Below are 144,179 nucleotides of genomic sequence, written 5' to 3'. Positions count from 1 at the left end.
TCACTATAAAATTCATATGCAACTATTTGCACAAAACTTACTATGTATAACTACTATTTCTTAGTCCCCATCAAATTAAATTCTTGCATAATATATAAACTATCATAAAACGATAATGCAACTATAAGGCAACTATTTGCACTTGCATACAGTTGTTTTGTAGTTTTATTATAGTTTTGCTACTTGCATATGTTATTTCACTATAAAATTAATATGCAACTATTTGCACAAAACTTACTATGTATAACTGCTATTTCTTATAGTCCCCATCAAATTAAATTCTTGCATAATATATAAACTATCATAAAACGATAATGCAACTATAAGGCAACTATTTGCACTTGCATACAGTTGTTTTGTAGTTTTGTTATAGTTTTGCTACTTGCATATGTTATTTCACTATAAAATTAATATGCAACTATTTACACAAAACTTACTATGTATAACTACTATTTCTTAGTCCCCATCAAATTAAATTCTTGCATAATATATAAACTATCATAAAACGATAATGCAACTATAAGGCAACCAAAACAAAAAATAAATCAAAATGCAACTGTATATAACGTAGATGTATTATTCATAAGGTTTTTTTTTTTTAAATTTTTCACATCATACATTGTTTTGGATTTAGTGGGAGCTCCAGATCTGTTTGTTACAGATCTACATTTCATGAATATAGATTTCGATATTAGGGGGAGTTATTTTGATTGAATAAAATAGAAAACAAATGTGTAATTTCAGTTTCTATACAGTTTTTCTGATTTTTTTTCGTCATTTTCAGTTTAGATCATTGCAGGTATTTTTTTCCAGTTGATTTTGCCAGAATTAATAGTTGTATTTTTCTCGTTTTGGTTTCATTTTGGTTGTTTTGCGGTTTTGAAACGAGCGCGTATTTTCATCTTCATGGTTCGCTCTGTACAGCTGAAGGCTTAGTGCATGTGGTATTTTTGTAAATATTTGTATGTGGACTGTATAAATGTTTAATGGGCCGGCCCAAAGTATTTTTGTAATTTTTTTTCCTTTTTTGTATTTTTTTGTTTTTTTCCCTAAAAAATAATATAATATTTGTTTTTCAAAAGAAAAAATAATATATATTTAAAAGGTTCCCAAATTTAGAAAAATACCATTTTATATTGAGTCTTGCCAAACTATTGGTTTTGGGAGAAAATTATTTTATTAATAACGTAAAATCAATGGAGCATATATTCTAATATTTGTTTTCTTTGAAAAAATATATATATAATATATTAATTAAATATTTTGTTTTTAATAAGATTCATTGCTTAATACTAATACTAAAAAGTGTCACTTTCAACTTTTCTTTACTCATTATTTTGACTAAATAAATAATGTTATTAGAAACCATGACCAAGAATTTTCATGAATGGAGGGTTTATAATAAAAATTATGTGTATTAATTGACATTAATAAACATAATAGAAAAAATTATATTAGTCTACTTCATGTCAAAATTATGGCATTTTTAAAAATTTATATTTTGTGGGGAGTTGAATAATATAAAACAAATTTACAAGGGCTTTTTATTACTAATTAATAAATTATGAAATATATAATATGCATTTTTAGTTATCTTTTTTAGTGGGGCTTAACACTTTGGTTTTGCAATTTTTTTTATTATTATAATATAATTTATAGAATATTATTATTAGACATCAGTAATACTTAATACTTATATAAAATGGTAGCTTGCAAATGATTGGTAGTTTTTTATAATAATAATTATTAAATTAAATTTTATGGTATTGATATTTAAATACACTAATAACAATATAATACATTGTAGTGTTATGTACCTAGTTATATCACATGCATTATTTTATAAAAATATTAAAGAACACTAATGATGTCTAACACTACCATAACGTGTCATATCACTATTTGTTTAAGTATCGAGTTTGTTTTCAAAAATAAATAAAAATTAAGTATCGAATTTCGTATGTTTTAATAGATAAACAGTAGAGTATTCAAAATTTTGAGTTTGTAAGCGACATAAACTTAATAATTTTCTTTTGCGGCATAAGTACTCTATTAAAGAAATAACATTATCCTTTCTTAGTTAAAATTAAAAAAAAAATAGATCACATTCATTGTTATTTTTAAGAAGCTTAAGTTAGCAAATTAGTAATGGAAGGTGCATAACAATAGGCTAATTTCTACAACTTATTTTATTTGTAGCCTATAGTATATAGACACACATAAGTTTCATTTATATGTATCCCAGAACAAAAGGAAGTATAACTTTTATTAAAAGCTTAGAGAGAGAAAAAAAGTTTTTGAGAGAATTTTTGTGAGAAGAATTCTTGAGTATAATTAGAGTATAGATTGTGAGGAGTGTTGTAAAATGTTGTGTATTTTTGTTTCTCAAATTCAGTAAAAGATTTATAGCAGATTTAGAGACATACCAAAATTTGTTATTTCCACTGTTATTTTATTCTTACTAATTTAATTTATAAGAAAATTTGTGTAATTTTCTCAACATACTTTAAATTTATAAAACTATAATTTAGGCTTCAATTTTAAATGGAACAAAAACATATAATATCAATTATTTGTCAATTTCTTTTTAATAAATTCAAAACATATTTGTCACCTCGTACTAATGTCTAAATGGGAATGGTGTTTCTTCTTTTCTCATTGTTATACAAAACAAAAGTCAAAATTGACAGCCAACACTAAGAATTTGATTTAATGAATTTTGTTTTAAAAGGTAAAAATAAAACCAATTGATACATATATCTATTTATGACATAGGTTATGATGTAACCAAAAATAAATATTATGAGGTACAAAATTCTTATTTCTTTATCATAAGATAAAAAATAATATAGTTCTACAATGCAACTCAAAAAAAGGCACATTAATACATCCTCAATTATTTTAATATTTAAAAAAGTTTTTAGTTTATTTTTTCTAATTATTAACGTTATAGTTATTTAAAATATTTTATAAAATTTTAAAGAATTTAAAAATTAGTGTTCAAACAATCTATTATATATGCATATAAAATTAAAGATTTACATGAGCGTACTGTTTAAATTCTATTTTCAATGTGTTTTTTTTTTTGGAATTTTTTGAAATTTTATAGATGTTTTGAGTAATTACAATATACACAATTATGAAAAAAAAAATTAATTAAAAAATTCTCCTAATGCAAAAACAAATAAAAATACACCAGTACACCTTTTTTAAAAAATGCATTGTAAAATTTTGCAATAATATATATAAATACAACTAAGTATTATAGAATGAATAGAAATATAAATAATCATATTATTTGTTAATATTAATTTTAACTACATAACTAAACTAGGTAATTTTTATTTTAAAATATTAAAATTAGATACAGTTATTTTTATATTAGAAACTAGACACTTTTTTACTTATAATAATAAAAAGCTTCACTAATATTTAACACAAAATGTATATGTCTTATATTACTATTAATATACTTCAAAATAAGATTTTACATATTTTAATTAAATAATCATTATAAAAAATAATTAACTAACTACTTATGAAGCCATCTCATAGTAATATGCTATTGCTACTTAACTAATTTAAATATGTAGTTAAAAATAAAGACATTTAATTATGTTAAAATAATATGAAATTATAGTGACACAAACTTTTAGTACTATTGAAGATATAATTTCTAAAAACAAATCTAAAACATCACTTCATATCACTAATTTACCTCAAATAATTATAAGTATACTTCTCTATAAAGAAAAAAAAAAGTAAAAAAAAGTGTTTGTTTATTTTTTTTTACTTATTAAAAAAGAAAGTGTTTAAAATTTACCTTATAAATAAATGAAGTCAATTTATGAGAAAAGTTTTGAATGATTTTGACAAAAGGACAAAAGAAAAAAAAAGGTCTTTTCTTTCTTTATTCATTTTTACAACAAAATTTGTATAAAATAGGTAGAATTAGCTACCCAAGTGAGAAACAAGACTAAAACATTAAAACACATACAAAAGAAATTAGAAAAAGTATATGGTATATCCACACTTTTTATCTATTTTGATATTTAAAAGGATCTTTTAAAAATGAAATATTTAATTTCCTATGTAAAAATTATTCTAAAAATGTGATTGTTTTAATGTGGATTTATATTTTTGAACTTTAAAAAATTAAATTGTGACTAGTTTGGAATTTTAAAATAAAAAATAAGAAAATATTTAAAGAATTTTTGGATTTATTGATTTGAAAACCTAAAAATCATAAAAATGTTGTTTTTCTTTTTAGCTTGAAACTCAATAATTCTTATATATAGGGGTTATAGTCCTTTTAAAAAATTATATACAATTTTATATCTTTATCTTTATATATTAAAAGTGTCTATCTAACGGCATTTCTTGGTTTAACAGAATATACTTAAAAATAAAAAGAATATTCTGTTAAATTTAACGATTATGTTTGATCTTCCGTTAACAAATAAACCCAATAATTAAACCCAAAAAATTAAACAATCTTTTAAATATTAATAATCTCTTTTTAAATTAAAAAAATCATCTTAACCATATATCTCTCTAACAAACCTATCTTGAGAGAATATTAATAATTTTTTTTATTTATTTTTTTTATTCAGATGCATAATGTGATGTTATTCTTTTTAATTGCTTTATTAATTTCTTTTCTATTCTAATGTGAAGAAATTTTTGGCAATAGAGTCATCAAATGTAGTCCAAGTGTTTGTACTCCATAATCTATATATCTATCTATAATATAGGTCAATATTCTTTTTTTTAACCTATTGATTATACACGTATAATTATTAATTTTAATTGATGATAAAATTTAACTTTTCTATTTTTCTATTATATAAGGATAACTATTTTTTTTTTATTGTTATTATTTTTTTCACTATAATGTTTGTAGATATTTTTTTTTGACTAGATAATTATTATTTATTAAATAGATTAATTAAAAATATCTAAATCATATACTATTTAAATTTAAATTTGATTAGATTTAATTCTGTATCTACTTTCTCATTATTTGTAATTGTTCTAAATCTGATCGTGCAAACTCATATATTAAACACAATACTCCACCTTGAAACTGTTCTTTGTTTTTTTTTCTTTCTTATTGGTTGGTGTTAATTCGGCCCGATGATTCAAGTGTCATGGTTTAGCAGAAATACCACTTCTATCTTTGTGTGATTGCACATATATCACTTCTGTCATTGACCCACTTTTTAGCTTTATAAATGCAGATGTTCATATAATATTAACACTTTACAGAATATTTATAGATATAAACTTACATTACAATGCTCTGTTAAAAAAAGAACTAAATAGAATAATCTACTACTCCAATAATAAATTTATTTACAATTTTATAATTACACTGATATTATTTTTAATACATTATTAAATAATATTTCAAATATAAATATTTAATTTTTTCAAACAAAAAATTTGAAATCTTTAAAACTAAAATATATTCAAAATCTTAAAAAGACTAAAATCTTAAATAAAACTATCAATACGTGGCTCGACACGTACATTCCCCTAGTATATATATATATTAAATGTGTAAAAAGAAAAAAAATATATATATTTATAAGGAGAATTACTCTATATAATATTTTTTTTTAACTTTTTTTTTAATTTACGGTTTGAGTTTTTAAAGTGGTTGCAGCGCTAGTTGCAATAAGGGTTTCTGTACGATTTTTTGTTGCAATTTAGGTTGCAGAGCTAGTTACAATAAAAGTTTCTATGTAGAATTTCGTAAAAATGCAAAAAAAAAAAAAAAACTGTTTTAAAGTGTAAAAATAAAAAAATTTACCCTCTAAAACTAATTTATTCATAATTCTCCATCTCTCGGTTTCATATATTTTCTCTTCGCCAATTTTAAACCAATCAAACTCTTAATTGTACTTAATTAAAACTACATGAATACCGTAATAAATAAAATGACCATTCAAAATTATAAAATTATTTTCAAATTTTAAACCAATCAAATTCTTAGTTATACTTAATTAAAACCAAACAAATAAGATAATCCTTTCATGCAAAAGAGAATGCATTATATAAATTATAATCAACAAAAAATAATTAACTCACACTCACACTCACACTCATGACTTATTTTTTATTTTTTATTTTTGAGATATTTTATTTTATTTTTTAAAGAGTAATTTACAGTATAAATACTTAAGTTAAACTCCTTATTATAAATAAGCACTTAAGTTTAATTTTTAGCGATAATAATATTTAAGTTATATTTTTTGGAACTCTGTAAGTACTTGACCATTAAATGTTAAGTAATTATCCACGTGTTATTTTTTATTGATATATTTAAACTAATTTTTTTTTAAAAAAAATAAAAATTTAATGAGTTAGACCAATTAGTGATTGCCACATAGAAATTTACATACTTAACATTTAAGTACTTACAAAAATTTTAAAATTATAACTTAATATTATTACCGCTAAAAATTAAACTTAAATATCTATTTATAATTTATAATTGAAAGTTAGTTAACCTTAAATATTTATTATATTTATTATATTAGAGTGGAGTTGAGTTTTATGACTAAAATTTCCAAATTTGAAACGGGTCGACCCGATATGAACACATTTCACTTTTCATTTATTATATGAACCAAACCCACCAAAGACAAGACCAACTTTTTTCCACTTTCAAGTTTGAACATTTCAATTTTCAATCCTCTTAAACACACAAAAATTCATTAATTAATAAACCATCTAGAATATTAACAATTTAGCTATATTATACTAAAATATAAAATCAAAATAAAGAAAAACAATCATCATAGGCTTTTCATTTTTCAACTCTTTCTATTTCTTTTCATTTTTTAGCTAATGATTATTATTATTATTATTATTATTATTTTTAATAAAAGTTAGATATTTGAGCTAATTTCCACAAAATCAATTTCTTCATCAAATTTGGAGAGCTCTTCAAATTTTCTGCTTCTATGCTTGACAAGTTACCTTAACCAGGTATAATAATTGTACACAGTTTTTATGTTCTTATTTTCTGGGTTTATTGCTTGGAATTTTTTAGTTATTTATTTATTTTTCATATTAATCACATTGAATAGGTAATTTTAATGATTTTATGAATTGAGCTTTTGAGTTGAGTTTTTATTTATTTATTTAATTTGGTGAAGAAATTTTGAATGAAATAAAGTAAGATTGTAGAGAAAAAAATGGAATTTTGTTTTAATCATATGGGTATTTCTGATCATAAAGATTCTTCTTTTTTTTTTTTGGTTTTTTTTGGAAAAAGTTTGAAACTTTTCATATGGGTATTGATTATATAAGATTGTAGAGAAATGGGATTTGTTTATTTAGAAGAATTTTTTTGAAAAGTATGGAAATTCTCATATGGGTGTTTCTGTTCTTAAAGACTCTTGCTTTGGAATAAGTTTGGTACTTTTTATATGGGTTTTGATTATATTCATCTGGGTTTTGTTTTTCTAACATGAATTTCATGTTTGTTTTGTTTGTTTTTTTTTAATGAAAGGTGTTGGAGAAAATAATGAGTTGTAGTTGCTTTGGTGCTTCAGCAACAAAGACCAAAAAGGGTTTTTCTGGTCAAGCTAACAATGGCATAGATGGTATGAGTACTTTCTCTAAAATTGTCTATCTTGTACTGATTTTCGGTTTGTATTTTCGGTTCCTGTTTGAATCTAATGAGTTTCAGTGTGTAAAAGCTGGTTCTTCTGGTGTAATTAAACCTTCATTGAAAGATTATTTTGAAAATTCGTGTAGTTTCGGTTAACATTTCGGTTTCTGGTTGAATTTAATGAGTCTCAGTGTATAAGAGAACTAGTTCTTCTTGTGTAGTTAAAACCATACTTTATGCTAATTTATCATACAAAGATTCTTGACACATTTCATTGTTAACTTGTGTGTCTTCATTGAAAGATTTCGTATTTGAAAAGTTCAATTTGAGGGCGAAAATGCACTTCTTATAAGCTTGACTTGAAATTGTTGATTCGTTGAAAGATTATTTCGAAAATTCTTGTAGTTTCGGTTAACATTTCGGTTTCTGGTTGAATTTAACAAGTCTCAGTGTTTAAGAGAACTAGTTCTTCTGGTGTAGTTAAAACCTTAGTTTATCCTAATTTATCATACAAAGACTCTTGGCATATTTCATTGTTAACTTCATTGAAAATTTTAGTATTCGAAAAGCTTAATTGGAGGGCGAAAATGCACTTCTTATGAGCTTGACTTTGAAATTGTTTGATTTGTTGAAAGATTATTTCGGTTCCTCAATTTATCATACAAAAATTCTTGTAGTCTTGACACATTTCATTGTTAACTTGTGTATTGAAAGATTATTTCGGTTCTTGGTTGAATCTCATGAATTTCAGTGTATAAGAGAACTAGTTCTTATGCTAAGTTATCACACAAAGATTCTTTTAGTGTTTTGACACATTTTCATTGTTAAATTGTTTAACCTTCATCGAAAGATTTGGTATTCGAAAAGTTTAATTCGAGGGAGAAAATGCAGTTCTTATGAGCTTAGACTTTGAAATTATTGATTTAATTTATGTTTTTCTTATCCTATCAATAGAAAATTTGCTGGAAAGTATAAGGCATTTCTCCTACAACGAGATAAAATCCGCAACAAATAATTTTCACGTGAGCAATAAACTAGGGCGCGGAGGCTTTGGAACCGTTTACAAGGTATTCGAACTATGTCATTCTTATCTTTTGTTGAACTTCATTTATGAAATAGGATCAAAATCTTGAAAACAATGAACTTAGCTTTTAGGCAAATTTGTTTTTGTTGAAAAATTCGGTAGGGAACTTTGAGAGACGGTGTAGTAGTTGCGGTAAAGGCACTATCGGCTCAATCAAAGCAAGGAGTGCATGAATTTTTGACAGAGATAAAGACCATATCGAATGTCAGACATTTCCATCTTGTTGAGTTGATAGGTTGCTGTGTTGATGGAGGGAATCGGATTTTGGTATACGAATATGTGGAAAATAACAGCCTTGAACGAGCGTTGTTAAGTAAGTTTAAACTTAAATAAATCGGTTTGAACACCCGAAAATGAGCCATGGATGTAACTTTTCTTTGTTTCTTCTTGTATTGTAGGTTCGAGGGGTACAAACATCAAACTCGATTGGAGTAAAAGGTCAGCTATTTGTTTAGGCGTTGCTCGGGGTCTCACGTATTTACATGAAGAACTCGAACCCCATATTGTTCATAGAGACATCAAAGCTAGCAATATACTCCTTGACGAAGATCTAAACCCGAAGATTGGTGATTTCGGGTTGGCAAAACTCTTTCCGGATAATATTACTCACATCAGCACAAAAATTGCTGGAACAACGTAAGTTCGCCTTTTCTTGTTGACTTTTGAATTGTTCTCTAGACAGATCGAAAAATAGGGTCTTTATGTGTAGTTTTTAGTGGATGTTCTAATCGAAAAGGCTTAGTAAGACATTGTTAGGATCTCACATTGACTAAGTACGAGATTATAAGTTAGTCTTTTGGGAGTTTTACCCTCTAAGATATTGTATTGAATGGTATAAGAGTCACCGGTCTCTAGGGGGACCCGAAGCCTGAATCCCCGTCTCGTGCAAGATCAAACTCATAAAGTTTGGGTCTTTAATGTTTTTTCATTAGTCTTTTGCTGCTTACAATTCTACATTGTTATGTTTGTGATTCCCAAAAGGGAGTTGTTTCAAGTATTCTTATAAAGTTGTGAAATTTAGCTCAAACCCAGAAACGTGTGTTGTATCGAAATGGTCTAAAGAGTCAATGGTCTCTAGTGGAACTCGAAGCCTGAATCCCCGTCTTGTGAAAGATCAAACTCATAAAGTTTTGGTCTTTAATGTTGTTTCATTAGTCTTTTGCTGTTTACAATTCTACATTGTTATGTTTGTGATTATGAACAGGGAGTTGTTTCGAGTATTCTTATAAAGTTGCGAAATTTAGCTAAAACCCGAAAATGTGTGCTGTATCGAAATGGTCTAAGATTCAGCGGTCTCTAGTGAGACCCGAAGCCCGATGTGATCAAACTCATAAATTTTTGGTCTTTAATGCTCTTTCATTAGTCTTTTGCTGTTAACAATTCTAAATTGTTATGTTTGTGGTTCCGAAAAAGGAGGAGTTGTTTCGAGTATTCTTATAAAGTTGCGAAATTTAGCTAAAACCCGGAAATGTGTGTTGTAAAGTTTGCATTTTTTCGCGTTTTGTGAATGCAAATTAAAATTGTTTACTCTAAATTGCAGAGGCTATTTGGCACCGGAATATGCATTGGGCGGTCAGTTAACGTTGAAGGCCGACGTGTACAGTTTCGGTGTTCTAATACTCGAAATTGTTAGTGGCAGAAACAATTCCAATAATTGGGGAGGGTCTCAGCCAAAGCTTCTTGTGGAATGGGTATGTATTTATGTATGTAACTTAAGTTTAATTTCCGCTTACAGATGGATATTTAAGTTTAATTTTTGACAGTAATAATATTTAAATTTAATTTTTAACGGTAATAATACTTAAATTATATTTCTAAAACTTTCATAATTACTTAACAAATGTCAAGTTAATAACCATATGATATGAAAGTTTTTGATTGGTCCAAGTTATTAAATTTTTATTTTTTATTTAAAAATTAATTTAAATATACTAATAAAAATATGACATGTACCTATGAAAATTTTAAAAATATAATTTCAATATTATTATCGTTAAAAATTAATTTTAGGTAGTTATCTACAATATAATTCCGTATTATTATTACTGTCAAAAATTAAATTTAAATATTTATCTGTAATCGAGAATTAAACTTAAGTATTTATGTTGAAAATTACTTTATAATTTATAGTATGCATTAGTTTTTTAATTTTTTTGAATAATAGTCAATTACACATTTATATATATATAATACATGTATATAATTAATTGTTTTAAAATTTATTTTCGATACTGTAAATTATTTAAAATATTTCATAAATATAATATATAAAATCATATAAAAAGATTTTTTTTTTTTATTTGAACTAGAATTATATATTTTAAAATATAAACTTCCAAGATCAATTTGCAATAGTTATAAGAAAATAAATTATTATGCAAAGTAACTATTTTATTTTTCTTAATCAATTTTGTTGTACTTTCATTAGGCATGGCAACTTCATGAGGAGGGGAAACTGTTAGAGATAGTAGATTCCGAGTTAACCGATTTTTCGGAGGAAGAAGTCACCCGATACATGAAGGTAGCATTCTTCTGTACTCAAGCAGCTGCAAACCGAAGACCGCTAATGAGCCAGGTTGTCGACATGCTGTCGAGAAACATCCGAATCAACGACAAACAACTCACGGCCCCGGGTTCCTTTCAAGACTCGAAACTTAGAGGATCTTCTTCGAAAAATACGGCTTCGACTAGTCAAGAGATGAGTTCTGTACCAGTTACTATAACTCAAGTGACCCCTAGATAGAAAAAGAAGAAAAAAATACCTACCAATTCATTTTTATGGAAAACAGAAATTTTAGTGTGAAAAAAAATAATTCTTGAATAGCTTTTTTTTTTTAGGTTCTTTAGAGTAGTGTGTTTTGAGCAAAAGGTATATTGTACCATTTATATATAAATATAATATTATTTCACTATTGAAATGATGAAATAATGGAAATTTATACAAAATTAAAATGTTTATATTTTTATGTTTATATATTTATATATATTTTATATTTTTAGTGTTTTAAAAAAAAAAATAATATGAAATTTACATGATAAAAAATAATGTACAATTAACAACAAAATAATAAGATTCATTTAGATCGTTTAGAGCGGTTCTTCTTCTTCGCAATCCAAATTCGTAGTATTGGAGAATTTTTATTTTTATAATTTTTAAATTAAAAAAAAAATAAAAAATATGAAAACAAAACAAATAAGATATCTGGTTACCAACTTAGATACCCTTTTTTTTAGTACTCTTCATCTTTTCCTTCAATTTTTTTTTTTATAAAATAACTTTTTTTTAAAAAAAAAAATATATAAAAGCCCATAAAATTATAATTTCTTCTTATTTAAATATTACTATTAAAGGTCTGTGTGGTAGAAATATAGACGACATTATTATTGAAAATAGGGTAAATATCATTTTGGACCCTCTGTTTTATAAAAGTTACCAATTGGACCCTGTGTTTTGTTAAATGACAAAATAGACCCTGTATTTTCTAAAATAGTACAAATACGACCCTGAATTAATTTTTTGTCAAAATAAAGTTTAATTATAATTCGATCTAAAAGTGATATGATAAAACTGTTTACATTTTTTGTATCTGTTCGTATTAAGCATTGTCTTCAAGTTGGTTGCATTAAAAAAAAAAGTTGTTAAAAAATTAAGCTCAGGGTCCTATTTTTATTATTTTAGAAAATACAGGATCTATTTTGTCATTTAACAAAACACAGGGTCTAATCTGTAACTTTTGCAAAACACAGGGTCCAAAATGGTATTTACCCTTAAAAATATTAACTGAAAAATAATAAAGGACAACACCAATGGTGCCTAGCACCTTCCTATGTGTCAGTATCGCTATTGATCCAACTAAATATCGGGTCCCACATAGTTTAATATAATAACTTTTAGAAAGTATCGCTAGTCAATCGTAACGTGTCGAGAAGGTACTAGACACTATTGGTACCTAATAACAATGCTCTATTCAACTTTACCAAATTAGTTCTCGAGAAGGTGACATGTCGAGAAGGTGCTAGACACTATTGGTACCTAATAACAATGCTCTATTCAACTTTACCAAATTAGTTCTCGAGAAGGTGACATGTCGAGAAGGTGCTAGACACTATTGGTACCTAATAACAATGCTCTATTCAACTTTACCAAATTAGTTCTCGAGAAGGTGACATGTCGAGAAGGTGCTAGACACTATTGGTACCTAATAACAATGCTCTATTCAACTTTACCAAATTAGTTCTCGTTACTTTGTTCCCCCAAAAAATCAAGTAGCCCATTCTTTGGCCAAAATCAATCTACAAAAGATTATTTTAATTATTTTTGTGGAGTTATTTTTTCTATCAATGAAATTTTATTAAAAACCGTAAAAATATTTAAAATACCGTGCAATCATAATCTATAACCTCTATAAAAGTGGGAATAATTTTAGGCTTTTACTATATAAATTACACAATTAACCTTCATCAAATATTAAATTACAAACTCTTTTTTTTGGATGAACAACAAACTATTAATATTTTTTTATGCTTTCAAAAATAAAAAATTATATTATAACCCTCTAACTTACATCTAATTAGGAAAATGATTTATTTATTATTTTATTAAATAAAAATAAATAAAAAATAAAAGTTTACTTATATAAGTGTATATAAAATATTAATTTTTTTTTTTAAAAAAAACTAAATATTTATATCATGCATAAAAAGTGAAAATATTTTTGGATATCCACTAATTGAATTACATAATTAGCCTTCAACACATATTAAATTACAAAAAAAAAATTGATAAAACAAGTAGCACATTACACTACACTACTTCTTAAGGTTAATGCTAAATAAGTTTGTCATCCAATTGACATTTTGTCTTATGTGAAATATTTGTAGAGGTGATTATTTTATCAAAGTCTCTCAATTACAAATATAATTTTAAATTAATAAGGTTTCTTTATTCTTTTTTAAGTGAATATTTTACCTTTGATAATTATATAATTAATATATATACTAATAATCATACCATATAATAAATGAATTTATTGGTGTATATAATTAAATTGAGACAATATTTATCTATAATCTATAACTGTAATAAAATTGTTAATAATTTTGGAGTTCTATTTACATATGTATACTTCATTATTAAAAAAAATTAAACTTAATAAAAACTTTATGTATTATTTATTTTATAAAATTAATTAGGTATTTTATGTATTGATTATTTTTCTTTTAAAAAAAATCTAAAATATTCTATTTTACAAAAATAAAATGTGTGTAAAATATCCTAAATATTTTTAAGAGTCACAAAATTAATAAATAATTTTGGCCATTGTTAATTTACAAAAAACAGTGAAGACTAAGAACATCTCAAATGGAGATGCAAATAAGTAATGCAAATATAAAATATAGCTTATTATGTCAAAAGTCTACTCCAATGGTATGTCAAATTGTGATACAAATATCTCACATAACAAAAAGTGATCTAAATTTGGATCACAATATAGTATAATGTAAAATTTGCATTACAATAAATGCTATGATTTTATAATTACTATTATGCTATTTTTAATATTTTATTATAAAAGTTTAATTAACATGTTTGCATTATTATTTTATATTTTTAATAAATTGTTAGATGAACATTTAATGATATATTATATTTTGCATTAAAATTTATAATAATACATTGGACCATAATAGTAAAAATTGATGCAAAAATGTCACAAAACCATTATTTGTACCAAATATAAATTAATTTTTACATCTTCCATTGGAGATGGTTAAAAAAAAAAATCAACATATATATTACAAATTTATTGAAAAAATATTTGAACTATGGGCTCACGTGCGAAGCACGTTAGACCCAACTAGTATCTTATAAAATAATCAAAGTTGGTCCCAAAATTAAATTGATTCATCATTTTTTTTAAAAAAAATATAACAATTTCACATTCTCAAAATATAAAAAACCATACCAAAACCCCAATGTGTAATAAAATCAAAAAGGGTATTCAAAACTAAAAACCCTCTTAATGGAATCCAAAAGATTACCATAAAATAGTAAGAAGAAAAAAAAAAAACCAATTAACAAAACACATTATGAGAACATAGAGAGAACAATTTTTTGTTATTATATAATAGCAGGCTGATCATTTGTTGTTGTTGTTGGTGCTTTTTCTTCTTCTTCGTCTTTAGAGGCGATAACTTTGGCGTCGGTTTTACCATCCTTGGCGTCTTTTGCAGCAACCGATATGGTTTTACCTGTTTTTCCATCTTTGGTGTCTTTGGGGTCTTTGGCCGGAGGAGGTGGGGGTGGAATCATGTGAGGTGGGGGTGTGTGTTTCAGCTTCACGAGTATTTGTCTCATTCGTGAAAGATCGGTTGGTTTCCCGGGTTTTGGACCTTGGACGATTGTGATCGAGGGTCTCTTGTCTTGATCTTTCTTGCTTCTCTTCTTCTCGATGTTTGGAACCTCGTGAGGAATAAGCTCGGCTATTGCTTTCCAATATTGCTTGTCAGCACTTTTGTGGAAATTCTCTTGATTAGCCAAGAATAACTGTTCCAAAACACATGTTTTGTACTAGTAAATAGAATGGTGTTTAAAGTTTGAGAGTTGTTGAAGAAATCGGTTTTCAGCATTTTACCTTCTCCTTTTCTCGGTTGTTGGTTTTGTTAGTTTCGACGTTAAGCTTCCTTTTCTCGTAGAAAGATATTATGAATTCTTCAGCTTCTTCGAGGATTTTGTTTCTCATTTCCTTTTCCCTATTCTCCTTCTCCTCGAGTAGAATCGCGTTTTTACTGTAAAGCAGAAGAAAGCAAGTCAATTTATTAAGTTTGTATGCATATAAGTTCGAAATTTGGAAAACCAATGTTTGAATTAAAGGCAGGGACGGTTTTTATATCGTTATCAATGAACCTCTCCACTAATTTAGAACCTTTTAACTCGGGTCGAAGGACAATGGCCTATAATGCTGTTAACTAACATGAACTATTCGACCCTTGTGAGTAAATACAAGTGCAAACTAAACCAAAACACACATCATAAGAACTCACTTGTAAGAAATCATAAGAACTGAACTCATAATCTTATCAATGAATCCCTCCACTACTTTTAGACACTTTTAACTCGGTTCGAAGAACAACGGGCCTATAATGCCATTAACTAACATAAACTATTGAACCCTTGTGAGTACATACAAGAGCAAAGCAAACCAAATCACACATTAACAACTCACTAGTAAGAAATCATCAAGCTGAAGATCTGAACTCAAATCTTATCAATGAATTTCTCCACTACTTTTAGACCCTTTCAACTCAGGTGGAAGAAAAACGACCTATAATGCTGTTAATGAACTATTCAACCCTTCTGAGTATATACAAAAGGAAAGCAAACTACATATATCTAACAACTCACTTGTAAGAGATCATCATGCTGAAGAACTGAAACTCACTTCTTGTCTAATAAACAGTCCACAAGTTTTGCAAATGTTGTCTAAACTTAATAATGAACAACTGAGTTAAAATAAATCATCATCAAACTGAAGCACTGAACTCACTAACTACCATTGTTTTAACTTCTACTCAAACTTTGTCCAACTACACTCTCTAGATCAATGAACAACTGTAAGAAATCCTTGAGCCGAAACAATGAGCTCACAGAACATGTCAAATAAACAATCTACAACCTAAAGATCTTGGAACAAACATGACCCTTCTAAAACTCTACTTCTAAACTAAATTTAATCTTTATTATAATTAAAATGTGTACCATTTTTCATTACTAACAAATTCATGAAGAAAGCTACAAAATTTGCTCTGTAATTCCTATTTGAATCAAAACAAAAGCGGTTCCAGGCTCATGATTTGCTCTTATGAGTTCTTGATTCAATTTCTCACTTCAATTTACTTAGAATAAATTAGTCATATGCTAGAATTTCAAGCCTTGCAAAGATTGGACAAAAAATCAAAGCAATGGGATACTTTTTGATTAGATCTCCATTATGAATAATTAATAAATCTCAAAATAGTTTCTCATTCTCATTATTATGAGGAAAATGTATGGATCTAAGCTCAATAAAATCTTAAAGAACTAGAATATACACAGATCTAAGCTAAGCCAGTCAGATCGGAAACTCACCGTCTCCATTCACGAAGAGCGTAACCTTCCTCAGGCTCCATCTCTGTCGGAGGCGGAAGAACAGGACCATCAAGCGTCGAGAACACTCCATCACCATTACCAATTCCATCCTCACCAACGCCATAAGACTCAAACAGACTTCCGTTTCCATTATTTCCATTCCCGTTCCCATTCTCAACGTGAACAGAACCAAAAGGAGACGAATCTGAATAGTTCGGGTTCGGATCTTCGAATCCGAAGGGAGAAGTAGCGGCGGTGGAGTGATCTACAGCAACATAATCATCGGATTGGTGTTGATCGGCGGGAAAAGTTGAGGAAGAGAATGAATCGTAGGCTGAGAAATCGTCGACTACGACGACGTCGTTGTCATCGAAATGGCGGTCGGAGGAGTTGAGATCGTCGCCGTCGAGACCGTAGGCGTCGAAGGAAGCCATAGCTTTCTCTCTCTCTCTCTCTCCTCTGATCTGATTCTCTGTGTGAAAGGGTAAAACGACAGCGTTTTATTGTTCTGTGTAATGAAATAATGTGAAGAAGAGGAGTCGTTTTGAATTGGGAATCTATATATATAGTTAACGGTGAAGAGACTGAACTTAACGGAAAATGGGAAACGGGAAATGGGAGTGAATTTATTTAGGGTAAAATGGTAAATATAACTAAAGTTTTAAGTTTTAAACTTAATGTTTATTTTTAGCGGACTCAATATTTATAAAATTATAAATTTTTTTTTAATTTTTTTAGTATAATTCTCTTTTAAATTTATTAAAGGAATATTTAGAAGTAAATCATACTATATGTTTCAGTCTTAGACTTAATGACCTAGAATCTATCTTATATATGGCTTGTTCAAAAAAATAACAGAGTTGTACTGAAGAAATTAGAGAGAAATTACAGTTTTACAAATATTAGGTACTTATGCCGCTAAAAATAAATATTAAGTTTATGTCACTTACAAACTTAAAACTTTAAGTATTTATGCCGCTAATTACCTTTTTTCTTTATTTTATTGTTTTAATTAGTTTTTCTCTGTAAGGGTAAAATAAGAGCATTTTTATTATTGTGTGTATATTTAATAATGTAAAGAAGATGAGTCGTTTTTAATTAGTTTCTCGATAACGTTTTATCAGTGTATTGTAATAATGTAAAGAAAAGAAATCGTTTTGAATTGGGAATCTTTATATGTATATAGTTAACGGTGAAGAGACGAAATGGGAAACAAAAAACAAAAAGGATTTTATATTTATTTTTTTTATAATTAGTTTATCTTAATGTTGTTTATGAGTAATAATAATAATAATAAGTCTACAATTTGGGATTTTTTTCTCAATAAATTAGAAATTATTATTATACTTCTCATCGTGTTTTTTTGGAGCCTATGCCTTCTTTTGATGTTTTTGTCATTGTTAAAGTCAAAGTTAGTCTAATTGAATTTATTCAAAAAAAATATATTATTATTATTATTAAATAATTATATAATTTAAATGTTTTAAGGACGTGTTAAGAAAATTTTTGTGTAATTAGAATTGACTGTAATTACCAAATTCTATCAGTAATTACCAAATTCTATCAGTAATAAATTTTTGTATTTTATTTATTCTTATTATTAAGAGAATAAAAAGGTTTCTAATTTCTTGAGCTAAGAGGAGAGAGAAGGTAAAGCTTCTATTTTTGATGTATTATTATAATATGAAAATCGTACGGACACATGTACCTAATTGTGAAGTTATTCCCCTCAAAATAAATAAATAAATGCCTTTTCAAATAAATAAATAAATTGTGAAGTTATTCAATGAAAAAAAAAAAAAAAAAAAAAACCCTTGAATTCATAATTTCATAATTCTCTAGTTATTTAAGAACAAGTGTCATTGTCATCACTTCAATTTATTTAAGATATTATTCCATTTCCATGTGCTTAAGTACCAATTCAATATTTTCATTAATCCAATAATAATATTAAATTTTATTAATATAATGACACTTGCCTATTAATTTAATTTTTTTAATTCCAAAAGTACCTAATTATTGTTAATAATTGTAGTCTAGTAAGTACCAAATACAATTTTTAAAAAATATTATAATACAATTGTTGTAAAAGAATACATTTACAAACAAATATTATTAGTAGTGAAAATTGTCTATTGATGGTTTTTTTTTTATTATTATTATCATTTTAAATAAAATTATACAATGCACTTAAAATCATATTTTATTTTAATTTTTTTACATTTTTACAATTTTTTTTAATATTTTCAAAATTTTTATTTTTTTTTATTGATTTTAACATTTTTTTTTTCATAGCATAAAACAACTCATATTTTTGTAAAATAATAAAAATTCATACAAATGTAAATATATATAATTCTCTCTCATTTATAGAGAAAAAATAAAAATAAAAATTGATAACTTCCATACACATCTAAAGACCATACTACATATTTGGTCATTTCTTAAGATTTTTTTTTCTCACAACATTAATTCATCAATAAATCTCCAATTTAGGTAAATTTTCTTCCAATATTGGATAATAAAACTCAAAAAGAGTAAAAGAAAAGAAAAAATAAATAAAAAAATTGTATTACAACAACTCATTGATTAGTTTACATCATTTCACCAATCAGTAAACTTACAAAAAACAAGAGTTGGCTCGGTAGCATCGGCCGCCGGCCGCAGCATCAGCTTCGGTTTCGGTTTTTATGGTTAGTTGGTATTATAGCTGCTGCCTTCCCAAACTCCATTATCATTACATTTAGTTACCCGAACCGAAACACGCTCTTTTTCGATGATGGTATGTATGAATCATTACACGAAATGAAAAACCGAAACCCCCCCGGCTAAACAAGCTTCTACAACAGTTTTGGAAACCATACTCGAACAATTCGAATGTACCTTAAGGCTGAAGTTACTTGGAAAGCTGAGTGTGAATCGAATATGGGATCGTTGGTATCGGGAAAAAAAATGTTGTAAGAAGAAAAATCTGAAGCTTTTGCTTGTTTTCGACGGTTTTGGATCTCCACATAGCCATTGCCCTATGTACAGTGCATATGTTTGGACAATATGAGATGAAAAAAAAGGGAATCTGAAGGGCTTTTAGGGAACAGGGGGAGCATTTTTCGGGTATCTAGCAGAGGGTACACGTTGTAAGCCTCGTGGGAAATCTTGTGTCGTCTTCAAACGCTTATTCGGGAATCCTTGCAGTAACCTTATTATTATCAAAACAAAACACCAAAATAAGTTTTGTGGGCAATCAGTTAGGCTAAGATTAAGTGCAAGAGATGATAAAAGTCAAACCTAGGTGAATCTTGGCGTTTCGGGCCACCGTGCATTGATCTTATAGTTCCGAGTGCTCTTTCAGCAGCCTAAGGGGAAAAGAAAATATGAAGTTTGGAAGTCAATAGTGATACTTGAGGCGACAAGAAACTTAAAGGAGTTTTTACACAACATACCTGCAACTTTGCATCATCCCATGTCATCCCGATTCCTTTCCCGGCAACTTGGCCGTCTATTTCTACCTAAATATAACAACAAATTGAGCTAATTATGACATATTCCATACATGACAAGAAATCCATTTGAACATTATCGAAATTCACAAACCGAATGATGCTTCTCGATACATACCTGTGCATGGACTTCATCTTTTCGGATCAAACCACTAGCAGGTAAAGGCAGAGGATGAAAAGATAAACTAAGACCCTCCATCATACACTGAAGAAGTTAAATCCAACATATTAAGTTTACGAAAGAAAAAAAAAACCCGAAAAAGGACAATTTAGATCTTACATATTCTTTAAGTGCAGATACTGAATTCGTAGATTTCTTAGTGCCCATAAACCTAGGTGGTTCTGATACATTTGAAAATGACAAAGATTCGTCTTTGGCCAACGAAAAGCTCCCGGATGAATTCACATTACTGACGAAACCATTCTCACTAGTTTCAGGAAGCGGAGAATCAGGCTTAATTCTTGACATGTACACATCTGCAGAAATCGCCCCAGCTCAAATCAATTTAAGCGCTTTGCTAAGTCAAAGCATTCCTAACATCATGTTGAGAAATCATTCTTACCAGCCAAGTTCTTAAGAGAAGACTCGGCAGCAAAAAGCTGAGCTTCTCGTCTTGTTCTACCAGTTCCGCCACCAATTTTTTCTCCGGCAAACCAAACCTGTAACAAGAATGAACTTATAACTTAATAATGCATTTATCGGTGAGAAATGTGAAAAAAAAGCCATATCAGAAAGAATTCAGAAATTTCTGAGAAAGAAAAATGTAGCTAAGTTAGAGTTCAGACTCCCATTTTTACTTAAACCAGCAAGTGGGTTTGTAATCTGCAGAAAATGTTAATTTGGGCAGACCGAGTCTAACTAACAAAACGACATGTCGACTCTTATCATCAGGTTTCGGCTATTTTAGATGACTATGAACTATTTCAAAACATAGCAATAGTGCATATAGATCAGATTAAAAGCCCAATAGACCTGCACATTAGGCCAAAAAAAATGCATAAGGTTCGCGTGTAGAAAGTTTAAAGAAAGCTACCTCGATAGAAAACTGCAAATCCGTGGATGAAACCAAAGATGGTCTAAACTCCACCTATATGGCAGAAAGAACAAGTAATGAAAAATTAGATGTGATAATGGGGTAATGTATACTTGTGCTCTGTGCGAAATTTCGTAAGAAACACTCCCACAATACCTTGGCTCCACATTTCATTCCAATTTCTTGTAGAACACTAATTGGAGAATCTGCATTTGAGACTGGTGGCCCAGAATCAAAGTCAGCTTCTCTAATGCTTGAAGACGATCGACTCAAGGAAATATCCTCTCCTGCAATCATGCAGGTACAAAATCAATCATAACACAGCGAAATAGCTAGGAACCAACCCAACAAATTCGAGCTTTTACACCATCAAACAACCTCAAATCAAAAATTAATAAAAACCAAATGAACATATTGTTCGTAAATGCTAAAACATAAAAAATCCAGTTATTCATATCATCACTCACCAGGCACAACATTATAAGGAGGCAAGGAATGGTTTGTTCTCATCTGATCCTCTCTATGTAAGGTCTGCAAAAGTAAAGTATCAAACAACAATGAGTTTCATCAGTCAACAAAAAACCCGAAAAACTCAGCAAACTACGTGCCAAATACCTCTTTTGGTAATCTTTGATTTTCGTGAAGAATCCTATCAGAAGGCATTGAACTCTCAACCTTGGGGAAAAAAGATGCATGATGAGGCCGCTGCTGCTTCTCTATATGCATTGGATCTACATCTAAAGGAAATTCTTTGGGTGTTACCCGGTTTATCTGTCGTGGAGGGCTCATCTCTTCCTCTACCGGAAACCAACCTCCACGAGATGGTGGCCTCGGAACAGAGACTTGCATAGCAGGTCTAACAGGAAACTGAGGTTCAGGTGGCGGTTGCTCTCTATTATCTTGCCCGTGTTGCAGAATGAGAAGCCTTCTCCTCGTATCGGGATCCAACTCTGATTCTGGTACCTCACCTTCTTCTCTTGCGGGAGAGCTTTGTAAGCTTGATTCCAATGAGCCAGCATATGATTTAATTATCGGGGCTACCTGGGGTTGGGGATACTGTACACTGGGGAAAGGTGTCATTGAAACTTGAGATGTTGGTAGTGAAACACTTCCGGTAGATGGTAAGGTATATTGAAGTGCAGTAGCAAGTCTAGAATCAGGGTTAATGGCTGACGAAACAGCCGATAATGCTTCCTAAAAACAAGAAACGACTAGATTAGAGTGTTGAACTGTCGGACTTTTTATTTCAGAATCTCAAAAATTCATATATTAATGTAAAACCATACAAAAACGCATATATTTAGATCTTAAGAACAACCTTCAATCTCCTTTCAACCTCAGCATCTGCCATGCCATCAAAAACAGGTAGATCCCTATTTCCATTTGCAGCAGCAGCAGCAGCCGAACCAGAAGCAGAACCATCATCCTGAACGATACAAATAATTAATCTCCACCCAATACACAATATGAAAATCAAATGTATAAATTCCCGGACTAACCTCAGAAACTAGATAACTGCTCACATCGGGAGGACTGGGAACATCTTTAATATCATCTTCATATGAAACTTCAACAATCTTTTGTAGAAGACAGTCATCAAATTCTCTGTTGGCAAAATCCAAGGTTATAAACATATTGACCAATATTTAATTCTCATCTTGATAAGCATTGTATCTTACTTGAAAAAACCACCTCTGACATTACAAGCAACATTTCTAGCAACACACAAGACAGGAACAGTATTGTTCACCTGCAAACATTAAATCCATAATAATTTGTCATTTAAGCAATATGGATACCCAACAAATGAGGGTGCATGAATAATTCAAATAGTGAGAATAATACTTCAGCTTGAGGAGCATAGTATGGAGCAAAAGCAGGCACAACATGCACCCTAGGTTGATCTTTCTCATCCCACACTTTTAACCGATCATCGATCACCAATGACATTTTTGGATGGCAGAGACCATTTTGAAAGACATTAAATAATGATTTCCTCAAACCTTTAAATATGATCAATGTTAGAGAAACCATAAGACAGCAATACGAGGCGCAAGGATTTGCAAAAATGAAGTGTAAACAGAATCGAAATGAAATAATTCCACTTACCAGATTTAACACACACGATACGATCCAGTAATTCTTTTGAGTTTATCAAATTAGACTCTGGATCAAGAAGCCTCCACATTTCTAAAGCATAATCCCTTTCAGCCATCGTACAAACATAGACCTCAAAGCGCTTACGCCCTCTTGCAGTCAAATAATTTCTAAGATCCTCCCACGCAGGTCTCAACCTCACAAGAACACTGGTATCACGAATCTACAGTGGTAAGAAAGTTCCATGTTGGTCAAAAGAACTCACACTATCAAATATATTATCTTGTAACAAAATTCCGAAGAGTTATAAGTTGTTAAAAGCATACAGAAAACCCGATGTAATACATGTCAATATCAAATAAGCAACTCGTCAATTTTATAACTGCTTCAAAATTAATGTCTACAAACCTGCGGATTAATGCGTGTCAGAATGATGTTTTTCTCATTTAACCTAATGAGCGGGCGGACAATAGTTTGATGATTCCCAGAAACAGGAGGAACAACCTCAGATTGGACTTTGATAACCCTTCCATTGTCAACAACCTGATCATTTTCAGCATATTGCTTCAATATAGCCTTGTCATCCTGATAGCGTCTGACTTCTGCAACCATACCAGAAAGGCGTTGCGGGTCTAACTCACTGCTTATTTTTCGTTGCAGAGACTCAATTCTATCCTCAAACGAGCGCATTGTGTTTGCAACTATGAGAGTTTCATCGAGATCAAATACAATACCAAGACATCTAAGGTTCAGCATGTTAAGACAAGAGTTGTAAAGTCCTAATGCAACGTTGAAACCCCAAAAACACGGGTATTGTTTATCATTTTTCCTGGAATACATTGCTACCAAATGAAGTTCCTCCCCTGCTAGGGGCATCACTGCAGTCTGTACACATAAAAAATGAGAATGATCAACTAGATTTCCATGCAGCCTTGCCATATAAATCCTTACCAGATTTCCCAGAATTACTAAGAATCATTTTTAACACTAATCAAGTCAGTCATTATTAGTTTAAGTGGTAATGGCAAGTATTCTATTTCTTCAGAAATCTTTACAAAGAACAAAAACCAAATTGTACAAAATTCCAATAAACTCTTAGTGTCAAGTTTCAGTTCAGGTAACAAAGTTCAGTCATATCAAGCTCAATCTCATTACCATAATAATAATAACAAAAACCCAATAAAATACTTATTATTCAAAAAATCTTGCCATTCATTTTCAGACATTCTCATGTATAAATCTCAAACTGGGTCCCCTGCAAATACTGTCCAAAGTCAGAACTAGTTCATTATTTGAAACTGGATTTCATTGCTTTCGGATTCTTCTTAATTCTTCTTCATCATCATCATCTTCATTTCTTCTTATTATTATTATTATCATTATTATTATTATTATTTATTATTATTAGAATGAATTGTTCTTTGTGGTTTATTATTATATACCTTGTTCTCCATGACACAGGAAGAGTGCAAAAGAAAGAGCGGCGAATCCTGTGATTGCGAGGTCTTTGACTCCATTTTGAAGCAAACACCACAAGAAGTAATGGTATGAAGCACTGCAAGTGGTGGACATCTCTCACTCGGTTGAGAAAAATGGTTTATTCTGATATCCTTCAATTCATCGATAATCTTCTTCTTCTTCTCGTTGTTGTTGTAATTCTCTTCATCTGGGTATATCTCAACTTCACCAACTAACTCAATCCCTTTATACACCAAAGACTTAAACATTATTTTCTTCTTCAAGTTCTCAAAAATCTCATCAAGTTGTTCAACTCAGTTCAAGGAAAAAGGGGGAAAATTTCATAACTTTATAAAGTTTCGTCCAATTCTTTTTTTGTGCTTTTAAATCACTGATCAATCAAAAACCCAACAAAAAAAAACGAAAAAAGAGAAAAGCTTTAGGTTTAGGTTTAGGTTTTTCTTCTTCTGCTACAAACTTTTAGATCCCAAATTGATGATTGAAATCTCAAAATCAAAAATCAAAATCAAAATCTCTCGTAATAAACAAATTGGGTATTGGATTTTGCTGTTCCTAGTATCTATTACGTGATTTTTGATACTACTAGGGTTTGATTTTGATGATGATGATGATCGAATCGTCAAAGAAGAGAAACCCTAGATCCAGATAGCGAAAGGTCAAAAATAACACTGCCCCAAAAATATAAAGAAATTAATTTAATTAAATAAATAAAAAGAGTTTCTTTTTCTTATATATATAAATAAAATATAAGCTGTAGTGCCAAAACCGTAATTTTGGAAAAGTTTGAGGGACAAAATGGACATTTCGTTACTTCAACCAACGAGCATCGAGATTCTACTTGGTTTACGTGACGTGGCACGTTGTTTTTCAAAATTAAGGTTTTATTTAATTAATTTAAAAAAGATAATGAAAGTGCGAGAAGTTTACACGTGTTGGGATTTGATTGGGTGACCATATCTATGGTTGTGGTTTTTTTACTAACTCTTTAATAAATATTCTTGTGTATTACTTTGCTTTAGTGTGACTTTTACTATGTTTTTCATTATTTACTAGAAAAAGTAACATTTTTTACTTTGATTATGTAATATTTTTCAATTATTTATTTTTTCATAATTGTAAATATTTTTTAAATTTATATATTTAAAGTAGAGTTTTAACTATAGCCTTTTAGTTAATTTTTATATTTGAATCACATGTTGTAATATTTTTTTTTTAAAATTTTTTTATTGAAGTATTCGTTATAGTTAAATTTTTAAAAATTTCTAAATAGTTTACAGTATAAAAAATAAAGTTTTTGATATTCTAATTCACCACACGTACTTAAAAAACTTCAAATATATATTTCGGCACTAGAAACTATTCAAAAATCTACAGGAGTGATGTTGTAACTATAACGAATATCATCATGAATAAAATTTCGAAAGAAAAAAAAAAGTATTCTGACATGTATTTTTGGGCATAAAGTTTGACTAAGAGGTTGTAATAGGAAGTTGACGGTAGCACTTCTCATATTTAAAATTTATTAATTATTTATGCACATGTCATTACTTTTATGTCTATAATGTGGTTAATTTGGCTTAATCGAGAACCTAAATGGTATAATTAAGATCTCCTCCATACCGATAAACATTGTTTTTGTTTGGAATGCTTTATTTAAAAAGTATATATTTTATCTTTTCATTTTAAGAACTTGAAATATTTTTCTTAATTTGGGATGTAGGATGAAGTGTATACTGAGAGGATGGAGTAGGGATGTAAACGGGGCGGGGAATTGGCAGGGAGTACTCTCCCTGTCCCCATCCCCGTTAAGGATTTTAGTCCTTATCCCCGCTTATTCTTCATTGGGGATGGGACGGGGAATCCCCTAATGGGGGCGGGGACGGGGCAGGGAATCCCCTAATAGAAAAATAAAGTTTATAGTAAAAATTTTAATATACAAAAATATTAAACTACAACAAAATTAAAATATTACACATTAATTATTATTCAATGAACTAATTATTATCCAAAATACAACTTAAAATTCATAAAAAGATACTAATATACTAAAAAATACAAATATAAATTATAAAATATTACTAGAAATATAAGATAAAATACTAAACGAGTCCCCGTCGGTGCGGAGAGTGTAATTCCCGTCCCGCCCCATTCCCTATTTAGGCGGAGAATGAGGCGGGGCCCCATCCCCGTGGGAGAAATGTGCATCCCTAGGATGGAGATACAAATTAGTGATATATTGTTAAAATATAGTTCATTTGGTAAAATATTAGTTCCAACAGTGTATCAAAAAATATGTCAAATTTAACAAGTAATAAAAGTTGTACTAAATTTAGTACACAATACAGCATGACTATGATTGACTCTGGACTAATGACGCGTTTACTAAACTGTAATTGGAATCAGAATAATCAATGAGAGAAATGAAACGGTTTAAAATAAAAAATAATTGAAAATAATATTTTATTATGCTGTTTACTAAAGTGTCCGAAAAGAAAACTAAAATCATATTATTTTATTTACATAGCTAAAAAAAGTAATTAAAATACTTTAATTTGACAAAATTGTCATTGTTAGAATATGTAACTATTTTTTGTTTATAGATTTTTAAAGGGTATATTTTTATTTTTTTATTTTTAATTAATAAAATTAAAATAAAATAAATTAGGAAAAGAAAAAGGTATTTCCGATAAAAACGGGAGAGAACCTTTCTCTTTATTTCTCCTAATTTGTGTGGGCCCTACTACTTTCTTCATTTCGAGATTTTAGTAAACAATTGTACGAGAATTAATATCATACTATTAATTTCCATTCACTTTAAGTAAATATGTCTTAAAGTAGGTCACGCTAGGATCCACCTACCTAAGGTCCAAAAAAGTGCCTTATAATTAGTTTTTGGTGCTTAAGAATTAATTTTTTTTCTTAAGGTCCATTTACTCTTAGGACAGACTTTTCAAACAAATAAATATTAGAATAATTAATATTTTTTTGTTTATTGAACTTATATCACTACTAAATTGTATTTTTTTAAAATTTACAGTTGTTAATATTTATTTAGAACAACAGAAATTTAATCCTTATATATATACTTTAACCAATGAGGATCCAAAATCTACTTAGATTAACTTTTACTATGGTTTTATTTTTACCACGGTAATATTTTTTATTTTGGTTATAGAATATTTATTTTGATTATGTATTTATTATTTTCTATAAATTGTACTATGTGATGTAATATTTTTAAATTAATTATATATATTTAAAATATTATTAGATTATCTTATAAGATTTTATCTCCTTTAATTCTTTTTTTCATGTTAAGCTCTTGAAATATTTCTCTTAATTACGGATATAGAATGAAGTGTATTATGGTAAGATAATCTACAAATTAGTGATATATAGATAAAATATAGTTCTAAAAATTATATTAAATTTAACACTTAACAAAAATGGTACTAAATTTTGAACACAATAGTTTAGTATGTATTATGTAGAGATGTTTGCAGGGTGGGCGGTGCAGGTGGTACGGTTTTCGACCTTTTTTCAAACCAATTGCACATGCGATTTTTCTAATTTTGCAAACCTCATCCACACCACAAAACTAAAAAACTGCAAAAACCGTACCGCAAAAATGATGCGATGTAGTTTTTAGTTTAGACTATCACCAATAATTAAACTATCACAAATACAACAAAGCTTAAGCAACACTTATAAAAAATACCATAAAGCTTGAAAATAAATATATATAAAAAAAAAAGTTTCAAGAATGCAATAATTAATGGGTTTTGGGTTGGACATTCACATATTGGACCTAAATAAATATAAAAATTAGTATTTTTATAATGTATGGTGAGGTGCGATTTGAATCGCATATTAACAATTCAAAACCACACCGCGCGGTTTAAGAAAAATTCAAACCGTGACCAAAGAATTTTAAACCGTATTTTTTTTACGGTGGGGCAGTTTGAGCAGTTTGATGAACACCCATAATAATATAAGCCTTAAACTAAAGGCCAAATTACTCGTAGGGTTGACTTTTCTTGAGGAAATTACATTGTATACCCATATTATTTTACTTATTTCAATTTTCACTTTCATTTTTATATTATTTAAGATATACCCACTTTTGTAGATAATGTCTTCATTACACCCCTTAAGTTAATGTAAATTATATGTTAAATTTAAGTAGAGAGTGGGGTTATATTGGGCAACTCACCCATAAAAGTATGCATATTTTAATAAAATATAATATAAGGGTATTTTTGATTAATAGATACAAAAAAGAGGTATTCCTCAATTAATTCTACTTTTCTTAGTAATAAAATTATAATTGTTTTATATTTTTAATAAAAACATTAATATTGTATCAAATTTATAGGAATAATTATATAAATTTGTGTGGGTCTTACTACTTTTTCTCTTCCATTCTTTTTAAGTAAACATGTCATTAATGTTATTTGGTTTTGTTGGACCTATTTGAAATATATGCGATGAGACTACATTGGAAAAAGTGGGCTGGGCTGCTCTGAAGCTTGATATGGAAAAAGCTTTCGACAAAGTGGAATGGGCCTACATTGACCACATCCTTCATCATTTTGGCTTCCCCGACCCTTTCATCTCTCTCATTCTCAACTGCCTTTCCTCTGTTTCTTTCCGTCTCCGCATTAACAACTGCCTCTCCCACCAAATTTTACCTTCTCGTGGAATTCGCCAGGGCGACCCTCTCTCTCCCTATCTTTTTCTCCTTGTTGCTGAAGGTCTTTCAGGGACCATCAACGCTAAAGCCAACTCTAACGCTTTCCAAGGGATTTCCATCTCCCGCTCCGCTCCTACTATCTCCCACCTCCTTTTTGCTGACGACAGTCTTCTTTTAACGAAGGTCACTCCGTCCACGGCCATGGAAATCAAGGATATTCTTAACCTTTATAACCTTGCTACTGGCCAATCTGTCAACTTCCACAAATCATCCATCCTTTTCTCTCCCAATACCTCCTCCGTCGACTGTCGTACCCTCAGGGACACTCTTCACCTTGATTACAAGCCTTTCATTGATAAATATTTGGGTGTCCCTCAATGTTTCTCTAGGTCAAAAACCTCCTCTTTCCTGTTTCTTCTCCAAAAAGCCAGTTCTAAGCTTTCAGTCTGGAACCAAAGTCTTTTCTCTAGAGCGGGAAAAGAAGTCCTCTTAAAAGCGGTCATTCAAGCCATTCCTTCGTATGCCATGTCCTGCTTCCGCCTCCCGGTGTCTCTTTGTAAGCATTACAGCAAGTTAATGTCTAAATTTTGGTGGGGGTCCCTGGGCCAAAACCATAAGATACATTGGAAAAAGTGGGACAATCTTTGCACCTCCAAATTTTACGGGGGTTTGGGTTTCAGAAATATTGTTCATCACAATCAAGCCATGCTGGCCAAGCAAGCATGGCGTATTCTCACCAACCCTGACTCCCTCGTGACCCAGATCCTTAAGGCTAAATATTTTAAGCGCAATGATTTTTTGCTCGCGCCCACTGGCCACACTCCTTCTTTCTGTTGGAGAAGCATCCTTTGGGGTCGTGATCTTCTGATCAAAGGCCTTATTTGGAAAATTGGGGATGGCAACCTAGTCAATATCTCTGAATCCAATTGGCTTCCCTCTCATGGCAAAGCTGTTCTAAAACCTGGCCTTTCACCTCCTTCCCAAAATGTTTCTTTTTTTATCACCGAAGACCGACATTGGGACCTTTCAAAACTCAAGCGTTTTTTTGATGAGGAGATGTGTAATGCCATTCTTGCTGTTCCCATTGACCCTCACAACAACGATAGCCTCATCTGGAACCATCACCATTCGGGGGTTTTCACTGTTAACTCTGCCTACCACTTGGCTAATTCAAATCTTTCCTCTCCTGGCCCTTCAAACCTTGCCACCTACAAGCGTTGGTGGACCACTGTATGGTCTTCTAACATCCCACCCAAAATCAAACATTTTGTTTGGAAAGCTTTCCATCACATCCTTCCCTCTAATCTTAACCTTTTCCATCGTAAGTCCACTACCTCCCCTTTTTGCTCCCTTTGTCTCTCTCATCATGACTCCAATACTCACTCTCTTCTTGAATGTTCCAGGGCAGGTAAAATTTGGAAACACTCTTCCTTTTATCAATTTTATCTTAAAAATAAACATTGTGATATTAAAGAGTTTATGTTAAGAGGTTTTGAAAGTTTTGATAAAGATCAATTTAACTCTTTTTTGGGTTTAATTTGGGCCATTTGGAATGACAGAAACAGAGCCATTTTTAATCCTAATCATGTCACTGATTTCTGTGTGGAGAGCTATGTCAGTTATTATTTGCAGGAATACAGGGACGCGCAAAATCGGATATCCATATCATCTCACACCTCTCACCATCCTTCACCGCGTGTTCATGTTCCAGATCACACATATCGGCTTTCTGTGGATGCTGCTCTTTCTCCTTCAACTAACAAGCACGGGTACGGGGCGGTTGTAACTGATTCCAAAGGAACAGCCATTGCAACTTTCACGGCTGCTTCACATACAGCTCTCGCCCCTATCTTCGCCGAAGCCGAAGCCCTCCATCGAGCTCTCCTTTGGTGTCAAGCAGTCCGTTTCCCAATTGCTGTCATAACCTCTGACTGCCAAACTTTTGTGCACCGTATCCAGAAATTTTCTCCAGATCGATCAGCGCTCTCGGGTCTACTCGCCCTCATAGTCTCCTCTTTGTCGTCTTTTCCAGGTGCTGTTCTCCACCACATTCCCAGATCTACGAACATCGCAGCTCACGACCTTGCCAGATCAGCCCTTGGAACGGACAGAGAGATAATTCGGAACCTTTTCAGTTCCCCTCCTTGAAGATCTTCGCCTTCTCCAGCTCTCGGTTTAGATCTTCTTTTTCAAAAAAAAAAAAAAAAAAAGTCCAACTATATTTAATTTAACAATATTTTATTACACCAATAATAATATAATACTTTACATCACTTTGAATATTTTTTTTTGAATAATGCTTAAATTCATTATCTCAAATCATCCAAAACTAAGATGCAGCTACAAAAAGTAGGGTATCCTCACTAAAAATACAGTCAGCCTTACAAAAAGAAGATCGCGCCAAAGCATTCGCAACCTTATTAGCAGACCGCTTAACAAAATTAAAAGAAACATCAACAAAATCAGCAATCAAATTCTTACAATAAAAAAGAATATGGCCATAAGGAGAAATCATATGTTTAAACTTTAGCAAATCATTAATAACTCTTAAACAATCCGACTCAATGACCACCTTAGGCCATCCATTCGCTTTGCTCCAAGATAACGCCTCCTTGATGCCAATGGCTTCGACCACATGAAGCTGCAAAGAGCCACTTTTGGAAAGAACTCTCACTACCAACACCAAACCAGCAGCAGTCCTTACAACAAGACCCACACCATAACGCCCCTGAGTAATAAACATTGCACCATCAACATTAACTTTAACATAAGGGAGATCAGGAGCAGTCCAATGGTCAACACTTTGGACATGCAGGCCACCAATAGGTACATCAATACCATTATGTTGTTGAGCATTAAACAAGTCTACATAATTCAGTTTAGCCAATGTCACCACATCACTAGGAGCTGGTTGCTTGGAGTTCCAAACCAGGTCATTACGGTGAGTCCAAATTGACCAACAAGTCATAGCAGCCTCAATGATTTCGGCTGTGCCCCAACTAGCCAATCCAAGCTCCAACCAACTAAAGAAAAGCATCGCACCAGGTGCAACTGTTGGAACCTTGATTATGTTCCAGCAACTTTGAGCAAAAGGACATCTCACCAATATATGCAGGGTTGTCTCAGGAACAACAAGATATAAGGGACACATTGAATCAATTGGTACATGTCTAGACGAAAGCTGGAAACGCGTTGGGAGACTGTTAAAGGATGCCCTCCACAAAAAATTTAACACCTTGGGAGGAAGCTTAAGCTGCCATAACTGACGCCAAAAACCAGAGTTATCAGGTAAACTACTACTGGTTTTCAATGATTGTAGCATAGCATAAGCACTCTTTACAGTGAACAAACTTGACTCTTCCTTCAACCAATACCACATATCACTTGTCGATGACGAAGAGAGAGGAATCTTCCAAACTAGCGATAGACCCCTAACATTGAGCACATCTGTAACAACTTCCTCATCCCATTCAACCAAGCCTACTTTCATAAAAGAATCAACTGTCTTCCCCACAAGGCCTGGATGCAAAGATTCAATAAAAGGATTCTCATCATCAGGTTGCCAAGGCTCAGCCAGTATAGAGACGTTAGGACCATCACCCACAATTTGCCGTACCCCCTGACCGAACTAACTCCTTAGCCTCAAAAACACTTCTCCAAATGTAACTTGGATTACTACCCAAAGATGCAGTCAGGAAAGACCCTGTAGAGAAATATCTGGCTTTAAACACTCTGCCCATCAAGCTATCCCCACATGTCAAAAGTCGCCACCCTTGCTTAGCTAAAAGAGCTAAATTGAAGTCTCTTAAATCACGAAACCCCATTCCCCCATGGTTCTTGTGATTCTTGAGTTTGTCCCAACTTAACCAATGAATTCCTTTATCTTTGGTCGATCTCCACCAAAATTTACTAATGGCACCCTCAATGTCTTGACAAATGCCAACCGGGATAAGAAACACATTCATTGTGTAAGCCGGGAGAGCTTGCACAAGTGATTTAATAAGAATTTCCTTTCCAGCATGAGATAGAAATTTATTATCCCAAGACTGAATTCGTTTCTGCACCTTATCTTTCAAGTAGCCAAATATCACATTTTTATTTCTTCCCACAGTACTCGGCAGCCCCAAGTACTTGTTGTGCTCAGATTCTTCAGTGATACCCAATCTATTGCATATAGTAGGTCGCATGGTGGCTGAAGTATTAGTACTGAAGAAGACAGATGACTTACCAAAATTCACATGTTGCCCCGTAACAGTAGCGAATGAATCAAGCAACTGTTGAACCCGATTAACCTCCTCATGTGTCACCTTACAATACTTTTTTAATATTTATCCATATAAATTTATATATTTCTTGTGAAACTCTTTATCATTTTTCTTTAATTGAGTAGTATGTATTTTCACGGTGCTCATTTATTCAATTATAAATTCTCTAAACTAGCCACATTATTTCATTAACACACTCCTATGTGACGTTTGGTTTGAGGTAATAAAATGGAATAGAAAGGAAAAGAAACAAACTCCATTCCATTCATTTATTTGGTTGCATATTAAAGTGTTGGAATGTCATTCTAATGGAATGGCTTTTCCACTATTTTTGTGAATGACAATTATATTTTGAAATAGAAAGAAAGATCATTCCAATGCATGATGAAAAAAAAATTAATAATTTTTTTATCAATTTTTTTTTTATACATTTTAAAATTTATTCTATTCCATTCCTATTCTCATTCTTATGTTTTCATTCTTCCCGACCAAACACCACCTTAGAGTTAAGATTTATGTGGTGTTTGGTGGTAAAAGTTCTATTTGGTGAGTTTTAGTTAATAAAATTTCAAATTCAAATATTTAAAAAGTTTGAGATTATTTTATATCCTGAATTTAGTAGTTTGTTTGTGTGTAGTTTTATGACTTGTTTTGTATCATTTATGCCACTATATATTTATGTGCTCAATGTAACTTGTTTGGTACTATAAATGGTAGTTTGCCATATATAATTTTTGTTTGGAATTTTTTCTAAGAATGATGTGAGTTAGTAGTGATATTTGTTGCTCTCCACGTATATCAAAACTAAGTTTTTTTTTGAAATTTTTACATTAAAAATACAAAATATTAATTTTATTACAAAAAAACCACTACACGGTTACCCAAACATTTATACCCTTTTCTTTTAATTTTTTACATTTGTACCACATGCACACACAATAAATGCTTTCTTGATTGACACGTGAGATTGATGTACCACATCAATCTTTCTATATATCATTTCTCTTTTTTTTTTTTCTCTTCTTTTTTCTTTTTATTTTTCATTTCTTTTCAGTTTTTTTTTTTTTTAAATATTAACCTCCATAGCTAAACACTTCCCCCTCCACGATCCCAACTCGATTTCCCTCTTCTTTTTGTTCTTTAATTTTTTTTCAACTCCCATTACCGAATCCCATAACTGTAATGATTAAGATGATGCTCAGGAAAAAATTCATCAAGATGATGCTCAAAAAATGATTAAGATGGAGCTGGTCTTCGATCTCAGGTTTGTTTTCGGTTTCTTTTTCGTTTCCCCCCTTTTTGAAATTTTTTTCGTATTTGACATTATTGTGTTTTGTGTTTATCGATTTTACTATTTCAGGTTTTTCATTTTAACATTTCTTTTAGTTTTGTTTAGTTTTTTAGGACTTTTATTTTTTAGTTTAATTTATTTGTTCTTTTTATGAGTTTTTCATTTTCGTTTGTTTAGTCTTAATTTCTGTTTTTTTTTTTTTTGTTTTTTTTCTGTTTTGTTTTTTCAGATGTTTTATTGTTTTTCATTTCAGTTTCTTCATTTAATTATTTCTCATTTTGTAATAGTTTTTTCATAGTTTTTTAATAGTGTAAACACCTTCTGTATGTATTTTTTTTAAATATGTTTTTTGTCTAGTTGTTTCTTGTCTATTTTTATATCATCAATGGGTAACAATGAGATTTATCATGGATGTTGATGTTCAAAGAGTTTTTCCTGTATTTTAGTTTGTATACAGTTGTTTAGTAGTTTTATTATAGTTTTGCTACTTGCATATGTTATTTCATTATAAAACTAATATGCAACTATTTCATTATAACTACTATTTTTTGGTCCCCGTCAAATTAAATTCATGCATAATATACAAACTATAATAAAACGATAATGCAACTATAAGGCAACCAAAACAAAAAATAAACTGACTTATACGTAACTGGTTGTACCTTAATTCGAATTTACTCTTCTTATTGTGTTTCTAAAAAAATATATTTATATTGGAAACCAGTAATCAATCAAAATACAACTGTATATAACGTACATGTATTATTCATGAGGTTTTTTTAAAAAATTTCACATCATACATTGTTTTGGATTTGGTGGGAGCTCCAGATCTGTTTGTTACAGATCTACATTTCATGAATATAGATTTCGATATTAGGGGGAGTTATTTTGATCGAATAAAACAGAATACAAATGTGTAATTTCAGTTTCTTCACAGTTTTTTTGATTTTTTTTTCGTCATTTTCTGTTTAGATCATTGCATGTCTTCTTTTTCAGTTTATTTCGCCAAAATTAATAGTTGTATTTTTATCGTTTTGGTTTCATTTTGGTTGTTTTGCAGTTTTGAAACGATCGCGGTATTTTTACCTTCATGGTTCGCTCTGTACAGCTGAAGACTTAGTGCATGTGGTATTTTTGTAAATATTTATATGTGGACTGTATAAATGTTTAATGGGCCGGCCCAAAGTATTTTTGTAATTTTTTTTTCCTTTTTTGTATTTTTCTGTTTTTTTCCCTTTTTTTTTAAGGAAGTATTTTGGACTATTTTTCAACATTTAAATAAGATTTCTCATTTTAATTTAATATTACTATTAAGAAGCATGTTAATTAATTTTGGGTAAATAGCGACAACTTAAAGTTTTAATTTTGTAAGCGGCATAAAGCCAATATTTATTTTTAGCGGCATAAGTGCTCAATGTTTGTAAATCTGTAATTTTCCTCCAATTTTGTCAGTACAGATTCTGTTTTGAATTTATTAAAGAAACATTTTGAAGTAACTAGTACTACATGTTTCTGTCTAGACCTAATGATCAAGAATCTAGACCTTATATGTAACGCCCATATTTAAATATTTTCAAATCCAAAAGTTAACTTGATTTTATTATAACTCTATACTTATATGGGTCGGGATCTCGAGTATCAAAAATACAATTTAAAAGTATTTTACTAATATGTACATATAATATTTTTTTAAAAAAACAACAGGCAACTAAACTTTATTTCAAAATGATGAAAGACCGAAATCCTTCAGGTTGCACTGCCGCGATATGTACAATCACTGCCGAGCTCCATCTCACTGTTCCTCCAGCTTTGCCTTTCCCTTACCTACACAAGGTAGCAAACTGATGAGTTAACAAACTCAGTAAGATATGCAAAACATATATATAAATAATGCAATGCCGACTTTGTGATTAAGCCACCCTGAGCTCAATAATTAAGCTCACCAAATGGATAAGAACGTTCTTAAAGGTTGGTGCTATTGACCATGATATCACCCACTACCAGCACTATGATCGCACTGCGGGACCGGCACTATGTTCGTACCGCTATGATAGCATCAATAGCACCCAAGCGTATAATTGGCCATGATATCACTCTTAACCAGTACTGTGCCCGTACTGCCGAACTGACACATTGGTTGTGCTGCTATGATAGCGCCAATTAATACCCTCTGGGGTGAATATCACTCTTAACCAGTACAATGCCTGTACTGCCGAACCGACACAATGGTTGTGCCGCTGTGATGTCACCCAAAACGTATACAACAATATATACAACATGCTTATATAATATGTTCTATGTTATTCTTACCTCGTTCTGTGCTCAAGTGTGCCGGTCAGCCTTAGTGGAAGCACAGCTCGACGCTTTACAGGGCCCTAAACCATAATATTCAGAATTCGATGAGAGACACGCTAAAACACTTATCAGGGATTTATAATCAAAACTAAGAATAACCCTATCGATAAATAGGATGCTAATACTCTAAATTACGTAAAAACGGGAAAAACTAAGGTTCGGGAAAAAGCCCCAACCGGCAAACCGGTTTCCAACCGGAAGTCCGGTTCCTGGCACCAACCGGTCGACCGATTGTAGCAGGCACCCAGGAACCGGAATTCCGGTTTTGAGCTGGGAACCCGAAATTCTTCCCCTTAATTCAATTCAAACCCAAATCTTCTAAAAACTTTCAGTATACCTGCTTATACACCAACAAACCAATTCCAAGCAATAAATCCCAACAATATTCTCAGATTATCAAATCACCATTAAAGGTCCAAGTTGAGTTCTCTAACTTAAACTTAGCATAAACCATACCACAACCTATCAACTTAGTTCAAAACAACCCTCCAGAACCTAACTCAATATGAGAATACAAAATCAAACAAGCTTCAATACCACAGAACCTTATTTCACTAGAATCATGCATCAAAACTTAGTTTTGAGCTAAGGAGAATGAAAAAGAAGAAGCTAAAGTGTATACCTTGGATTAGGGCACACCAAATCAACTAGACTTCACTAGATCAAGCTGAACAAAATCCCAGCTTCTTGCTGGTCCTTAGTAGTTCGAGAGAAAGGGAGAGGAAATTGATGAGAATAGGTGAGAATTTTCCAGGTTTCTCTTATCTTTTTCTAACATTAAATAATAATCACTTTATTTCATTAAAACCAAATGAATAATCAGCCCATAATGTCCACAAAAGACAAGAGAAATAATTTCTAATATCATGACCATTTTGCCCCTAAATATAACTCAAATGTTCAATACCATCCAAGAACAGTTTAGTCATTGTAAATCCCGACAAATTTCCAATACCTCCAATACCCAACATTAATACCCCGGTAATAACATTCTAAAACATATAAAATGCGACTCTCTAAAGGCCCAACGTCGCTTTCCACAGCTCCCGAGCACAAACACAGAAAATGAGAAATTCACATATATCATATTTAACTTAGTTTGAAATTAAATAATTTTTCATCAATATGCAATATTATAATTAATAATTCAATTAAATAATTAAACCCTATTTAATAATTCATAGTGTTAATCTTAGGCGGTCTTTACATTATATGTGGCCTGTTTAAGAAAATAAAAGGGTTTGTACTGACGAAATTAGAGAAAAATTACAGTTTTACAAATATTGGGTACTTATACCGCTAAAAATAAATATTAAAACTATGCCATTTACAAACTTAAAACTTTAGGTACTTATATTTACCCATTAATTTTATATGTTTCTTATATAGGTGAGTTCTATTTAACTTACTTCGTCATTCTAAGATACAAGAACTTGAAAATATATGTTTTATTATAATTTTCTTTCTTTATTTTTTTTTTCTATATTTACTTAATTTGATACTAATTTATTTTTTCACTAATTTTAATAAATAAGTTTTTGATAAAAATCTATGAATAAATCTATACTAATTCTTTCATTTAAATTTTTATTAAAAATAATATATATTAACAAATTTAAAATTTTAAAAAAATAATAAAAAAAATCTCATCTGGATGAAATTATTTATCTCACTTTGCTAGATAGGATGAATAATCTCAGACATATGAGATTAACTCGATTAGTTATCAAAATTTTCAGCATACCCAAACACTTAACATGATAAATTGGTATATCTAATCCAGTCAAATCTTGTATACTAAATGGATCCTATATTTCTTTGTGCATTTTCTTTCTATTCAACTTTTCCCCAATCCCAAATTACAAATCTTTTAGCTGCTAGCCTATATTTGTTCGACATCCATAAAATCTTTAGTCAATATTCCAAATAATACAATCCCATAGTGATAACAAAACTCATTAAAATGGATTTTAGTTTCACATGCACCCTTCACTCGAGAAATAAATATTTTTAATTTTTATTATAACTTCTTACATAATGTATGTATTAATCTTCTAGTTATAGGTTGGAGTTCGGGTGGGTAAGAAGATGCAAGGCATGGTAGCTTTGATATGTTGAGCTATTTGGTGAGCTCGATATAAATTTGTTTGGAACAAGAAGATTTCAAGTGTGAATAATGTGGTTACTTTAGCAAATTGTATCTTGAACAATGAAAGAATGTCCAAGTAAACCAATATAAATGTTGATGTTGCATTGTTTGTTGCGACTCATCAGTTTGACATTTGCTTAGTAGCTTGTGATCACGTGAGCAATCTCGTTGAAGCTCATACCATTTGTTGTGAAGTGGATGTGGGTGAAACCTAAGTTGGCTAAAATTATGGGCATTAGAGAGGCTCTCAATTGGATTAAGGATAACAAATGGCCACCGATAGTGTAAGAAACATCTGTTCAGTGGTAGCTGAGGCTAGGGCTGAACATCGGGTGGGTTTACCGGGTTTCGGGTTGGCGGGTTTCGGGTTCACGGGTTTCGGGTTCAAAAAATTGAAACCGAACCCGGACCCGAATAGGGCATGGGTTGGCGGGTTGGCGGGTCACGGGTTGGCGGGTTTCGGTTGGTCGGGTTTAGCGGGTTGGCGGGTTGACCCGGTCAACTCAGTCAACTCTTTAAAAAAAATTAATTTTTTATTCAAATAATTATTTTTTTAATTCTTTTATTTATTAAATTAAGCATATATAATATAACAATTTGTTCATAGTATCTATTATTGAAGAAAAAAATACATAATCAATCCAACCAACAAACAAACAACCTATTTATCAAAGATTCAAATCAAACTTCATATTCATGTTCATGAATCATGATAAAAGTGAAAACTAAAATATTTTAAAATACATCCATATCCAATATCCATAGTCCATAAAAATCTAAAGTCCATATTATATATATATATATATAAAGAGTAATAAAAGAAATATATATAATATATTTATAAACCGGGTTGGCGGGCGGGTTCGCGGGTTCAACCCAAAACCCGGTACCCCTAAAATCTCAACCCGCCAACCCACCCGAAGGGTACCGGGTTGAACCCAACCCGCCCGAAACTTTTTTTAATTTTTTTTTTTGCGGGTTCACTAATTCGGGTTCGGGCGGGTTGCTCGGGTTCGGGTCAAACCCGTTCAAAATGTTCAGCCCTAGCTGAGGCTATTTGCAGACAGTTGATGATAACTCTCCGTTTGGATTAGTTGTTAATAACACTTGTTTAGTTGTTTGAGTGAAGTTTTTTTTTTAGTTTGCTTATCGTTCTGCTAATAAAGTTACTCATACTTTTGCTACAACTTCTTGTAGATCGAATTTTCAATGAGAAATCTGTTCCTACTAAATTTATATATATATTATATATATATATATTCTTTTAGACAATTCGTCCTAACGAAATTATACTTTCATTTAGAAAAGAAAAAATCAACATTCTTACATAATTTATTTTAAATATTTTTTAAACAATATGTCTACATGATTACAGTGTGCTATGAGGTTAAATCAACATGCTTAAACGACATGATTACAGTTTCTTTGGCGTGCTCTCTCGGACACTTTAGCTATGAAATCCCATCTGGTCTCCAAACATGTACCAGTTGATTTGGTATGTCCAATGTGTAACCAAGAGGAGGAAATTATTTTTCACCTTTTAGGTTCTTGTTCTTTTGCTCAAACTTGCTAGAACCGGTCTTCGATTAGTTCAGTAAGTTATTCGTTTGGGGAGTTTCGAAGCTGGTTTGGCAACTTGCTACTAGTTGTTATTGTTGAGATTCATGAGGAAGTAGCCATGGTTTGTTGGGCTGTTTAGAACGCGCGCAATGCTATAATTTCGAGAGGAAAGAGCTCCTCTGCATTTGAATTAGTGATGTCGACTAGAGTAAATCTTAATCAATGGAAATCTGCTCAATCAAAGAAGAATGGTCCTTTGTTAGTTCTGTTGACATAGAATGTGGGGCTGGAGCCATAGTCTAAACAACATATTAACAAGATTCAGGTCAATGTTGATGGCACTATTTTTACTTCAGAGGACTGGTATGGTGTTGGTGGGGTGGTCCGAGACTACCATGGTCATTTTATGGAGGCTTTCTCTATTAGTAAGTTGGGGTGTATTAAGGCTGCTATGGTTGAGATCTTTAGCATTAGAGACTTTAAGTTGGATTAAAAGGAAGTAATGGGTTAGGGTTCAACTTAAAACTGATTGTCTAGTCGTTATATGCTTTCTCTTTTTGGTTTATTAGTTCATGAATGTAAATTGATTCCAAATTTTTTGAGATTCATTTTGTTAAACGTTCTGCAAATAATACTGCTTATAGTATCACTCTAGCTCTTGTTTTTACCAATTTAAAAAAAACATCCTTAAACACTATTATTTTAATAAATTACTATTAATAAAATTTCATTATTTATTAAAAAAAATAAAAAATAAAATAAGCATACTACTCATATGTTCCAATGGGCGTGAATGATAATAGTAATACAACATTAAATGACGAAAATACCCCTATTCAATTCAAATTAAACCACTACACTTCAAACCCTCCCCCGTAATTTTACACCCAAAAAAAAAAAAAAACTAAAAACAGGTTTCGAAAATCAAAACTCAAAAATCCAAAATCAAATCAAAGCTCTCAACTCAGCTTCGAACACCAAACTCTCTCTCTCTTCTTCTCCATTCAAATTTGTGATTTTTTCTAGAGAGAGAGAGAAATCTCAGTAGAATTTGTGATTCAAATCCTCAAATTTCACTCTATTTGCAAAAAAGCCCCTTTTTTTAGGGTCTGAATCCCCAATTTGGGGAAATCGCCGCCGTATCTCGGCCGTTGCCGCCGTTACCGTTAACCATGATCGTTAGAACTTACGGCCGTCGAAATCGAGGCATTTCCAGAACCTATTCAGACGGATTAAACGACGCCGTTAACGACGAAGAAGGAGAAGAAGACCCTTTCAGTTTTAGGGATTCTTTGTCTCAATCTCAAGAAGGAGAAGAAAACCCTTCTCTTCTTCGTTCTCAATCTCAGGAAGATCATCTCTTTAGTGGTGTTGGTGGTGGTAGTATACCCTTTTCTTCGCAGGATTCTTGGTCTGCTTCTGCTTTCGATTTCGATTTCGATTCGTCTCAGGGTAATGGAAAACCTAAGAGGGTTAGGGTTGAGAAGAAGGAATTAATTGAGGAGACTCAGGAGAAGAGTTTTCGGCCTTGTATTCCGGCGGCGACTTCGACTTTGATGGAGGCTCAGGAGTTTGGGGAGATGATGGAACATGTTGATGAGGTTAATTTTGCTCTTGATGGGCTTAGGAAGAATCAACCTGTGAGGATTAGGAGGGCGAGTTTGATGTCTTTGTTGTCTATTTGTGGTACGGCTTATCAGAGAAGGCTTCTGAGAACTCAAGGGTATGTTTTTGTTTTTTTGTTTTTGATTTGGGGTTTTTGAATTTGAAACAAGATCTTGGGGGTTTTGGATATTTGAATTTGAATTTGATTGTTTTAGATGGAAAGGGTTGTTGAAGACTTTTCATTTTGTTGATTGTGAGATGAATTTATGACCTTGGAGAGAAAGTTAGAGAGTTTTTTTTATTTGGGTTTTTGAATTTGAAACAAGATCTTTTGGGGTTTTGGAGATTATAGCAAAGTGAATTTGAATTCGTTCTTGATTTGTTTTGAAATTTGAATGTGGGGGGTTTTTGTTTAAGATGGAAATGGTTGTTGAACTTGAAGATTTTTCATTTTGTTGATTATCAGTTGAATTTATGAGTTTAGAATCTTTATTTAGAACTAGAAATATAACCTTAGAAAGAAAATTAGAGATTTTGTATTGATTTGATTCAAGGTCAACCTTTACTATTCTTATTTTATAAAGAATCTTTGTTATTAGTGCATTGCTCTCTACTGGTAATTGGTTATTGAATCAAGCTGATATGACTCTGTAATTAAATTGCGGACTTTGAGCTTTCTATTTGTGAATTTGTTTATATTTATAAAAGTGCTGTTTTTCAGGATGGCGAAGACGATTGTTGATGCCGTTTTGGGCCTTAACCTTGATGATTCAGCAAGCAATTTAGCTGCTGCTTGTCTACTTTATGTCTTGACAAGTGATGTAAGTTGCATTTTGAGTTTGCAACTAATTTATTCTAGTCAATGTTATTACTTTTTTTTCTTAATAACTCGAGTCGTCTTGATGGGTTGTCTACTACTCTCTGTCAGGGTCAAGATGAGCACCTTTTGGAATCACCCAGTTGCATTAGATTTCTAATTAGGTTGTTGAAACCAATAGTGTCTACTGCTACTGAAGAAAAACTTCCAAAAATTGGTAGTAAGCTTCTAGCATTACGCACCGACATTTTGCAAAACACCAAGAAAAAATTAGACTCCAGTTCTGCTGCACTTTTTTCCAAAGTTCGTGAAATTCTTGTGAGTTGCAAGGAGATAAAATCGAGTGATAGTGATAAGGATGATAGTAGCATGGAAAAGCCAGACTTATGTCCAAAATGGATAGCTTTGCTGACCATGGAGAAGTCATGTTTATCTACCATATCTCTTGAAGGTTTGTGTTCTTTGTTAATGCCATGGATTTAAGCTCTGTTGTATATCACTGAATTCTATATTGTTAGCATTAGTCATGCTTTTTATTTGCCACTAGATTTTCCGTTATCTGTTGCTGATGTTCTTTTATTTGCCTTGAATGTGGCCAATCAGAAACCACTGGGACAGTAAGGAAAACTGGGGGCAACTTTAAGGAAAAAATGCGAGAGCTTGGAGGACTTGATGCTGTCTTTGAGGTTGCCATGACTTGTCATTCCGATATGGAGGTGTGAACTTGTATGTTAGTTTGATCTCACTATTTTATATATTAAAAAGAAAGGGTCAAGTTAATTCCCTTTAACTATAAATAACAAATACTTTTATTAAAGAAAGGGTGATTAGTTTAGAGTTCATAATGCTCTAAGTTGTGAAGAGCAGAAATAATCATAATAGGTGATTAGATTTGTAAAGTGTATTCTTGGTTGACTAATTTTGTTTTGTGATATGGCACTAATCATTATTGATTAAGACATCTAATATTGGTGATTAATTTTGTAAAATTCATTCACATAATTTTAGGGTTCTAGTTGAAGTTTTCATTGTAGCCAACCTCGGTCTGCATACCTCAAAAACTTTTTGAATTCTTGTAATTTGTTAGTTGTTCGTTCATTCAATTTTATTTTTAGAGAAAATAAGAAACAAAACCTTTGTTGATTGAAAATTGAATTGCAATAAAAGTTGTATTCATTCTGTATCTATGAAGTATTCTGCTGCATCATTTGTGTTCTTTAAATATACATATTTATATGCAGAGTTGGATGGAAGATGGCTTACCATCTACTCAGGATGTAAAACTCGAAATAGATATGCAAAGCTTATCCTTGCTTTTGAAATGCTTGAAGATCATGGAGAATGCAACATTCTTAAGCAGTGAAAATCAGGTACTCTCTTCTGCTTGATTAGACTTTGGCTTTCTCTGCATAATGAAAGTGAAAATGAATATTCATATTTCTGCTATTGTAACAGCACCATTTACTTAGGATGAAACGCAACATACCTTCATCGGGGAGCCCCCTGTCGTTTACACAGCTTGTTATGAGTGTCATTAAGATTCTATCAGGTAGCTAAGAATGCACAAAGCGGTACTTATTTTTTATCAATGTCTGATTTGTACTCATAAAGCTAAGAATGCTAACCTTTGCATTAATTCCCAGATCTTTATTTACTCAAAACTTCTGCTGTGGCTTCAACTAAAGAAAAGTTTGCTTCAATTACCGGCTCTAAAGGTAATATTTGATGAATATGAAGTGCTCTGGATTATTCATTATAGTCAGCAATATCAATAGAAAAGCAAAATATAAGACTTTTAAAGTTGATTTGCTGATGCTTCAATTTTCAGGGAATGACGATGTGGATTTATTTTTTGATCCCATTAAAAGCAGCCCAGAGAAGATTTTCTCTGACAAAAGCTTCAATATAAGTCGGGGTAATCAATTTTTGTCCTCTTCACGGTTGGATTGTTCTAATTCTGAAACTACGAGCACCTCAATGAATGATTCCTGTTCAGTAAGGACAAGACTTAAATCTTCTTCATCCAGCTCATGCAGTGGAACATCTAGGAGTTTACTTGGTATGCATAAACTTAAGAATGGTTCTAGAAAAAATCTTGGTATCGTCCAAGGATTGTATAATAATGAAGATATAAAATCTGAACTTTTGGAGGAGGACCAAGATCCTTTTGCATTTGACGAAGACGACTTTGGACCATCTAAGTGGGAAGCACTATATGGAAAGCCAACTACATCTCGTACTAAAAAAAGTGGGGAACTGAGCAGAGAAAGAGAACTTGTTGAGGATTGTGTGGCTCAAATAATAATGAGTCAACAGGAATCAATTAATCGAGAAGCTAATCATTCGCAAGAAGCTTCCTGCTCTTCTGCTATCAGTGAAGAGTCCATTCTCTTAGCGGACTGTCTTCTTACTGCTGTGAAAGTAAGTCCATTCTTACTCCTGTGGTACTCCTTGGTAGTTGGGATGTCCTTATATGTAGCCTCATTTTCTTTTTGAGCTATTTTTTTTTATTATAGTTTGCTTTACCATGGGATAAGACTTATGTGGCTTCTTCACAGGTTCTAATGAACTTGACAAATGACAATCCTGTTGGCTGTCAGCAAATTGCTGCCTGTGGAGGACTCGAGATAATGTGCTCCTTGATTGCTGGCCACTTCCCTTCATTTAGCTCGTCTTCATCTCTTTCCAAGGAGATAAAAACGAATGGTTCACCTGTTGATGTTGATAATCGTTTAAGTGATCAAGAACTAGATTTTCTTGTTGCTATTTTGGGCCTTCTCGTGAACTTGGTAGAGAAGGACGGTCAAAACAGGTTATTCTTCTAATCATTTTTTGAGGTTTTTTTAAATGCCATATTGTTTCTAATGAACATTGTTTGGTTTAAAAAAGTTAGATTCTCACAACTTTTGTGTGTAAATTAAAATTAAAATGTTTTCTGCCAATTGAAGCTTTCGATTATATTTTTTTCCACAGATCACGGCTTGCATCAGCCAGTGTACAATTGCATAAATCAGAAGGTTTTAAAGAGCTGACTAGCAAGGATGTAATTCCTCTACTCTGCTCCATCTTTTTGGCCAACCAAGGAGCAGGCGAGGTGGCCCAGGAAGAGAAATGTTTGCAAGAGGTGAGTAACATATTTTTGCCGAATTTAGAAACGTTAAAATGTACTGGGGTGCCTCGGTTCAAAAAGACTTGAGCAGAATGCATTTCCTTATTCGGGTATTCACATGTTCTTGCATTTCTTACAGAATGACGAGGTTGAAGCAGCACTGGTGCAAGGAGAAAAAGAAGCCGAAAAAATGATAGTTGAAGCTTATGCAGCATTGCTTCTAGCATTCCTATCTACAGAAAGGTTTGTCTCGTCTCGGTCTTTTTCCCCTTTCCCCTTATTCAGCTCTTTTAAACATATTCTCAATGCAAAGTTTGTTTGGTATCTAATACAGTAAGAGCATACGGGACTCTATAGCCGACTGTCTCCCGGATCACAACTTGTCGATTGTTGTCCCTGTTCTCGACAGATTTGTGGTAAGAGTTTGTTTTAATTTTGTGGCAATCAAACAGTCATAAATGGCACATTAGAATATAGATATCGAATTGAATATCTTTTTTCCTGTTTGTGTGAATATTAGGCATTCCATTTGTCATTAAACATGATATCCCCGGAGACTCATAAAGCAGTGAGCGAAGTAATCGAATCGTGTAGGATACCCTGAGAAAACTTCTTGAGATTCTGTACAGACTCTTACCCTTCATATTCCCGAATACAACTCTTTCGTTGTTACGAGAAACGACCACCAGAGATTTGGGTCTGTTGCATCATAATTCGTATAAGATTTGACCAATCCTGTGTTAATTACAGTCTAGTTGACATGTGTTCCCTCTTCTTCTTCTTCTCTTTATAATTTTTGTATCTTTTTCTATTTCATTCTTTTGTAGGGTCTTTTTTTTGGGGGGGTTTCTCACCAATTTGATGAGGAAGGAGATATTATTGTATACAAAAATGATAGCATAAAAAAAAGCCAATGCAAAATGTAATTTGTGTTTGTATTAACCCTTTTTTCTTTTCATGAGCAAAATATATTGAATGAAAGGGGAAGACAGGTGGTTTTGAAGCTGAGCATTGTTGGTTAAACCCGAAAAGAAAACCTTTCGATTCGGGGATGGGGATGAATGAGGGTTTTTCGGTTTCTTTCAATCTTAATGTGCAACAATGAAAGATTTGATTATTAGGGTTTTTTTACATTGGTAGGAAATAGTAATGAGGAAATGGGAGTTAATGTTGAAGTGAAAGTAGTTGAAAAAATTTAACCATAAATAATTACAATCCAAATTTGAATGTTTAGTAGTTGGTATTAAGGGTTTTTTTCATTGGTACTAATTAGGAAATGGGAGTTAATATTGAAGATATAGTAGAAAGTAGTTGAGAAAAAATTAACCATAAATAATTACAATCCAAGATTGAAAGTTTGGGAGTTGGTATTTAGTAGGTAGGCAAGGGCATTTATTTGTTGTTGTTACTATTATCATTTATTGTTGCATAAAGTTGAGTCATCTCTTATGTCACACACATCTTGTGTAGGTTTTTATTATAAAATGTGTTCATTACAACATAAAATAGAAATTGAGACATAATAAAATTCTAAGTCTATTAGATTTGAACATGGTCTTTTAGGAAGGTGATGAGGAATTGGTTCACTTTGTTTGGGAATTGCTCTTGCATGAAATGAGTTCCATCTTCCAAAAACTTAATCTCCAAACCACCAACATGATAATCCTTCAATTTCTCACTCTTCACATGCTCCTCTATTCCCGGAAACTTAAGAAAATAGTCTTTTCCTCCCATTATCAACATTCTTGGAACTTCGATTCTTGGATTACTTATTTTGAATTCGTGTCGTTCCCTTTGCAATGCAAATAAGAATAGTTTGATTAAGACAAAATGATATAGAAAAATTTAGTGATATCTAGAATGATCGAATATAAATGATAAGCTTACTTGTAAGGAATTTGCATTGGAGAATCAAATCCAGAATTTTGATATAACGTAGTATAAATTTCGAGATCATCTTGGGTTAGCCAAGGAGGAAGAGGTGTGTTAGTTAAGTCCACCAAATCCATAATCTCTTTATCTTTACTTGCTATAGGAATTTCAGGTCTAGAGAAGAGAATATATATTTTGCTTAAAATTGTTTTCACATCAAAACGAGCAAAATCAGCTTCAGCTCTTCCAGATTCCTGTAATCATATATCAAAATTCAAAACTCTTATTATGTCAAATTCAAGTATAAAAAAAGTGTGAACAAATAAGATTTGAACCATCAGTATCGAGTGTGTCTGGAAAGTTATTTTGTAAACAATTATCAAAAAGATATTATACTAATACAAAGTGATTATAAAAAAGCGAGGCTATTTTTGCTAACCTTCCACCGGGACAAGTAGAAACCTTCCGAAAAGTTCTTGTAGCGTTGAGGATTAGGAAGAAGGAAAGGTACACCGAGTGATATGACTCCGGCAACCCTTGTTGGATGAGTTAGACAAAATAGATAGGCAACCCATGATCCAAAGTCCTTTCCTACTAAAACAACCTGTTTAACCAATGATAATAACCAATAAAAATAATAAGAAGAAATACAATAGAACTAGAAGCAAACATTGATCCATATTCCATACTTAGTAAATAATGGGGGATCAAATTATAATGCTTTTATAAGTTGTAGTCTTTATAAATTTATGTTCTTTTATTTCTATACTCTTATGTATTTTAAAACTAAGTTAATAAGATGTAAAAACATATGGAAAAAGTGAATTTTGTTTTGTGAAAGTACATTTTGTGGTCTCCATAACTATTGGACCAAGACTTTATTAATCTAACACTTAGAAGCCTAAATGAATTAAACCGAGTTTAAAGTACATTTTACCACCCTAACGGCGAATTCAAAATTTAAAGAGAGAGGAACATAATTTATATTAAGATAGGAACAAAAGTAAATTTGAAAAGAAGAAAAAAGTGTTCTTAGTGAGATTTGAACCATTACACCAAAGCTAATATTATATTTATAAATATATATCGTAACTAACTAAAATACATATACATTTTTTTCTCGATTTTTTTAGAGGGTAACTTTCCTCCTCGCTTTCTAGTGGGTCCGCCCCTGCACCACCCCAATCAAAATACACAAAACAAAAATAATGTTGAAAAATTCAAATTTAATAAGACAAGATCCTACACTAACACTCACACACATGCATTTAAAAAATATATATATATATACATAATATTTATATAAATAGTAGCTTTAATTACCTTATCAAAGTTGAAAAACTCAAGAATTGAAAGTATGTCATCTACAAATTGATAGAAAGATGGGTTTGAATTTGAGTTTGATTTTGAAGTTGATGATAGGCCATAGCCACTCAAATCTAATGCAATTGAATGGTAATCAAATTGAGCAAGTGCAACCATTTGGTGCCTCCATGAGTACCATATTTCTGGAAATCCATGGATGAATATCACCACTTTACTACACCCTATCACAACACAAAACAAATACACATAATTAAATCACATATATATAAATATATATATATTATATTATATAAAGAAAAAAAGAAGAAGATGATTTTTGTTAAAATTAAATAATTTTTTGATAATACCATTTCCAATCTCAGCTATGTGAAGCTTTGCTCCTCCTTTTGCATCTATGTACTTGTGTTCAATCTCATCCATCTTTGAACAAAGAAAGAGAAAAATAGAGAGAGAGAGAGAGAGAGAGTTGACTAATCTATATATATATTTAAATTAATTTTGATTTTTTTTTATCTTTAATTTTGATACATTACTATATTTAAAAAAGTTATTTGGGATTTATTGAAAGGATATTTTATATTAAAATTAAAGGCATGTATTTATTTATTCCTTTTTTTTTTGTACAAAAATGCACTTGAAATTTTTCTTCACTAAAGGTATTAAAATAGATATTTGATGTTAAAGATAAGGAAATGTATTTATTTATTCTATTTTTGTTTAATTAGAAGATATGTATAGGTTCTCTTTTTAGATATAAAATATAGATGTACTTAAAATTCTTGATATCTTACTATATATACAATTTTATCTGGGATTTGTCGAAATAAATGTTTGATATTAAGGGGCTGTTTGGAATGGGGGTGATGCTAGTAAGGGAATGGTAATGTGAAACATTACCTTGTTTGTTTTGAGAGTTTAGTCTTGGAATGTTATTCCCTTAGTAATACAACTACCCTTGAGGAGGGTAATGTTGATACCTTAAAAAAAGTAGGATTGAATCATTACCTTCCATTATATTAATTTGAATAGCATTTTGAATTAATAAATAAATTTAAATACCTATAATAATATCATTTATCATAAACAAAATATTATGATATATTTTTTTACATGATTATTACGATATATATTTAGTCAATGAGATCAGTTTTTTTTTTTAACTAAGTTATTTTTATATTATTAGCAATAACATATATATATATATATATTCATTATACATAATTTTATGCGGATAGTGTACATAAGTGACATAGAGAATAAAAATAAATAACATAGTGACAAAATATATAAAAATATTTATTTTAATTAATAAAAGTTACAATAAAATTTAATATTTATTAATTAATAATTAAATTTCTTTAATGAATAATTATTTTATTTTTAAGTATAATTAACATTAAATAGATATAATAAAAAATATTTTTTAATTTAATTTTTTTAAATAATATATAAGATTACTGTACTCAACCAAACAGTGTTATTTAATTAACAGGAATATGATTACATATTACCCTACACAGCCAAACACTGTTTACACATTTCTCTACAATCATATTCTCCTTCATAATATTCCCTATAATCAAATTATTTTGAACACCTCGTACCAAACGCCCCCTAAAGATAAAGGTATTTATTTATTCTTTTCTTTTAAGAAGAAATAAGTTCCCTTTTTGTGACATAAGACTATGGGATTTTTTTTTATTTTTAATGTTAATATCCTATTAAAAATATATTTGGGATTTATACTATATAAATTAAGAAAATGAAAGTTAATTCTAATATTTTTTTGGGACAATCTAAAAATGAAATAATATGATATTTTTCCATAATAAGATTTAGTTAGTATGATTCTATTTTACTCTATAAAATATCTATTGGTATTTAGATGAGGTTTTATATATAGAGTAATAATAAACCTAAATTCAAATTGCAAGTTATTTTTAAATACTAAAATGTGTCATTATTATCAACCATTTAATATTTTAAGTGAGAATCTAACATTTTAATTTGAATAAATATAAATAATTTGAAAATGTGTCTATACAAAAATGAGGCTTTAAAAATGGTCATGATTTTCTCAAGAAATTACAAGGTTTTTTTTTGGCTTTGAACTAATTGTCTCAACCTTTTTCTCATTCTTTTATTTTTATTTATTATTATTTTTTTTATTTTTTTTTTGAAAAAAAAAAAAAGAGAAAAGTATCATATTGCAAAAAGCTCTTTTGCAAAAGTAAACAAAATAAAAATTGTTCTTTGACTAAAGCAAAAACTATGGAATAATACTCATTATCAAATAAACCAAAGAAAATTACAAATATGAGCTCAAAGACTTTCATAATTATATTTCATTTTTATTCCTCATTTCTATTGGTTACTTTTGATTGTACTAATAAGGTTTTTGTTTTTGAAATATACACAAATTAAACACTTTTTTTACATGTATATATATATTGTGGTGTGATATATTATCGTCATTATACTTAAGAAGTCATCTCACACATTTTCTCAAAAAAATTAAGAATAATTTATAATGTTAAGAAAAAGATGAAACATTGCTATGAAACATTAAGGTGTTCGTGCAACTGAGTATTCGATCCCAATACTTTGTTTATAATTAAGGGGTAAGTTGAAAAATGCATCTTTTATTCATCAATTAATCAAATTTACCTCTAATTTTATATTTATTTGAAACATACCTCTTTTTATATGTATTGTACCTAAAATACCCTTACATAAGAGAATCACATGGAGAGTATCTTGAAGTGACAGGGGCAAAATTGGTACAATGTTTAAAAAAAGAGGTAAAAATGATAGATTTTAAAAAAGAAGGTAAAAATAAAAGAGGACAATATAAAAAAAATATATAGTGTAATTTCCTCTATAATTAAATATATTAATTTTAATAGTAAATTATATAAATAGTGTTGGGCCTTGGCATTTTATGGGCCTAATAAATGATTTGGGGTAATGGAGTATGTTTAGGCATTACTGGGCATGTTCTACAATATTTACAAAATTACCATTTTTTGGAAAATTTACATGGTATATTAATTTTTACTATTTTTTTACAAAAATACTGCTAGGCGGTATTTTTTTACTTTTTTACAGTGTTTTTTTATAAGTTTCATACTGTAGTATACTGCGTTAAGTTTTCACTGTTGTTCTACTGGTGTTTTTTAGTTGTTTTACTGTTGTTTTGAGTAGTTCTGTTTTGTGTTCTACTGGTGTTTTATAAAAACACAGTATTTTTGAAAAGATTTTCGTGTGACAGTATTTTTGTAAAAGTTAACCCAAATTTCAGTATTTTTGTAAATTTTCCTTTTTTTCTCTATATATTTATATGAATTTTGGGCCTTAAATTTAAGTGGGCCCTAATCACGAACTTAGCCCACATATTGTGATAGAGGCAATAGAAGTCATGTGTGTTTTCACATAAAGAATTTAAGATTGTGAGTTTAGGTTTTCCATTTTTCATAACATTTTTAGGGTTGATTTGTGGAATAATTCAAAAAGTAAACCTAAGTTACTTTTTCGCTTGATTAAGAAAAAATTACTGTAGATTAATGAGTTACTAAAAAAAAAAATTCGGTATCACAAATAATATTGTCTTAAAGCGACTTCAATAAATTTTTAAAACAACTTTTCAATACTATTCAATCTAAATAAAACATAAATATACACGTTTTGGTATCTCATTAGGTTAATTGGATGCGTTACAATTTCTTTACAACCTAAAAAAATTATGTCATGTTTCTAAAAGCGACAAATCAGTATCATCAACTTAAAGATTCTAAAAAAATAAATTTCAAAATCTCAAATTAATGAGGAAGAATTAATCAACGTTCAAACCTTTTGATTTTGTGTTTAACTGTTAGATAATTAAGAATACCAGTGCTACGTATCTCGAGAAAGTACCCTCTTAAAGATCTTCCTGAGCCATATGGCACCACAAGATTAGTCGAGAAGATTACAAAATTGTATCATCAGTTACCTTAAAAATTCTAAAAAATTAAGTTTCAAAATCTCAAATTAATGAGGAATAATTAATCAACGTTCAAACTTCTTTATTTGGTGTTTAGCTGTTAGATAATTAAGAATATCAGTACTACATATCTCGAGAAAATACCTTCTCAAAGATCTTCTCGAGTCATATGGCACCACAAGATTAGTCGAGAAGACTGAAAAATTCTTACCACGTGACTCAAAAATGTAGTTCCCATCAAAATACACTTCGATTCTCAATAACTAAATACCGAACTTTCTTTCGAACTAATTCTATAATTTACGAGAAGTGTTACACAACAAAAAAAAAAAAATAGCTTGAAAAATTAAACTTTTTTCCTAAAAATAATTTAACAATAATAATTTTTTTCCTAATTATATCTCCAAACAAATCTTATTTAAATATATTAATGAAAAAAAAATCCAAATTAAATTTGGATTTATCAAAACAATGTGAAAATTTTTGTTCTTTGTGCCCAATCAAATAAACCCAAATATATCAAAAAAGTGTCTCCAATGGAGTGAGTGTTCTTCTGCTACTCTCTTCTCTCTCTCTCTCTCTCTCTCTCTAGGAGATATTTTGACGAATTTCAATCTGGTTTCTTTCACTTCTTCACTCAAATTCATTATTTATTTTCAGAAACCAATCTCATTTCTCACTTTCAAAGCTAAAGTTTCGATTTTTAATTTTAATTTTTTTTTTCTAAACCCTAAAATACTAAATCATCATTACCTGAGAACAACGTAAGCCGATTTCTCATCTCCGATTACCGCCAGTCAGCCCCATCGAAGAGATTTCCAGTAAGCTTAATCTGATTTTCAAATTCAAATCCGATCTTATATTTTTTTTTTTGTTGGTGTTAATTACCCAATTATTTAATTTCAAGAGAAAAAAAAATATGTTTGGAATATTTAATGTAATTATTATATAATTTTTCTGGGAAATTCATGTCTTTTTTTTCCATGTATTTAATCAGATCTGCGCTGTGATTTAGATTTAGAATTATCTTTTGTAATTTTTGGTATTATATATAAATTGGGATTTCTTTGGTGGGATTTTATATATATTAATATTATGATTTTCTTTGGTTAAGAAGTTGAAAATGTAAGTTTTTTCTTTTTTTTTTTAGCTCATAAATAATAAGAAATTAAGGTTTAAATTCCTTGAGATGAAAGGTATTAGAATTTATGATGTTAAAGAATAGAACTTTGATAATATGTGATTTGGATTTGATTACTTGTTCAATTTTGAGTTGGGTTATTTTTTTTTATTTTATATTTTTGTATGAAAAATTCATTGAAAAAAAATGGTATGAAGTTGGGTTGAGAAATTCTATCTTGCTCTTTTTTTTCTTCAAAATAATGGAAAAAATCATGTTTATACTCCTTTAGATGAAAGGCATTAGAATTTGTGGTGTTAAAGAATTGAACTTTAATTATATATGTGTTATAATTTTGAGTTGGGTTATTATTATTTTTTGTAGCTATGAAAAATTCATTGAAAAATGTCATAAATTTGGGTGGAGTAATTCTATCTTCTTCTTCAAAATAATAAGAGATAAAGGTTTAAATTCCTTGAGATGAAAGGCATTAGAATTTGTGATGTTAAAGATTAGAACTTTAATAATATGTGTGTTGAAATTTGTAATTTAGATTTGGTTTCTTGTTCAGTTTTGAGTTGGGTTATTATTATTTTTTGTAGCTGTGAAAAATTCATTGATAAAAATAATAAATTTGGGTGGAGTATTTCTTTCTTCTTCTTCAAAATAATAAGAAATTAAGGTTTAAATTCCTTGTGGTGTTAAAGATTAGAACTTTAATGATATGTGTGTTGAATTTGTAATTTTGATTTGGTTTCTTGTTCAGTTTTGAGTTGGGTTATTATTATTTTTTTTTTGTTTGTATATGAAAAATTCATTGAAAAAATCATAAATTTGGGTGGAAATGCAACCGAGAATCATAAAGATGCACCTTTTTAATAGACAAATTCATTAAAAAAAATCATAGGCATTAGAATTTGTGATGTTAAAGATTAGAACTTTAACAATATGTGTGTCGAATTTGTAATTTTAATTTGGTTTCTTGTTCAGTTTTTGAGTTGGGTTTTTAACAATTTGTTGTGTTTATTAGGTAGTGAGTGAAAAGCTTGGGCAGAAGGGTAATGGCAGACCTAGAAAACTTGTTGTTGGAGGCAGCAGGAAGAACGAATTCAGGAGGGAGAAACCGACACTCGCATCAGCATCCTCCTCAGTCTAGAAGACGGCGTGAGGATTCATATTCTGATGGGGGAAGTGACTCTAGGGATGATGATGATTCGGATGATGATCGTGGTGGCGGTTATGCAAGTAGAAAGCCTTCTGGGGCTCAAGTTCCTTTAAAGAAGAGGTTGGACCCTTCAGAAATGGATGATGATCAAGGTAGCGAGGGAGAAGGGGAAGATGATGATGATCGTGGTGGTTCTGATCGCGAAGGTGACAGTGATGAATCTGATGTTGGTAGTGATCTTTATAAGGATGATGATGATAGGAGAAAGCTTGCTGAGATGACTGAACTTCAAAGAGAAATGATTTTGTTAGATAGAGCATCTAAGAAAGAGGATAAGAATTTAAAGGAGAAATTGAGACCGAAATGGGATAACAAAGGGAAGATCCCGCAATCTAGGAAGGAGACTGCTCCTTTATCATCGTCTCGAATTCGCTCATCAGCTAGATCTGCTGACAGGGCAGCTGCAAAAGATGATGCTTTGAATGAGTTACGAGCAAAACGCTTGAAGCAACAAGACCCTGAGGCTCACCGTAAACTTAGGGATAGGGATACATCGTCGAGAGGAAGCTCGGGAAATAAGAATTTCTTGAACAACAAGAGGAAATCTTTCACATCAACAACAAGTTTGAGTAGCTCAAGTCAGAGTGACAGTGATCGCCAATCTCGAAGCGATGATGAAGGCTCTACAGGTGATGGTGGAATGGACAGTGATGATGAGAGGGGATCAGACGGGGTAACATTCGAAGATGTTAAGGATATCACAATTCGGAGATCAAAACTTGGAAAGTGGTTTATGGAGCCATTTTTCGAGGAATTGATCGTAGGTTGCTTTGTTCGGGTTGGTATTGGTAGGTCAAAAACCGGGCCAATTTACAGACTTTGTATGGTTAGGAATGTTGATGCAACCGATCCCGATAGACAGTACAAACTAGAGAATAAAAACACTCATAAGTATCTGAATTGTGTTTGGGGGAATGAAAACTCTGCAGCCAGGTGGCAGATGGCGATGGTTTCTGACTCTGCTCCGATCGAGGAAGAATTTAAGCAATGGGTTAGGGAAGTTGAGAGGAGTGGCGGTCGAATGCCAACTAAACAAGATTTGTTGGAAAAAAAGGAAGCTATTAAAAAGATCAATTCTTTTGTGTACTCAGCAGCTACTGTGAAGCAAATGTTACAAGAGAAAAAATCAGCCTCGTCGCGACCATTGAACGTTGCACTCGAGAAAGATCGGTTGAGAAGGGAGTTAGAAGTTGCACAAAGCAAGAGTGATGACATAGAGGTGGAGAGGATCAAGACAAGATTGGTGGAATTAGAAGCATCTCGGAAAGTAAAAGAGAGTGATGCTAAGGCTATTAGACTAGCCGAAATGAATAGAAAGAACAGAGTTGAGAATTTCAAGAATGCATCTGAACTCAAACCTATTAACCAATCTTTGAAAGCTGGTGAAGCTGGTTATGATCCCTTTTCGAGAAGATGGACAAGGTCGAGAAATTATTATGTTTCCACTCCTGGTGAGGCGAAAGGGGAAGAAACTGAAGCGATTCCTGTTAATAAAACAGTACCTAAAGTTGCAGCAAGTAATGGTCGAGGTGGTGCAGTTTTACCAACAGATTTCGGGTTGGAAGCTACTGCAGCAGCCTTGGAAGCTGCAGCAGATGCTGGCAAGTTGGTTGACACGCTCGCCCCTGTGGATCAAGGGACAGTGACGAACGTGCTGCACAACTTCGAGTTGCCAATCTCACTAGCTATGCTTCATAAATTCGGTGGACCACAAGGAGCTCAGGCAGGATTCATGGCAAGAAAGCAGAGAATAGAATCAACAGTCGGTTGTCAAGTCCCCGAAAATGATGGACGGAGACATGTGCTGACTTTGACTGTTAGTGATTACAAGAGAAGAAGAGGGCTTCTTTAAAACCGAAAAGGGAGTGAAAACGAATGCTGCAAATCGATCGGTGAGCCTGTTATGCAACTCTTCCTTGTTTATTTGATGATCTTTTTAGTCTCTTTTCATACATTATTGTAATTGTAATAACAAATCTTGGAGCTGCATTGTGATGATGATGATGATGATGATGATGATTGATAGTCATGGTGTTATGTTTTTCACAATAATAAAAAAAAGAAAGTCCTTTGTTGTAGTTTTAAGTCCCGAGAAGGACAAAAGCAGCAACACGAGCTATGTGTTTATTTTTATACAACTCAGTTCGTGACGATGTTTTAAGGAAGAAAAATTGAAAAGAAACTCAAAATCTCAGATGTTGTAAGGAGCAAAATTAACAGTAAATATTAGTATGTATGAAGTATGAACCATTAACTATAATTTCTTATGTTCATGGAAAAACAAAGAAGATATTTTTGGCTAGTTTGTTTTTTCTTTTCTTTATTATATATTTCTTTATTTATTTGTTTAGCCTTTATATGAGTGATTATTTTAGAATATACAAAAAAAAGAATTATATAAATATGGTATGGATTACGGAATTTTAAATAGTTTTTACGGTTTTTAAGATTTTATTTATTAAAAATTTATTTAATCTTTTGATGTTTTCATGTTATTTTTATGTTATTTTTTTATTATTTTGTTGTTGATTTTTTATTATCTTTATGTAATTTTTTTTATTATTTTATAAAATACTGTAAAAATATATATGAACGTGAAAGTGTAATTTTTTTTTTACCAAATATAGAAATTTATGTAAATTTTTCTTTATAATAAATGCTGTCAAGAGAGGTTGCGGGATTAGTCGGTTGCAGTAGATTCTATAGGCTACCGACCAATCCCGCAGTACTCACTTGGATTGTGAGACTTGCTCGGTTTAGCGCTCTACAAACTTTTTTAATTCGGTTTTGCCCCCTTGGTATTTTTGCAATTTGTTCTTTAAAAGTTAACAAAAATGCAAACTTGTCAAATGACTAAATAGCAATCAAAATTGGAATGTTTTTTAATAAAACATAAAATAGCTACAAAGATATGAATATTTCCCAAAAAGAAACTTTTGTATAAATGATTCTTGATTTTTTTTCTCCCTTTTGGGTAATATTTACTCTTAAACAATATTAAATTATCCTTAAAAAAAGTATTAAAATGTAACTTAAATGATTACCCCCCAAAAAAACTTAGTAACTAAATTGTTGTTATTTTTATTTATATTTTGCTCAAATCATGAGCCACATGACATATTATTATAAATTAAAAAGTCATGCAGAGAATCTTATTTAAGATGTACATTATATAATTTTTATTATTTATAGAAAAATAAAAATAAAAATAGGAGCATCTTTTATTCACATGCTCATAAAGTTCCTCTTACAATTCATTTTTTTAAGAATATATTTTGCCCTTTGTGTTTATTTTATTTTCCCTCTTAAAAATTTATTTGCTACTTGTACATTTAGATATATTTTAAGTTAAATTATTGAATTACCAAGCTACTGTATTTCTATTTTTCTGTATTTCTTTTTAGAAAATTTGAAAATCTATATTTGCCCCTCTTAATTTATTTTTTTTTTATAACATTTTACAAAATTTTCTGTGGTATAAGTTCATCTAAATAAAAAAGTACTGCAAACGTTATTTTTAGAAAGTTGTTCACTCACGGTTGCCAGTCCTGGAAGGAGTTATGTGGAATGACAGTCGAATCCAGAAGGGTGTTCTCGGATGACTATCATGTCCACTTCGTGTTCAATTTTCAGAATAGCTAGCCCTTCCCTGGAAATGAGTTCTAACTGGTTAGTTGTCACTCTTGGGATGGTAGATTCGGATAGTCAACTCCAGCAGACCATATCCTATCTGAAAGTGTCATATGCGAGTATCCTTGGTCCCTAAGTCTAAAAGCTCATATATGTTTCCGGAAGCTCTGATACTTAAGCTAACATAGAGACTTCGTTCAAAGAGGAATTGGTTAAGTTAGTTTAAGTTAGTTATTTCTAACTAACTTAACAATCTCGTTTCTTGTAGCCACCGACTTTAGGATTTTAATCATAAACCTATAAATATTTTCATGATTTTATAATTTTATTTATAGAAAATAAGATCTTTTAATGTATTTTTATGTTATAGTCTTATTGATTTGTTATTGATTATTTGTTATTTTTATGTTATTTTTTGTTGTTGTTTTAATGTTATTTTTCTATTACTTTTATGTAATTTTTTTTTTTATTTTTATAAAATACTATAAAAAAAAATTAAACGTAAAATTGTAAAAAAAAAAATTATAAAAAATAGTTCTTTAATGTAATTATCCTATAAATAAATTAGTCTTACGAAAATAAAACTACACAAATCTCACACGCTGATTACAATAGAAGAGCAACACGACCGAAAAAAGAAACACAACAAAAAAAGATAATATTTAAATTTTAAACATTGAAAAAGACAACTTTATTTTACATTTTATTATGTCTAATTAATTACTTTTTTTTGAGTTGTTTAATGTGTAATTAATTATAATAATAATATAACCACTCTTGCACGTAATTAGCACGACACTCACTCACTTCCCATTATTAACTAATTAAATATATATATTAATATATATATAGCAATATTCTTTAAATAAAACCTTTCTTTTTATATTAAACAAACTATATTAATTAATTTATTAATTGTTGTTAATCTTAACAAGTCAATGGAATTGATTTTGAAGCCAATCCATTTGTATATCGATGCAACAATTAATTAATATTAATTGGTAGTATTCCAATAATATTAATTAATAATTTTATTATTAAAAAAAAAACAATTAATTTTTAACCATAACTTATGGAGCTTTGTCCACGTTATTACATTGATTTGTTCAATAATTATATATAAATATATATTTATATAAAACTAACACGCATAAGCATTATTCCATATATGTATTTGTTATTTATATATATAAAAAAAAAATATATATATATATATAGATTAACTATTTATAATGTGTAATATACTATTTATATATATTATGTGATTTTCTTAATAATCTATATAAGAATAATATAAGATGATGGAATATATCGTGTGATTAATTAGAATATGATAGACTTGAGTCCACTCATGTGTTATAAATTTATTTATATATTTTTATATATAATTATATATTGAATTGATATAATATTTACTTAACGTAATTAACATATTTTATCTAAACTACAAATACTTATAATTACTTCCATAAAATATCAATTATATACACTAAAATTATAGGGCGTTTTTACAGTGTATTTTTATTTGTTTCGGTATGAAAAACATAATTTTGCTCAATTTTCTTTAATAATTGTATAAGTTGTAATTATGAAAAATATTCTGTAAAATTTTAAAAAATTTGATATCTTAATTGAATAACTACAACATAATACACGCTAATTCACTAATTTTTTTGAATGCCGAAATAAATAACTAGTATGAGGATGAATTTTTCAAAATTAGCTAATTAGTCAATAACTTGTAAAAATTATTAAAGAATTAGTTTTATAAATTGGACCAAAAAGGTTTACATAACTTGTTGTAGCTCGTATATATGAGTTTGTATTAATTATACTAGTATATATTACCTATATATGAGTCATTATTAATTATTTTTTATGAAATATTATAATAAAAGATCATACTCAAAATATATAGGGAAAGAGTATCATTGCACACTTTTGAATTTAAATAGATAAGAAATTTTATACGATATTTTAAATAAGTATAACAATAGGATATATTTTTTTTTTTTTGAATGGTTGAGTTTAAGGGTTTTTGTTTTTATTTGTTATTTGATTTATTAAATTAGAATTTTTTTTTCAATATAAATGCCATCATCTTAGGTTGATCTTTTCTTAATGAAAATCAACAAGCATAAAAACAAAAAATAATGAACTTGATTATTGGAAATAAATTGTTTTAATCCTAAGTTTTTAAACCAATTAAAAATAATTCATCTAAGAAAACAAGACAAAAATATTAAAGTAATAACATAAGAGTGTCAATGAACTGCATTTTAAAGAAAAAATATTATCACTTATTTTTTTTAGAAAAAAAAACTTAAAGTAATGCTATTTCATGTCTTTGCTATTTCATAACACATAGTAAAATATAACATTGTTGTTAGACTTAATATTAAATTTAAAAGGATTGATATAAGATATATTATAATTGAGTAGTGATATTTTATAATAATTATTAAATTAAATTTTATGAGACATGATATTTAATTATACTAATCAATGATTAGCACTACTGGTGTCTTTTAGTGTAAGAAATACTAAAAAAAATATTAATGTAAGGCAACAATAGTGCCTAGGACTACTTAGAGGTAACAACTTGTAATTAGCTAACTATATTTTATAATAGGAGTAATGATATCTTCACACACAATTTACACACATTTATCCGGCATATAATTTTAACTAATCATCTTTATTTAAGATGAGTTTCACTTATTAAAAATGACTTGCCACATAGGTATAGGGAAATACTAAAAGACAATACTGGTGCCTAGCACCCTCGTAAGTGTTATGTCACTATTGGTGTAATTAAGTATTGAATCTTATATAATTTAATGTAATAACTTTTAGAGAATATTACTAACCAATTATATAGTGTCATCTAAAAAGTATTGGACACTACTAATGTCCAATAACAATTCTCCTAAGTATATATTTTATTTAATTATTAAATTAAATTACCTGAAAATACTTAATTATACCTTGTAATAGTTTTTTTTTTTTTTGATTCAAGCGTTTATATATTACATCATGTTTTACCTGGGACTCGAACCCAGGACCTCCAACACTCACACACCCACCTATGGCCACTTGAGCTAACCCCAAGTGGTTTATACCTTGTAATAGTTGAGCACTAGCAATTCCTCCCAAAATAATATTTTCTCTTCCATCACAAAACAAAAATAATATTTTCATATATATTTCTTTAATTAGTAGAATGAGCTAACCTCACACAATCCAATACTATATACACACACATTTAATTCTCAATCTCAAACTATTAAAGAACCCCAATTAAAGAAACAAAAGCTTGAACTTTTCTCTTCAATTACAACTCAAAACACTCATCATTTTCATTTTTCTCCAAAACCATACACATATATATACATACACATATATTTGCCACCATTACAAATAAAAATGCTTTCTTCATCATCTCCAACTCTCATCAACTCACCATAGAAACCAACAACCCCAAACCAACCAAAGATCAAATCTTTTTCCCCCAAACCAACAATGTTAGACAATTCAAAAACTCATCAAACCAAAATCCCAAAACCAATCCAAAAAACACTAAACCAATTACAAACATTCAAAAATTCAATCTTTAGCTTTCTCCTCTCTCTTCCAACCTCTCTTCTAGCTCTTCTCCTTCTCATTCTTCTAGCCTACAATGGCTTCTCTATCTTCACTATTCATATCCCTTTCTTATCAAAAACCCCTTTTCCTAAATCTCATCATAATCATCATCTCATTCTTCCCTCCAATTTCTCCCGCCAAAATCTCGCCGGAGATCAATGGCCGCCGGTGACCAAGCTTTCTTCTTCTTCTTATGTTGTTAGAGAAGAAAATGCTCCTTTGTTCATAAAAACAAATACCCTTTTGCCCAAAATCGAAGTTTCAAACAAAAAAACCAGAAGATTGAAGAAGATGAAACGAAAGATTCGATCTTTATCGAGTAGTGTAATTAGTAGTGGTAATAAAGAGCCGTTTTCAAAAACGGTTAAGGAGTTTTTCGATTCTAAAAATTGTTCAAAGCCACGTTTTTTCATGACGTGGATATCTTCATTGAAATCATTTGGTGAGAGGGAATCTTTTGCTATTGAAAGCCTTTTCAAGTTTCATCCCAATTCTTGTTTGGTTATAGTTTCGAAAACTATGGATTCGAATGAGGGTTTGAATAGAGTACTTAAACCGTTTTTAAAAATGGGTCTTAGTGTACTTGCTGTTTCACCTGATTATGATTACGTTTTCAAAAACACTCCAGCTGAAAATTGGTTTAGTTTGTTGAAAATGGGTAAAGTGAATCCGGGTGAGATTCCTTTGGGTCAAAATCTCTCTAATTTGCTTAGATTAGCTCTTCTTTATAAATATGGTGGTGTTTATATAGATACGGATATGATTTTTGTGAAGAGTTTTTCTAAGTTGAAAAATGTTATTGGAGCTCAAACTATTGATTTGGAAACGGGTCAATGGAGTAGATTGAATAATGCAGTTTTGGTTTTTGATAAAGGTCATCCTTTAGTGTTGGAATTTATTAAGGAATTTGCTTCAACATTTGATGGTAGTAAATGGGGTCATAATGGTCCTTACTTAGTTTCAAGAGTTGTTTCAAGAGTATTATATAGTAGTAGTGTTTTTAAAAATGGTGAAGATAAGAAGAGATTCAATTTTAGTATTTTGGGTCCACCTGCATTTTATCCGGTTGATTGGAGTAGAATTGAAAGCTTGTTTTCAAGTCCAAATGATGAGTTTCAATACAAATGGGTTTTGGGAAAGTTGAAGCATATAAGGACAAAGAGTTTTGTGGTTCATTTGTGGAATAGACAAAGTAAGAAGTTGAAGATTGAAAAGGGAAGTATTATTGATTATATTATGAAAGATAGTTGTGTTTTCTCATGTAATTCTTTGTTAATCTCTTCTCTCTAATTTTATGAGTGAGTGAGTGAATTTTTTTTTGTTTAGCTATAAATGGGGTCATATAAAGAATAAGACTTTTGAAAAAGGTGTAAATTGTCTTTATACTATATATATATAGAGAGAGAGAGAAAGAGAGAAGAAATGTAAGAGATTGTTTAAAGTTTTGATGTTTTATAGATTAATTCAATAGCCAAACCCTTTTCATCTTTTGTCTTTATTTTTCTTGTAAAGATCTTTATTAAATGCATGTTGTAAAATATTCCATAATTATAGTTAAGCTTATAATAATGAAAAGAAGAAGAAGAATATGTATAGGAGGTTGTTCATGTTTAGTTTATTGTTTAATTCATAATTTAATCACTTGTATAGATTTCAATAGCCAACCCCTTTTCCCCTTTTTCTTCTTTCTTTCCCAAAAGATCTTGAAAAGCATATGTATATATAGTCTTTATAAGCTTATAATGAAAAGGAAAAAAAGGAGAAGATGAAGAATATAACATATATGAAGTTGTTTAGTTTTATATGTTAATTCATATCTTGGGATCACTATTATAGATCTCAATGGCTAAAGCAATTTGATTCTATGAAAATAATAATAATAAAGGACTAAGTTTCATTACATTAAAACAATCTAAGGAAATAACAATGGGAACATATGGAATGTGTGAAAAAGTGAAAGTAATGTGTCAAACTTTAATGATGTTCTTAATCCTTTAAATATTTTAGATAAAATTTATTAGAGTAACTTTGACGTTTGTTATTAAATCGTTATCAGAAGAATGTGTCGACTTCAATCTTCAGTGATATTTAATAATTGGATCGTTACTAAAGTAATGTGTGAGTTCTTAATCCTTTAGTGACATACTCCTTAATTTCTATAATTGGAATCAATTGTTGGTATTAAGCAACATTGTCAACTTCAATTTTTTTTTATTGCAACTTGTTTGAAGTGGAGAAATCTTATAAACCCTAATATTTCAAATTCTTAACTTCTTATTATTTACTTATTTGAACTTCATGAATCTAAAACACAAATTACTAATATCCCACCAAAGGAAAAAAAAAATCAATTGGTTGTGGTAAGAGTTTAGTTGATTCATTTTATTTCTCACTATGAATCTATGATGAAGATTTAAATCATCATGTAAAATATATTGGTTTTGAGAAGTTTAGGATGACATCAAGAAATTTTAGTCACTTATCTATACCTAGAATTGTTTTAGTAGTTAAGAAACACAAATTAGCATGAGGCTTGTTGCATTTACATGCTTTCCTTAATGTTGATATATAATTATTTATTAATTTTTTTTTTAAAAAAAAATATGTTGGTATGAGAGATGCCTTCTACCTAATTTAATGGCTTACCTCATGTTTTATTTATTTGAAATTAGTGGGATCATATTAACAATAACAATAATGCAATTAATAATTATAAATTAGTTATTTATAAAATTATAATATGGAAAAAGTACAACATAACCTTGATTTATTAATAACTTTAGTTAAATTATACTTTTGTAAAGTCCCAACTTAAAAAAAAATAGATGCAATTAAATAATTATAAATTAGTAATTTATAAAATTATAATATGGAAAAAGTACAATTTAACCTTGATTTATTAATAACTTTAATTAAATTATACTTTTGTAAAGTCCCAACTTACAAAAATAGTGTAAATTAATACTAGATTAATAACTTTAATAAAATTATACTTTTTTTTTTATAGAAATTACAAATCAAGTTGACCATTTTTCTTTTGATTATAGGGCTCATATATTGTTATGTGAATAATTTGTTTAGAAAATTATAAATAATAAAAACAAATACAATTTGTGACCAAATACATACAAATTGGTATGGACTACATGTACATATAGGGTTGACAAAATCCAAAATGTTGATTATTTTTATTTTTATATTTATATATAATTGCCTAAAATAATATTATTGTTGCATGATGGTGATGTAAATCAAGAGCTTAAGCATTAATTGGTTCCAATCTTTGTAACATGGCTAACATGTAATGTGCTTCATTTATTTATATATAATATAATAGGATATTTTTAGTAAAATTCTTTTAACATTTATAATTATTACACGTATAATTTTAATAAAAAAATAGAGGCAAAAGTACCTGCTATTTTTTAGTTGTTAAGTATTAATTAAGTCTGTTAAGTACCAACTCAAAAACATGTGATGATATATTTCTTTAGCTTATTTAATACAGTCTAATAATGTGTCGCCACGTATTTCTGAGTTGATACTTAATGGCCAAAAAATAGTACGACTGCAACAAAATCGTAAAATAAAGTATTTTTGTTGTTACTTTTTTTTATTAAAATCGTATGTGTAATAATTATAAATATTAATGAAATTTCACCACAAATATTCCTATAATATATAAGAAAATATTTTTGGGTAATAAATAAAATAATATATAATGTAGCCCTTTCTAGGGTTTCATGATTTTTTGTTTTGACTAGTGAAGATGACCACCATTAATATTATGTGATGTTAATACTTAATAGTGGTGATTAGTTAAGGAGTTATAATAATTAATATGTTTATAAGACAACAAAAATCAAACATTGAAATAAGTGTTGAATCAATTCTTATCTAATTGTTGTCTTCTGATTATGTAATGTTTAAGCAAACAAAGCTTTTAAGAAGGGTTCATTAAATGTCCTACCAAAACCAATCCCTCATAATCTGCTCTCATATTTTTATTTTATTATTAGTATTACTATGATTATTAGTGTATGTTTCTTAATGATGTGTTATTGGGCTTTTGTACTTCGGGCCATTATCTACCAAGAAATTGGAGGAAATTACACTCTATACCTATTTTATGTTGTCCTCTTTTATTTTTGGGTAAATACTATTTTAGACCCTCTGTTTTACAAAAGTTACCAATTGGACCCTGTGTTTTGTTAAATGACAAAATGGACCCTGTATTTTCTAAAATAGTACAAATAGGACCCTGAATTGATTTTTTGTCAAAATAAAGTTTAACTATAATCCGATCTAAAAGTGCTATGACAAAACTGTTTACATTTTTTGTATCTGTTCGTATTAAGCATTGTCTTCAAGTTGGTTGTATTAAAAAAAAATTGACAAAAATTAAGCTCAGGGTCCTATTTTTACTATTTTAGAAAATACAGGGTCCATTTTGTCAATTAACAAAACACAAGGTCCAATCTGTAACTTTTGCAAAACACAGGGTCCAAAATGGTATTTACCCTTTATTTTTACCCTCTTTTTTAAAGTCTATCATTTTTATCTTTTTTTTTTTAAACATTGTACTAATTTTGCCTCTGTCACTTCAAGATACTCTCTATGTGACTCTCTTATGTTAGGGTATTTTGGGTACAATACATATAAAAAGAGGTATGTTTCAAATAAATATAAAATTAGAGGTAAATTTGATTAATTGATTAATAAAAGTGTTATTTTTCAACTTACCCCAAGAAATTGATGGTCTACGCCCAATGACCACCTATGATCATGGTTCGTTTTAGGGTCGGGTTTGGACTAAACCAGGTTAAGCTCGTGTTTAGGGCCTACTCAATTCAAAGGCCCAAATTTTTTTTTTCTATTTAGAATTATATATATTATAATAATTTTCAAAAATATCATATATTGTTTAAATAAATGGCCCAATAATTTTTTTCTCCTAAGACCCATCCAATCTCAGGACCGGCTTTGGGTACATCGTGTTGTATTATATATTATTGTGTTAGATTGTATTATAATTTATTTATTAATACAATACTATTTTTGGTATTGACTTACATTGATACGTTGTGTAATAATATATTATCTTTACCATAACCTCGTCCCTGACTTCGGAGCTAGGTTGAGTCAGGGGCCAGGTCTGAGGTTGGGTCCGAGTCTCTGAATTTCCAACTTTAGATTCTTTCTAAATATTATAATCCAAACTATTACAAATTATTTGTTATGTAGTTAATGCTGTTGTGCATTTCAATTGATCAAAACTCACTACTCAATTGAAAAAATGGGCCACATGGCCATATTATTGTGATAGACAACCAGTAGAATCAACAAGTTTTGTAAACTATCGATCAATTAACATAAGCCATGCGGCCAAGCTATTGTAAACGACTAGTGGAATCAACAAGTTTTGTAGATTATCGATCACTTAAGGCTCGTGGCCATGTTATTATGAACAACTAGCAAATTCAAGCAATATAATTGAAATGTAATGCCTCGTGATTGTTTAGACAGTTCGTAGTCAAGTGATGATGTAGTCTTATTTTGGTCAGATTATTGATGAGTGTCAATCTTTGTTGTTGGAGTTAGAAACTTGTTCTTTAATTTTGTTAAGCATTCTGCTAATAAAGCGGCAAACTTTCTTGCTCAAGCCTCGATCGTACATTGAGTGAGCTGTTTATTTGCCCTAATTTTAAAGATGTTTCTATCATATCGTTTAATGCAATTTCCTTTTCCATTCAAAACCATATGGTGAAAGTTTAGCCCCACTAACTTTGTATTGTCGTTTCTTTTGATTATTGTCGTTTGTCTACTAATTGTTGAATATTGTCGTTTTTATTTAATAGTTGTCGTTTATGTGTAATAGTTGTCGTTCTTGCTAATAATTGTCGTTTTCTCCTAATGTGTCATTCAACTAATTTTCTATCACCTTTATTGAACATTGTCGTTTTTCTAATAGTTGTCGCTTTTGCTAATAATTGTCGTTTTCGCCTAATGTGTCATTCAACCAATTTTCTGGCACCTTTATTTAACATTGTCGTTTTTACCTAATTGTATCAATCAACTAATATTCCGTCCCCATTATTGAACATTGTCGTTTGTTTTAATAATTGTCGTTTTTGCCTAATTGTGTCATTCAACTAATTTCTGTCACCGTTGAACATTGTCGTTTTTTCTAATTGTTGTCGTTCTCCCTAATAATTGTCGTTTATTAAAAAATAATATTATGTAATAATAAATCAAATAAAGATGACCTGGTAAACAATTTAGACTAAACTATTAAAATACTAGTATATAAGTTTAAAAAAAAAAGTGAAAAATTAGTGTGAAGAATAATACGATTACATTATATTATACTAATTAAAATACATTAAGAATGTTCAAATATTCCTTCAAAAAAACAAAAAAAATCCAAGTAAATATCTGGATTATGATGTAAATTCTCATTTACCTAACAAGTCAAAATTTTCTTCTCTTCATCTTCTATTTCTTCTACTGCATAAATATATATACAATAATAAATATAAAATTAAAGAAACATTTATTCATTGATGTTTTTTTTTCTAAAAAAAAATATATACAAATAAATAAGAACAACTGCGTACCTGGAGAAGTGGTGTTTAATCTCAGGCCTATATAAGTAATGATGCTAGAAATTACCCTGTTATCAAATAAATAAATAATCAACTCAAATATCAAAAATTAATTTTTCTTCAAATAAATATTATGAACCTTTATATTGTATAATTTTATATTGAACTATATCTTATGTAATATTTTTATGTTAAACTGTGTATACTCAACTTTTATTATTATATATATAAACACATAATATTTTAAAATTATAAGATACAAATGAAAACCAAAGTCATGTTTTTTAAAATTACTATAATAGTTAATAATGTTATCTACTTCTATTGAATTTCAGCAAATCTATATTCTATACAGACTAAAATGAATATTTAAAGAAACTAAATAATGTAAAATAATTAACATCTCAGTTTCAATAATCTCTAACCTGGTATGGAAGTAGATTGGGTTGATTTCTTGTGATGATTTCGTTCCTTCTTGTACCTCAACTGAATCGGATCAAACCCGCCTTCCTGTGCTCCATAAACAGCCCAAGACGGTGTGAGAGCCATATAATCCTTACTATCGAAAGGTTTTCCAGATGCAACCAAGTCATGGAATTTTTCATAGTCTATCCATGTGTACCATTGCCCATCAATCTTAAACTTGTCGGTTTTCGCAAGGAGGACACAGCACGAGTGGACATGCTCGCAAGCAACCTCGTAATCCCCTCCGCTTTTCAATGCCAAAGCCTCCGAAAAGGCTTTAACATCAGCATGCCAAGGCACATTCTCCATTGTCAACTTTGACGTAGAGGATGTTCCGCAATATGTAACACCTTTGATTTCGATAAAATCGGGTTTACCAATGCTAAAGAGGTTAAAATATGCATCTATATCCTCTGTATTCCATCCTTTCACAAGGGTTAAACGGTAAACTGTTCTTTGATGTTTGTCCCTCAAAGCTGTCAATGAATCAATAAATCTCTCCCAAAAATCCCCGAAGAGGGGTCTATCGATTGCCTTCAAACTATCCTTTGTTGCAGCATCAACACTAACATATAACTGAGTAATAGGCTTTAAATCTTTAATCTTTTCGGGGAACTGAGCATTTGTTACTAAGAAAGTTGAAATCCGACGACGATGCAACTCATCGATAAGTGTGTTGATTTCAGGATACATTATAGGTTCACCGACAAGCGATAAGGCACAATGCCTAGGAGACATACCTTCAGTCAGCCGTTCGAGTGTAACACCGGGAACTCCTTTCATTTGCTTAATCATCTTTAAGTGTTGTTCGATAGCCGAGTTCACAATTTGTAAGGGATCATCCATGTTCCATTGCCAACTCTTTCCAACTGGGTTTGTATGATGTCTCCAGCAAAACACACATTTATTTGCACAAGCTAAGCTAGGTGTCGCTTCCATGCACCTAAAACAAAACAAAATTAAAATTTTCTCACCCATTTTCCATGTATGGACTACTTGGGATGTTATTTCTACTCAAACAATATACTAAACTCATCAAGTTTGGGACCAATTATACAATTTAGTTGACTTTTGACTGGGGACTCTAAGTCTTAGGTGGTCCTCTTTATAAGAAGCTCATCTATCTTTTCTGTCCCTAGATCTTGGCTAAGTTGAGAAATTATCTAATGATATTTTGATATAAGACCTAATTTTGATTCTAAAAGACTCATAATTGGACGTTAGACCGAAAGAAATATTTCCACATACCTGAAATGATGGCTTACCATTAATATATATTAATTGAAATAGAATTTTTAACCCCCCACACTTATATAGGATTTTGCTCTCTAAATTATTATTTTATAAAAAATACCCCTCAAACTATGAAAAAATGCAAATTTCCCCTTTGATTACATTTCGTTCCTCTTTTGAGATAATATATTGATATAGCAACTGTGACAAAGGAAAATAAGCTGAGCAATCTCACATCACCTAGAAAAAGTTAAGTATGATGATTCTTTGCAGGTATGAGACAGGTACACGCCGAAAACACTCTTGTTAGGGAATGTCTAATGGAGGCTTGAAGCGGGAACAAGCCATACCTATGATTATATGAAAAGAACCTATATTTAACTAACTTAAACTAGTTAGAATCAAGTTAATGACTTTAAACATTCAAACATTAACCCTAAAATTAGAGATACACAGTCCTAAATTTATAGTTATAGTACTACCTATGCAATTATCTATTTGCCTAGACTCTTGAACTGAAAATGAATAAATATGCAATTGCTTCCATAGTTCAAGATAAATTCTTTAAAAACAATAATAATTTAAGAGGCCAAATGTTTGTTCTTAATAATTTCAGTAAAGAAGATAACTATGCAATTTCAAAAATTAACAACAAATTATAGCTTAAACTTACTACTAAGAATTGATTAGTGCTTACCTATGACTTTCAATACCATAGAATGAATGCTTGTAACAACCACCTCTTCCTCTAAGCTGTGATTTTGTCCATCTACAGATCTTCACACCACTATGTGAACCAATAATCTTGTAACCCTGTTTCTCCAAACTCGCCCTAATCACTGGAGTAACCATATTCTTCTTCCCATTTGAATTCGAATTATTCGAAACTCCATTACTTTGAGCTCCTGTTTTCCTTGAAGGTCCTTTACCAGCAATATCCTCAAGATCAACAATCTCAGATTCCTCTTCTTCTTCTTCTTCAACACTCTCATCATCACTAACAAAACCACCATTTTCTTCTTCAACAACCTCATCACCTTTCAAAAACCTAACAAGTTTCAGAGACCAATCATCGAACACTTCATCGACATCTCCTTCGCTATCCACATCACCTTCCGAAACCGGCAATATCTCATTGCCGCCCAATGCCTTCATCCTCTTCGACAAATCCTTCGCTACAGCATTAAAAGTCGAATCGTAAGCTCGACTCCCAACTCCAAACACAGCGAACTCACATTGCTTAAGCAAAAGCGATCCAACCCTAAAATCTTCTGCACTCTCAGCTAACCAATCGGTAAAGAATCTCGAATCGGTCGGAGCTTTTCCTTCGTCCCAAGTTGAAGCGATGATCAGTACCAGAGTTTCGTTACAAAGATCTTCCGGCTCGTAGTCCTTGGCGTCGACGAGGTCGAAATCGAAGCTGTTTGAGGCGAGGAGACGGAGTAGACGATGAGCTAGGGTTTTGGAGGTGCCTGTTTGGGAAATGAAGATGATCTTGTTGGATTTGCGAGTTGGAGAAGATGAAGATGGAGTTCTAGGGTATGGGAGTGATCGGAGTCGGAGAGATTTGTAGAGGAAGTAGAATGTGGTGGCGGAGAGGGCGGCGAGTAGAGTTACACGCGCCGGAGCGGAAGTGAGGGACATGGCGGCGTTAAGTAATTTTTGGGTTTCTTAAAAATAAGCTTATATAAGGCATTTTATGAGAGCTTTAGGTTATAGGAGGATTTTTTTTTTTAATTAGGGTAGAATTTTTATTTAAGAATACATTTGAAATTATGTAAATTTTATTATAATTAAAAAGAGGTATACTAAAAAAAATTAAAACATCAAAAAGTATAAAATGTAACAACATGGTTTGCCCTCAAGGTAACGAGCCAGGCGTGTATCTCGGGCTTCCAAACAGTCACGATGTCAAAATTGTGAAAAAAATATATTAGTGTTTAGATAAAGTACATATTATTTATTTAGTTATAATTACTCGAAAATATATAACACCGTTTATGGTAGACACTAATTATGTATAATGTTGATTGAGATTTTCGGTAACTATATATTTAACGTGATAATGAGAGCTTAGGGATAATTATGCAGGTAATTTTTACGTGGTTCAGACATTAATAAGTCATAGTCCACGAGTCTCTATTATCAATGAAAGTATTTCTTACAAAGAATGTTTACTGCGTTTTTTTCCGATCGCCTCAGTTATTTTGTAAGGAGTATTTATAGCGATCTTTCCTTCCAAGAAAAAAATGAGTAACTTGTCTTTAAGTGCTACTATGGACACGCACAAATTCCCAAAAGGTACAAAATAGGGCATCCACAACCTACATAGTAGGCTGCTTAGGTTTTATGTGAGATTAGCCTTCATCCCTTCTTAATTAATGTGATTCTTCATAATGGAGCCATCACTAGCTCCCTTGATTATCGTGTAATTGTTTGCAGTCAGATTTATGACGTTTGACCCGTCTTCTTATAGGTATTCCCATACGTTTTTCCCATTTACATTAAATACGGAGTGACTATTGAACTCCAGTCTTACTGGACTGGAGAAGCCTATCCGTGTTTGGACTCTCGGAGATGAAGAAAGACTGACTTAGTCTCTTCCGGGAGCTAACCCGTCAAATCGTACTTATACTTTCTCAAAGATGTTTTGTCAAGTCCTTCAACTCGTCTCCGGGTGACGCGTATATACCTGCCAGCTCCCGCATACAACAGCTGCCACATATATTATGAAAAATTTGGAGCGACACATAGTTATATGAGCCCTGATACTTAATTATACTAATGACGATATAACACTAAGGAGAGTGCTAGACACCAATTATGTCTAATTTAACGTGAATGAAACTTTAAGAATCAATACATATTAAAGTTTAAGAGACACGATTCGTACTTTTAATGAGACTAATTAGTATATAAAAAATCGATGCATTAGTGAACTTGAATGGAATTAGACAAAAATCATTAAGTCTAATAATAGTTCAAGGAGAATTTTTAACGACTTGAAAAATTCGAGGGCATAATTTGATACATTTCAAAATTTAGTAAAAAAATATTGATTTTGTCACTTAAGTTTTACAAATTATGTTAAATTTTCATTGATATTTTTTATTTAAAAGGTTGTAGATTATAGTGCATTGTTAAAGTATAACGATACTTCTAATAGAACAAAAAATGTACATATGTTTTTTTTTTTTTTTTTTTTTTTTTTTTTGAAAATATATGTACATAAGTTAGTTATTCTTATGGTTAAATTAGTATTAATTGGAAGTTTTAAAAGTCTATTACTGTTTTTTAACTATTTTAATTTTTCTTCTCCTTAATTTTGTTACTTCATGATTTTTTTTGCTAAACATGTGCTTAGGTTATATAATGAGGCACAAGTTTGATTATTTCTTAGTAACGTTTTTTTTTTTAAATGAGAATCTACACAAAATTGATGAAAAAAAAGATATACACGCAAATAAAAAAAAAACAAAAAATAAATTTAAAGTTGAAAAGATGAAATATAAAAATAAAATTTATTATCTAAATGTGGATCGAAATTGAAAAAATTTAAATATTTCTTATTGTTATCATTTGTCCCCCAAAAGAAGTTCAACTTAGGTAGAAAGACTTTTAACATTAGCCACAAAAGTCATTTTAGGACTTTTCTTAGGACATTAAGATTGACATGGAAATGGAATAATGTTTGATATTAACAAAGTCAATTATAAAAAAAGACATTGTTTTAATGTCCCAACAAATTTTTTTAGCCAAAATTCAACATTCAAACAAATTTATATCATCCATTTACATATTTGTACTCGATAAACCTTTCAAGACTTCGACATCATTTTTTAGGATTCTCGCCCTTTATCTTACGTTGATTATTGCAAGCCAAAATGAGAGTGGTTTGCCATCTACATACTTATCGAGTACTCGAAGAACTTTTGAGCTACAATCATCTAAGACTCGAGCAACATTTTCTAGGACTCTTGCCGCCTAACAATGTCAAGAAACTTCAACGAAACCCTACGTCTCCTGTCCAATCCCGATGCAACGAAACATTGCAACTCAGTTCCATGAATAAAGCTCCACATTGGATCATTAGTGATGTCTTTTACTCTTTTTATGCTTATGGGCATGTTTTTCTTGGTAAAATATATAAAGAAAAATAAAATGTAAATGTAATTGTTATAGCATGAGTAGAGAAAGTAGAGACATAATATGTTCCATCTTGTGTTTTTATACATGCATATAATAAAAATTTATTGTGTTTAATGAAATCTGAACTGAATAATCAGAAGAAATCCCATTTGAAAAAAAAATAACAATAATAATCATTGAGGAGCAAAATATGCACACCAAGCTCCATACAAATCAAGTATATTTTACTACTCTTGTAGCTCATTTTTTTTAAGTGATTTTCTTGTAAAGACATGAAATATGGTATATTTTGATTTTTCTAAGACTAAAAAATAAGTATAATTGCCCATAACTCTCCTTTTGCTTGCTTGAACTAGTTTTCTCTTCTTCATTTCGGTTCATTTTGTACTAGGCGTGCAGCGTCTTCCATTTCCACTTCAACTCGTTCTGTTTCGTCTTGAAACAACATTTCGATTTCTTCCAAAGACTTCCCTTTCGTTTCGGGGATACAATTATAAACAAAAGCAACCGAAATAGCTGAAATCACAAAGAAAACAAAGAAAGTTCCTGCAACCGTGATTGCTCGTGAGACCGATAAGAATGACATGGCGATCACACCACTACTAACCCTACTACCGACTGCTCCTAGCGCTGATGCCTGCGCTCGAAGCCTTAAAGGGAAAATCTCGGACGAAACAACCCAACAAATTGGACCAATTCCTACTGAGAAAAATGCTACATTCCCACAAACAGCAAGAATTGCCAATATGATGCCTAATTTACCATTTCCAAAGAAAGCTAAAGTAAGGCTTAGACAAAACAAACAAGTAGTCATACCGATCGTGCTTATGTAAAGCAACGGTTTTCGCCCTAATTTGTCAATAAGAATGATAGCTACTAAAATGAACAAAGTCTTAGTGAAACCAACAGCAACAGTTGCAGCCAAAAGTTGAGTGTTGCCTTTAATCCCAGCCTCTTTGAAAATCGTCGGGCTATAATAAACCGTTGCATCAATGCCCGTGATTTGTTGAAAGCATTGGATTCCACAGCCGGTTATAAGCATTCTTCTAACCGAGGGAGACGGTTTCAAAATCTCTTTCCACACAGATTTCACCTCATACTTCTCAGCATTGACACTCCCAGCAGCTAATTGAATCTCTTTCAATCTCTCTTCAACTTCAATATCACTTCCATTGGTTTTACACAACACCAATCTTGCTTCATCGATCCTATTCTGTACCACTAACCACCTTGGAGATTCAGGGATAACAAACAGAGCAAAACCAATGAAAATTGAAGGAAGAATCCCTACACCAAGCATAATCCTCCAATTTATATGAGCTGGAAGACCCGAAAAAGCATAATTCGATACATAACCTAAAAGTATACCGAAATTCACAAAGATTTCGGGGAATGAAGTGAGTGAGCCTCTAGCAACTGCTGGTGCAATCTCAGCAATGTAAACAGGAGCAATCATGACACCAAAACCTATCCCAATCCCGGCTAATAAACGCCCTACCATTAAAACCGCGAATGAAGGTGAAAGAGCCATTATTCCAGCACCAGATTGGAAAACAATGGCAGCTAATCCAATTGTCCATTTTCTACCAATTGCATCAGATGTTTTCCCACCTGCTAAACTACCCAATAGGGAAATTATGCTCAAAATCCCAACTAACACCTCTACTTGTACTTCTGATATCTTAAGATCTTCTTGTATAAATATAATTGCACCACTCATAACACCCACATCTGATAAACATGAAAACATAAACAACAAAAAAAACTCTCAATTTTGCTTTTTTCTACATAATTTGAAGATCTATGTCAAAATGTAGCATTATCAATTTTGACTGCCAAATACATAAAGAAAGGTTTTTTAATGCTTCAATGGAAATAATAAAATAAACCCATTAACAGATCAAGCCAAAAAAAGGTTTTTTAATACTTCAATTGAAAAAGTATAATAAAATAATAAAACCCATTAACATAATATTAAATTTAAGATCAACCCAATTACCATATCCAAGGAGAACAGAATTGAGAGAAGCAAAAATGGCACAAGCAACCACAAATTTCTTGGTATGATGACGTTGTAGTTCTTCTTCTTCTTCTTCTTCCTCTAAGGGATCAGATTCCATTCTTTTGTATCTGTTTTTTTTACCCAATTGGAATTCTGAAACAGACTCACCATTCCCATTTCCATTCTCACCACCATTCCCCAATACCATTTTCCCTTCTCTCTCTCTCTCTCTCTCTCTTTCTCTATCTCTCTCTAGAAAGACATGAATTTTTTTTGGGGGGTTTTGTTTTTCTCAGATCTGAAACACCAAAAAGGGTAACAAAAATGGTGGGTGAGAAGAGAGAAGAAGGTGCAGAATAAATAAAAATCTAATCTTTATGTTAAGTTTAAGACATTTCTAATGTTATTATTAATTTCTTTTTCCGTGTTTGGTGGGAAAATTCCACCTTAAATTCTTTTCTTAATTTTTACTATATTTTCTATGTTCAAATCTTATTGGATATAACCATTTCAAAAAAAAAAAAATCTTATTGGATATAAGATTCATTCATTTTTAACTCATTAGTATTTTTGTCTCTAAATTTTTTTTTTTTTTTGAGAAAAGGCGTATTTATATATATAAAGAAGATATTAGACCTCTCGGTCATTACATAAAATGTTCTCCGGGACAGAGTTAATCGGAATAGATCCGTACATGTTGTTGGTAAAAGCCCAAAAAGCCACATTATGGGCCATAAAATTACAGGATCTACTAATGTTCGAAAAATTACAACAAATAAAAGAAGGAGAAGACTTAGTGCAAAAGGAGACATAGTTCTCTAGAGCCCAATGGGAAGCCTTCCCATTAAGGGCATCGATCACTAGCTTCGAGTCACTCTCCACTATAATATACTTTTGCTGAAGATCCAATGCAACAGACACCGCCAAGCAGCAAGCCGCAGCTTCTCCACAAAGAGCATCAGAGTAGTCCAGCCGGGATGTGTAAATACTCATCACCCTTCCCAGATGGTTCCTACCAACCGCAGCTATACACATACTCTCTAAACCCACTCGAACATCACAGTTAAATTTGATCCACTCCAGAGGTGGTGGATTCCAGCTGTCCCTCCTCACCGGCGAAGGAGAAGGCAAAAGAGTAGTGTGTAGCTCTGCAAAAGAAGAACAAATAATGTCAATACATTTTAAAACATGAGGGGGGCTATTGTTGTGAACCGCTTCATTTCGCATTCTCCAGATATTGTCAACAACAATGGATGCATAGAGAAAGACATCCTCAACCCTAACACCATTATTATTAAGACTCCAGATAAATTTCACCCAATCCCACACACGAATACCGTTGTCAGTGACTGGAAAAATTCCCCAAGGTGAAGAGCGCCACAAGTGCATCGCCACATCACATGTTAGAAACAGGTGTTCCACAGTTTCCTCTCCCCTTCCACAAAAAGGACAATTAGTATCTTCAATCGGAAATCTCTTACAGATGATTGCTCTAACCGGCAAGGCATTGGAAAGGATGCACCACCAAAGAACCTTTTGGCGCTCCATAATGTTACTATTCCAAAGTTTATTCCAAAGAGCAGGTGCAACATCACAGTGGGGCGCTCTCTCCAAAGCTTGGGAAAGATAAGCCGATTTGCAAGAGAAACGCCCATTACTTTCCAAAGTCCACACCCAGCTATCCTTGCCACTGCCTTGGGGAATTCCATCCTTGAGGATAGCCGAAATGGTCTCCCGGTCAAAGAGGCAATGAAGTTTCTGTTGGGTTTTATGCCCTAAATAAAACTCATTTCAATATAATCAGATTTACTTATTAATATAGATCAGAAATAACATTTAATGTTGCATGGTTCACATGATTTATTTCATGATTATATGTACATAATGTATGAATTCATCTGAAACCCTTTTCACATACTTGATCCTGTTTATTGTGCCGTCAACACATTAGAAAGTAAACATGACTATGTGAATAAAGTTTCCTAGATTTATCAGACACAGGGTTTTACTGATATGATAATCTACAACAGAGTTTACTTGCATTTGGAGAAGTGCTATGTTCTTTCCAGAGCATTGGTTAAAGTAAAGCTCAGGTTGGATGCATGGAGTATGCATCGGAAGGGACCGATATTGTACTTTGACTTAGATTTATTAAACTTACCGTAATATCTATTCAAGTCAATATCGCCAAGTTGATCCTAGATCAAATGTTCTTAATCCTGTTATGATTAGGCTCAATCTTGAAAGGCTATTCGTGTTCTTTGATTTGTTAGTTAAGCCTACTTTTAGGTCAGGGTGATACGTACATTTTGGGAACACGGTAGTGCAATTGAGTGGGAGCGCTATCATAAACATGGAATCTATAGCTTCTATCTGGCGAATAGTAAGCAAAGGATGATCTCCTTCGAGCTTGACCAAACGAACATAAATGGTGGAGTACTCATTTCACATAAGCTGAAATATCATTTATACGGGGTCAAGTGTTTTAAGGAATAAATACATTGTAGGGTGTAACGGTAATTTAATCCCTTTACAGTGTAGATCATTCATATAGAGGATCATTGATCACATTAGGATTATAACAATGGATAACTAATGATGTGTCTATATGGTGGAACATATAGAGCATTCTATATACTGAGAGTGCAATTCTAAGTTCTATTCGTGGATTCAACGAAGAATTAATAAGTTAGTGAATTTTAGTGCTAAATTCTTGATCTACTTATTGGAAGCTCGGTTATATAGACCCATGGTCCCCCCACTAGTTGAGATAATATTGCTTGTAAGACTCATGTAATTGGTTTTGATTAATCAATTATAATTCTCAAATTAGACTATGTCTATTTGTGAATTTTTCACTAAGTAAGGGCGAAATTGTAAAGAAAGAGTTTATAGGGGCATATTTGTTAATTATGATACTTTGTATGGTTCAATTAATAAATATGATAAATGACAATATTATTTAATAATTATTTATAGTTATTAAATAGTTAGAATTGGCATTTAAATGGTTGAATTAGGAAATTGGCATTTTTGAGAAAATCAGATACAAAAGGTGTTAAAATTGCAAAATTGCAAAGCCCAAGGCCCAATCCACTTATATAGGGCCAGCCACTTTTGTAGGAAATTTAAACTGATTTTTTTCATTATTTTAATGCCAAATAATTCAAACCTAACCCTAGTGGAATGCTATAAATAGATAGTGAAGGCTTCAGGAAATTTACACTTAAATTTTCTATTTTTCCTTCAGAAAAACACGAGCCTTTCTCTCTCCCTATCTTTAGGCCACTTCTTCTTTCTCTTCCCTCTTGAATTTCGAAATTCTTAGTGTATGAGTAGTGCCCACACACGGCAAGTGATACCTCAATCATAGTGAGGAAGATCGTGAAGAAAGGCGTCGACGAAGGAGGTTTCAGCATCAAAGATTCAGAGAAAGAGATCCAGGTTCAGATATTGATAATGCTCTGCTACAGAAAGGAATCAAGGGCTAGATATCTGAACGGAAGGAGTCATTCTATTCCGCTGCACCCAATGTAAGGTTTCTTAAACTTTATATGTGTTTATTTCATCGTTTTAGAAAGTTCATATTTAGGATGTTAATAAACATACTTGTGAGTAGATCTAAGATCCTGGTAAAATAAATTCCAACAACTGGCCTCAGAGCCATGGTAATTGATTTACTTGCAAGAAATTTGGACTTTAAAACGATTGTTTGTATGTTCTTTGGATGGTATCATGTTGTATTGAGTGTTATTTGATGATTGATTGATGATTGTGAAATTTTCGTGAAAAATAATTGTTATTTCGTTTCTGGAATTATTTTTATTGGATAGTATGGAAAAAATTAAGCAAGTTAGCCTTTTACAGAACTCAATTTGGATTTTATTTGAATTAGTTATGATTTTTTGAAGATTTGACAAAATCGGAAATTTTGTCTTGATAGTTTTCTGCGATCGCAGAACTGTCCGTACAGTTTCGAATTTTTCCTATTTTCTTCAATTTTTCATACTTTTTCATGGAATTAGCTTCCAATTTTTTGTATGGTTTTGTATATATACTATTACTATTCCTAATTCAATTCTAATTATCATTTTGAATTAATTTATTTTTTTTTTAATTTAATTCAAGATATTAGTGTAATTTGAATTTGAATAGAATTAGTATTTATCTTTTTGCTTAAAAATCTATCTTATTTTTAAATTTGATTATATTTTTTTTAAATTTAAGGTCAGATATTTTAAGATATTTATAAAATCTTTTAAGATATTTTAAAATATCTTATCTTTTAAGATATTTAAAAATATCTTATCTTTTAAGATTTTTTTTTAAATCTTTTTAAGATATTTTGACCTTATTTAAATTTAAAATAGATATTTATAATCATGTAATTTTAAATAGATATAAGATAAAAAGTAGGTTTAATTTTAAATTTTTTTTATTTTCGAAATTTAATTTTAAATTCCGAAATTAATTTTTTTTTTAAATTATTTTTCGAATATTAATTTTTTTTTAATTTAATTATTTATTTATTCGAAATTATTTATTTAAAATTAAATAAATCCTACTTCCAACTATCCAGCTAACCCTGTTGCAGGAGTATGTGTTTTAGCTTGTTTGTAAGTTTTCAAAACCTATTATTACTTGATTGCAAATAGCCATGGTTACTTTTTGCCAGATCTAATGATCTGATGGCTCCCTTGGTCAAGTTAATAATTTGTAACAGGTAAATTTTACAATCTTCTTTCATCTGTGTATGACCTAGCAACATGATAGGACCCATCCAAAGTGTGCCTGTGTGAGCCTATGTGTTTAATTTTATTATAGATGCATATAGGTTAATGTTGCTAAAATAAATTATCATAGTTCTTGATAGGATTTATTTAGGCCCATTTAGTTTTTGGGCCTATTCAATTAATAACAGTTGTTCTTATTAAGGTTAAATTCCTCTCTTTTGGGCCTTGTGTGAGAGTTGGGAGCCATAGAAGTGGGTACGACATGCTTGAACCCAGCACCCCCTCACACAAACCACCCCAATTGTGAAGGCCCATTTGCCTGATTTGAATGACTGTACTAGGTTAATTACACTAGTTTAACCTAATAAAATTGATTAGCAACATAATTAATTTCATTTATTTTGAAATTAATTTAAGAAAATTATAGTTTAAAGAATTTTTTTATTCTAAGCTAAACTATATGTATTTTCTTGTATTTAATTAAATATAGAATTATAACCATCTAGATTCTTTCTGGAACTTAATTTAAATTTTTCATTAAATATTCCTATTTAAGTTGATATTTAGTTATCTTCAACTAACCAACTTAAATCGAATATCTTTTGAATTCAAAATTTCAAAATTAAGTTGAGGAATTTTAGGCATTGGTTATTAAGATTCTTTAGATATTTTTTAAGTTAATATCTTTTCAAATATTAACTTAAAATGGAATATTTTTGAATTAAGTGGTTACAACTTAATTTTTGATATTTAATTAAATTTAAATTTGAAAATATTTAAGTTCTAGATTTTTCTAGTACAACTTAAATTAGATATTTTTTCAAATTTTGTGGAAAAGATACTTAGTCAAATAAGATATTTTCTAGATAGTTATTTCTAGACTACTTATTATTTCTAATATTAAATAGGAAAATATTATACATTGTGAAATTAATTATTTAAATAATTAATTTTGGTACAATTTATTTTAAGTATATTTTTCCTGGTATTAAACTAGAAATTAATAATTAAGCCTTCTCTACACTTAATTATTTATTTCTTGAATTTAATACATTTAATTAATTTGAAAATTAAATATCTAAGTTGATTTTTATCATCATACTTAAATATTTCTTTTTCATGACATTTAATTAAATAGAAAATTATTTTTAGTTGAAATTTAATTTTTCAACTAAATTTAAATAATTTTCAAAAATATATTTTTTCTTTATTTTATTAATCAATTTTCGAAATTGCATTTCTTAAATGCTAGAATTTCGAATTTTATCTTGAAAAATAGATTAAGTTGTAAATTAATTATTTTAATTAATTCTTGGATCAACTTAAATCAATGATTTTTTCATTTATTGATTAATTTAAAATAAATTGAATTAAAGTATATTATTAGAAATTGAATTAATTAGTCAAAGGAAAATCTAGATAGGTGATATTTTTGCTTGAAGTATTTTTCTAGTGTATTTAATTAAATAGAAAATTAATATTTAAGTTGATTTTCATCATCATACTTAAATATTTGAAATTTTTCTTATATATTTAATTAAATAGGAAAATTATATTTTTTGTTGTAAATTAATTTTATTAATTAATTTTGGGCCAACATTAAATTAGAATAATTTTTCGAAGATTTATTTTTTATTTTAATATGCATTTTTTCGAAAATTGTATTCTTATATACTTTAATTTTTCGAAATGCAATATATATTTATAGAAAATTAAATTTGAGTTGTAAATTAATTTAAATTAATTTTGTAACAACTTAAATATTTTTTTTCTAAATATTTATTGGAAATTATTACTAAGATGGAAATAATTCATGTTATTTTCATATCCATCTAAGTAAAATTTATAAATATTAAATTAAAATTTATATTTAGAATTTTTCATTCTAAATTGGAAATTTTAATTAAATAAATATATATTTAAAATAAATAGAATAAATAAAGAGAATAAAAGAAAATACAACTCACTTTAAATAATGAGCTTGATTATTATTAAGATATTCGATCTCCATTGTTGGTCTTACAAAAGTTAAATGTTTTCAATATAACCTCGAGACGCTAGACTTCGTCCCCCTATGGATGGTTATTCGTTGAACGCATTTAACACCGTAAGATTTCATTTGATAAGTGTTTTGTAAGTTTTCGTCTCTATTAGACTCTCCCCTACGGTGACTACTTAGAGATAAACTTATGAAACATGAAACAATGGTGGAAGCTCATAAAATGAGAATAACCTTGACTCTCGCCTACCGGGACAACGTTGGATTCTTATTTTGATCGAATAAAAGGTTGCTAGAATGGTTTCTATTTTAGATGAGCTGGCAACTCTATTCAATGAATGATACTTTGACTCTCGCCTACCGGGACACTGTATCAGTTTGTTGAAAACCTTGGAAATTATTTAGGATTGTATGTTTTAGTATTTTCACTAGTCATTCCTACTTGCTATATGTTTATAATTTCTGAATTGTGTATGAATTTATATTGAACCATGTTATTTTCTGTTATTAAGTTGTAGTTTAATTTCGAATCTTCATTGTTGGTCTAACATGTTTGTTTTTCTAATGAGATAAATCCCTAATGGATTTTCACCATTAGACATACATAATAGTGTTAGATCTCGAAAGATAAATATTGTATATGCGACATCTAGCTGTTCATCAATTGATGACACCTAAGACTAGTATTTTTACGATATGAAACAAGAAGATTACATAAATAAGATTACTTTGTCTTTCGCTAATCGAAGCATCGTTGGATTCTTATTTATAAACGAAATTATCCTAATTCCTCTTAGCTAATTCATTTCGAATTAGCTCCATAATATATCATTGGATGAATGGTCTATAAATCATTTCATGTCATTATATTTTCTCTTAAGAAATTAAATGACGCATATGATTATAATCCCGAAATTCTATTCCCAATTGATATAAATCCTCAATCTTAGAAATCTCCGACTTGTATGGGCAAATCTGACTTAGAGTTTGTATTAGTAGTGCTGGTCCAAGAAAGAATTACTCATTATATTTGGTTGAATTCAAGTCTTTGACTTTAATTTTAGAATCCAAATATAAATTTTCTTATATTTCTAATTCCAGAATACAATACAGTTACACTTTCTCAAGTGTTTAAATATCCATCTTCTATCAATGGATTAAAACTGTATGGAATATGAGTTAGGTATTCTGTGACCAGGATCCACTTGCAGTATTCTAAGAACTCTTTGATGTAACTATACCTAAGTCATCAAAACGACACAGCCACATTTTTCTTAATCTATGGCATTTGTATCTTGTTCATAGTGGATTTGACAAGATCAATCTCTGCAAAGAGTTAATATGCCTATATCCACTGAAAGTAGTTCATCTCATTCGCAGATGGATGTACATTCAGGGGTGGATATGAGTTTTTCGTTGTATTCTTAAAACGTTCACTCAAGATTATACCTTTTAGCAAAGAAATTTGAAATGTTTGAAAAATTTCATTAATTTCTAGCAATGGTTAAAACCATTAAGGTCAGTGGTTAAAGATCTTGCGAACTGATAGGGGTGGAGAAATAGTTAGTAGATATGCAGTTCAAAGATCATTAAATTGATTTTTGAATTATATCCAAACTTACCTCCCGTAAATTTCGAGTTGCATGTTGATGATTAGTTACTAGTCGTTGCCTAAATCCTTCTATGGTAATACAATTTCAGAATGATGTAATGGTTGTATACTTAATGTAAATCATTACTAGATTCATGGATGACCTAATCAAAATCTTAAGAAAAAGCTAGAACTGTTAACCATGGTTTCTTAGCTATTCTAAGTGATTAGGGGTGGACCATCCCATTGTCAATAGATAAGAAAGTGTTTGTTCAAACAAATACTACTTTTCTAAGAAAATGACTAAGTCTGAAAAACAAGTAGCAAATAAAGGAGATATTTAATTCTTGATTCCAAAAGTGTTCTATCATCTTATATAATATATGATGATCCCACTGCCTCTGTTGTCTTGTCACAACCAAAGAGGTTAATACCATTTAGTTTTCTTCGACATAATTCACGGTACCTTGTCGTAGTGGGAGAGTTTCTAGGAACTCACCTTCTTATGACTTGGGAGACACTAGTGATTAAAATCCATTGTGAGTTTAAACAAGTAATGGATTGTCAAGATAAGAAACTAAGAAGAAAAGCCAATAGAACTATGGTTTAATCCATTCACATGGAGTAACCTTAAGTTTTCTATTACAAGGACATAAAAGGAAATTTACGTTTATAAGTCCATTCAATGGACTTAACAAAACTTCCTGTTCCTAGTATTATAGGTTTGAGTTTATCTAAATCTATGGCTTGTGGTATACCTGGTAATTACTTACTCTAATGCAAGCAACTTACTTTAGTAAGATGCTGAAGCATTTTCTTTCTAATGGCAATCTATAGAAGCTTCACAACTTCTTAGGTATAGATTTTATTTATCTAAGGAAAAGTCTTAACTATTCCAGAAAAGATAAAGCCATGAAAGAATTTCTTACATCAACAGTGAGAGGTCTTAGATATGCTTTTGTATGCCTTAGACCAGACACCTGCTGTTGAGTGGGAGTAATGAGTAGGTATCAGATTAATCCAGGAGAAGAACATTGGAAGACAATCAAGTAAATTTTAAGATTAAGAAGAGGAACTATATGTTAGTCTATAAGGGTGTGTTTAAAACTCTTAGACTACACCATATCAGATTTCGAAATTTGCCTTTATGCTAGAAAATCTTTCTGATAAGATGGTGATTACTCTGGGGGTGGAATAGTGATTTTGGAGAAGTGTAAAAACCTATCTGAAGTCTCTAGGTCTACCAAAGAGAGACTGAATGTTAAAGCTGCAGGAAAGGTACTTATTCAGTCTAAGGAAAGTTCTATACATCTTTGGCACCATTCCAAATTGCCTTAAACTACTACTGTTAATTTCCTGATTAACCAAAAGTAGTTGCCAAAGGTATAGAATCCAGTATCCCAAGAGAGTAAACATATAGAGAGGAATTTCACATTATCAATGATTTTGTGATTAAGGAAGAGTAATAGTGGAGAAAAGGTTGTGGTTAATTCAACCTTTCAGATTCTATTACGAGGAGTTTACTACTACTACACTTGATTTGTATATCAAGGTGTTGAGATTATTTGAAACGCACTTTTTGTTTTATATTAGTGCAAGTGGGAGTTTGTTGGGTTTTATGCCCTAAATAAAACTCATTTCAATATAATCAGATTTACTTATTAATATAGATCAGAAATAACATTTAATGTTGCATGGTTCACATGATTTATTTCATGATTATATGTACATAATGTATGAATTCATCTGAAACCCTTTTCACATACTTGATCCTGTTTATTGTGCCGTCAACACATTAGAAAGTAAACATGACTATGTGAATAAAGTTTCCTAGATTTATCAGACACAGGGTTTTACTGATATGATAATCTACAACAGAGTTTACTTGCATTTGGAGAAGTGCTATGTTCTTTCCAGAGCATTGGTTAAAGTAAAGCTCAGGTTGGATGCATGGAGTATGCATCGGAAGGGACCGATATTGTACTTTGACTTAGATTTATTAAACTTACCGTAATATCTATTCAAGTCAATATCGCCAAGTTGATCCTAGATCAAATGTTCTTAATCCTGTTATGATTAGGCTCAATCTTGAAAGGCTATTCGTGTTCTTTGATTTGTTAGTTAAGCCTACTTTTAGGTCAGGGTGATACGTACATTTTGGGAACACGGTAGTGCAATTGAGTGGGAGCGCTATCATAAACATGGAATCTATAGCTTCTATCTGGCGAATAGTAAGCAAAGGATGATCTCCTTCGAGCTTGACCAAACGAACATAAATGGTGGAGTACTCATTTCACATAAGCTGAAATATCATTTATACGGGGTCAAGTGTTTTAAGGAATAAATACATTGTAGGGTGTAACGGTAATTTAATCCCTTTACAGTGTAGATCATTCATATAGAGGATCATTGATCACATTAGGATTATAACAATGGATAACTAATGATGTGTCTATATGGTGGAACATATAGAGCATTCTATATACTGAGAGTGCAATTCTAAGTTCTATTCGTGGATTCAACGAAGAATTAATAAGTTAGTGAATTTTAGTGCTAAATTCTTGATCTACTTATTGGAAGCTCGGTTATATAGACCCATGGTCCCCCCACTAGTTGAGATAATATTGCTTGTAAGACTCATGTAATTGGTTTTGATTAATCAATTATAATTCTCAAATTAGACTATGTCTATTTGTGAATTTTTCACTAAGTAAGGGCGAAATTGTAAAGAAAGAGTTTATAGGGGCATATTTGTTAATTATGATACTTTGTATGGTTCAATTAATAAATATGATAAATGACAATATTATTTAATAATTATTTATAGTTATTAAATAGTTAGAATTGGCATTTAAATGGTTGAATTAGGAAATTGGCATTTTTGAGAAAATCAGATACAAAAGGTGTTAAAATTGCAAAATTGCAAAGCCCAAGGCCCAATCCACTTATATAGGGCCAGCCACTTTTGTAGGAAATTTAAACTGATTTTTTTCATTATTTTAATGCCAAATAATTCAAACCTAACCCTAGTGGAATGCTATAAATAGATAGTGAAGGCTTCAGGAAATTTACACTTAAATTTTCTATTTTTCCTTCAGAGAAAAACCTGAGCCTTTCTCTCTCCCTATCTTTAATGCCACTTCTTCTTTCTCTTCCCTCTTGAATTTCGAAATTCTTAGTGTATGAGTAGTGCCCACACACAGCAAGTGATACCTCAATAATAGTGAGGAAGATCGTGAAGAAAGACATCGAAGAAGGAGGTTTCAGCATCAAAGATTCAGAGAAAGAGATCCAGGTTCAGATATTGATAATGCTCTGCTACAGAAAGGAATCAAGGGCTAGATATCTGAACGGAAGGAGTCATTCTATTCCGCTGCACCCAATGTAAGGTTTCTTAAACTTTATATGTGTTTATTTCATCGTTTTAGAAAGTTCATATTTAGGATGTTAATAAACATACTTGTGAGTAGATCTAAGATCCTGGTAAAATAAATTCCAACAGTTTCCCCATATCCCACCCACCCGTGGGAGTTATGAGCTCCGCAACACACTGGTCATCCTTTACCACACCTTCCTTTGGTTTCGGTACGAAACCTTTTAAGTGGGGGATCCAAGGATCCCACCAGATTCTAGTATCCCTCCCATTGGCCACCCTTTTACAAGCCCCTTTCCGAAGGATTGAGCTTGCTTTAACTACATTTTTCCAAAACCAGGAGTCCGAGTCTTTATAATTGCAGTTGAGAAACTCTTTTCCTCTAAGGTACTTAGACTCCAGAATCTTTGAGCATAACGACTGTTTGCCCGTTAAAAGGTTCCAACCCCACTTAGCCAAAAAAGCTAGGTTCATTTCCTTTGTTTTTCGAAACCCCAGGCCTCCCAATGATTTGGGAAGGCAAAGCTTATCCCAGGCTCTAAGGTGCAGGCCATGGTTTCCTTTCTCGAATCCCCACCAGAAATCACGAGTTAGACCATCAATCCGATTCACAAGGCGATTAGACAATTTGGTAGTCTGCATAGCATAAATAGGCATAGACAAGCCTACCGATTTAATAAGAGTAGCCCGGCCAGCTTTTGATAAAGTTTTGGCCTTCCAGCCTTGCAACTTGGACGTGAGGTTGTCAAGAATGAAGTGGAAGTCAGCGTCTTTCTGTCTGGATCGGAACAGGGGTAACCCCAGGTACTTGGTAACCCCTTCAGGGGAGGCTATACCCAGAGCTTCTTTGATTGCTCTCCTCATACCATCTGGGGTATTCTTGCTGAAAAATATAGAAGTCTTAGCTTTATTGATCTGCTGCCCAGACCACTCACAAAACTTTTCCAGACAGCTCCAAAAGCCCTTAGCCTCAATTAAGTTGGCACGGCCAACCAAAATTAGGTCATCAGCAAAGAAAACATGGGATATCACCGGGCCCCCTCTACTTAATTTAATACCATGAATAGATCCTTTTCGTATCTCTTCCTCCAAAAGTCTGGATAGTACTTCCGCGGCACAGATGAAAAGGTAGGGAGATAACGGGTCTCCCTGACGCAGGCCACAAGAAGGAATAATTCTACCAACAGGACCACCGTTAAGGCATATATTGAGAGAGGAGGTGGAGACACACTGGGAAACCCACCTGCAGAATTGAGGGGGAAATCCAAAATTCCCAAGAACATGATCGATGAACTTCCAACTCAGCCTATCATAAGCTTTAACAAGGTCAATCTTTATCGCAAAGAATCCCTCCTTCCCTTTCTTCCTGTTGAAGGAATGAATAATTTCTTGCACCACTACATTGTTATCTTGGATGTTCCTTCCAGGGACAAACGCAGCTTGGGTAGGGCAGATAAGAGAAGGAAGAATAGGTTTTAATCTATTTGCAATGATCTTCGAAATAACCTTATACATCACATTGCAGAGAGAGATTGGTCTGAAATGGTTCGGCTTTTTCGGGTTCTGCATTTTTGGGATGAGAACAACATTCGTCGGATTTACCCCCTTATGCATTCTTCCATTTACAAAGAAATCTTCAACTGCGTCACAAAAATCATCTCCCACAGACTCCCAGTAGTGCTTGAAGAACAGAACAGACATTCCATCAGGGCCAGGGGCCTTATGGTTATTCATGGCAAACAGGGTTCTTCTGATCTCATCACGGGACGGGCAGCTAACAACTTCAGCTTGATTTTGAGGAGAAATCTTCTCATTAAATAAATGATCACTATCCATCTGTCGATTATTCTCAGAGCCAGAGAAAATGCTTTTGAAAAAGTCTAGGAATTCCTGGCCTATCAGCACTCGCTCATTAATCCATTCATTATTTTTATTCAAAATGCATTCAATGGCATTCCTTCTACCTCTTATAGCAGTAGAAAGGAAGAAAAATTTGGAGCATTTATCCCCGTCCTTGAGCCACGAAATTCTGGCCCTTTGTTTCCAATAAATCGCTTTTTTGGCTCGGGCTTCATTCAAGCTTCGTCTAAGATCAATCTCCGAATTCCAGTCTCTGGAGCCAGCCGGCAGTTGTTGCATTTGGTCCAGTTTAATTTCCAGCTCCTGAATGATACTGTCAATCTTACCGAATTGGGTTCTCTTCCATTGCAGAAGCGCTACCCTAGTCGCACCAATCTTCTTAAAAACGCGAGCAGGGGCCCACGGATGGGCCACCGAATCCCAGGCACTGGCTACAACAAGTTTGCTTCTACTATCCCGCGTCCAACTTTCCTCAAATTTGAAACATCTGGAAAACTTAGGACCAATCCCCCCCGTGTCCAAGCACAAAGGTCTATGGTCAGAAGTACTCGTCTGAACGGAGCAGAGAACAGATTTTGGGAACAGTTGCATCCAAGCTCCATTCACAATGCCTTTATCCAGGGCAGATTTCACATGATTATTTCCAGACCGGTGATTATCCCAAGTCATCATATCTCCTTGAATATGCATATTTATTAGGCCACGAGTCTCCACAAGGTGAGAGATGAAAGGGATGAAAGGGTCCCGGCCCCTTGAACCTTCCCGCTCAGAGGAGCTCAGGACAAAATTAGTGTCACCAAATATCAACCAAGGGCCGCCAAATCTATCTCCAAGAGCCATAATCTCTGACCAGAATTGTTTTTTAGCATGGTTATACGGCGGACCATACACACACGAGAGGAGCCACGGGTGGGAAGGGGGGTCCGAATAGACAAGCCCCGAAATATGGTTACGAGAGCAAGAAATACACTCAAAACTAAACCCAGATTTCCAAGCTAATATAATACCTCCCGCAGTGCCAACGGGCGGCACAAAAATATTAAAGTAAAAGTGAGAAGCTTTTAGTATACGTACCAGATGGTTAGGATCCACTTTGAGCTCAGTCAAAAAAACAAAATCAGGAGAGCGCGATCTGAGCAGGGACTTCAGTTCACGAACTGTAGAGGTCTGCCCCAACCCTCTACAGTTCCATGCTACACCTCTCATGGCGCCTGTGGAGGAGATATGACGTTCTCCTCCACAGGGTTGATCGAGTGCACAGAAAGACTGGATCCAGATTCTTCAATTACAAACGAGCCAATCAGATGACTCCTTTTAACACCATTGTTACAGCTCGAAGAGCTCGACCCCTCAGAAGGTTCTTCAGAACGATCATCAAAATCCACCTTTGACTCGCAGTCCTTTTCCTTTGGGTCCCAAGGAAAGTCCCTAACAACATTCGGATGACGTCTAACAATTTTGTTAGGGCGGGTGCAGAGAGAAGCGGAGCCTTCAAATTTCCTCTTCTTGAACGGGGTGGTACGTTCATTAGTTTCCGACGTAGGCTTCACTCCAATGTCACCACCTATTTTTTTAATTTCATACAAGTCCAAATTACCAAAGTGCTTAAGGTCGTAGAGTAGCTCTTCTTGGGCTCTAAAAAAATGAGATAAAGCCCTTTCCTCTTCACCTTGAGGCTCGGCCTCACTAGCATCATTCACGTGGACCAAATTCTTCCCCACCATATCACAATCAAATCCACACGGCCCACCAAAAACCTCCCCCTTCTCTTTGCCCTTTGGATCAAAAGCCACTTTCGGCCTCACTAAAGATTTGGACCCATTAGCCCAATTTTTATCTATTAAATTATCACAACCAGGCCCACCACTCACAAACATCCCACCTTTTAACCCAACAGGCTCATTACACAAAGAGCTTACACAACCCGGCCCCACCAAATTTTCTAGCCTAGCCTTAACAACATTCGGCCCACCCCCTTTTAAATTATTAGAAAAGCCCATAACCAAACCCGGCCCACTACCCACAAATCCCACATCTCCACCATTTCCCTCCCACTCCTTCGTCCCAGCCCCACCAACAGAACCCAACAAACCCCCAAGCCCACCAGAAGAGACCAAGCCCAAGCCCAAACTCGGCCCAACACCCACTTCTAAGTTCCCACTTCCCAAACCCAACGAAACCACCTGGTTTTCCTTCTCTCTCTCCAGCTGCACATTCCCCACTTTAGGAATTAAATCAGAGATCTTTTCCTTATTTTTCAAATTTCCTTCAACCTCATTACCATTAACAGCAAACCTTCTTGCACCCTCGCCTGGCACTTTCTTGGGCATCCACACCTTTTGCCTTCCATGATCTTTCTCATGCATGGCCCGAGACACAACAGCTTTCGTACGCTTCGAGCCGCGCGCCACAGTTGACGACGACCTAACCACACCGCCGTCCACATCAGCTACGGCAATCGGCCCACCAAGCTGGAACTTCCCAGACGGCCTTCCAGTCGAAGAACCCACCAGCGGCTTCGAAGTCGCACCAGAAAAAACGTCACGATATAGTGAAGTCGTGGACATCCACGGCCCATACATAGGAAACGGGGTTCCATCTAGATTTGCCACCGTGACCGGAGAAGTTAGAGAGCACCCTTTACGTTGGTGACCGACACTTCCACAGAAGTAACAAAAAATGCCTATCTTTTCATATTTGAATTGGATCCAACGTTTAACCCCAGAGGCTAAGTCAAAAAAACAACCTGAACATAGAGGCTTTCCAATGTTTATGTCAATCTGCACCCTTATGAACAACTTCCAACTCATAGGATTCTCCTCATCCAACTCCACTCTAACAACTTTCCCAATCATATTTCCTAACAGGGTACCATTTGCTATTGAAAAATACTCATGAGGCAAGTTGTGAACCTGCACCCACAGCCGCATAATATCAATGGTAACCGAACCATGAACATCAGGGGCCCAAGCTCGTAGTACAAAGGTATAACCTTTAAACGACCAGGGGCTGTTCTCCAAAGCCCACTCCCTATCCTCTGCACTCTCTTGAATTTTTAAAGTTGTTAAAAATCTTAGGCTAATTAACAACTTTCTTCCCGAACTTTGACATATACCAAATCATGCTCCCTGAACTTTTTTTGTCATTAAAAATTCCGCTTAAATTATTGAGATTTTTTTTTTTGAGTAAAATAACTATTGAGATTGTTTGATTTAAGGACTTTTGTCTAATTTCATTCAATTTTACTGTTTCAGTGATTGTTTATGTACTAAATCATGCTTATCAGACTTTGATATCTACCAAATCATGCCCCTCAAACTTTGATATGTACTAGATCATGCCCCTTGAACTTTCATCCATGTTAGAATTTTTTTACTAAAATTAGACAAAAGTCCTTAAATCTAACAATCTTAATAGTTCAGGGCGAATTTTTAACGGTCAAAAAAGTTCAGGGGCATAATTCAGTACATGTCAAAGTTCAAGGGAAAAAATTGTTAGTTAGCCAAAATCCTAACTTTGTTAGATTTAAGAATTATTTTTTTTTTTATTTTAGTAAGGAAAATCTAACATAAATGAAAGTTTAAGAGATGTACATAGCAAAGTTCGAAGGGCGTAATTTGATAGATATCGAAATCTAAAGAACATGATTTAATACATGGATAATCACAAAACTAGTAAAATTGAATGATAAAAGGATCAATGTCTTTTAATCCAACAATCTCAATAGTTCAAATGAACTTTTAACAATCTTAAAAATTTACGAGCATAATTTGGTACATGTCAAAATTTTTTAAAAAAAATTTAAATAGCCTTTATTTTTTTTTATAATAAAAATTCAATCTTTTTTTTTCTTATATTTTTAACTTTGTCCATTTATTTTAGGAACATGATAATTTGCAAGTTTAGTCATTTTGGGAGAAAAAGCTAGAAACATCAATTATATGATCACAAATTTGTAGCTCTTAAATTAATTTTCACGAAAGAAATTTCTATAGTAGATCTTTTAAAGGGTCATTTTGATAAATTTTTTATCTGATTTGTCATCTAAAAATTTGTAGTTTATTTTTTTTTATAATTGTATATGTTGTACCTACTTAATACTACTTGTAAATTTTTTAAAAATTCTAAATAATTTATAGTGCTGAAGAATAAGATTTAAAAGAGTTTAACTGTTTACCACGCCTATAAAAAAAAATGAAGCGTATAATAAAATATAAAAATTTATTTTTTATATTTTAAATTAGTCAAAGAAATTTATAAGTGATCCACTAGAATACTTCTTCTTTAAACTTACCCTATAGTATATATCATAACTATTTTCAAATTTTGCTAAAAAAAAGTGCAAATCGTTAATTATTGTATTATTTTATTAAATATTATTATTTATTTTTGTGGAATTTCCACGTCATCGTACGGACTGTTGAAAAGGATGTATGTTGTTTCATTCTCAAAGTGTCCAACCAACACTACCCCATCCACCGACAAATTTCCTTCTTGGGAAGTCTTTTTCTTTTTATTTTAAAAATTACAAATAAATAAAGGGAAATTTGAATTTATATCCATATTTTGTACTTAAATTAATTTTTTAAACTAATACTTATATCTATTGAAAAAGTAGGATCACTTTTCCCTATACCCTAAAATACCCCTCTTATTATTTTCAACCTTCTCTTTCTTCCTCTTTTCTCTGTCAAAGAAAGCCTCCCAACTGTATGCACACCAAAAACCCAACCCATGAGGCCAGATCGCACCCAGCCACCGCACCCACCCCGACCCAGCCCCACCCTCTCGGACCGCCCAAAAATCGCACCCCGAAAGCCTTCCTCTCTCTGAAATCGCAGAAAAAAAAAAAAATTGCTCCGTCCGATGGTCGGACTATGGGGTCCGATGGGGTCCGATGGTCGGACCCCATCGGACCCCATGGTCCGACCATCAGACCTGGATCTCTCTTCCTCCCTCTGAAAACGCAAAAAAAAAAAAAAAAAATTGCTCCGTCCGAGAGATTAATAACTACAAATTAATGCAGTTCGTCATTTGGACCAATTTCCCAACTTGCTTTCTCATTAAATGACCTGAAAGAAAATTAATCAATTTAATTATATTATATGTATATGGGAAAACTCTACCACTGTGCTTAATTAATTTAGTGGCCATTTGTATGCCTGGATCTGTCTGTTTGACAGACTATATATTAATATTATATATATATATGTTTTGCTTTGGAGGTTATAGATGAATTGTCAGTATAATAGAAATAATATAAATTTATGTATAGGAATCTGATATTGTAGCAAAATAATTGAGAAAAAGGCCAATTAATAGACTGTTGCTGCAGTTGAAACGGAAGGTCAATCGGGGAGCAATTTTTTTTTTTTTTTTTTTTGCGTTTTCGAGAGAGAGGAAGAGAGACCCGTGTCCGATGGTCGGACCATGGGTCCGATGGGTCCAATTGGTCGGACCCATCGGACCCATGGTCCGACCATCGGACGGAGCAATTTTTTTTTTTTTTTTTTTTTTTTTTGCGTTTTCGAGAGAGGAAGAGAGACCCAGTCCGACCAATCGGACCCCATGGTCCGACCATCGGACGGAGCAATTTTTTTTTTTTTTTCTGCGATTTCAGAGAGAGGAAGACTTTCGGGGTGCGATTTTTGGGCGGTCCGAGAGGGTGGGGCTGGGTCGGGGTGGGTGCGGTGGCTGGGTGCGGTGGCTCACCGTGGGTGGTGTCGAGTTTTGGGTGGTGCGATCTAGCCTCACGGGTTGGTTTTCGGTGTGCATACGGTTGGGAGGCTTTCTTTGACAGAGAAAAGAGGAAGAAAGAGAAGGTTGAAAATAATAAGAGGGGTATTTTAGGGTATAGGGAAAAGTGATCCTATTTTTTCAATAGATATAAGTATTAGTTTAAAAAATTAATTTAGGTATAAAACATGCATATAAATTCAAATTTCCCTAAATAAATAATATATTATTTTAAAAAATGTACAAGGCAGGGTATACCATATATTTATATTTATTTTAATATTTGAAAAAAATTTGTAGTTTTTTTTTTTTTTTTTTTTTTTTTTTTTTTTTAGTGGTGGATGTTATAGTATTTACAACATCGTGTAAAATTTTGAAAAATTCTAAAACTCGTGACTCTTTTATTTTATAAGTATATGAAATAAACTATTACTTACTGTATAGTAGATTTTTCAAATTTTTCAAAATTTTACAATAATTTACACGATTATGAAAAAAAATTAAAGTAAAAAATTCTTTCAAATGTTAAAATAGGTAGGAGTGTATCGGTGCATCCGTTTTATAGGAGTATATTGTAGAAGCACCCAATAATTTTTTTTTTAAAAAAATAATAAAATAAAATTCTACAATGTACTCTTCTAAAAGAGATACTCTTCTAAAGAACTTTTTAATCCATTTTTTTTTAATGATTTTGTAAGTGTAATATGGATAATATTATATAGTTTTAGTCATATAGTTTTTAACATATAAATTTAGTCATATAATTTTTTAAAGGTTTGAAGAACTTTGTCTACTATCTAAATAGAAAAAAAAAACCATATAAATTTTGTTAATGAAGTAATGATAGGTGATAAGTTGTTACCATACTAAAAATGTAGAATTTAAGATTCATGCCTCTTCAAAAGTGCATGAAATTAAATTAATGGGTAAATTGAGGCATAAATACTTAATATTTTTTATTTTATACACTTAAATATCTAATGTTTATTTTTAGTGGCAAAAATACATAATGTTACAATTCTCTTACACCGTTACTACCAGTACTTCCGTTAACTCATAAATATGGACACGTGAAGCGTTCAGATGCATTACATTTATTTTTATTTTATTTTAAAACTTAATAAATGCTACTTGTTTAAAAAAAAACGTATTCTCATTAACAATTTTCACATGATATTAGCACTTCAATTCGATAATCATGTTCCATGTACTACACCGGTTCACTCAGCTATGGTAATTTAGTATTGCTTCTCTCTTATTTTTTTCAAAAAAAAAACAAGTAACATTTGATTTTTTATATTAAGAATATTAAATTTTAAAATAAAATAAATAAATGTAATGCATTTGGGCCCTCCACGTGTTTATATTTATGAGTTAATAACGAAAGTGGTAGTAACAGTGTAAGAGAATTGTAACATTAGGTATATTTGCCACCAAAAATAAACATTAGGTATTTAAGTGTATAAAATTGGAAACATTATATATTTATACCGCAATTTACTCTAAATTAATTAAAAAAAAAAAAAAAAACTAGCTCAAAAACATAGTTGAGAAACTCCAATTTTTAAAAATAACTTTTAACAATGGCTTTAATTAATATTAATAGTGTAGAGGTGTATAAGTGAATATTTGGATTTAATAAATATTAAACTTGGTATTTATGCTATCATGGGCTCGTTTGGAACGTTGTATTAGGTCGTATTGTATTGTATTATATTAAATCGAATTATATATTTTTTTTTACTAAATATAATACAATTTTTGCATCTTCCATTAAAGATTGTTTTAAGCAAATGTGGCCTAACATTTGAGAATGCCCTGGTCTAGTCCAGAGTCCTTGTGACTTGGTTCGAGATTAATTGTGACACTACCTTTTTAGTGCAGAAAGGGCTCGTTTGGAACGTCGTATTAGGTCGTAATGTATTGTATTGTATTATATTGAATTGGCTTTGGCTGGATTGTATGCGATCATGATGGTCAGTTTTGGGAAGTTGTTGCCGAAAGTAGATCCGGTTGTGTAAAACCTCACATAGGTGAAGCTATTGGTTTGAATGAGGTCCTCAATTGGATCAAGTCAAGAGCTGTTGATGCAACATGTAATCAGGACCGACCTTGGGCATAGGCGAACTAAGTCTCTGTTTAAAGTCCATCTAATTTAGAGGCAAAAAAAAAATCCTTCTTTTAAAATTACATATATTTTTCACTGATTTTTAAAAATATCACATTTTATTCTAGGGTCTAAAAATATATTTTTTTCCTATAATCCACTAAATTTTAAAATCCGCCATGCATGTAACATTCAACATCGTGTTGCTACTTTTTTGGTGGAGATGGATTGCTTGCTACTTGTGCAAGCTATTTCTAGTTAGATTGATTTTATTTTATTTCTCCACTTGGTTTGGTTGTATAAGATTGTAAATAAGTACTCTAATGTTTTTTAGTTTATTTTTTTTTTAATATTTGTACGTTATAGTTATTTAAAATATTTTATAAAATTTTGAAAAATCCAGAATAATTTATAACATAAAAAGTAATGCTCAAACTATTTATTTCACACGCGAAATAAAATAAAATAGTTAGCATGCAACACACTATTTGAACCATATTTTTAGCGTGCTAATTTTTTTTCCATATTTTTAAGTATAACATACATGACTACGAGAAAAAGTTTGACTAAAAAATTATTTCTGATACCAAAACAGATAGTTATACATCAGCACATCTCTTTTAAGGGGTGCATAGTAGAATTTTCAATTAAAATAATTGTATACTTCTACAATGCAACCACTTAAAAGGGATGCACCGATACACCATTTACATGTTTCGACATCTAGAACAATTTTTAATTCAATATTTTTTCATATTCGTGTACGTTATAGTTATTTAAGATATCATACAAAATTTTAAGAAATTCAGAATAATATACAATACAGAAAACAATATTCAAACAGTTTATGCCGCACTCCTATAAAATAAAATAGTCACTCGTACACCACACTATTTGAACTTTATTTTCGGCGTGTTAAATTTTTACGAATTTCTTAAAATTTTACAAAATATCTTAAATAACTATAACATACATGACTACAAAATAGAATTTAACTAAAAGTTATTTCGAATATCAAAACAGATAAAAAATACATCGATTCAGTAGGATGCATGGTAAAATTTTCCAATAAAATAATGGGTGATTCTACAATGCACCCCCTTAAAAGGGATGTACTAATACACCCTTGACTTGTTTCGGCATCCAGAAGAATTTTTTAGTCTAATTTTTTTTCATATTCATGTACGTTACAGCTATTTAAGATAACCTACAAAATTTTGAGAAATTCTGAATAATTTACAATATAAAAAACAATGTTCAAACAGTTTATTTTACACACGTATAAAATAAAATAGTCATGCGAGAAATACACTGTTTTAACGTAGTTTTCGGCGTGTTAAACTTTTCTAAATTTCTTAAAATTTTGCAGGATGTCTTAAATAATTATAACGTACATGACCATGAGAAAAAAAATTGACTAAAAAATTATTTCGAGTGCTAAAACAGATAAATGTACATCAATGTATTTATTTTAAGGGAGTGCATTAACTTGCCTAAAATAATATTCCCTAAATTTCTTACAGTTACTTACAAACCCCACACACAAGGCTCTCACGTGCAAAATGAACTCCTTCACACGTGTGAATAGGGAGCCATATATAAACCCCTTAGATTTCTGGTTCGTCTTCTCACTTCGAACTCTCGCCTGAGAAAAAACGAAAATCGAGCATCCAATCTTCGCCTCAATCCCCACTCGGCAATGACGGTGGAGACTCTCCCCCAACCAAACGGCGTCGTTTCCAATGGCGGCGGAGGCCTTGATTCAAACTCCACCATCTCAAATGCTCCCAAGAAGTCTCGGGAGAGCGAGCGCCGTCGTCGGAGGCGAAAGCAGAAGAAAAACAAAGCTGCTCGTGCTACCGATGTTGATACCGCTACCGGAGACGATAGCGATGATGATGCTAAGGAAAATCAAAATCCGCAGCAGGTTTTGATATTTTTCATTTTCGTTAGCTTTGTGGTTGTGACTTGGTGTTTTGATTACAGTTCGGAGTTGATTTTAGGGTTTTGTTTCTTTAAGTTGTTTTTTGGTGTTTAGGAGTGTGTTTTTGATGTTTAGGTTGGAGCTGGAAACTGTGTTTGTTTTGATGCATTTTGGTACACTTGGATCGGTGAAATTAGGGTTTTTGAGGTTTGGGATTATGGTGATTGGTAGAATGAGAAAATTATAGGAAAGTGAATAGTGCTTTTGAAGCTTTTGGGTTTGGATTGGCTAGATTGTTGTTTTTCCTAGTCATTCGAGAGGACAAGATTGGTGTTTCATGGATTTGTGGGAACTATGGTGTGTGATTTATTTCAATGTTTACTTGTGATATCTTTTGGAACTTTTAAGTCTAATAAGCTTTTAGTGTGTGTTTGAATTTGGCATTGGTTTTTGTTATGCTAGAGATGTTTGATTGTGTGTTTGTGGTTTTTTGCTGTTCTTGTTAACTTGGGGTTTTCAATTGATTTTTGAATGTGTTGTTAACTCGGTTTAGGCGGATTTGGTTTAGTATGTTTACTCATACACTTTTTCTGTTATCATTTTCAGATTCTGGAGCAAGTTGAGATTGAGTATGTTCCTGAGAAAGCAGAGTTAGAAGAGGGTATGGATGAGGAGTTTAGAAAAATATTTGAAAAATTCAGTTTCCAGGATTCTGCTGGTGCTGAGGTATAAACTAATGTATTGTTTGTTTATTTATTTAATTTTGTTCATTTGAAGAATATTGCTGAAGTATCTCTTTCTCTCTATTTATTTTTCTAAGGAGGATAAGAAAGATGAGGCTGCTGAGAAAGCAACTGCAAATAAGAATAGTGACTCAGACTCGGAAGAGGACGAAAATGACAACCAACAAAAGGAGAAAGGTGTGTCAAATAAGAAAAAGAAGGTACAGTAACTGACTTGTATGATAATTACAGTCATGATAATGGTTTTGTGTGCCGGTACTTTTTTTTCAAGCTAATGTAGTTCTTTGAACTTGTTTCAGCTTCAACGGAGGATGAAGATTGCGGAACTCAAACAGATATGTGCTAGGCCTGATGTTGTTGAGGTATACTTATATTTTCTGTTGAAACATCCATACCTGTTTTAGACTTTCCTTCTAGTTTCTGCTTTCTTTCTAATCATGTTCTTGTGTTCATTATTTTCAGGTGTGGGATGCGACGGCTGCAGATCCCAAGTTGCTGGTCTTTTTGAAGTCCTATCGAAATACTGTACCCGTGCCAAGACATTGGTGCCAAAAACGGAAATTTCTGCAGGTTAGAACTTAGCATTTCCTTACCCAACACTAACAGTTTGAGATATATGCATGCATGGGAGATGGGCACAGGGTTTAGATTTAGGTGAAAGATAACGTCGAATAAGGTTTCTCTTATATGTATATATGTGATTCTTGCAGGGATTCGGCTGTTACAAACTTGGAGCCTGGAGTTCTAGGTGTTTGGCTAACGGCACTCTTGAATTATGATTTGTTTGTAATTACATGTCCTATAGTGGGTTGGTGATTAGGAATCATAACTACACCAATGATGGGGCAACTTTAGTGGATAAATACCTTTGCATTATAGATTTTGGGAATTATTCACTTTCAAGATGCTAATTTATCTGCTTTGAATTTTCAGATGCCTTTCCATTCTGCCTAGTCATCCGCTGAATTCCTCTATATTTTTATGTCGTTATGACTAACGTAATTGTGATGCAAAATCATTCTTATGTATATAATTGAGAACACTTTATCTCATCAGCTGATATTATATTTTGCAGGGCAAGCGTGGTATCGAGAAACAACCTTTTCAGCTACCTGATTTCATTGCTGCCACTGGAATTGAGAAAATTAGACAGGTAATTTCACTATATTGTTTTTGAAGTGAAATGTTACGGATGTGCCTGTGTAAACTGCCTCCACCCCACATTAAATTGTTCCAAGTAGGGTTAAAAATATCTGGAATGTCAATGACACCCTCTATGAGGCACTGTTCTTAGTCTTGTACTCTGTAAAATGTATGGAAGCAATGTAACCTTTCACTTGTCTGTTTAGTGGAATTATTAGTATTTGAAGAATTAAATTCTTGTCTTCCTATTTTTTAATGTACTCTATGCAATTTTAAAGCCACTAATAGCCTGCTGCATTGTTTATGATTGCCTATATAGGCTTACATAGAAAAAGAGGATAGTAAGAAGTTGAAGCAAAAGCAACGAGAACGTATGCAGCCAAAGATGGGCAAAATGGATATCGACTATCAGGTTTCGACTATTTGTATATGTATATATATTTCTTTTATGTGTATTATTTTGACCTGTACTTTTGATTCTTGTCTATTGTTTAACAATAGGACTGCCAATTCTGTTTGTTAGGTTCTCCACGATGCATTTTTTAAATACCAGACTAAGCCAAAGCTGACAAGTCTCGGTGATTTGTACCACGAAGGCAAGGAGTTTGAGGTATTATGCTAGACTGATATATATTTTTCATGTTCATTTGCATCTTTTCTTTTGGAAAACATCCGGGTTCAAAGGAATGCATGTAAGATTTGCATCGTTTGTATTTTCTTATACGATTTGATGGTACCTTTCCAGAGATATAGGTGAAACTGTGATTTCTGGATGCACGTGTTTTGTTTTCCTGTTCGCTTTTCCGAGTGCTCCCAAAATCTAATTTGGAATACAGTTTTTTAAACATATTTATGCTCTCTTGTTTCACATACAGGTAAAATTGAGAGAGATGAAGCCAGGTATGCTATCACATGAATTAAAAGAAGCTCTTGGTATGCCAGATGGTGCACCTCCCCCATGGCTAATCAATATGCAGGTGAGATGGCGAAATTTCTTTCATGGTATTTTTAAATGCAGTTTACCAATGCTATGGCTTATTTTCATGTTGTGTGAACTCTGTTTGTTTGTTTGTTCGTTTTCAACAGAGATATGGTCCTCCACCATCGTATCCACACCTAAAGATTCCCGGGCTAAATGCTCCTATTCCTGCTGGAGCGAGCTTTGGTTATCATCCTGGAGGCTGGGGTAAGCCTCCTGTTGATGAAGTAAGTTTTTCAGTGCTTGACATTTTCTTTCAGTACTTCATTGTTTCTCTTACTGCCGATAACTATTTTTAACAACTAGCTTCCGATTCTTCTTTTATTCTAAATCTCCAAGTTCTGTGTTTTCTGGTTTAGTCCGGCCACCCACTATATGGAGATGTTTTTGGTGTTCTGCAAACCGAACAGCCTAATTATGAGGTAACTTTCTTCAAGTCTTTCTGCTTGAGGTTATGTACGACCCATACTTTGCTATCTGCTCTTTTAATCGTATTATTTACTGAAAAGATTTTACGCTTTTACTTTCTAGGAAGAGCCTGTGGATAAGACAAAACACTGGGGTGATCTGGAGGAGGAAGAGGAAGAAGAAGAAGAGGAGGAGGAAGAGGAAGAAGAAGAGGAAGAAGATCAAGTTGGGGAAGATGAATTAGGGGACGGCACACAATCTGTGGAAAGCTTCTCGAGGTATTTAAATTTAAACTTTCTTTTGATTTGTATGGTTATTCCGGTATAAACTAAAATCTTTTTGAAAAATGTATCGAACATGCTTTTTTCGTAATATTAGAAAGTGAGCTATTATGGCCGTCTTTGCTTATGCATATTTGCTATTTGAACTGCAGTACGCCTACTGGTGTTGAGACACCTGATGTCATTGACCTTCGTAAGCAGCAGAGGAAAGAACCGGACAGGCCCCTATATCAAGTGAGTTGATGACTGTGACTTTAGGAAAATCATATTCATATATTTTTGTATCCTTATCTACAATTTATACCAGCAGATTCTAAATATGAATTCATGTTTCTTGTGTATTCAAGGTACTCGAAGAAAAAGAGGAGAGAATTGCTCCAGGGACACTGCTCGGAACAACCCACACGTATGTAAACAGCTGTCTTGTTCATATTTCATTTGTTAGAAGTTTTTATTATCTATTTATTCTTCTCGACCGCTTTTGATAATGCTTTTCTGCTTGCAGATATGTTGTCGGGACCGGTACACAAGACAAATCTTCAGCTGCTGCTGCTGCTAAAAGGGTAAGCATAAACTTTACCATTTTAATCGTCTCTATTAGAGAATTATCAAGTTGATTCGGTTGATATTTCTTGCGCAGGTTGATCTGCTTAGAGGCCAGAAAACAGATAAAGTGGATGTCACTCTACAACCCGAAGAATTGGAAGCATTGGAAAATGTTTTGCCTGCCAAGTGAGTTTCATTTTTTATTTTTCTACAATTAAAACACCCTTTTAAGTAAATTAATTACAATTATTCACCCGGCTTTTTTCCTTTGTTTCCTTGCAGATACGAGGAAGCAAGAGAAGAGGAGAAGCTCCGAAGTCAGCGGGAAGATTTCAGTGACATGGTTGCAGAGGTATTGATTCTCAAATTTCCACTCTTTTAAGTAATATTGATTCTGTTTTTCTTAAAAAATCTTTTGTGATATATTTTGATACAGAACGAGAAGAAAAGGAAGCGAAAAATGCAGGAAAAGGAAGGGAAATCGAAGAAGAAGGATTTCAAGTTCTAGAGTCGGAATCTTTTCTCATCATCATTTTCCATACGGCCAACCATCCCTGTTCTCCAAGCTCCAAGAGCCCAATGTTTTGAGGGTGAGTTTTCTTTATTTGTGTTTTAATCGAAAAATGAGACGTGTTGGGTTGGTAATAGTAGTTGAATGTAGTTTGGTCAAATATGATGATATATTAGTATTGAGTATTGTCTCTGTAGGAATTCAACTTTGGTTAAAATGATATTAATACAAGTATATTACTGTAACCTTTTAATATATAGTCCCATCCCAACTCATCTCAACTAGGTAATTTCATTTCATATGTAAACTTTACTGCCTGTGCTCTTACTTTTCTCTCTTGTAGACTCGAGTTAAGGGCGGGCAGTGCACCCGTGGTGCCTAACACCATCACGATTATGAGGTGGCATATAATTACTGGGACAATTTATTATTAGGTTGTGCAATTTTTTAATTAGTAACTATTAAAAAAAAAAACTATTTGTTGAGCATTTACATCAGATCTTTTAAAATAAAGATTATCTAAAATATTTAAAAAATTAAATGCTAAGTAACATTAGATACTCTTTATTTGATTTTTATTTTAAAGTGTTTTTAAAATTTACAATATTCGTGCTTTGTATTTATGGAATACTTTTTATTATTGTTTTTAAATATATTTTATTAATTGGCTGGGGTTTAATTTTTTTTTATATCAGGATGTGTAAATAATATATTGTATATTTTAAATGAGTAAAATAAAATTCGGAAAACATTTACATATAAATCATCATACAAATTGACAAAATGTATAGTTTTTAATGTTTTACTAAATGTTATCAAAAATATATCATTGATTTATATATATATATATGTTTTGTTGATTTACTATCGGGTACCTAAAAACTAAGTTATGAAAAAACTTCAAACAAAATGCGTAGGTTAAAAATCATCAACTATTAATGAGTATCTACTCATACGTATTAATTGTAAGAATGAGTAATTTAAGGAAATTGAATAACATAATTTAATAATATCTGATGATAATAGTTTGTTTGATTTGGTTAGATTGTTTTATAGACAACTTGCATTATAAGTATATATATGTATGTGGTTTCCTTATAATTATATAATTGTATCTAGTAATAATTCTAAATGATGTTACATTAATTATAATTCAAATTTGTTGTCGAATAACACCTCAATAGAACAACACACACCTCAATAGAACAACACACTAAGGTGGCGTTTGGTTGGAGATGATGAAATGAAAAACAAATAATTTTTATTCTATTCCTTTGTTTGATTGCATTTTAAAGTATTGGAATGAATGAAATGTTATTTCTACCATTTTAGTGGAATGACTATTCCATTTTTCTAAAAATAAGAAAACCATTCTAATGTAATACGAGAAAAAATTTTAATGATTTTTTTTTTTTTTTTTTTATGCATTTTAAATTTTATTTTATTTCTATTCCTATTCTTATATTTTTATTCTTCCCAATCAAACACCACCACCTAAGAATTCAAGAAACAAGATAAAAAAAATTGAACTAGATTAATCAACAAAGCTTATTCCATTAACTCTCAATGAGAATAGGGCAAGACTTGAATAACAAACTAGAGACACAATCACGAACTGAGCTTATATACATTGCTAGAAAAACAGAAAAGAAACTAAAAGAATGTATCTACCCCAAACCAGAGAAAAGGACTTATTTTTACATGTAACAGAATTAACTGTCACTTAGTTACAAAAGGTAATTGGTAACTAGTAACTAAACATAAAAATATTAAAGTTTTTCTCTTTTTTTTTTTTTTGGAAAAACCAAATAATGTAATTGAATTAATAACAACTTACCCAAATACTATTATACACAACAAAACACAAGATATAAACAAGATCAATTTGTTATATTATTTATTTTTCTTAACTTTTTGTGGTACATATATAAGTGATTGTTTTAGTCAATTTTGGTTTTTCTAAAAGTATGGTTTTTGTGTCCAAATTTAACCAAAAGAAAAGACAAATGGTATATAGGTAGGCAAGCCATGTTAAAAGCTATAGCTAGATGAGCTGAAAACTATAGGAGTGAAAAAGATATACTCAAAGATTCTAAAGTGGCATCATCAACTTCAAGTGTATGTCTACTCATTATTCTTTCTTTGGACTCTTTACAACTTCACCATTAAGAAACTTTTTTATTTATTTTTTTTTGGGACAAAGAATTATTTCTTGAATTGATATAGATAATTATGTTTATTGAGTCTCACACTTATATTTTGATTTAATAAATATAACATAAAAAATTATTATTTACTCACAACGCGCTATATTAATTTACATTAATATTCTATCATATACTATAAACTTACTTTGATGTAATTTGACTTCCATTCGATTAATCTAACTATTGATCTAACGGTTGTAAAAATTTATCAAAATCGAAAAAAATTCACTCCCAATATTTTTATTTATATGAATATATTTATATTTAATTATTTATATGTATTATGGTCTCATTCATGGTTTCATTTCTTATACTTATTATATTGGAAAGTCATCTTTGAACAACATTAACCAAATTGGCCTTTTTGGTGAAATTATTGCCATTTAAGCATTTGAAGGAATCGATTCTCTTTAAAATGGCAATAATTTTTTTTTAATTTTCAAGTCCAATCATACACTTTTACTACTCGATATTAATTGTAGTAAAAAAAAAATAATCTAAGCTCTTTAAAATATCTCATGAATGAAATTTGCCACATTCATATTAAAATATAGGGGATAGTAGGGTAAGTGTTTTTGTCCCTATGTGAGGACAAATTTAGGTGCATTGATTATATGTTTAACTTATATCACTTTAATATTTAATATTTTCTTCTTTTATAAATTATATATATTTTTTTAATTTTTCATATTTTTTCTATTCTCCATAATGTAATGTATTAGGGAGCTTCTATAGTAGGGGTCAATGTACCTACTATTTTGACATAAAAAAAATAGCCTAATTTTTTCTATATTCGTGTATGTTATAAAAATATAGAATTTTTTTACTTTTACACTTCAAATTCAAAATAGTATTTTTTTTTTTACATTTTTACCGAATTTCACATAGATGCCCCTATAACAACTAATTGAGCAATCTAACTCGTAACTAAAATTCGTATAGCTATCCACATAAAAACTACTAGAGCAATTCATTCTGTAAATTTAACAAAAAAAAAAAAAAAACAAAAAAATAGTATATAAGGTAATTCTCTTAAAAATATATTATAAAATTTTGAAAAATTTAAAATAATTTATAATGTAGAAAGAACTATTCAAGTAGTCTTCGCACATGTTTAAAATAAATGAAGGACATATACAATATGTTGTTTGAACCTTATTTTAGATGTGTTGAATTTTTTTTAAATTTTTAAAAACTTAAATAAATACAATATATACGATCGTGAAAAAAAATTAAACAAAATATTCTTTTGAGTATCAAAACAAATAAAAAGTACATCAATGCACCGCTTTTAGAGAATGTATCATAGAATTACAATGATATTTAATGACCCCTAGTAGGAGTCATCGTCCAATACCACATAATTAGGTACCAATTAATACTGTTATAATTTAATATTAATTCTCACGTTTTAATTTAATAAATAATATGAAAAATTACTAACCACTCTCACCATATATAGTATTAGTTAGATATTTTAGGGCTCGTTTAGTAGGCCTATAAGGGTCGCATTGTATTAAATAATAAATATCATGTTTAGATAAAACAATGTATTATATTAATTATTATGACTACAAATTTTAGTATAATATAAGTTGTATATTTAATATATAACAAATTATACGTATTAGCTTGTATTATAATAATTATAAAAGATTCGAGGTTTAACTCCAATCTCCAACCCAAAACCCAAAAGCCAACCTGATTTGGACCCTACCCGGACTCGGACCCAGATCGAACTCCAAACCCGGATAGGATCGAGACCCGAGACCTGGACCCAGGCTGGACATGACCCAAGGTAGGTGTTGGAGTCGACTTTATTGAAAATATATTATAATTTCATATAATTTATTAATACAAGTCAATACAAAAAATATTATTATATTAAATAATATTAATACGTACAATTTAACACAATACAATATAATAGGGTACCAAACAAACCCTTAAACCTTAAATTACCTTATAATAACATTAGCTTATGTAATTAACAAATTTTAATAAAAATGAATAACATAACAATTTTTTTTACTAAAAATTTCATTCGTTCAACCTAAACATTAGCACAAGGGATAGATTAATTATTTGTGATTGTAGTACTAACTTATAAATAATAAAAACACATTATATATATATGCATGGACATGATATGACATGACATGATATGATATGTGATATGATATATATATAAATATATATTTATATATATATAATGGATGAAGGCATACAATTGGTTGGAAATGTCCTCTTCTTCTTAATTCTTTTCTTGTATATGAATTTACCAACAATTCATGGGACCCCATTTTCCCATTCTCCACTTTCTTATGTCTATCAATCTCAACCAAAGAATATACTAATTTTAATTTCTACATAATTTACAAATATACATATATATATATATATATATGGATGATACAAGACAAGTGTCACTTTTTCATTGGTTGTACGGTCAGATCAATATATATATATTTTAATATAAATTTCATACGTGAAATTGATCGTTTGATTCATGTCAGTAATAATATGATTGAGTTGTTGATCATCTCTACTACATTTTTAATAGCTAGTTTCATAGATTTATAGGTCTTCGATAAAATTTAAAAAAGAAATGAAGAGACTCTATAGTCAAATCTTGTCTATCAAGTAATAATAATGGTAATGAAATTTCACTATTAAATTTAATGGAACATTCATTACTACTTTGCATGTATTTTATCACTATAAAATTTCATTATTTCTCATTTTTATTTTCTAGTTTTTTAAGTGTAAAGTGATAATCAAGAATATTCATTATTATTAGGGAAATTTGATTTTCTATACTTAGAAAATTAAAAAATTTGATTTCTAAACCAATAATTTAAACCCTAAAAAAACTATACCTTTTTTTTTCAAAACCCCAAAAATACCCCCAAACTAAAACTATCTCTCTTTCTCTCTCTATCTAGCCGGTCCCAAGAATCCCACACCCCAGGTCCGATGGTCGGACCATGGGGTCCGACCAATCGGACCCATCGGACCCCAAGGTCCGACCATCGGACCTCTCTCTTCCCCTCTCTCTCAAATCGCAGGAAAAAAAAAAAAAATTAAAAGCCGGTCGGACCTTCCGGTCCGATGGGTTCGATGGTCGGACCCATCGGACCCGAAGGTCCGACCATCGGACCTCTTTCTTCCTCTCTCTCCAAAAGCGCAGAAAAAAAAATAAAAAATAAAAAAAAATTTAAAAGACGGTCGGACCTTGGGGTCCGATGGGTCCGATGGTCGGACCCATCGGACCCCCAAGGTCCGACCATCGGACCTCTGTCTTCTTCCCTCTCTCAAATCGCAGGAAAAAAAAAAAGTTTCAGAGACTGGGGTTGCTCTTTCGGGTTGGGGTTGGGGTCGGAGGGGTTGGGGTCGTGGTCGACGGGGGTGAGGGTGGTCGACGGGGGTGAGGGTGGTGATCGGCGTTGGGGTTGACGTGGGTGGGTGAGGGTGGTTCGGGTGAGGGTGGGCGGTTGGGGTGAGATAAAGGGAGAGAGAGATGATGCAGAGAGAGAGAGAATATTGTGAGGGGGGTATTTTTGGGGTTTTGAAAAAAAAGAATAGTTTTTTTAGGTTTTAAATTTTTGGTTTAGGGAAATTTTTTTTTGATTTTCTAAGTATAGAAAATCAAATTTCCCTATTATTATTATTATTATTGTAATAATTCTGTCAAATTACAAAAATGATTATAAATATCCCTTTTTAGTTTAATTTTTCTTTGGAAATAATTTGATTATGGACGATATGTTAACTCTAATATAGTGCAAATAAATTTTCTCACATATGTAAATATTATTTGTCATTAAATTATTATTTATGCATATATATTTTATTTTGCTTAGATTCTTGAACTACAACGAATTAGCATCAAATTTATATTAAAAAAATTACAAAAATTTAACTAACAAGTAAATTTATAAAAAATTTGAGCAGTAACTAACAAGTAAATATTTATAGGTAGGTGATAGTTTGAAAAAAGAAATATTAATTTATATTTGTGGTACGTGATTAATTATATTGTTTAATTTTAAATTTTTTGATTTATTTTAAATATTAACAATTTTAAGAAATTTTGATAATTTACACTAATTATTAAATTATAATAAAAATAAACACTAAAAACTTATTTGTCATTTGTTGAAAGATAATTAATTTGGAGATCATTGTCTTATTTTGTGGGCAATGAAACAAAAATATATTTGTACTCAAATATATAAGTTCTTAGGGTTCATTTAGTCATCTCAACTTCAGTTACAGAATTCTCCTTTGTATTTGAACAGTAAGTGGTTCATCACTTTCTTTCTGGTCTTTTTCTATATATATATATATTTACAGTGGTAGAGATTAAATTTTAGAGTGGGCTTAGTTATACATTTAATATAATCCAAAACAATAAATAGTTAGCTAAATTTAAGTAGAATGATAATTTTGCAACATCTTCCTATTCTAGTGGTCATAAGTTTGATCCTAATTTGAACCTTATACTTTATTTGTTATTTTTAATAAATAAAATGTAAATACACGTAAAAAAAGGGACAAGAAAATTCAAAATATGATCTCTCATGTGAATTTAAACCAATTGTTCTATTTAATTACTATGTATATATGAAAATAACAATTGTATATTAATATATTTTTAAATCTCAGGGTGGGCTTTAATCCTCCCTCAATACCCTTGGTTTCGACTATGAATATTTGTACTAAAAAAACAAAAATATGTTAGAATAATTAATATATATATATATTTTCTTTAGTTAATAAGATGAGATATACATATTAACAAGTTATATATGCTTGTACTTTCATATATACTTGATAATTATGAAAGAATATAATTATATTGTTGATGGTATGGGACCTAATTATCTATTTATTTCGTAGAGTAGAATCTCTATTTAAGAATACTCTATTCAAGAATAACCTTTAATTTGTTATAAAAAAATTAAGCTCCAATTTGGACATATTATAAATAAAATTAACCTCTAAATTGTAATTAGTTATACAATTTCTAAGTCCCGTATTAACAAAGTATACCTCTATATACGAATAATTACATCTTTATAAAATATATACATATATTTTATAAAATTATTTATGTAGAATTAGTAATTTTATTCCAAATTGTAATACATGTATAAATATTATATTTACTCAAAAATAATTCTATTATGATATAATATTAATGATTGTTTTATGTCATTGTTGTTACATTGATATTTTTTTATATTTTGAATTTTTTTCTAGTGCAATTTTATTTAGTTATAACCTCTCAATTAGAATATAATTTGCTTAGTCCTAAGTATATTCTTGAATAGAGGTTCTACTGTATTTACTTAATTATTACATTATATATATACCTTTTTTATATGTAAATTTTTTAGTAATGTAAAATATAGTCCCATATAAGTATTTTTCTATTGGTTTCATTGCACTTGGTGAATGAATTTGAATTTATTTTTATTTTTTAATTTAAAACAATAGACACCCACAATATATAACTAAATTAAAAGTGGATAGTCTTAAAATTAAACCCAAGCAACCATATATAATTAAATAATTTAAAGCTCACAAAAGTAATATGTTTTTTTTTATTATCATGTTACTTTATATTTATATATATTGAATATTTCTTTTAAAAAATATTCAATAAAAATATATAGCAATCTTATTAAATTAGAATTTTTATTTATAATAATAAAAATATAAAATTACAACTATATATATGGAGACACACAATAAGTGAGTTATGAATATTGTTTAATAATATTAACCATTAATATATGATAAAAAGGAATTATTAAAAAAAGAAAATGTGGTTTTGATTTAATTAATTAATTAATTATTCGATTAATTAATAATCAAGCTTAGTTCGAAATTATTATATTTAAATAAATTAATTACAGAATTAAATGACAATATGATCAATATGCAATGATGACACTATATGCATGGTAGATCATGATCATGGCCTATTATTATTATTTAATTAATTTCATATGCATGCTTATAATTAATTAATTAATCTATATTAATTAATGATTTATAATTAATTATTTAAGATCAAACTTAGCTAACAATTTTCTTTTACACCAAACTGATGACCTGTAAGAATCAATTATCCAAGTTGTCTAAGCTTAATTTCCATCATGTCAAACTTTCCCATTTGGACCACTCTCTTTCCAACCCTTTCAATTAAGTAATGATTAATTATTACAAAATATACTATGATATAAATAAAATAAGAGAATCGCTAAAATATATTAGAGGTGCTTAATATCTTTCTCAGTGTTATATCGCTATTGGTATAATTAAATATCTTCCATATAACTTAAACAATAACTTTTAGAAAATATCGCTAATCAATCATACAGGGTGCCACCTATAGAAGGTGCTAGGCACCACTGGTGCCCAATAGCAATGCTTATAAAAATATATGAATTTTTCTATTTTTACACTTTAAATAATTTTTTTTTACATTTTTACAAAAATTCACATAGCAGTCAACAGAGTAACTTAAATTGCAACTAAAATACACAAATAGCAACCCACATAGAAACTATCGGAGCAATCCAAACTATAAAAAAAATAATATATAAGATAATTCCGCTGAAATAAAGTTAAAATGCCCTTTTTGCCCTTTTCATAATAGTATAATAACCTAGTTAAATTTATTAGGTCTCTTTTGCTCAATTAAGTTTTGTTTTTCCCACCAAAAAAAATTAAAATCTTACCAATATCAGAGTATGATTATATAAAAAATATAAAATAATTTACGATATAAATATTTAAGTTTAACTATATCGATTACAGATAAATATTTAAAATTTAATTTTTGATATGGTAATAATACTTTAAAATTACTCATCAGATAAAAAACAAGAGTATATTAGGTAAATTTATTTCTTAATTATTTATTTTATTTTCTTATTTTTTAACATTAATTAATCTAATATTAAGCGCAATAAATGACACTATTAGTTTCACTTATTTAAACATTAATTAATTTATTATTACAAATTAAATACAATATAGAGATATATTCTTCTAATATAATACAATATTATTACAAATTTAATTAATTTATTTCCTAATTAATTAAGTCATGAAACATTCGATGAGGACAGAGACAGACATTCTTTTTTGTCCAATTAATTAAGATAATAAATAAATATTTTTCATAGATTGAGACCTTACTAAAAAAAACTTTACCTAACCAACCGACCAAGATTGATTTGCTTTGCTATAAATATATATATACATATTAATTATTTCATCAATTAATTAATTAATTTTCATCAATTTGTTTAAATTAATATTAATTATTAATCTCTCAAAAAAATATTAATTATTAAGATTGTTTGCTATAAAATATTTCATATATCGATCGTGCCCTAATTATATTATTAATTTTGTCACGTGGATCTCCTGGTCCTAAATATGTTTTGGCCACAAAATTATATAATAATAATATTAACATTTTTTTTAAAAGAATATATTAGTTATGGTAACCTAATTGTTATCATGATATTGACCAACTATATATATATATATAATATATATATACTATATGGTCTTCATTTTCATGCTGAAGAAGAGCAAAACTATATGTTACTTTTTTGAAATTTGAGATGCAATTAATAATTTTGTACTATATTTATGTTAGGGTTGGTGATGAGAATACATGGCCTAAGACGATTTAAATTTTAGAGTCCTTTCAGAAATATATAAAAAAAATATTGAGAAAAAGTGTTAAGAGACTTGAACCCACACCATTGTATAATGTGTAATACATCTCAATCAACTAATTTATGAATATTTGGTTGTTCACAATATTTTACTTAAATAAAAATCTAATGATGTGTTTTATTTTTTATTTTGGGCTTCCAAAAAGTGTGAACCTTAAGTACGAGTCGGCTTTGATTCGCATTTTAATATAATACTCCAAATATAACCAAACAATGAAGTTGGTAATTGAATTGTATAGTACATTCCTTAAAAATTAAGGTCGCTCTAGTATATAATTTATCTGTTTCGGTATTCAGGAGAGATTTTTTAATCTATTTTGTCTTTCATGATCGTATACATGCATACTGTAGTCTGTAGTTATTTAGGACTCTCTTTGTAAATTTTTATCGGCTCAAAAATATTTTATTACACTCGTGATTATTTTTTTATTCTTAAACGCGTAGTTATAAATTGAGCTCTCATATTCAACTTATATTTATATATTTATCGGATATGAAAATCTAATTTGAATAGGTGGCCGCCCCGCCCCGCCCCGAAAATTCACATATTTTAAGTTATAGCTTCTAAAACCAAGACCAGGTTGATTAGTAGTTGTATTAAGTATATAATTATCTAGTAATTAATATTGTATATATAGTTCTAAACATTATTTTGTAGAGTAATTAGTAATGTGGTTAATTAATATTGATGAGACTTACTCGTTATATATATATTTTTTATATTAAATGTGATTATTATTTTTTTAGTTTAATTTTTTTTCTGTTAAAATTAACATTGTTAAATTAATTAATTAATTATTATTTTTTTAAAAGGATATTTTAAATGTCTAAATTTAATTTATTTATTAAAATATAACTTAAATAACTATTTAAAAGTATATTAAAAATTAAATAATTATTATTTATATAAATCTTAATTTAAATTTAAATTAAACATTAATTGAATTAATTTTTTTTGAATGAAACATTAATTCAATTAATTAATCATACTTTATAATAAATTATTAGTTACAATATTATTTAAAGTTTTAAATTTATTTACTTATTTTATTATTAATAAAAATTGTTAGATACGTTTTTTTATAAATAAATTTAAAATTAAATTATATTTATAAATTTAAAAAATATAATTAAATTGTATTAAAATTAATTTTATTATTATTTAAATTAATAATTGAATAATAATAACATACCTTACATGTTACTAATACTTAATATATATATAGAATAATAATAACATACCTTACATGTTACTAATACTTAATATATATATTTCACCAAAAAAAAATACTTAATATATATATATATATTCAAAAGAATATAATAATAATAATAATAATAATAATAATAATAACCACATGTTGTTTGGTGTAGTAGTAGTATAGTGATTTATATTTATTGGTATCTTTTCTTACTTGGGTCGATCGACAATATTGGTCCTTTCTGAATATTAGCTTGTGATGAAAAGCTTTGAGATAATTACTAATGATCTAATTATAGCAGCTCTTATAATAACTAACACATAATTTGTGAAATTGTCAAAATGATGGAAAGAATTTGCATTGCCTGATTTTATTTTTTAATTATAAAAAACAATAATAATAATAATAATAATAATAATAATAATAGTTAGATCCAATAATGTGAAATCATCACATGAAATGGATAGGGTAATAGGGGTCATGAATACATCTATATATATATATGTATATGAAATGGTATTAGGGCATATGTATAGATATAGATATATATATATAAACCCTAGCAATGTATATATATATATATATATATATATATGACCACGTGATGCCAACTATGGTTTAACCCCACAAAGCAGCCGCCCCTCTAATCTATTATCACATAACATTTTTTCATAACAAACAAAGATTACATTGTGGACCCTAATAATAATAATAATAATAATAATAATAATAATAATAATAATAATAATAATAATCTACTTTCATTATTTCCATCATCAAATTATTTCTTCATTTTTTCATTAATTACACATTAATATTATTTATGCAAAAACTATCTCTAAATTAAGTTGTTTTCTAATTTAATTTTTTTAAAATATTTTGTTTGTATTTGATCTTGTTTTGGTTTAGTTCACTTTATTTTTAGTTAGAAACTAATTAAATATCTATAACAAATACGTACCATTAAAATTTAGAATAATTTTATGACATAAATATTTAAATTTAACTTTCGGTTATAAATAAATATTTTTTTTTTTGAGTAAATAATAAATATTTAAATAAATATTTTTTACGGTAAAAATACTTAAGTTATATTTTTAGAACATTTGTAACTACCTAACCGTTAAATGTCAAGTTATTATCCACGTGTCATTAATTTACTCATTGGTATATCTATGCGACAATTAACTTGACACAAATACTTATAAAAGTTTCAGAATTATCATTTACATATTATTACTGTTAAAAATTAAACTTGTATATTTATTTTTAATTAAGAATTAAATTTAAATATTTATACCACAAATTACTCTAAAACTTACATAACACTTCATTATAATTAATACTTGCTTAGTTAGTGAGTTAAAAGAATATATTCATTATTCGATGAGTAGTGATTGTCTAATAATTTTTTTGAATTAATATCTATAAGTAATTTTAATCACTATATATATAAATTTATTTAAATGAGTATAAGTGGCTTGAATGAAATTATAAGATAAACTAACGGCTTCCATGGACAAAAATAACAAAATGTCATTTTGAAAAACATGTCAAAAAATATAGGAGCAAAAGTTGTATGCATTAATTAATTTGTCCAAAAATGAAAAATAAGAAGAAATAATCACTTATATATATGTATATATATATATATTTATATAGTCAATATCAATATGACTAAGTTTTCAATTTCTTCAATATCAATCAATATCACTTATACACCTCACCATGCACATATCGACGTTCCTCTTTATTTTTATTATTATTATTATTTTAATAATAAATATTATTTTAAATTTTATATTTTGTAAAAATTATTAAGTGGACTCTTTATTTTATTAAGTAATAAATTTGATTATATATTTTTATAATAGTACTAAGTAATATCATAAATTATTTTTTGTCAAAACAAAACTTAATAATAATACGATCTAGATGTATTATGATAAAATAATTATATATTTTTTACATTTATTCATGTTGGGTTAATTGTCTTTGAGTTAGTAATATTAAAGAAAATATCGAAAATTAAATTTAGAATCATATTTATACTAATTTAAAAAATACTAATTACTAACTCTATTTTATTATTTAACAAAATGAAAAATGAAATAAGTAACTCTACAAAACACAATGGTAAAATAATGTTAATTATTATCTATTATTTTACAATAATACAAAACTTTCCCATGTAATATACCACTATCAATGGTGCTCCTTCTGCCACGTGTCAATAACCCACCATCACCTTAGGTGCTAAGAAATTCTCTATCTCTCTCTTCTCATTTCCTTAATTTGAGAGGTCCCTTTCTATAAAATTATATGAACCAAACATAAATTTGGTAACAATATACACTTTTTTTTTCTCATTTTATAACAAAATTGTTACTTTACAATAGAGAGACATCTATTAGCTTACTAGCTAGAGTTGCTCAGCCGCTACACCCCTTATTATATATATATACACACATTGATATATATATATATATTATTAATATTAATATTATATATATCTATATATATAAATTAATATAAGATAAGAGAAGAGAAGAGAGACTTCATTTGTTTTTAGACCATGCTCACTATTCATCATCACCTTCCTACCAATTTCCCAATTTTTCAAAACAATAATATCATTTGGTACTTAACCATATTTCTTCTTCTTCTTCTTTCAAATCTTTCCAATTTTTCATTCCCAACATCTCAAATCCAAATTCCCCAACTGGGTTTTGCTCAAAATCACTTATAATCATCAAATCACTAATCAAAATCCAATCTTTATAATTATTATCATAAATGGGATTAAGTTCAAAACAAGTAGTGATCAATAGCAAAGAAAGCTTAAGCTTTGATCATAATTGGAAGAGCCATACTTACAACTCACCCACCAATTCTCAACCGCAGCAAAAATCTCCGGCAATGTCATCTCCCGGAACACGGCGGAATCCGGCATCGGCGCCGGCGCCGGCGCCGGAGCAACTCAAGTGTCCCCGGTGTGACTCATCAAACACTAAATTTTGTTACTACAATAACTACAACAAGTCTCAACCTAGACACTTTTGTAGAACTTGCAAAAGGCATTGGACTAAAGGCGGCACTCTTCGAAATGTTCCGGTTGGCGGCGGCCGGAAAAACAAGCGCCTCAAGAAATCATCCGCCGCCACAGCCACCGCCACTGCCGTTGCCGCCGCCACAGCAAACTCAGATATCAATTCCACTGTTTTGTTCAATGATGATCATGATCAGAAAACCATATCTGAAATTCTTTACCAAGCTGTTATGGTCCGGCCACCTCCCCCGCCGTCCACGCCGGCGCCGGCGCCGGCGCCGGCGAGTGATGAATTGATGGGTTTTAAGAGCTCATTCTCCTCAAGTAGTACAACAAGCCCATTTGAGTGTTTTCCAAGCTCATTTGATCAAATAATCACAACAGCAACAACAACAAATTATCATCATGAAGATCAATTCAAAGTACTTATGGCTGAGTCAACGCTGAGTCAACCATCACCACAACCACCATGGCTTGAAGCTTCAACAAGTAATAATCATAATAATAATAATAATAATGATGATATTATTATGCCAAGTTACTTGAATTGGGATGATGACATAGATACACTTGTCTCTAGTGATCAAATCAATTTGTCATGGGATTATGATGATCATGATCATCATGATGATTCTCATTTTCGTCACAACAAAAATTCACTCTAATTATAATTATTAATTAATGGGGTTGTGTTTAATTAATTAATCTCTTTTATTGATTTTAATTAGTAGGGTATTATTAAGTAAATATGTTTTTGTTTTGTAATATATGTTTGAGGCTGTATTTTTTTTCAGCTTCAAGCTTTTTTTTGCTACTAATTTCTGTATAAGATATTGTCCCATTTTGTAATTATTTTTTTAATTTTTAAATTGAGTTATTAAAATATTTATATACATATTTATATATATATAAATAGTGATAGAGATGGATGAGATGAAATGGGGTCATTTCCAGCATGGCTTGATTTGTATAATAGAAGATTATTTGGTATGTATGTGAATTTGGATATATGAATGGTTTGTAGTACATTGGATTATAGTTGAGCCCACTTGTACTCCACACCATATATAAATATATTAAAAGAAATTAGAGATTATAAATTTTTAAAAATTATAAAAATACATTAACACTGAAAAAATTTCAATTTTATTTTTTTTATATAAAAATACTTCTTTAGTGAAAATAATAAATTATAGTATAATAATATTGTATATTATGGTTGTGTGTAATTTTTGTGTGCACATATCATTATTTTTTTCAGAAGGGTCACTCGGTTCATGTATTATTATTATTTTTTTTAAAAAAAAACACAAATAATATATGATGCTGAAATCATAATTTAGAAAGTATAATAATATTTTATGATTGTGATTTTTCTCTTGGACAACATTTTTGTTGTAGGGTTTTTTTTTTTCAAATATTGCTCTTCACACACATATGATATATATAGATAGATATAGATAAATTTGCAAGTATTTGTGACCACCATGTTGTGTACTTGATTATTATTGATGATCATAATGGTCTAGCTAGCTACTACTTTCAACATTAAAAATTCTTTACATATAATTATATGAAATGAAAATGGTGGTGATGATTTTTTCTCATCCTTTCATTCATTTTAGTTTCAGTTTGTGAAGACAACTATATTACTAGTACTACCTAACATGTGCCTTATGGGGCCACATTTCTAAGCTTTGTTTTTTTTTATTCTTCTTTATTATTCTTTCACAACAAATCAAATGACACTACTTAAAAACACTACAACATCATTCTTAGCTCTAACATTTTGGTTTTGGACCCTACAAAATATTTTCTTTGCTTGGGAAATTATGATACTAATTAGTTACTAAAAAAATTACATTTCCACTATTGAAATCTCTCTCTCAACTTCCTTTCTAGATTAGGATTCAGCTCATCAAGTAAGATTCTTTATAAAATAATAATTATAAAAGTAATTTGCAATATAAATACTTAAATTTAACTTCCGATTATAAATAAATACTTAAGTTGATAAATATATAAATTTAACTTTTGGTTATCAATGGCTACATGGTAGTTCCTGATTAGTCCAAATCATTAAATTTTAAGTAAGTTCCAGAAATATAACTTTTATTTTTCTTATTTCTTTTGTAAGATTCAAAAATATAACTTAAATATTATTACCGTTAAAAATGAAATTTGAATATTTATCTAAAATTGAAAGTTAAACTTAACTATATGCCGTTAATTCCTCTAAATAAACATGTTTTCAATGGTATTTTACAAAATTATATTTTTATTTATTTATTTGTAAAAGTGACATTCTTTCACTTAACATAATAGTTACTTTGCAGAGTGAAAAAAGTATATAGTTAGCAATTAGATTTTGTTCTATCTTCAATAACGGATTGTGTTTCATAAAAATAATCATTATAAAAAGTTTTATTAGCAAAATAATTATATTTTATCGCTAAAAAATTACACTGTGCAACTATAATGATCACAAAGTTTGACGTAGTTATTTTGCAAATTTTACATTTTCATATTATTAAATTGGCAAATTTTCCTCTTCTTAAACCAAAAAGGCTACATTTTCATATTGTTAGATTAGCAAATTTTCCTCTTCTTAAATCGAAATGGCTTGGGAGAAGAAAAATTCTCCCTTTTCTAGAGAACTCGAGGTAACAAATCGAAAAATTGCCCTTAATTCTAGAGAACTCGAGGTAACAAACCGAAAAATTCCCTTTTTTTCTAGAGAACTCGAGGTAACAAATTGAAAAATTGCCCTTAATTCTAGAGAACTCGAGGTAACAAACCGAAAAATTCCCTTTTTTTTCTAGAGAACTCGAGGTAACAAATCGAAAAATTGCCCTTAATTCTAGAGAACTCAAGGTAACAAACCGAAAAATTCCCTTTTTTTCTAGAGAACTCGAGGTAACAAATCCAGTGAAGACGGGACGAGGCCTGTTCGAACAAAATCTACTCCTTTATAATCGATTATACATACTGAATTTCGATTAGTAGTAATAGTAAAGTTCTCTCCTTTTTAATGGTTGATCCAAATTGAAAGAACACACACAAGAGAAACTTTCATCTAATATAACTTTCCATAAGTGAAACTCATACAATAATATTTATCAATAATCACATAACTCTATCCTTGTCTTTCCATAAAGAAAAACTACACAAATATGTTTCTTCAAATCCCATTTTCTTTTACATCTTCATGAGAAATTTTCAACTACAGATTCCCCATTCTAACACCGGTGTCCCTAGCATAAGTTGCATAACCGTCGTTCGCCCTAGAAAAACTAACATAAAAGAGCTCGGTCGCTATACCTGTAAGCACAACAAATGCAGCTCCTGCTCCAAAGAAACCTTTCCTCACTACCTTACACGACAACGATCTCCTATACTTGGTGTGAACCGCGTTTGACACTGAAGCCGAGAGCAAACACGATACTGCAATGACGAAGAATATCCTGAAATGTTGTATTCGAGTTGTTAGAATTCGAGCTAAAGAGTGATTTGATTGAACTGATATGATTAGAAGTTGAACTATACCAGCTAGAAATGAACAGAACAATGGCCCAAGCCCTTGAACCGCTCGGTCTTAATGCCTTCCCACAACACAAGCATCGGGTTACTACCATTATAATGATTTGACTTATCAACAAGAACAAAAACGCCCCAACGCCTAAACCAGTCGCGATATCTTTGTCATAAACACAATAGGTGTAATCAGCTTGCTTTACTAATCTTGCCTGTTGGGGAAAGAACAGAGTGAGTTCAAAATTTATAAGTCATAACCGAAAAGTTATGGCATTCGATTCCTTGAAATGATTAGGAAATAATGCAACTAACTTAACTAACTAAAGAACACTTAACTGAATAACTAACTAGTAACTAAACTATCCTATGAGTGAGCCAATTCACTTGACCAATAAAGTTTGCATTTTTAACAAATCATAATTGAAAAGCAAAAAGTTCAACTATGATACGAAGTTTACAAGTTCTAAAGAGATAAAATGGAACATATGCAATCATCAACATGCTCATTCAATTACTATGTGTAATGTTTTCAACAAAACCCATATATGAAACTAATTTTCCTGCTTAATCCTACAATATTTGGGCACCAGAAAAGTAGAGACTCGAATCTCTGAGAACATTATCACATACCTAACTATTTGAGCTACCCTTCTTAAGTGTCAATATTGTTGAATTTATAGATAAAGAATCTAACTAAAACGCGTAAAAGGAAAAAAGAATCTTAACTTTTTCGAGTTAGTAGAGAATAAGGTAGATTAAAAAAACTAGTCTACAATTAAAGACCTAGCTCAGATTGATTGAAACACAACCCAAGTCAGTCACAAGTCTAGAAAATATTCATATTCTTCTGTTTTACAATTAAGAACCATCTATCAATTTCTTGAACTTTCTTTGTAATGGCATCCTCTCATAAAACCTTATTATGAAGTTAAATCAAGCAAAATCACTAAGTAGATCCCATGGGATCCTTATAGCGGTGTTTAGTTGGAGATAATAAAATGGAATAGAAATAATTTTTATTCATTTCTTTATTTGGTTACATTATAAAGTATTAGAATGATTTTTCCATCATTTTAGCAGAATAACTATTCCATTCTGAAATGGAAGGAAAGATCATTTCGATTCCATTCTATTCCAACTCCTATTTCTATTCTTATGTTTTCATTTTTCCGAACCAAACACCACCTTAAAGTACACATTCATGAAGAATGGACACTTTAATCTCACCTAATCACATGAGCTAACCTCAAAATAGCATAGTAGCCAACCCACTTGAAGAACTAGCCTCATGCACCATAAACTTGAATAAGTGTTAATCTTTCACATGCTGCCAAAACACCTAAGATCCTATTATTAGCATAGAACTACTTGAATACATCTAACAAGGAAACTTCCATACAAATTGACCATCATTTCTTTAAAAACAAGTCCCATTTCTCACATGGGATTGTAAAGGTTGTAATACATAAAGCCCCCACATCAATTATATATACACACAAAAGATTTTCCACATGTTATCTCAAGATCCACACAAATAAAAATAAAGGATTAATTTTTAAGAACCACATCAAACAACTCAAAGGGGTTCTTCAAAATTATGTTTACAACAACAAATTTTGCTCAACTTTAAAGAGCTCAAAAACCTCATATTCAAACAACAGCTAGGTTACCCCAATCAACTGAATTTTTTTCCCCCAAAACCCAAACTTTTACCAAATCTAAACCAAAGCTTAAACATTTCAATACACAGAGAGAGAGAGAGAGAGAGAGAGAGAGAGAGAGAGAGAGAGATTAAACTCACAGTAGTTCTTCTCTGCTCAGCAGCAACAGCAAGAGCAAAAGCAATCAAATCAAAAATGAAGACCAAAACCAGTACCAGAGTGGAAGCCATGACTTCAAAGCTTCAAAAGCTCTCACCTTTTTCTGACCCACCAACTCAAAAAGTCAACAAAACCTTAACAAGTGTCTAATAATTGATACTATGTATATATATAATATTGAAAGACAGAAGCTTTAACCAACAAAATCCTAGAATAGAGAGTAAAGGTTTGGTTTTTGTGGCACACAATATGAGTTTTTATGCCTTGAAAATCATAAAGTTATGATCTTTTTTTGATTCTTTCGTTTCAATTTCTTCTTCATTTGTGAAGAGTTTTATTGTTGTACGATATCAATACGCGGTTGTTATGAACAAGTGTTCTTTATTTGTATGACAATTTTTTTTTTATTTTTATTTTAAATACAATAATTTACGGTATAAATATATATTTAAATTTAATTTTAATGCTAATAATATTTAAGTTATAATTTTAAAATTTTTAATTCGTTTGAGTTATTAATTTTTTTAGAAAAATTAATTTAAATATATATCAATAAAAAAATAACACATAAATAATGACTATCGAATACAACATAATTGTAAAAATATAACTTAAATGTTATTATGGTCTAAAATTAAACTTAAATATCTATATATCTTTTATATAATACTAATTAAACTAAGATTATTAACTTAAAGTATAAGTATGCTAAAATTCTATAATATTTTTCCTTAAAAAAATGAGAAAAGAAAAAGTAAAATTGTATTGAAGTTGATTAGAATAAAGATGGTTGATTCCTTTTTAGTATATATAACATACATCATCAAAAGAAGTGTTTGACTAATTAGAAAAATAATAATTGTTTTTTTGTGGAGATAATTGCAAAATTTCTTGGCAAATAGCCAAATATAGACCAATTAAACTTTAACTTGAAAGAGTATGGCTCATATAGTTAGTATGAAAGTTTAAAGGCCCTCTTAATGCCGTTTCAAGGTGGTAAGGAGTTGCTAACTTCTGGTGGAAGTGTATGGAAACTTCTTCTACATAGAGGAGTTTACCATTGTTTCATTTAGTTTGTTCACAAGACTGCAGGGTGCTAGGTTCCATTTCATCTTCTTTGATCGAGATATGGCTGATACAACACTTAATGATTTATTTGAGGAGTCTGTACAGGTTAGTGTGGAGGACATCACTTGTGATCTTCATCCCGGTGAAGTGGATCCCCCGAATGAGCCTTGCAAGGTTATTCTGGAGAAACTCTTTTGTCACACTAGACTGGGCAGAAAGGCGATACAGGGTTCATTGAACAATGCTTGGGCTTCCATCTCTGGATGGAGCTGGAAAGAACGTGAGGATGGGCTACTACAGTTCTCATTCAGAACAAGCTTTGATGCTGAAAATGTTCTTCTCAGGAGACCGTGGTTGGTGTGTGGCTATTTACTAGTCCTTATGCCTTGGCCTTCATGGCTCACTCCCGAGGAGGTTAAGTTTGATCATACTCCAATATGGGTCCGATTAAAGTATTCCCCCATTCTATTGGAACAAAACGAATCTACAAGAGATGGCGGGAAAAGTTTCTAAAGTTTATGAGCTTCCTCGGCATATCGAAAAAAACTTTGAAAGGTGTTCTTTTGGCATGGGGACTTTACGATTCAGAGCCACGGTCGAGCTATCCAAACCTCTGTTCTCTGGTTTCTTTCTTCGGAGAACAGGGATTAAGGACTTATGGCTTCAATATCAATATGAGAAACTCCCAAGAATATGCTACAAGTGTGGCCTAATGACACATGAACACAAATTTTGCTTCAAGACTCCGGCAGTGATTAAAAACACCAAAGGCGAATTCTTTCCAATGTTTGGAAACTGGATGGCCGAAGATGCTATTGAACGGTCTCCCTTCACTTTACCTCTGCCAAAATGGTTCAGTGAGTGGATTGTGAATCAAAAGGCGGCAAAGGATGAAAAGATGAGACAATTGTTAAAGAATCAGAGACTTAGTTTGCAGATCGAATGCGCGGATTCAAGGGAGCTTCGAACGCAATACCCAGGGAAGAGAAGGCAAGTGGAGACGGTGGTGGAGACAAGAGTTAGCTCCGGTGAACTAGTCATGAACCGATACCCAGCGGTCACTTTGCCGGGGATTGGAGAAGTTACCCCATTTGAGAACACAGCAAACCTGATCGTGGAAAAGATACTCCCAGACCTTCCTCCTTTGGAGGTGATAAGGACAATGCAAAAGAAAAAGGATGTACCCAGCTGCAGTGGTACGAAAATTGTGTCTGCAAAGACTGGAACCAGGCACGCGATACCACTTTCCCCATCTGACCATCAAGATGCAGAGTCTTTGGGTGATGCTACTGAAGAAGAGTCGATTATAGAAGCCCCTAATTTGCTAGCCGTTGGAACCCAGGCGGCAAAAGATGAAAATGACAAACTAAAAGGGGCTAAAGATGTAATAGCCCAAGTGGAACAAAACAACACTATGAAAAGCCCAAGGAAGTTGGGCTCGGGATTAGGATTGGGCTCGGATCCAAAAAGCCCATTTGGTACACAAGCCCATATTATGGAATATCCATCAAAGGAATGCTGGGATTTGGCTTTTAATCAATTACTGGGAGCCCAAACTGTTGATAAATTCCACCGTGAGCCTACTCTCTTTAACCCAATCCTGGATATTGAAGAAATTCGTTGCTATGAAGCTAATCAAGGACCAAGAAAAAGAAAGGCAACAAATGGTTTTTATATGCTGCCCAAAAAAGATGATGAGTCAAGATTCCAACAAGAAGATGAACAGCGTGTGTCACCAAGAAATGAAGAAACCATGGACTCTCCATTACCGTGTCCACACAGTGGGTTTTCACCTGGATCAATGGAGAAGGACAACAGTCGACGGAGGAGAGGACGACCGAGGAAAAATTCTGCCTTTGTGTCGAAGCCAACGGAGCCAACAAGGAAAAGAGGAAGACCAACAAAGGAGGCGATGCTAGCTATGAAACCAAAAAGCTTCAAAAAAGAAAGTGATAACAAAAGGAAAAACAAGGTTAGTAAGCATTATTGCAATTCTTGGGATACTGCCTCAGTTGAACTAGCTATTGATCTAAATAACCACTTTGTGGTAATTGAGAGAAATAAAAATCTACCAAGTCAATGTGTCATTGAAGAGATAGAGGAGGCAGCAGAGATGAAACAGATCACAAGCTCAAAGAATACCAATGACCAGTTGGATGCTACCAAGCAGGTTTTTTGCTTTGGGGCTATGGAGACTTGCCCACAAAAGTCTCCAAGTTCTCAATGAAAATCCTTGCTTGGAATTGTCGCGGTCTCGGGAACTCCGCGGCAGTTCTACAATTGACGGCTTTGATTCGCCAGTCAAATCCCGATGTGTTAGTTTTATCAGAAACAAGACTAGGAAAGGAGAAATTTGATAGAATATGTTTGAAGTTACAGTTTATTGATGGAAGCTATGTCCCCCCTGATGGATTGGCGGGGGGTTTTGGAGTAGTGTGGAGGAATGGAATGAAGGGTACGGTGATGAGTGAAGACAAAAATTTAATCAATGTTCTAATCGAGTCGGAGCCTCCTGGGACTCCTTGGAACTTATTGGGTGTTTATGGGCCGCCTTCTATAATGGGAAGAGAAGTTTTCTGGAACAGAATAGGCGATTTAATCTTGAACAACACGAATCCTACTGTCATTATTGGTGACCTTAATGGTACTCTTGCGGACAATGAAAATCTCCATTACTCAAATTGGAGGAACCCAGCACGATACTCCTTTGATTTGCGGCGGATGGTTGCTAGAACGGGCATGATAGATTTGGGGTCACAAGGAGGAAAGTTCACTTGGTTTCAAAAAATGAAAGCTACAAGTGGGGGATGTGGGTTAAAAAGAGCTCGTCTTGATAGAGCTCTAGCATCGATTGAGTGGAGATTGTTGTACCCGAATGCCATCACCCATGTGCTTAGTACAGCCACTTCCGATCATAGACCGATTCTTCTTGACATGAATGGAGGGACCAACTGCAACAGAACATACTTTAAGTATGAGTTAATGTGGGGAAGAGATCCAAAGTGCTATTGGGTAGTGAAGAACGCCTGGAAAGAGAAACTTCATCAACACCCAATGATTAATTTCTACCGAAAACTCAAAAATACTAAGGATCAATTGGCGAGGTGGAATAGAGTTCAGTTCAAGTTAATTGGCAACCAAGTGAATGAGGCGAAAGCAGCTCTACAGCACCTGGAAGATAGAGTTCTTGTAAATGGAGAGGATCTTGCAATGGCTAGAGACAAACTGACCGAAGCTCTCGCGAGGGAGGAGATTTTCTGGAGGCAAAAGTCACGTGTTAAGTGGCTTCAGCAAGGAGACAGATGCACAAAATTCTTTATGGCCACCACTGTGATCCGTCGTCGACGAAATTATATTCAGCAGATCCGGTTGGAAGATGGGAGGTGGGAGAAAAACATTACCAACATAGCTAATCTGTTCATTGCAAGATTCAACAACATATACATTGATAAAAAATCAGCAGCTCTTCCGGCTCTAAACTGCCTTACGAATTGCATCATCTCTACTCAAGATAACGAGCATTTGAAGGCTTTCCCAACAGATCGAGAAATCGAAAGGTGCATACGCTCCATGGGACAAGAAAGAGCCCCGGGACCAGATGGAATGCCCACGGGGTTCTATATGCAGCATTGGGAAACAGTTAAAAGAGATGTCCTTGATATGGTCAGCCATTTTTTTAGGAATACTGAACTTCCCCAATGTATAAACAACACCAACATCGTGCTTATCCCAAAAAAAGAGTGCCCCAGCGGAGTAAATGACTATAGGCCGATTGCTCTCTGCAATGTCGCCTATAAATGCATCTCAAAAGTCTTGGCGCTTTGACTCCGAAGCATCTTACCTGAGATCATCTCCCCAGCCCAAACAGCTTTTGTAAAAGGACGGCTCATAGCGGAAAATAGTGCGGTTGCAAAGGAAATAGTCCACTCAATGGGGAAGAAGCGAGGGAAAAATGGATACATGATGATTAAACTGGATATGGAAAAAGCTTACGACAAGATGAGTTGGAAATTTATTGTGGAAGTCCTGGAAAGACTAAAGTTTGACGCCAGATTTGTAAGATGGGTTAAGAAGTGTATTAAAGTCAAGAGAATGGGACTCCTTCTGAATGGTACAGTACAAGGTGTGATCTCCCCGACATGTGGCTTAAGACAAGAAGATCCGTTATCTCCGGCTTTGTTCATAATTGCCGCGGACGTGCTCTCTCGACTCATAATGGTAAAGAATGCGGCTGGGGAGATAGCTGGCTTCAAGGTAAAAAGAGAGGGACCAACCATTACACATTTGATGTTCGCCGACGACATTATACTGTTTGGCAAAGCATCAGTGAAGGAGGCGAAAAGTTTCCTTAAGTGTTTTGAAGACTATTGCGCTTGGTCTGGACAAGCAGTTAATTACCAAAAATCCACTGTTCACTTCACCCAAGGTGTCCATAGTAAGAAGGCGGAGGAGATCATGAATATTCTAGGGATGAAAAGGATGAATAGAGATTCTATGTACCTCGGATTGCCTTTATTCAGATCAGTGAAGAGAGCTAAGGATTTAAACTTCCTTGTCGACAAAGTTATGCAACGAGTTAAAAGCTGGAAAACAAGGTTATTATCCAAGGCAGGAAGAGCGTGTCTCATACAATCGGTTGGCTCCTCCATCGCTACGTATGTAGCTGCCTCTGATATAATTCCTAAGAAAATAGCAAGAAGAGTTGACAAAGAATTGCGAGACTTCTGGTGGGGAGACTCGGAGAACAAAAAGACTTGGCATACTATTGATTGGAGTTCACTTTGTCAATCAAAACTGCGGGGTGGTCTCGGGTTTAGAAGAATTGAAACTATTAATGCAGCCTTTATCCTTTAATGGGGATGGAAGGCTCTTACGGATAAGGATAGCTTATGGGGGACCATTATTCAATCAAAATACCTCAATGGAAGGTGTTTCTTAGATGCTGAATTGAAGGAGGGGGACTCAAGCTTTTGGAAATCAGTTCTAAGAGCTAAACCGATGCTTCTAACTCAGGTGTGTAAAAAGATTGGTAATGGAGAAGAAACATCCATCTGGTTCGATCCGTGGGTGCCTTCCTCCAATACAAGACCTACTCCTCTCCAAGATGTAACTCACGGTGTCGCTTGGGTAAGCCAATTTATGAGGGACGATCGAACGTGGAACGTGGAGATGGTCCATGAATGGTTTAACCGGAGTGACGCGAAAGCAATCTTGAATATCCAACTACCGGTTGATGACACAAGGGATGCTTGGATGTGGATGGGAGAACCTAGTGGACTCTTCTCAATTAAATCGGCGTGCCGGAGTGTCAAAGGTATCACACATACTACCCCAGCGGATGCAAAATGGAAGTGTTTATGGACATCCAAAATCCATCCTCGTCTTAAACTCATTTGGTGGCAGCTTGAGAGGGATGCATTCCCAACAAGAGGTAAGATAGCTCAATTTATGGAACTAAATGATGTGTACTGTCCTATATGTGGGGAGGATGTCGAGACAATTTTCCATCTGCTATGGAAATGCAATTTGGCTAAAGCCATATGGTTCAACTCACCTATGGGGCTTCGGGCTGAATTGGTTGATGTGAACTGTTGGGAACATTGGAAGAATTGGTTCAAGGAGGACTTCAATAGACCCCCAAATCTCACTTTCCAAGAGATTTTGATCACTGCTCTATGTGTGGCGGAAACTGTGTGGTCTGAACGAAATTCTATTGTGCATTCTCAATTGAGATGCCCGCCTCAGAAGGTGTTACTGAATGTTAACAATAAAGTTAGAGATCATCTGAAGGTGGCTTGCAATGAGGTGACGGAATTCTGTGAATGGCGCCCCCCACCCGACTCGTGGCTATGCTGCAATTGTGATATTTCTGTGGACGAGGACGGTGTGGTTCTTGCAACGGTGGTTCGAGATGACAAAGGCAACATTGTTAACATCAAAACTGAGAGAAGCCTCTCCACTGACCCGGTGATTGGGGAAGGGCTTGCAGTCTGCATGGCGGCCGAGTTAATGCATAAGATGAGGGTCAAGAATGTGATCTTTCAGAGTGACAACATGGAGGTAGCCACAGATCTTTCCATGGAATCAAGGAAGGATATCAACTTCAAACTCACGGATATACGAAAGCGCTTCCATCAGGTGTGCTCACAGTTTACTGGGTGGGGCATTGGTCATGTGAATCGAAGGTGTAATTATATGGCACACAACGTTGCTGCTTGGGCGAGGGAGACAAGGAAAATAGGCTTAACAACGCCTACGGATATGGACCCTACTGTGCTTTCAGATTACATCGAATGGAGGAAGCACGCTGGCTAATCTGCTGCTTCTCATCTTCCTAATTATGATTTACTTCTGTAGTTTTATTTTTGTTTGCTTTATGTTTGGATGCTCTTGCTGGTTTTTTTTGTTGTCTTTTTTCTTGTAGCTTTACTTTCGGCAGTTTGTACTGGTTTAAACCTTGACTATTTTGTTTAATTGATTTGCTTTGAGGGTGTTCACACCCTCTCTTTCATCAAAAAAAAAAAAAAACTTTAACTTGAAAGTTTTGGGTGCTTCTACATCGAAGCATTATTACTGTTTTGGTATTTAGAAAATTATTTAAGATTTTATTATTAAATTTTGATAAATTTAAAATAATTTATAATATAAAAAGTAATATTCAAACAGATTATTTTACGCATACATAAAATAAAGCAATTACGAGTATAATAGATTATTTGAACTTTGCTTTTAGTATATTAAATTTTTTTGAATTTCTCATAAATTTTTTACAGTATGTTTTAAATAACTATAACAGATACGACCATAAAAAAATTTAAATTAATTTTTTTTAAATATGTAAAAATATATAAGAGTGCATATAGAATTTTTCAAAAGTTTTTATTTAAATTGTGTCTTTTTTTATCAATTAGAGAAAATTATGCAACTAGAAAAGTACAATTGTGAAATGTAACTAGTAAATGGTTAGGAATTTTTTTAATTTTATATTTCAAAACAGTTCTTTTTTTTTTTATATATATTTTTACAGAAATTTACATTGCAATTTATATAATAACTTAATCGCAATCAAAATTTACATAACAACTTACATACAAACTACCAAAACAAGTATATAGAATAATTCAAAAAGTTTAAGAAAAATGTAGAGATCGATTTTTCTTTCCGATGTGTTTCTTGTTTTTATATAATTCTTAATGTGTTGGTGTATTAAGGTGCTTTTCAAATCTAGTGAGACTTATATTGATAGTGTTTGGGTTAAAAAATTTCTATTCCTACTCAATATCGAACAAACCACAAAACGATTTATTCACATCTTCCAAAGCAATATGAAGACATTTGGAAAGTTTAACATTTCATACTTACATCTCATCTAAAAAAAAAAAAAGCTAATTAGCAATTTTTTTTCCTGAATTTTGACATATACCAAATCATGTCCCCTGAACTTTTTTAGCCGTTAAAAATTCAGCTGAACTATTGAGATTGTTAGATTTAAGGACTTTTGTCTAATTTCATTCAATTTTACTGTTTCAGTGATTGTTTATGTACTTAATCATGCTTCCCAAACTTTGATATCTACCAAATCGTGCCCCTCAAACTTTGATAAGTACTAAATAATGCCCCCTGAACTTTCATCCATGTTAGAATTTTTTTACTAAAATTAGACAAAAGTCCTTAAATTTAATAATCTTAATAGTTTAGGGAGAATTTTTAACGGCCAAAAAATTTCAGGGGGCATGATTTAGTACATGTCAAAGTTCGAGGGGAAAAATTGCTAATTAGCCAAAAAAAAAAAAAAAAAAAAAACTCAAAGATTTTGATCCCCTCTTAAAATTGTGCTTATTTTTCTAACTCCCATTTTCCTCCTTCTTCCGCCCTTCATCCGTCCAACGAAACTCCACACTACACTGACCTATAACCCACACCCCACACCACGTAGACGACCCAGACCCACCTGCCACCACCGCCACCCTAGTTAAGAAATAGCTAGACCCACAAGTGTGAACCACAACAAGGAAGACCTATCACTAACAAAAAAATATCTTAAGGTAATATCTTTTACGGCTTATTTCTTAATTTTTTTGACAATAAATCAGATGGTATAATTATTCGGGTTAGAATGTTGAATCTGTGGTAGTTTTTTTAGGGCTTGATGAATATTTGCATTTAGAGATTTTGGGTTGAATGTTGACATTATGTCATGTTCTTTGTTTTTTTTCTTTCTATTGTGCTTGATGGGGTTCGATGTCATTAGATTGTGTTTTGATATGTTTTTGTAATTTTAGGGTTTAAAGGTTGAAGATAATTGCTTGATGGATCACATGTCAGTTGTTCCCTAGGCCTTTGTTTTGGTTTGATCCTGGTTTATTTGTTGTTCGATATCTTTGCTCAATTTTTTATGTTTGCGAATAATTTCTTCACTTGCTCAATTGCTATTCGATCTTGGTTCGATGGTTGTTTGGTGTAACGCTCCTGCTTCAAGCTTCTGTTGGGTCTTCCCTCACATATTTTTGGCTCTTATACACGAGTATGTCACTCTGGTTGCTTCCTGGACTGACGATTGGCCCTACAAAACAACAGAAGTATTTTCAGCATGCTTTGTCCTCACTCGCACGTGCCGGGTCAAACATACTTAACTTTGGAGTTCTTTTGTGATGGACTACCAGAAAATAAAATGCATCTTGTTAATATAGGTAGTACCAATCAATCCATTTAAACTCTCTTCAACTGCGTAGTTATATACCTAGACATTCCCTAGGCGATGTAGGATTGCACAACTTACTTGGTATTTCTCCTTACAGATCACGAAAATACTGACTGTCATATTTGGTGGTTAAATTATTGTTTATGTTTCCAATTTAATCGATTAGTGCTCAATTTAGTTCGATTATTTGTGTTTGTGAATTTTTATTTAGTTCCCAATTTGTTTGATTGTTGTTTGATGTTTGTTTGCTAGTTAAATTATTGTTTCTGTTTTCGATTTGCTCAAATATTATATTGTTTGATAGAATTTGATGTTGTTTGACAAATTTCGGCAGTTTAAATTAGACTTTTTTCTTATTATGTTTTGCATGCAAATTCTTTCCAAATTGTTAGTTCCAATGAGTGAGCATTTTATTGGACTAAATAACTTACAAATGCATTTTCTATTTAAACAAAATCAAGGAAGGATTTAAGAAATACAAGTTATTAGAAACAATGTCTATTGCAGTGGTGATTGCGGCATGTACGCAATAGAACACGTTGAGCAAATATTGGTTAAATTTCTATTCGATAAAGTAGTAGATGTCAACATGTTGTTGTTCGAAAACAGTTCGTGAGTGAACTTATTCTACTAGAAAGTATAATTTTTTTTTATTAGAACAAATCAAACTATACCTAAATTTATTTTAGATGATACAATATTTTTGAAAAGTATCCCAACATATTTGGATAACTTATATTCACTTTTATAGTTTTTTTAGATAAGTACATATCGAGCATACATCAAACAACTATGGAGAGATAAGTTCAACATAAATACATTAATATCTCACAACAACATAGTAGATTGGAGATTCCCCAACCATTACAATTTTTATCTAATTAAATAACAAATTTTGCTAAGCCATGCACCACTTTATTAGTATATCATTTTACATGAAACACTTTTACTTTAGGGAAACGAAAGAAGAATAAAAATATCATCTACTAAATCATAAAAATCTCTACACCCTTTAAAGGACTGTTTCAGTTGACTCTCTATCTGCTTCGACATACAGGAGAACTTTTTAGTCTAATTTTTGTTATGATCGTATATGTTATAGTTATTTAGGACTACCTGTAAATTTTAAAAATTTGTGAGTAGTTTACAAGGCCAAAAATAAAAATTACATATTTTGTTGCACACACGACTATTTTTTTTATACATGTGGTAATGTTTAAACTTTATTTTTGAAACTGTAAACTATTCAGAATTTTTTAAAAATTTACACGTAGTCTTAAATAATTACAACATATGTGATCATGAAATAAAAAATTGAACTGAAAAAGCTCTCCTAATGTCGAAATAGATAGAAGATCTATCAAAACGACCCTTTAGATATAGTAAGGGTCTAGTGCAAAATTTTTCTAAACAATTAGTAGTCAATAATAATAATAATAATAATAATAATAATAATAATAATAATAAGAAGAAGAAGAAGAAGGATAAATACTATTTTAGATTTTATGTTTTGCAAAAGTTACCAATTAAAAAATTTGTTTTATTAAAAATAAACTCTATATTTTCTAAAATTGTACAAATAGGACCCTGAACTGATTTTTCGTCAAAATAAATTTAATAATAATCTGATCTAGAGATATTATGATAAAATTTGTTACATTTTCTGTATCTGTTCGCCTTAAAAATTATCTTAAAGTTGGTTATAATAAAAGATAAAATTATTAAAAATTAAACTTAGAGTCATATTTTTACTACTTTAAAAAATATAAAGTCTATTTTATATTTTAATAAAATAGAAAGTACAATTAATAATTTTTATAAAATATAGGTCCAAAATAATAATAACAACTCACAACTTAGAATTCAACTTATAAATTAAAATAAAAAATTATTTATAGTGTTACATAAAATGTTTCAATCTCACAACTATTGTTTGTGAGAAGATCCATCCACATGGATTCTATTTTATTTTTATTTTTTTTCTAAATGTCACTTAAAAGAAATTAAAACATATTTATATAACTATATATATTTTTGTGACAAAAATAGTGGTTTCATGAATCATACCACAACTATATATAGAAAGCCAGCTGTTGGAAGGCATTAGATGAATTAATGTATATGTGTTCATTTTTGTTTTAAGAAATAAAGGGGAAATAATTTAATTTTTTGATGATTATCCAAACATGACCATTATTTTGAGATTATTGCACTAAGCACCATTTAAGAGAAAAGTGGATCCATTGATATGCAAGTATATAGTATTAAAAGATGTAGTGGGATATTTATTGTCCTTATTTGAAATTTTGATGATGATTAACTATATTTAATAGGGATTTATTTTTGGGATAATTATACCACATATTGAAATTTTTAATTTTTTTTTATTTTTATATTGTATGGCGGAATTTTTTTAAAAAAATACTGTTTAAGTTTTATACAGTATACTGTGTTAAGTTTTCACTGTTGTTCTACTGTTGTTTTTTAGTTGTTCCACTGTTATTTTTAGTTGTTATATTTTGTGTTCCATTGTTATTTTATAAAAATACAGTATTTTTGAAAAAATTTCCGTGTGACAGTATTTTTTGTAAAAGTTAACCTAAATTCTAATATTTTGTAAGTTTCCTTTTATTTTTTTCATAAGTACACCTAAAATAAAAAATAATAATAATAATAATAAAAAAAAAACTATATAAACAACCCTCAAAGTAATTTAACAATGAAAACACCTCAAAGTGGCCAAGGGGGCTTAGGTGGTATGGATTGTAGGTTTGAAACCCAACAAATGTATTTTTTTTTTTTTTAAAAAAATAAATAAATAAAAGTGTGTTTAGAAGTAATTGTATAATTACTAGATAGGATAATTATTAGAGTGATAATTACATAGTTTAATAATTAAACTATATTTAAAAATATAATGTGTATTTGAAAATATAGTCATTTTTGTAAATACTACTGAGGAATGCTAATTATAACCTTTTAGTCAAACTCTCCGCTCGAAATTACATGTCAGAATATTTTTTTTAAATTTTTTTCATAGCAGTATTTGATATAATTACAATATTGCTATAAATTTTTTAAAAAAGTTTGAATAGTTTGCAGTACTAGAAACAGACTTCCTGATATTCTAATTTACTACGCATGTTCAAAAAACTTTAAACTTATTTTCGGCTATGTAAACTATTCGAAACTCTTTAAAAACTTATAGGGATGATGCTGTGAGTATAACGAACACCGCTATAAAAAAATATTGCAGCATGTATTTTCGGACATAAAGATTAAAGGTAAACTCCTCCTTTTTCAATTACAAAATAATATTTAGACATGTAAATCTAAATCTTTGTATTAATAATTTATTTATTTTTTAACAAGATATCTTTTATATATATATATATATATATAAAAATGCATTTGCTACTCCCAATTACAAGTTTACCGTGTAATTTTCAAATTTCCCAAATATTGAAACATAAACATATAAAATGAACAAAAAAATATGATAAATTTGGGATCATCAACCGGCCCAAGCCCAACCCAAATCCAAAATAGTTAGCCCAAAACAAAGCATCTGGTCCCAATATATATTTCTTGGATCAATATACTATTATCATTTTTATATATTTTTCTTGAGTGAAAAAAATATGACATGATTTCTAAAAATGTCGATTTTTTTTACATTCTTGTAAGAAAGATACACACTATACACATTCACACCAAAACTAACAGCACCAGGCCTGAATGATACTCTAGTTACATGTATAAAGAATTGAATCAATCTCTTGCTTCTATGGTATTTTTTGTATCTAATAATCCATTGATTCTATACTTCACATTCTCTTTCACTTGGTGAACACACCTTTGCACATTTTGCATTTTACTATTCCATAAACAGTCATTTTGGTTGCTTCAGATTTGATAAATCAAAGCAGCCACCACTGCTGCATAAACTTTCCTTCTGAACTTGGATGTTTTAACCCGAGTAATCCACCTGATCATGGCTGTTAGAGGACAATCTGATTTTTGCCAATTCAACCATGTTTTGATCTCTTGTAGACACCTGTTACTGAAATAGCATTCAAAAAATAAATGATCTATTGTTTCAAGCTCAATGCCGCATAAAAGGCAACTGCCTTCTTGACAGACATTAAATTTCAGCAATCGACTCCTGATCAACATTTAGCATCTTGTAAACTTGGTGGATACTATAACTTCTTACCATGCTTGGCTGCAAGTGAGAGAGATTTTTATGTTTTTCTTTAAGCTTTACTACTTGTCTCCAATACCAGCTGCCATCATTGGTTTGATAGTCCCACCAATTTGAACTTTTGATGTATACATGATGCACCCATTTTTACCCACAAGTTGTCTTGTTTGGTGGCTACAGCCCATACATACTTCCCTAGTACAACTTCATCCCATTGTGGTGTTTTGAATTTTGACGTTTTTTTTTTGTTATTTTTTTGTTGTTTTCTTTTATTATTTATATGTTCTTTTTTTTTTAATTATTTTTATGTATTTTTTTTTGTTATTTTCATGTTATTTGTATAAAACATCGTAATATTGTAATAAAAAAATAAAAAAATTCTAAACTAAAAATATATAAAAATATATATAAAAAAAAATTACTTTACAATGTAAATGTTGAAATTTTATCAAAAATAATATTTTGTGTAAATTTCTCTTTTTTATTTTACTTTAAGACTGACGCATATATAGCTCTCTCGCATTAAAAAGATTGTCCATTAATGCTATTGAATGACACAATTCAATAATAACAAATATTAAAAGACACTAGTAGGAATACACACATGACAGAAAGTTAAGAATTTTAATCCCTATTCCTGTTTATTCCCTATCAAGGATGGAGTGGGGAATCCCAATTGGGGGCGGGAACGGGGCAGAAAATCTCCTGTAAAATAATAAAGTTTATAATAAAAATTTAAATATATAAAAATATTAAACTACCTAAAAATTAAAATAGTATACATTAGTTATTATTCAATAAATTAATAATTATCTAAAATACAACTTAAAATTCATAAAAAGAATACTAATATACTAAAAAAATACAAACATAAATTGTAAATTATTATTAGAAATATAAAATAAAACACGAAGCGAGTCCCTGTCAGGACGGGGAGTATGATCCCATTCTCGCCCCATTTAACATTCGGAAATAAAAAGTAATCCCCGTTCCCGTCTCATTTAACATTAGAGACAAAAAGTAATCCTCGTTCTCCATTTAGACGGAGAAACCTGGGGCAGGTCCTTGCAAGGCCCCATCCTCATGGGAGAAATGTACATCCCTAGGCACTAGTGGTCATATCCAGTACCACAAAGATTTCTTATTAATATTATGATGCGTTTAGTTACAAGTATATTTGGAATGATAAAGAATTAGATTGATTAAAAATCAAATTCACACTCAATTAAAATCAGAATAAGTAATATTCCCATTAATGTGTTTGCATTACTTTGGAATCAGAATAATTTATTTTAAGTTACAAAAATATTTTTTATTAAAGTTTTATTTGAATTTTTTTAAAAAAAATTTCTTTAATAAAAAAACAATTAAAAGACGGTAAAAATTAAATTTTATAATTTTAAAAGGAATGAGAGTGTTAATCCTACCAATCTCCTGCGATTATTAATCTCATTTCTCAATGCGAAGACCCACAAGGTATATTGAATATTATTTTTTAATGTAATTAAGTATCACATCTTATATTCAAATAAAAAAAAATATTAAATTTTATATATTTTAATTTAATAATTATAAAAATCGCTAATTATTCACAAATCCTAATTATTTTAGATAGATGCAACATGTATCTACAAACAATATAACAATGCTTTATTCAATAAAATCTAGGGTAATAAGTGAAAGATATTTAAATTATGAGCATTATTATTAGACACTATTAGTACTTAGTACTACCTAAAAGTGATGCCTTATAATTTATTATCAATATTCTTTTAAAATTATTTCATTAAATTATATGCGACTCAATATTTAATTACACTTAAATGATATGATTATTTAGAAAGTAAAACATGATCTGTATCTTTTGGTATTTTTAAATTTGTCGGTGTCAATCAAGATTAGGTTTTAAGTAAATAATTAAAAGTAAACCCGACATACTTTAGTTAATCTAAAAATCATAATCACTCATAAAGGAAATTAAAAAGTACTTTGTTTTTATTCTTAATGGGGAAAAAAATTGGATCATTAGATCTTACCTATATGGATACTAGATATGCTTTTTCTTCTTATTATTTTTTAAATATATGTTATTATTAATAATAAAAGGTTGTTGAAAAAGAAGTGAATTACATATGGTAGATAGCAGCCACGTGGGTGCATGCATATATAAGTAGAGTAGATAATAAATTTTATAGGAAAAGAATATATTTATTTTAAGAGCATTGCTATTAGGCACCAGTGGTGCCTAGCACTTTTGCGACATGTCGCGTTGCGATTGGCTAGCGATACCCTAAAAACTATTATATTAAATTATATGGGACCCGATACTTAGTTGTACCAATAGCGATATTGATACATAGGAAGGTGCTAGGCACCACTGGTGCCCTTTAGCATTTCTCTTATTTTAATTATTTTCAATAATTATATAATTAGTATTGCTATTAGGTATCTTAAAGTATTTAATATTATATTAATATATTACATTGTAATTAATTAACGGTTATTTATAATATTTATTAAATTAAATTTTGTGGAATTTAATCGGTTTTAATTTTTAGTGAGTCAAAAACAAAAATTACACCCTCATTTAGAAGTAATTTAATATTTATAAATGAATTTAAAGAATTAATACATATTTTTCTTGTTTAAAAAAATATATCTTCTCAAAACGAATTTTTCGCTAACTAAATAATATTTTTTTATAAATATTTAATAGAAATTATTAGTTTAACAGATTTTTTTTTATAATTTTTCTGTTAAAGTTAACGGTTAAAATTAACACTATTAAATTAATCAATTAATTTTTTTAAAAAAATAATTTTAAGTATCTAAATTTAATTTATTTATTAAAATATTAGTTAGATACATTTTCTTATAAATAAATAAATATAAAATTAGATTAAATTTTATATATTTTAAAAATATAATTAACTTATATTAGATTTAAATTTTTATATTATTATTTAAATTTATAATTAAGTAATAACAACTCTAATACAATTTTAAACAAACATGTATTGTATGTTACTAATACATAATATATAATTATATATTTTATTAGGCCCGACTCTTGACATAAGCAGGTTAGGGCTGTGCCTAGAGCCCACCTAGCCCATAGATTTTTTTATTTTTTATTTTTTTTATTTTCAAATATGCATTTTTGTTATTGGTTATAAAAAATATTATATTTTTTTTAAATAAAAGTTCAAAAATATTTTTTTCCTACCCTTCACTAAATTTCAAGGTAGGTTCTAATATCTACCTAATCTTATATATAATTATGTAAAAACAATAATATAGTCAATAATATTACTAAATCTTATTACAGACACCATATTTGAGGATTAATTAATTAATGAATAATATTTTTTTTTAAACTCCTAATAATAAAAATAATGTTGTATTATGAAATAGGTACGAAATGAAGGTTCAATTATTTGTTCAAAAGAAAAAACATGTTGAAAATTTAATAAACCTTTTAATAATATTATTGGAGAGCCTTTTTGACCATAAGCTATAGCAGCCATTAATATTTGGCCAGTAGTGAAATGAAGAAGCCACTTTACTTGATTTTTTTTTATTTTGTTTTTGAATTTTACTTTGACTAATTATATATATAATTTTCTTTGGGTTATAAAAAAAAAATATATAAAAAAATAAAAAAATTTCTTAAATGTGGGTGCTAAAAAAGTCCCCATGTGGGATTTTTTTTTATTTACAGTAAAAAAATATAATAATATATATTGTAATTAATTATAGTAGATATTTTATTATGAATAGTTTATGAAGTTGAAAATATACTTTAAATAATTAATGTATATTTTTTTTCTTTATGTGTTGAATTTTATATATTTTAATTTAATAATTATTATTGTAAAAAATTACTGATCATTTGACATCATCTCATAATAATATTAAGATTAAATATATTTTAGAAATTGTGTTTTGTAAAAATTATCGATTGGATCGTCTGTTTTATTAAATAACAATTTAGACCTTGTTTTTTTTTTTTTTAAATAATGGTACAAAATAAATCCAGATTTTAATTTTTACAAAATTAACTTAATAATAACATGACTCCGAAGGTATTATGATAAGAATGATTACTATTATGCTCATATTTCGAACAACAATATGATCACGATACGTGTACAAGAGTTAGAAAATGAACCAGTTCGAATATTGAAAATTAAATACGTTATTTATATCGCCTTAGAAAATACTAGTCACGATTATAAATTGAAATCTTTCTTTAGGTGACTAAGGATAAGTCAAAGTAATAGCTCACTAGTAGACCAACGAGATTAATAACAGTCATCTCTGAAATAATAAAGTACAGAAAAAATAAGACAAAGAACTTTATTGGTCGAACAAAACGATATAAAGGAGTTCGACCTAAGGAGCATAAACGATATAATTTGAAAAACTTACTTAAAAGCTTACATAAGAATTATCCAAAATTTCATCATGGATGAACAATTCGAGAAGAATGTCTAAATATTTATCTTGCATATGTCATGTCGTCACTGTACAACGCGAGACACATGACAAATACATCAATATGGGCTCAGAAATAATATGGATATATGAAAGAGGAAAAATATATCTATTGCACCAAAAGTGCCATGAACGATTTTATATTTAAGTCTTACC

At 30.8% G+C, this 144,179-nt stretch overlaps 13 protein-coding genes and 1 long non-coding RNA gene across 16 annotated transcripts; 7 read left to right on the top strand and 7 right to left on the bottom strand.

The window, feature by feature from the left end:
• The first annotated feature begins 6,793 nt into the window (after positions 1 to 6,793).
• Positions 6,794 to 11,680, top strand: LOC115697089 (cold-responsive protein kinase 1). The gene is made up of 7 exons (XM_030623997.2): positions 6,794 to 6,996; positions 7,523 to 7,616; positions 8,579 to 8,691; positions 8,811 to 9,021; positions 9,107 to 9,344; positions 10,249 to 10,399; positions 11,137 to 11,680. Exons 2-7 carry the CDS (start codon positions 7,538 to 7,540, stop codon positions 11,449 to 11,451), a joined length of 1,107 nt encoding a protein of 368 aa, XP_030479857.1. The 5' UTR covers positions 6,794 to 6,996; positions 7,523 to 7,537; the 3' UTR covers positions 11,452 to 11,680.
• Positions 11,681 to 14,517: 2,837 nt separating this feature from the next.
• Positions 14,518 to 17,398, bottom strand: LOC115697090 (clathrin light chain 2). The gene is made up of 3 exons (XM_030623998.2): positions 16,837 to 17,398; positions 15,344 to 15,497; positions 14,518 to 15,255 (listed from the first exon to the last, which is right to left on the bottom strand). The coding sequence occupies exons 1-3, from the start codon at positions 17,268 to 17,270 to the stop codon at positions 14,830 to 14,832; spliced, it is 1,014 nt and encodes a 337-aa protein (XP_030479858.2). The 5' UTR covers positions 17,271 to 17,398; the 3' UTR covers positions 14,518 to 14,829.
• A 1,821-nt stretch (positions 17,399 to 19,219) lies between these two features.
• On the bottom strand, positions 19,220 to 25,652 carry LOC115697433 (RNA polymerase II C-terminal domain phosphatase-like 1). Its single transcript, XM_030624432.2, has 17 exons — positions 24,907 to 25,652; positions 23,873 to 24,349; positions 23,477 to 23,687; positions 23,213 to 23,370; positions 23,047 to 23,117; positions 22,867 to 22,972; positions 22,686 to 22,793; positions 21,983 to 22,561; positions 21,835 to 21,898; positions 21,524 to 21,654; positions 21,368 to 21,421; positions 20,897 to 20,993; positions 20,614 to 20,810; positions 20,452 to 20,538; positions 20,277 to 20,342; positions 20,122 to 20,189; positions 19,220 to 20,032 (listed from the first exon to the last, which is right to left on the bottom strand). The coding sequence occupies exons 1-17, from the start codon at positions 25,189 to 25,191 to the stop codon at positions 19,921 to 19,923; spliced, it is 2,871 nt and encodes a 956-aa protein (XP_030480292.2). The 5' UTR covers positions 25,192 to 25,652; the 3' UTR covers positions 19,220 to 19,920.
• Positions 25,653 to 36,804: 11,152 nt separating this feature from the next.
• On the bottom strand, positions 36,805 to 38,339 carry LOC133029114 (uncharacterized). The gene is made up of 3 exons (XR_009683322.1): positions 38,170 to 38,339; positions 37,503 to 37,567; positions 36,805 to 37,016 (listed from the first exon to the last, which is right to left on the bottom strand). It is a non-coding gene; the product is annotated as an uncharacterized LOC133029114 (long non-coding RNA).
• A 3,792-nt stretch (positions 38,340 to 42,131) lies between these two features.
• Positions 42,132 to 47,729, top strand: LOC115696864 (wings apart-like protein 1). Its single transcript, XM_030623748.2, has 13 exons — positions 42,132 to 42,979; positions 43,583 to 43,682; positions 43,790 to 44,129; positions 44,282 to 44,394; positions 44,920 to 45,048; positions 45,134 to 45,227; positions 45,322 to 45,393; positions 45,507 to 46,099; positions 46,237 to 46,490; positions 46,652 to 46,802; positions 46,927 to 47,030; positions 47,122 to 47,203; positions 47,308 to 47,729. Exons 1-13 carry the CDS (start codon positions 42,429 to 42,431, stop codon positions 47,389 to 47,391), a joined length of 2,667 nt encoding a protein of 888 aa, XP_030479608.2. The 5' UTR covers positions 42,132 to 42,428; the 3' UTR covers positions 47,392 to 47,729.
• A 504-nt stretch (positions 47,730 to 48,233) lies between these two features.
• LOC115696865 (uncharacterized) lies at positions 48,234 to 50,459 on the bottom strand. Its single transcript, XM_030623749.2, has 5 exons — positions 50,333 to 50,459; positions 49,983 to 50,206; positions 49,099 to 49,263; positions 48,675 to 48,913; positions 48,234 to 48,579 (listed from the first exon to the last, which is right to left on the bottom strand). The coding sequence occupies exons 1-5, from the start codon at positions 50,403 to 50,405 to the stop codon at positions 48,327 to 48,329; spliced, it is 954 nt and encodes a 317-aa protein (XP_030479609.2). The 5' UTR covers positions 50,406 to 50,459; the 3' UTR covers positions 48,234 to 48,326.
• A 3,951-nt stretch (positions 50,460 to 54,410) lies between these two features.
• Positions 54,411 to 58,390, top strand: LOC115697079 (protein RTF1 homolog). 2 transcript variants are annotated; one of them, XM_030623989.2, is made up of 2 exons: positions 54,411 to 54,788; positions 56,118 to 58,390. In XM_030623989.2, the coding sequence occupies exon 2, from the start codon at positions 56,149 to 56,151 to the stop codon at positions 58,162 to 58,164; it is 2,016 nt and encodes a 671-aa protein (XP_030479849.2). In that variant the 5' UTR covers positions 54,411 to 54,788; positions 56,118 to 56,148; the 3' UTR covers positions 58,165 to 58,390. The 2 variants fall into 2 exon arrangements, with proteins under 2 accessions (XP_030479849.2, XP_060975096.1); XM_061119113.1 differs by having other exon boundaries at positions 54,464 to 54,788; positions 56,122 to 58,390.
• A 4,692-nt stretch (positions 58,391 to 63,082) lies between these two features.
• On the top strand, positions 63,083 to 65,072 carry LOC115697143 (uncharacterized protein At4g19900). The gene has a single exon (XM_030624056.2). It carries the CDS (start codon positions 63,465 to 63,467, stop codon positions 64,875 to 64,877), a length of 1,413 nt encoding a protein of 470 aa, XP_030479916.2. The 5' UTR covers positions 63,083 to 63,464; the 3' UTR covers positions 64,878 to 65,072.
• A 4,847-nt stretch (positions 65,073 to 69,919) lies between these two features.
• On the bottom strand, positions 69,920 to 73,585 carry LOC115697450 (S-adenosyl-L-methionine-dependent tRNA 4-demethylwyosine synthase). The gene is made up of 4 exons (XM_030624461.2): positions 72,588 to 73,585; positions 70,618 to 71,600; positions 70,205 to 70,260; positions 69,920 to 70,094 (listed from the first exon to the last, which is right to left on the bottom strand). Exons 1-3 carry the CDS (start codon positions 73,532 to 73,534, stop codon positions 70,256 to 70,258), a joined length of 1,935 nt encoding a protein of 644 aa, XP_030480321.1. The 5' UTR covers positions 73,535 to 73,585; the 3' UTR covers positions 69,920 to 70,094; positions 70,205 to 70,255.
• A 2,506-nt stretch (positions 73,586 to 76,091) lies between these two features.
• LOC115697524 (probable polyol transporter 4) lies at positions 76,092 to 78,458 on the bottom strand. Its single transcript, XM_030624569.2, has 2 exons — positions 78,039 to 78,458; positions 76,092 to 77,770 (listed from the first exon to the last, which is right to left on the bottom strand). Exons 1-2 carry the CDS (start codon positions 78,247 to 78,249, stop codon positions 76,407 to 76,409), a joined length of 1,575 nt encoding a protein of 524 aa, XP_030480429.2. The 5' UTR covers positions 78,250 to 78,458; the 3' UTR covers positions 76,092 to 76,406.
• A 22,602-nt stretch (positions 78,459 to 101,060) lies between these two features.
• Positions 101,061 to 106,408, top strand: LOC115697315 (uncharacterized). 2 transcript variants are annotated; one of them, XR_009683405.1, is made up of 19 exons: positions 101,061 to 101,367; positions 101,971 to 102,090; positions 102,185 to 102,307; positions 102,407 to 102,469; positions 102,570 to 102,677; positions 103,183 to 103,260; positions 103,570 to 103,662; positions 103,774 to 103,860; positions 104,126 to 104,227; positions 104,337 to 104,456; positions 104,589 to 104,651; positions 104,761 to 104,915; positions 105,071 to 105,152; positions 105,266 to 105,324; positions 105,424 to 105,481; positions 105,559 to 105,650; positions 105,747 to 105,816; positions 105,901 to 106,054; positions 106,319 to 106,408. XR_009683405.1 is itself a non-coding variant. In XM_030624262.2 (18 exons), the coding sequence occupies exons 1-18, from the start codon at positions 101,140 to 101,142 to the stop codon at positions 105,970 to 105,972; spliced, it is 1,773 nt and encodes a 590-aa protein (XP_030480122.2). In that variant the 5' UTR covers positions 101,061 to 101,139; the 3' UTR covers positions 105,973 to 106,408. The 2 variants fall into 2 exon arrangements, 1 of the variants encoding a protein (XP_030480122.2); XM_030624262.2 differs by having other exon boundaries at positions 105,901 to 106,408.
• A 13,105-nt stretch (positions 106,409 to 119,513) lies between these two features.
• LOC115696833 (dof zinc finger protein DOF1.8-like) lies at positions 119,514 to 121,048 on the top strand. Its single transcript, XM_030623716.2, has one exon. It carries the CDS (start codon positions 119,947 to 119,949, stop codon positions 120,862 to 120,864), a length of 918 nt encoding a protein of 305 aa, XP_030479576.2. The 5' UTR covers positions 119,514 to 119,946; the 3' UTR covers positions 120,865 to 121,048.
• Positions 121,049 to 123,259: 2,211 nt separating this feature from the next.
• Positions 123,260 to 125,916, bottom strand: LOC115698142 (uncharacterized). Its single transcript, XM_030625320.2, has 3 exons — positions 125,535 to 125,916; positions 123,746 to 123,945; positions 123,260 to 123,663 (listed from the first exon to the last, which is right to left on the bottom strand). Exons 1-3 carry the CDS (start codon positions 125,622 to 125,624, stop codon positions 123,423 to 123,425), a joined length of 531 nt encoding a protein of 176 aa, XP_030481180.2. The 5' UTR covers positions 125,625 to 125,916; the 3' UTR covers positions 123,260 to 123,422.
• A 4,635-nt stretch (positions 125,917 to 130,551) lies between these two features.
• Positions 130,552 to 131,475, top strand: LOC115717538 (uncharacterized). Its single transcript, XM_030646524.2, has one exon. The coding sequence runs from the start codon at positions 130,552 to 130,554 to the stop codon at positions 131,473 to 131,475; it is 924 nt and encodes a 307-aa protein (XP_030502384.2).
• Positions 131,476 to 144,179: the final 12,704 nt, after the last annotated feature.

The sequence above is a fragment of the Cannabis sativa genome, chromosome 7 (assembly GCF_029168945.1).
Source record: "Cannabis sativa cultivar Pink pepper isolate KNU-18-1 chromosome 7, ASM2916894v1, whole genome shotgun sequence".
In the NCBI taxonomy this organism is placed as follows: domain Eukaryota; kingdom Viridiplantae; phylum Streptophyta; class Magnoliopsida; order Rosales; family Cannabaceae; genus Cannabis; species Cannabis sativa.
This window is presented reverse-complemented; position numbering and strand designations above follow the sequence as displayed.

Bases quoted from the DNA above. Each gene is read 5' to 3' on its own strand.
- LOC115697079 (XM_030623989.2), top strand. From the start codon at position 56,149: ATGGCAGACCTAGAAAACTTGTTGTTGGAGGCAGCAGGAAGAACGAAT.
- LOC115697433 (XM_030624432.2), bottom strand. From the start codon at position 25,191: ATGTTTAAGTCTTTGGTGTATAAAGGGATTGAGTTAGTTGGTGAAGTT. The intron at 20,811-20,896 runs GTAAGAATGATT...CGATTTCTGCAG, and splicing joins TTCTCTTAAGAACTTGGCTG to ATGTGTACATGTCAAGAATT. The intron at 20,343-20,451 runs GTATGTATCGAG...TGTTATATTTAG, and splicing joins AAGATGAAGTCCATGCACAG to GTAGAAATAGACGGCCAAGT.
- LOC115696865 (XM_030623749.2), bottom strand. From the start codon at position 50,405: ATGGATGAGATTGAACACAAGTACATAGATGCAAAAGGAGGAGCAAAG. The intron at 50,207-50,332 runs GTATTATCAAAA...GTGTTGTGATAG, and splicing joins CATAGCTGAGATTGGAAATG to GGTGTAGTAAAGTGGTGATA. The intron at 48,580-48,674 runs GTAAGCTTATCA...TGCATTGCAAAG, and splicing joins CCAATGCAAATTCCTTACAA to GGAACGACACGAATTCAAAA.
- LOC115697089 (XM_030623997.2), top strand. From the start codon at position 7,538: ATGAGTTGTAGTTGCTTTGGTGCTTCAGCAACAAAGACCAAAAAGGGT. The intron at 8,692-8,810 runs GTATTCGAACTA...AAAATTCGGTAG, and splicing joins GCTTTGGAACCGTTTACAAG to GGAACTTTGAGAGACGGTGT. The intron at 10,400-11,136 runs GTATGTATTTAT...TACTTTCATTAG, and splicing joins CAAAGCTTCTTGTGGAATGG to GCATGGCAACTTCATGAGGA.
- LOC115698142 (XM_030625320.2), bottom strand. From the start codon at position 125,624: ATGGCTTCCACTCTGGTACTGGTTTTGGTCTTCATTTTTGATTTGATT. The intron at 123,946-125,534 runs GTGAGTTTAATC...TTTCCCCAACAG, and splicing joins CTGAGCAGAGAAGAACTACT to GCAAGATTAGTAAAGCAAGC. The intron at 123,664-123,745 runs GTATAGTTCAAC...ACAACATTTCAG, and splicing joins GTTCTGTTCATTTCTAGCTG to GATATTCTTCGTCATTGCAG.
- LOC115696864 (XM_030623748.2), top strand. From the start codon at position 42,429: ATGATCGTTAGAACTTACGGCCGTCGAAATCGAGGCATTTCCAGAACC. The intron at 45,228-45,321 runs GTAGCTAAGAAT...ATTAATTCCCAG, and splicing joins TGTCATTAAGATTCTATCAG to ATCTTTATTTACTCAAAACT. The intron at 46,491-46,651 runs GTTATTCTTCTA...TTTTTTCCACAG, and splicing joins GAGAAGGACGGTCAAAACAG to ATCACGGCTTGCATCAGCCA.
- LOC115717538 (XM_030646524.2), top strand. From the start codon at position 130,552: ATGGGGAAGAAGCGAGGGAAAAATGGATACATGATGATTAAACTGGAT.
- LOC115697524 (XM_030624569.2), bottom strand. From the start codon at position 78,249: ATGGTATTGGGGAATGGTGGTGAGAATGGAAATGGGAATGGTGAGTCT. The intron at 77,771-78,038 runs GTAATTGGGTTG...CATGTTTATCAG, and splicing joins TTCTGTTCTCCTTGGATATG to ATGTGGGTGTTATGAGTGGT.
- LOC115697315 (XM_030624262.2), top strand. From the start codon at position 101,140: ATGACGGTGGAGACTCTCCCCCAACCAAACGGCGTCGTTTCCAATGGC. The intron at 102,308-102,406 runs GTACAGTAACTG...AACTTGTTTCAG, and splicing joins TGTCAAATAAGAAAAAGAAG to CTTCAACGGAGGATGAAGAT. The intron at 104,457-104,588 runs GTAAGTTTTTCA...TTTCTGGTTTAG, and splicing joins GTAAGCCTCCTGTTGATGAA to TCCGGCCACCCACTATATGG.
- LOC115697090 (XM_030623998.2), bottom strand. From the start codon at position 17,270: ATGGCTTCCTTCGACGCCTACGGTCTCGACGGCGACGATCTCAACTCC. The intron at 15,498-16,836 runs GTGAGTTTCCGA...TCTGCTTTACAG, and splicing joins GCTCTTCGTGAATGGAGACG to TAAAAACGCGATTCTACTCG. The intron at 15,256-15,343 runs GTAAAATGCTGA...GTTTTGGAACAG, and splicing joins ACAACCGAGAAAAGGAGAAG to TTATTCTTGGCTAATCAAGA.
- LOC115696833 (XM_030623716.2), top strand. From the start codon at position 119,947: ATGGGATTAAGTTCAAAACAAGTAGTGATCAATAGCAAAGAAAGCTTA.
- LOC115697143 (XM_030624056.2), top strand. From the start codon at position 63,465: ATGTTAGACAATTCAAAAACTCATCAAACCAAAATCCCAAAACCAATC.
- LOC115697450 (XM_030624461.2), bottom strand. From the start codon at position 73,534: ATGTCCCTCACTTCCGCTCCGGCGCGTGTAACTCTACTCGCCGCCCTC. The intron at 71,601-72,587 runs GTAAGCACTAAT...GTTTTGTTTTAG, and splicing joins TATGGTATTGAAAGTCATAG to GTGCATGGAAGCGACACCTA.